We start from the raw sequence: 144179 nt of genomic DNA, 5'->3' as shown, positions 1-144179 counted from the left end.
AATGCGGGTTTACTCCAGCTCGAAGAAAAAGAAATAAATTAAAGCTTGGTCCTTTTTAGGTGCGAAAAAGAATCGAGTGTAACGGAACGTTTTAAGATGTTGTTTAAAGCTTTTATTTGTGTTTTATTAGCAAGGTAATAACAAGGCATAAAAGAAATAACAACAAGCATAAAACGATTCAAGCAAAAAAGAGAAACTAGTAAGATAACAAAACTAGTCACAAAATTTTACTCGAAAATTCTCAAACCTTTAAAACACGTTTTTCAATATAAAAAATTAAAAACTTTTAGAACTGATTCTAATGTGTTTTAAAAACATCCCAAACTCATAGAAAATCAACATGCTTTTTAATTTAAAGACAAAAGCATTAAATTAAAAAAAAAATCTAAGATTACAATTCTAACTTGTCACAAAATTAGTAAACTTTCGAAAACGATTTTCAAGCTCATAATTTTAAAAACATGTACATGCATCTCTTTAACTTGGCTCTGATACCATTTGTTGGAATTGATCTAGGGTTTAAGAAAAAGATTAAACGCTTCGGGAAGCGGCGGAATTTTAAAAAAAATTCTTTTCAAGTAAAAACAGTTTTTACTAACCTAGACAAAGAGCAAGTACATGTAATTAAAACCTATTATGAGTATAGAAGTTTACTAACCTTTCTTGAAGCTTGAACTTTGTAGAAGCTTTTGGAAAGTTTGCAACGCGAAAAGAATTTTTTTTAAAATTCCGCCGCTTCCCGAAGCGTTTAATCTTTTTCTTAAACCCTAGATCAATTCCAACAAATGGCATGAACGAAATTCAGCCTTATTTTCCTTGGGTTGGACGAAATTTGAGCTTCTAGAAGGAGCTTCTAGATGTTTCTTCATTTGTTCATGACAACATAAGAAAAGCCCATTAAGAATTTTCAAGTAAAATTCTATGAAATGAAATTAATCCTCAAGGCCCAATTACACTAATATGGCTGAGTAATATTTATTTCATTTGTCATCATATGACAATGTCAAAAAAATTTATTGACATTCTTTTCGTCCTATGTCCAAAAAGACAAAAATACCCTTTTGACAATTTTCGTAAAACTGTCTCGTTCTTGTTTTGACTTAGCTTCCAGTTTAACTATTCCTATCGATGTGATTCGTGACAGTGACCTCATGGACCCAAATGAACAAAGCTTGAGCTAAACACTTGGACTCAAAAGTTCACAAACCTTTTCCAAGTTTAGCTTAATGCCAACTGACTCCACTAAAGAGCTGACACTGAAAATCTCTCGGTTCAAATGAATTTGTTTTCTACTCAAGAATTCGACCTAATTATGATGAGCGGATCCACTGAATATTATCTATGTTTACCCTTCATGAATGTTATCAGCTAGTCGGGATTTACTAAATTACCATTTTACCCTTCTAGCTGTTATTTCCTCAACTCCTTTGTCGCTTGTGAATAAGTTAGAAACAATGTATTGACGAGGAGCTAACAAGTCACATTGTTTCATCCAAAAGAGTCAGGACTCAATTTGGACACTGGCCAGTTCATTTATTCACACTCCAAGGAACAAAGCATGATGTGACATACATTGCATTTCAGCAATCTTGTACATGAATTCCATATCTATGAGAACTTCACAAAGTTACTCATGACAGACTCACAACTTAGTACTTCACCAATAGGCCTTGTTCGGAATCACATAGTGAGTCCGAACTTTGACTTTCTCAAATGAGAATACTAAGGTGTGAAATGGCATGTCTCATTTCAGGATTAAGGTAAGCATGATGCAATTCATACATAGTGACTTCGAGACATAAGAGGTTAAATGGTTTGTTCTTATATTGTCTCTAGAAGTGCACTGGTCAATTCAGTACCTTCGGAAGATACCTAGAAGAACTATAGAGTCCCCAACTCTCAATGCCTCATAACCAGACATCATAGATTCTTCTAACAATCATACTGAGGTCAATAGTCCTTTGACCCTAAGATTGCGAATATATCGTTTTAAGCAAACTACGAAGAGTTTGTTCATGCAAATCTACATTTGTCTCTTCGTAAGTTGTTAAGTTTGTTTATGGACTAAAAGACTAAGGTTTTATCATAAAGCTTCAAACAAAGAAGAATGAATGAACGTTTCAACTTTATTAATAATGAATAAGCAATTACAAGCAAGAGTCTTCGTAAGACTATATGACATCAAATGTACATAAATAGATACTACTACTCTTCTTGTGGGCACCATTGACAACAGATTTCTCGCTCTCAGAGATTTTGAAATGCTCCTGGGAACTCCGAGCGTCGCTTCTTCTGATCGAGCGCTAAATCTAGAGCCCAAACGCACTCCTGGGATTTTTCACTGAAAATCCCCTATGCGTTTAATACACTAGACGCGTCCACGATTTTTGACAGAAAATCGCCTACGCGTCCTGCATGCCCGCCACGACAAGGAACTCTCGACTTAGAGTCTCCCACATCTCCAAAGGAGAGAAAACACATATTCTCTTTTGGGCCACTCAATCCCAGAGTTCTGAGACGTTGCCGAGGACTCCTCCGTGCTTCGCCTCCTATGTCGAGCACACCCTCCAGACTCCGTGTCTCATACAACGTTACAAATGCCTTGAACTACGTTCTGACCTGATCCCTATTCACAAGGGTACGTAGGCAGCCTACACAAAAGGCACGGTTACTCCCCCTATTCACCTCTTCTCTCCTCAGAGAAACCCTCCGACTGGAGAAAACCCAAATCAAGACTTTTGAGTTCACACCTTTGGCTCGGGTGCGGCCACTTGGTCCGACCTTGGGTCAAACTGTTGGAATTGATCTAGGGTTTAAGAAAAAGTTTAACGCTTCGAGTAAGCGGCGGAATTTTAAAAATTTTCTTCTGACAAGTAAAACGATTTTACTAACCTAGACAAAGATCAAGTACACATAAATAAAACTATTATGAGCATAATAAATTTACTAACCTTTTTAGAAGCTTGAACGTTGATGAGCCTTCGGAAGTTTGAAAACGTTTGTCTCCCTCGCAGTACGTCTCTCTTCTTTTCTCGCCAACTCGAGCAACCACGAAAGTTTCTATCACTATAATCACTCGAGAAAAATAGGAATTAGTGTGTGGGCACTTTTAAACACTACGACTCAAGAACAAGTCTCAAAGTCGAAGGGCTAAAAACGCTAGGTCAAATGAGGAGGAGAAGGAGAGAGGGGCGGCCAAGCTAGAGAGAGAAGCTCTCAAATCTCTAAAACTTGGGATGAATTAAATGTGAAGAATGAGGGCTCTATTTATAGGAGAGGTTTCACCTTCAATAAGGTAGTTTCCTCTTCTATAGAATATCACATATTCATGAACAAATATTCCCTCCTTCTCCTTAGAGTCACACGGCCAAATAGGGCTTCTAGAAGCCTTGGATTTGTTTCCTCTTTTGTTTTTGCTTCTCTCTTGACTATACTTGGCCGAATTCCCTTATTCCCCTTAGAGGAGATTTGTTTCCTCTTTTTCTTTTGGCAAGTATCTTCATACATTTATGCACAAAATAATCTCCATTTCTTTCTTTGTGTTGGGTGGCCAAATACTCTCTAGAAGGGTCTTCAAGAAGCTTCTTCATTTGTTCATGACAACATGAGAAAAGCCCATTAAGAATTTTCAATAAAATTCTCATGAAATGAAATTAATCCACAAGGCCCAATTAAATCAATTTTGGCCGAGTGGTCTTAAGTCATCAAATGACCTTGTCAAAAAATTTATTTACATTCATTTCATCCTATGTCCAAAAAGAAAAATACCCTTTTTGACAATTTTCGTAAAACTTGTCTCGTTTTTGTTTTGACTTGGCTTCTAGTTTAATTATTCCTACTCGACATGATTTGTGATAGTGACGTCATGGATCCAAATGAACAAAGCTTGAGCTAAATACTTGGACTCAAAAGTTCACAAACCTTTTCCAAGTTTAGCTTAATGTCAACTGACTCCACTAAAGAGTTGACACTGAAAATCTCTCGGTTCAAATGAATTTATTTTCTACTCAAGAATTCAACCTAATTGTAATGAGTGGATCCACAGAATATTATCAGTGTTTACCCTTCATGAATATCATCAGCTAGTCGAGATTTACAAAATTACCATTTTACCCTTCTAGCTGTTATTTCCTCAACACCTTTGTCGCTTGTGAATAAGTTAAAAATAATGTATTGACGAGGAGCTAACAAGTCACATTGTTTCATCCAAAAGAGTCAAGACTCAATTTGGAAACTGGCCAGTTAATTTATTCACATTCCAAGGAACAAAGCATGAGGTGATATACATTGCATTTCAGCAATCTTGTACATGAATTCCATATCTATGAGAACTTCACAAAGTTACTCATGACATTCTCATAACTTAGTACTTCACCAATAGGTCCTGTTCGGAATCACATAGTGAGTTCGAACTCTGACTTTCTCAAATGAGAATACGTAAGCTATGATATGACATGTCTCATTTCAGGATTAAGGTAAGAGGTTAAATGGTTTGTTCTTATTTTGTCTCTAGAAGTGCACTGGTCAATTCAGTACCTTCGGAAGATACCTAGAAGAACTATAGCGTCTCCAACTCTCAATGCCCCATAACCAGGCATCATAGATTCTCCTAACAATCGTACTGAGGTCAATAGTCCTTTGACCTTTAGATTGCGAATATATCGTTTTAAGCAAACTACGAAGAGTTTGTTCATGCAAATCTACATTTGTCTCTTCGTAATTTGTTAAGTTTGTTTATGGACTAAAGACTAAGGTTATATCATAAAGCTTCAAACAGACAAGGAAGAATGAATGAGCGTTTCAACTTTTTATTAATGAATAAACAATTACAAGCAATAGTCTTCGTGAGACTTTATTACATCAAATGTACAAAATAAAGACTACAACTCTTCTTGTGGGCACCATTGACAATAAACTCCCACTTGACTCAAAGAAGATGTGTGTAGTCCTTCATGCCTAATCCTTCTCGATGTTGGTCGAAGACCTTGTTCGCTAGGGCCTTGGTGAATGGATCTGCTAGGTTATCCACCGTTGAGATCTTCTTCACTTCCACGTCTCCACGCTGCACCATCTCTCGAATCAAATAGTATTTCCTCTCAATATGTTTAGAGCGCTTATGGCTTCGAGGTTCCTTTGAGTTAGCGACAGCCCCACTATTATCACAATAAAGGGTCATGGGCTCGTCGACGTTTGGAACAACTTCCAAATACTTAAGGAATTTTCTAAGCCATACAGCCTCTTTGGATGCTTCACAAGCAGCCACATATTCTGCTTCCAGTGTGAAGTCAACAATGCAAGATTGCTTAATACTCCTCCACACAACAGCTCCACCATTAAGGATGAACATAGATCCCGAAGTGGATTTCCTGGAATCCTTATCCGCTTGAAAATCGGAGTCGGTATATCCCGTCATAGTCAGGTCAGTACCTGAGTATGTAAGCATCAAGTTCCTAGTTCTTCGAAGATACTTGAGAACATGCTTAACAGCAATCCAGTTCTCGGGTCCAGGGTTGGATTGGAAACGGTTAACTACGCCAACGGCGAAACATATATCAGGTCTAGTGCAAAGCATAACATACATGAGGCTTCCTACGGCAGAGGCGTAAGGAATTTTCCTCATGTCTTCAATCTCTTGTGCAGTCTTGGGAGACTATTCCTTAGAGAGCGAGACTCCATGCCTAAACGGTGTTTGGCCCTTCTTGGAGTCTTGCATTGAGAAGCGATTCATCACCTTATCAATATAAGATGCTTGAGAGAGCGACAGGGTTCAGTTTTTCCGATCTCGAAAGATTTGGATCCCCAGAATGTACGCGGCTTCTCCTAGATCCTTCATGTCGAATTGCTTTACTAGCCAGACCTTAACCTCAGATAATTTACCCACATCGTTACCTATGAGTAATATATCATCGACATATAGTACTAGAAACACAACTTTGCCTTCGTGTATTAACTTGTAAACACAAGGCTCATCTATTGACTGTTCAAAGCCGAAGCTTTTCACAGTTTCATCGAATCTAATATTCCATGACCTAGATGCTTGCTTGAGTCCATAAATGGACTTTAGTAACTCACAAAGCTTGGTCTCTTGTCCTTTATCCACGAAACCGTCTGGTTGAGCCATATAAATGCGCTCGTCAAGATTGCCATTCAAGAAGGCCGTCTTGCCATTCAAGAGGTCGGGTTACAGGCCAGGAAGCAGCACGCCCCTCCAGGTTTCGCTTTCAACATGGGGGAAGAGAGCAAGGAGGGAGGTCCCCAGACAAAAAAATGGACTAGGGATCCTAACGCGTTCTGCGAATTCCATCAAGCCACCGGCCATGCCACAATAAATTGCGAAACTATGCGCAAAGTACTGGCCGAAAAATATGCAAAGGGGGAACTGAAAAACGTCGACCTGGGTCCCCCGCCCAAAAAAAGGTTTTAAATAACCGCGACAGAGGCAATCCCTCGCCAAAAAGGTCTAGGCCCATCGAAGAAGGGGAGCCGGAGTCCCCACCGACCATAGCAAAACACCGGGTCGACTTCATAATGGGCGGATCGAAGTTTTGCAAAAGCTCGGTCAACTCAATAAAGGCTCATCAGCGTCAGCTGGTGAACAAGACCATCAAGATCGGATAGGACCAAGATGTTCAAATCTCATTCTCCGAGAGAGAAGCCGCCGGGGCAGCGGACCAGCATGACATCGCGCTCGTAATAACAATCGACGTGTCCAACTGTGAGGTTGCCCGAGTCCTAATCGATGGAGGAAGCTCCGTAGATCTAATTTTCAAAGATACCCTTAAGAGGATGGGGATCGAAGAATCTGAGATTGAGAAGGAGCAGACCCAATTAATAGGCTTTAACGGGTCAACCACTCCCTCAATAGGAACCATCAAGCTGCCCGTTAAAACCAATGGTATAAATAAGGTAGTTGAATTCCAGGTCCTGGAATGCCTTTCCCCTTACAATATAATCTTGGGGCGACCATGGATACATCGGATGAGGGCCGTCCCCTCTACCTTTCATCAGTGTATCCGGTTCCCCACGCCTGAAGGGATAGGTGAGATAAGAGGTAACCAGGCGACCTCCCGTAGCTGCTACCTCACTAGCCACAAGTAAAACATTAAAGAAAATAGTGAAAAGCAATAACAATTAACAAACTTAGAGCCAACAAAAAATGAAGGCTCTAAACTAGAAGAACAGGATTCCTCGAGTACTGAAACGACAGTACAAATACAGCTCGATGGCCTCGACCCCTCCAAATGCGTGGGAATTGGAGCCGAGCTAAAGGGGGGGGGGATACGACGAGAACTGATTTGTTTCCTGAAACGAAACAAATCTACCTTTGCTTACACCACAGAAGATATGACAGGGATTAGTATCGACGTTACGTCCCATCAACTTAACGTAGACCCAAGCTTCAAGCCAGTAAAGCAGAAAAGGCGTAAACTTGGTCCCGACAGAGCATCAATAGTTAACGACGAAGTCGAAAGACTCCTAAAGGCTAACTCAATCCGCGAAGTCAAATATCCGGACTGGTTGGAAAATACCGTCGTCGTGAAAAAGAAAAATGGAAAATGGAGGGTGTGTATCGACTTCACTGATTTGAATAAAGCATGCTCCAAAGACAGCTTCCCCTTGCCACACATCGACCAGCTGGTAGAGGCAACCGCGGGACATAAGATGCTTTTGTTCATGGATGCATTCTCTGGATACAACCAGATCCTAATGCATCTGGACGATCAAGAAAAAATGGCTTTTATAACTGACCGAGGCACTTATTGCTACAAGGTCATGCCATTTGGACTAAAAAACGCTGGCGCAACCTATCAAAGGCTAGTCAACGAAATGTTCAAAGAAATAATAGGTAAAACAATGGAGATGTACATTGATGACATGCTCGTCAAGTCCCTAAGAGATTGTGACCACGTAGGGCACTTGCAGGAATGCTTCGATGTATTGAATGAATACCAAATGAAGTTGAACCCCGCTAAATGTTCCTTCGGGGTATCATCTGGGAAATTCCTCGGATATCTGGTCACCCAACGTGGAATTGAAGCAAACCCAGACCAACTAAATGCCCTAAGGGAAATGCCCTCACCTCGTAATAGACGAGAAGTGCAGCGACTGACAGGCCGCATCGCCGCCCTCAATCGCTTTATCTCTCGATCCACTGATAAATGCCTCCCGTTCTATCGACTCCTAAAAGGGAACAAGAAACTCGAATGGAACGAAAAATGCGAGGAGGCATTCAAAGAACTTAAAGCCTACCTGGCAACACCCCGGATTTTAGCAAAACCTGTGACAAGGGAACCTCTCTACCTATACGTTGCCGTCTCCCAGGCAGCGGTCAGTGGAGTGCTCGTTAGGGAAGAGCAAGGAGACAAACGACCCATATTCTATGTAAGCAAGTCGTTAGTCGACGCCGAAACTCGATATCCTATCATGGAAAAATTGGCATTAGCCGTAGTTTCTGCAGCGCAAAAACTTCGGCTGTATTTCCAATCCCATTCCATAATAGTGATGACGACCCAACCGCTAAGAAGTCTTCTACACAGCCCCAACCAGTCAGGGAGACTGACCAAATGGGCAGTAGAACTAAGCGAGTACGACATTGAGTATTGAATCAGGACTTGCGCTAAATCTCAAGTTTTAGCGGATTTCCTCATCGAACTTCCGAGAGAGGACCCAGCCATGACCAAAGATGATGGCACTTGGACATTGAAAGTGGATGGCGCATCATCAAAGCAAGGGGCAGGGGTAGGAATATACCTGACATCGCCCCACAACGAGGTCATCAAACAATCATTCAGACTCGAATTCGTTGCATCCAACAACGAAGCCGAATATGAGGCGCTGATAGCCGGACTAAGATTGGTCACAGCCGTGGGAGCAAAGCAAGTGCAAGCTTACTGCGATTCACAGCTTGTAGCGAACCAATATTCCGGTCAATACGAAACAATGGATGAGCGGATGGAAGCCTATTCGAAGGTCGTGAAATACCTTGCGGCGCAATTCAAGCAATTTTCCCTAACGCGAATTCCCAGAGGTGAAAACACCTCTGCAGATGCACTAGCTACATTGGCATCCACTTCGGACCCGGACCTCAAAATGGTAATACCAGTCGAGACAATCAAACAACCTTCCATAGCCATCTCTGTCACGGCAGTAATAGCTATAGAAGGGGGGATTGGAGAGATGAAATCATACATTACATCACGACTGGTACGGTCCCGTCCGACAAGATGGCAAAACGAAAGCTGATACTAAGGAGCGCGAGATTCTGTGTAATAGACGGAAATCTATATAAAAAAAGCTTCGCAGAACCATACCTTAAGTGCGTACACGAGGGAGAGTGCGGAAGCCACACAGGGGGCAGAGCACTTGCCGTCAAAATAAAAAGGCAAGGCTACTTTTGGCCGACCATGCTGGCAAATTGCGAGGCACATTCGCGCCGCTGCGACCAATGCCAACGCCACGCTCCCAACATAAAAAGACCCGCTGAAGAGTTGTCCTCCATCTCGTCTCCATACCCATTCATGAAATGGTCGATGGACATCGTGGGACCAATGCCGTCCGCTCTCGGCGGATTAAGATTTTTGTTGATCTTAACAGATTACTTCTCAAAATGGGTTGAAGCAGGCGCCTTCGTCCTGGTAAAGGACGTCGACGTAACCACATTCATATGGAAGAATATAATCTGTCGGCACAGAACCCCCCACGAAATCGTAACGGACAACGGGTCACAATTCATATAAAAAAAATTTAAAACTTTCTGCTTCCGCAATAACATAGAATTGAGGATGTCGACACCACGGTATCCCCAAGGAAATGGACATGCAGAAGCAACAAACAAAACTATAGTAGATTCAATACGAAAGAGGCTCGACGCCAAGAAAGGGCGATGGGTAGAAGAGCTGCCCGGCGTGCTCTGGGCATACCGAACCAGTCCCCGGTGACCAACAGGAGAAACCCCGTTCTCCTTAGTTTCACGGGGTCGAGTCGGTCATCCCGATTGAGCACCAGGTGCAAACCCTTAGGGTGACACACGCACCTGAAGACGAGTCGAAAAACAACAAATCGCTGTGCGACTCCTTGGATTTTGTGGAAGAAAGGCGGGATGCGGCCTTAGCACGAATGTCCCTCTATAGGCAATCCATTGCCAGATTCTACAATAAGGGAGTCAACGCAAGAAGATTCGACATAGGAGACCTGGTTCTCCGAAAAGTATTCCAAAACACTACCGAAGCAAACGCGGGAAAACTTGGTGCAAATTGGGAAGGCCCTTACAGGGTCACGAAAATAGCACATCCCGGGCTCTACGAACTCCAAACACTCAGTGGTGTTCCCGTTTTGCGATCATGGAATATGATCAACCTAAAAAAATATTACTGCTAAGTGCAAAAATCGAACTACGACTGACTTGATCCCTGCATAAGGGTACGTAGGCAGCCTTTCTTTGCAAAGGCACAGTCCCAAAAATAACACAACCTTACTCGCCCGTCGGGTAACAACCAAAAAAGTGTAACAAAAGGGTCCAAAGCCCACACCTCGTCCTAGGACCACGGTTTAAATACCTCACAACAGGGGCGCGATCCGAAGTCTCACCTCGTCATCTCACGTGAAATCTGAATCAGAGGATGCACCTTGCCAAAGAGGACCTCGCCCGGGAAAGACATAGTGAAGACTTTCAGGTCTCGACGATCTAAAAGGACTAAACAACGCCCGGGCAAGATTCATTTGTTCACTCCAGCCTAAGGGAAACATTTTAGATCATGGTTATCTAAAAGACTTAGAAACTAATAGAACGTATGGAACCGCGACTCTGGCCTAAGGGAAACATTTTAGACACTGCAATGGTCTAAAAGACTTAGCTGCTTATAAAATATCGCCATATGACCTCGCCCTAAAATCTTAAGGGAAACATTTTAGACCCCGACGATCTAAAAGACTTAACAGATTTTATAAAGCCCGAAGCGATCGAGACTTCGGCCAGGTAACATTCTATGGGGACCCGCAGAAAGAAAGGGCGACCTGAATGACTTGGACAACACATACACATTCATACACTTCTTAGAATAATTGAGCGAGCTAAAAGACTTGGCAAATATTGACAAAATGAAAGCTGCATTAAAATAAAGTAAATAAAATAATAATAAGCATTCCAAAATAGATAGGGGTGCCGAAGCCCCCTATAATTGTCTCAAAATAAATAAAAGTTTCGCCCAAAACAACCGGGCCCAAAGCAAGAAAATAATAAAAATAATAGCAATAAAACAAAAAAATAATGCTGGCGGGACTACGACGAACACGGCTCTGAACTTAAGTCTCGGGATGCTCGGAGAACAGGGTGAGTCGCTGCACCTCTTCCTCGACCTCGGGAATCGGGTTCAGAACTTCATCCGCCACCCCCATCATTGACCCGTGCTCATCAAAGGGAGGAACCGCCGGCTCGGGGACCTCGGTGGAAGCATCGGGGGCGGAGTTGGGCTGGACCTCCGGAGGAGAGTGGTCGGAATAAGGAGTGAGGGGGATGTCCTCGACCTCGGGAACGACGACGGCGGCGAAATCTGCCTCGTACTGGGCGATGTCGTCCTCCGTTTCTTTAAGCTCGCCCGACCAGTCGGAGATATACCCATTTAGAGCCTCCGAGATCAACTCTCTGTTGCCTCGACACTGCTCGAGCTTCCTAAGGACGATGATGGCCTCGTCCATTTTCTCCTTCTGAGCACGATACTTTAATATCTGCTCCCGGTAACGCATCGAGGTCACGATACAGGACCGCCCGAGCCTTCTCGACGTTCGCCGCCCTTTTGATCTTCCCCAGCTCGCTCAAAGCGGCGGCCAGATCCCGATCCCTATTCCTCACCTTGGCCTCGGACACGTCCAGCTTCTTCTTCAGCTCGGCCGAGTGGACGCCCCATTTCTCAAAAATGGCCTCATTCTTCCCGACCTCGGCCTCTAATCCTTTAGCCTTCGCCACCAGGTCGGCCTGGGCAGCCTTGTACTTCGCCAAGAGCGCATCCTTGGCGGCGACGTCCTCTTCCAGGGAAGCCACCTTCCCTCCAACTTCCTTGATCTCGGCCTGAAGGGACTCCGTCTCCTTCTTCACCGCGTCAAGCTCTTCGAGAGAGGCTTTCGCCTTTCGAACACGCCTTTCGTACCGGTAGACCCCCCGGTTGAACTAGGTACACAACTAAAAAAAACAAAAAATGGGAGAAAAAGTGTAAGTACTTCAGTTCGACCCCTTAAAAAAAACTGACTAAAAACTACAAGTATACTCACCCCGGTGATGGTCGACGCCATGCATCGGTACCAGACCGACTCCACCAGCTCGGGGACCTTAGGCAGCTCGTGACCATCTATGGTCATCTTCCTGACAAGCCCTGCGGACGAATAAAAATCGTCGCAGAGAAGGTGATCCTGCTTGTAGTGAAAACTGACACAGTGCTTCTTCTTCAGTCTTGAAGAAGAAGCACCAGGATCACCTCCTCGTGCCCTCGCAAGGCCGCCCCTGGCCCTCGCCGTATCGCTCTCACCGGCCGGCGTGCTCTCCCCTTGGGCCGCTCCGCCTTCGGGAGCTATCTCTGGTTCGCCCGGGGCGACTACGGGTTCCGGGTCCCTGTTCCCGGTACCCTTGTTCTTCTTCTTCTTCTTCCTCTGAAGAGGGACCTCCTCTTCTTCATCTCGACTCTCGTTCCGGCCGGCTGAAGTTTTCCTCTTCCTGGCTCCACGGTGGCCCCGCCAGAGCCATCCGCTTGCCCTGCAAGCGCAGCAGAAGCAGACCCGGGGGCTTGATCGCCCTGAGCCTCTCCGGCCCCCACAGGGACGACCTCAGCCTCGACGTCCACGACAGGGATGTCGGCCTGAGAGCGCTCCCCAACGACCTCGACCTCGGGATCCCGAGGAGGATCCGAGGGTGCAGCAGCCGAAGAGGATGCTGCCGCGGTCTTCTTACTTCGCCTCGCGTCTCGGGCGCTGAATGGCACGTTCATCGCTTCCTCGGTGACTATAAAAAAATGATGATGAAGAAAATGAAAAGAGTAATAATGAGAAACCCGTCAAACTAAATCATATAAGGACGTCGAGCTCACCGTCTCTAGGAGGGGGAGGCCAAAATCCGACTGAGGTAAACCGTTCCGGAGTAAAGCTCGGCCAGTCGTTAAAACCTTCCCGGAGCAAGTCAAGCTTGAGTGCGAACTCCGCGACCGAAGGAGCCTTGATCTTTTCTACAAATAACAGATATAATAATACACGATTAAGACACCTATAAAAAATAAAAAATATATATATAATAATACAAATTTTTAACAAGTTCGCATACACGGAGAGCTCGCCCACTTCACCGAGAAGTTACGAGCTCGGCTCCCGAGGGATTGCTCATTGACGGTGAAGTAAAAATAGCGCCGTCCCCAGTTTTTGTCTTTCGAAGGGAGGCCAGAAACCACTCCCCGGCCCGCAGCCTTCGAAAGATAGAAACACTTGGGGTCGTGCTTCGAGTTTGCCTTGACCACGCAAAGACGGACCAGGTCCGTCAAAACAAGGTCAACTTTCTGCTCATAGGCCACGACCAAGAGGCCCATGACCATTCGGACAAAGTTGGGGCACATCTGGGGTACAGTTAACCCCAGGGCCTCAACAAAGTCGAAAAGAAGGGGATGGATCGGGAACCGAAGTCCACACGATTCCAACCAGACTTCGTACATACAACAGTACCCTTCGACCACGGTATCCGCTGTAGCTAGAGGGGAAGGCAAAAGAAGCCCGATCTCGGGGGCTATTTGATATTTGTTATGAATGCTCAGAAGATCCGAGCTTCTGACAGCCGAAGGCATGAGGATGTCCTCATTACCCAAAGGGTTGGGTCCCGGCTGCGGAATTTCAGTCCCAGACATCGTAGTTTATGAAAATTTAAGCTAGGAAGGTAAGGGCGAAGTGTTTGAAGATGGGAACTTCGTCCGGGTTCGCTGACAAAAACTAAAGACGAAGTACGCAGAAAGTAAACTTCAGCCTAAGTTCGATAGGCGAACTAAAGAAATTTAAAGTCGAAGTCACAGAAAACGAAAAGCGCTTGAGAGAAAAGAGAGAAAAGTATTTCGAAAAGTGGAGAGAATGAGGAGTTACCTTTTCACCGAAGCCGCTTGGAATATAAATGAGATGAGACGTCCCATCAAATCACTCTTATTTATAACCATTTATTTTAACCGAATTCCGAGAATATCTAATGATTACGAATCAAATCAAATATTCTGAGGTAGGATAATATCCGACTCTTCGGTTTCGACTGACGTAACGCAATTAAGGTCGCGCCACGCATTACAGAAGCCTTTGGTGTGCGCACCACGCGCCAAAAGAGAGAAGTTCCAGAGCGACTTTTCAAGTTCGGTTAACGAAGAGCGGTTAAAATCACGCCACGTGTCGAAGTATCCCGGAAATACGCACCGCGCGCCCAGAATCGAAAATTCGAATCTTTTCCCCCCAGTTTATTTCGGGATTTAGAAAAATTCGCTCAAGTATTTTAAAAAAAAATATTTAAAATATTTTTCAAAATACTCGGGGGCTGATTGTGGGGGTCAAAAATCAATTTCCTAAAAATAAAGATAACAAAACCATTTAATTTGGGCTTAGGACTGACCAAAGGCCAACAACAGACCCAGTCCGGCTCCCAGGGATATGTCTAGACCCAGCTCGACTCACGGAGCTTGGTCCATGCCCGTTAAAGAACCTGGTTCGCCACAGGAAGAGCTGCCCACGTTGACTCAGCACGAAGAAGAGGTCTTGATCAGATGGAAGACCTCGCCGTGAAGATCGGATCTGGGATAGCTTTGACAGGCAACGCGACGAAGCCGAGCTGACGAACACGTGTCCGCTTCTACAGGCCAACCTCGACTACAAATGGAAGCTGATATGTTAAAATTCACACACGCAAGCTATTGATTACTTTCGATTATTCATTACTTTATTCTTTGAGTTTGTCCTTATCAAGTTCGGCACTTCGCCTCCCTCCGGTTTGTAATTCGTTCTGTTGTTAATAAAAGCTTCGAGCATTCATATTCATTTCGGTCCATTTTCTTCAAGATTTCTTTTGCTTCTTATACGACGTCTTCTGAAACCCCTATTTATAATAAATCAAATATAAATACTATATTATAATTTGAGATTGTTGAAATCGACATCAACACTAATGCAACGAAAATCTGAAACTTTTAGTAAGTTCAAAGAATTTCGTGCTTGTGTTGAAAACCAATTGGGTAAGACTATTAAGACCTTTCGATCGAATCGGGGAGGCAAGTTCTTAGACACTGAGTTCACCAATTACTTGCTTGAGCATGGGATTGAGTCGCAATTATCGGCTCCTGGTAACCCTCAACAAAATGGGGTTGCTGAAAGGAGAAATAAAACTTTATTAGACATGGTAAGATCCATGATTAGCTACTCTTCACTTTCAACATCTCTCTGGGGTTATGCATTAAAGACTGCCATGTATATCTTAAATCAAGTTCCTTCAAAATCTGTATCCGAAACACCCAAAGTACTATGGAATGGAGCACTTGAAGGATTGTGTCACTTCCGTATTTGGGGTTGTCCCGCTCATGTCTTGTAAAAGAAATCGAGCAAGCTGGAACCAAGAACAAACGTTTGTTTCTTTGTTGGTTATTCAGAAGGGACAAAAGGAGTTATATTTTATGATCCTATTGATAGGAAAACATTCGTTTCAACTCATGCTACTTTTCTTGAAGATGATTATGTTAAAAGTCATAAACCTCGAAGTACAATTATACTCGAGGAAACTATTAGACCAACCTCGAAGACTAACGTCCAAGGGAATCCATCTCCACCTACAATTGTTGTGAGAGTGGGAGATGAAGAAGAAAACACAAACGTTGGTCCAAGTGCTACACTGCCTCGTCGTAGTGGGAGGGTCTCTAGAGAGCCCGACCGATATCTTGGTTTTGAAGCAAACGTCGTTGCCTTGGATGCGAACGACGACGATCCCGTGTCATTTAATGACACCCTGGTCGACTTGGACAAGGAAAAATGGCTAGAAGCCATGAATCTAGAGATAGAGTCTATGCACTCGAACTCAGTCTGGACTCTTGTAGATGCACCCGAACAAATTAGACCGATTGGGTGGAAGTGGATCTATAAGAGGAAGATATGAGCTGATGGACAAGTCAAAACCTTTAAGGCTAGACTTGTGGCTAAGGGTTATACCCAAAGAGAAGGAATCGACTACGACAAAACCTTCTCTCCTGTAGCCATGTTTAAATCCATCAGAATTCTTCTGGCCATTGCCGCTCATTACGATTATGAGATTTGGTAAATGGACGTAAAGACGGCATTCCTGAATGGCTATCTGGAAGAATATATCTATATGGCTCAACCAGACGGATTCATAGAAAATGGTCAAGAGCATAAGGTTTGCAAATTATTGAAGTCCATTTATGGACTTAAGCAAGCGTCTAGATCCTGAAACCAAAGGTTTGATGAGGTGATCAAGACCTATGGTTTTGAACAAAACCTTTATGAGCCTTGTGTTTACAAGTACTCGAAGAAAGTAGTTGTTTTCTTAGTCCTTTATGTAGACGATATCCTCCTTATAGGAAGCGATATTAAAGTAATGTCTGACATAAAGGAGTGGCTGGCAAAGCAATTCCAAATGAAGGATTTGGGGAATGCTGCTTTTGTTCTAGGAATCCAAATCATTCGTGATAGGAAGAACAAACTACTAGCTCTGTCTCAAGGTACTTATATAGATACGGTACTTTCTCGCTTCTCGATGCAAAATGCCCATGGGGTGTTATTGCCAATTCGTTCAGGAAAGTTCCTGTCGAAAGAGCAGTGTCCTAAGACACCGCAAGAAGTGGAGGATATGAGTCGAGTTCCATATGCCTCAGCAATTGGGAGTCTGATGTATGCCATGTTGTGTACTAGACCCGACATATGCTATGCAGTGGGAGTTGTTAGTAGATACAGGTCAAGAACATTGGGTAGCTGTTAAGCATATCCTAAAATATCTTAAGAGAACTAGAGACATGATGCTTGTATACACAAGTAATGACTTGGTGATACAAGGGTACTCTGACTCTGATTTTCAGGCAGACCGTGACATGTTGAAGTCTACGTCTGGATCAGTGTTCACTCTCAATGGAGGAGCGATTGTCTGGAGTAGCGTTAAGCAATCTAGTATCGCAGACTCTACTATGGAAGCTGAATATATTGCAGCTTCCGAGGCAACCAAAGAGGCTGTTTGGCTTAAGAATTTCTTAGCCGAACTGGAGGTAGTTCCTAACATGAACGAGCCTGTGCAACTCCACTATGATAACACTAGAGCCATCGCAAACTCGAAGGAACCTCGCAGCCATAAGAGAGGAAAGCATATAGAGTGAAAATACCACCTTACAAGAGAAATAGTTCGAAGAGGAGACGTGTCAGTCATGAAGATCTCGACGTTGGACAACATTGCAGATCCAATGACAAAGGGCTGAACATGTGTTCGTGAAACACGTGGGAGGAATGGGCCTTAGATACATGCCATATCTTCTCTAGGTCAAAGTGGGAGATTGTTAGGAATTCCTGCCCACGAGAAGATACCTATGTAAATTCTCGTTGAAATTATTAATAAAATAAAGTTTGTCATTTATTATCTATTTGAATTGAAAGCGTTATTTCTTATTTAATGAGATTTATTAAACATTCATTATTCCATATCCTCCATATCTAACTGAGTCACGTGCTGGGCACCTGGGTTCGGGCGGTGTGCTAAAACATGGTCGATGACTGATATATGCCTGGAAAACTATATCTAAAGTCATATACGTGGAACACATGGGTGAAGGTTGATCACTATGTGGGAGCATTCTACACTTGTGGTAAGTGTACGACCCGGACATGTCTTGGTGTAGATGTGTCGTTTAAGGACCGTTACAACACACTAACCGAGGCCACTATGATGGTCACAGTGAGACTTGATCTAAATCCTGAAGTGATCATGGACACTAGGTTATGTTACTGAGCTCTTTGACCCATTCGCTAAAAGGCTATTCATGCTAATCACAGCTTATGTCTTGGGAGTTTTCTCAGAGCATAACTCGAGTGGGAAATGATTTACAGATACGGAATCCAGCCTTCCTGAAAGAAGGTTAATGTTCTCTCACCTGAGGGTTGATTCCAGAACCGATAGATTGCGCGCACTTTCGAAGTAAGTAACGTTCGAAAGAATCTATCGCTAGGGAAGCAACAATGCTTAGGGCTTATATGTATCAAGGGAAGTATAACAGAATAAATTGACTTCTCTCGATACGGGTTGAACCTGGAGGATCTTGATCACAAACTGACTATATCAGTGGACACTCGTCACGATGAGTAAATATAATTCTAGTATTAAGGAGAGTTCAGCCTTGGCTTACAAGGTGGAGTATTTGACCAAGATTAAACGAATCGATGGAAAAAGAGAAAGGACTATTTCGTCTGTTTCATCGGATTTGTTAAGATTCTATTACTAAGTCCATAGTCCCCGATTCGGGAATAATGTTTATCATTATTAATCTCACTTGTTGTAATTGTGATTGACAGCATTAATTCTGGAAAACGGGTATTCGCAGAATTAAATAAATATTTATGGTAGAATTGTTTATTTATTGTTTGATCAAGTAAATAAACAATTATTAATTATTTGTTTATTGTTTGACCAAGTAAATAAATGATTAATTGGGTTTTAAGCAATTGGGCCTTGCACACATGAAATAGAAAGAATAATATAAGATATTGTCCTATATTTTCTCCTTATTTAAAGGAAAATATTTAGGAGAATATATGAGAATATATTTAAAGGGAAATAATATATTCTCCTTTATTATCTCACTAAATAAAATATTCTCTATTTAAATAGAGAATAATATCCCATATATATTGATGGATGAGAGAAAAAGTAGGATTCACTTGATGAGATCCAATGGCCTAGATTTAATCCACTAGTGTGAACACAATAAAAGGAAATAAAATATTCTGGAAGATTCCATGAATATCTCATTTTTACTACTATAAATAGGGGTTCATGAGAAGGCAAAAATAAACAATTTTTTGTGAAAATTTTGTGCATCACTAGCCTTCCTTGGCCGTGCATCTGCCTCTCCCTCCCCTCAGAAATTCGTTTCCATTCTTAGTAAAATAAAAGAGAGATATCGAAACACCTAATTTCGTGATCTAGTGAGATAAAGATTGTGCCCACTCATCTTTCTTATTCGTCTCGGAGATTACGTTTCGGAAGACTAAGGTGTCATCACATCGAGTCCTTGAAGGAGGAGTTCCTTATTTGATCGTGTGGAGGCTTGTACGTTCAAGACGAACACGGATTATAAAAGCTTTCAGTTCGTGAACCAAAAACCAATGGAAGTACTAGTTTACTTTAAATCGGTTGCTTGACATATATGCTCTCGTATAAAATTTAATTAACGTAAATCTAGATCTTGTCATATAATCAATGAATTAATTAGCTCATGATTCGCGTAATTAATTACTTTTCCGCATTTATATGGTTATATGGGGGAATCATCCCCGACATGAGTAATATATAATCGACATATAGTACTAGAAACACAACTTTACCTTCGTGTATTAACTTGTAAACACAAGGCTCATCTATTTACTGTTCAAAGCCAAAGCTCTTTACAGTTTCATCGAATCTAATATTCCATGACCTAGATGCTTGCTTTAGTCCATAAATGGACTTAAGTAACTCACAAACCTTGGTCTCTTGACCTTCTTCCACGAAGCCGTCTGGTTGAGCTATATAAATGCGCTTGTCAAGATTGCCATTCAGGAAGGCTGTCTTAACATCCATTTGCCAGATCTCATAGTCGAGAATTGCAGCTATGGATAGGAGTATGCGGATGGATTTAAGCATCGCGACTGGCGAGAAGGTTTCTTCATAGTCAATCCCTTCTTGTTGGGTATAACCCTTAGCCACAAGTCGTGCTTTGAATGTCTCGACGTTCCCATACGGACCCCTTTTCTTCTTGTATATCCACTTACACCCTACGAGTTTAATCCCTTCAGGAAGGTCTACAAGTTTCCAGACTTTGTTGACATACATCGAGTGCATTTCAACTTTCATGGCGTCAAGCCAAAGGTTTGATTCAGAAGAAGCCATCGCTTGGCTATAGGAAACAGGGTCATCCATGTCGGAGACGGCTACGAAAGAGTCTCCATAGGACATGTACCTGTCAGGCTTTTGAGTAGCCCTCCCACTACGTCGAAGTACTACTTGACGAGATTTTGATGAGTTAGGTTGTGTTTCATTTGGGGTAAGAACATTTCTTACAGATGAGGTAGAAGCTTCCTCACCCAACTTTTCTTCAAGCACAATTTTGCTTCTATGTTTTGCATCCTTCATAAAGTCCTCCTCAAGGAAACGAGCATTCGTGCTAATGAAAGTCTTATCGTCCTCAGGACTATAGAATGTGAAACCTTTGGTTTCCATTGGATATCCAACAAACAGACACAATTCTGACCTACTAACCAACTTGCTATTATTTTGCCTCAGCACGTGTGCAGGGCAACTCCAAATTTTGATGCGGCCAAGATTTACTTTACGGCCAGTCCATCGTTCATAAGGAGTACCAGGAACCGTTTTGGACGGAACTTGGTTCAGAATGTAAGCGGTTGTTTCGAGGGCATATCCCCAAAAGGAAAGAGGGAGTGATGAGTAACTCATCATTGATCTAACCATCTCCATAAGAGTTCGATTTCTTCTCTCTGACACTCCGTTTTGTTGGGGTCTGCCAGGTGCGGTAAGCTGAGAAGCGATACCTTCTTCTTTAAGAAAGTCATCGAACTCTCCAGACATATACTCACCACCTCGATCAGATCGAAGGGTTTTGATCACTTTGCCAGTTTGCTTTTCCACTAAAGTCCTAAAGACCTTAAATACGTTAAATGTCTCGGATTTGTGTTTGAGCAAATAGAAAAAACCATATCGCGAGTAATCATCGGTGAAGGTAACGAAGTATTCGTATCCTCCACGTGCATGTTGGCTGAGCGGACCACATACATCAGAATGTACTAGTTCCAGCAACTCTGTGGCTCTTCGTCCTTTATCGGAGAAAGGTCGCTTAGTCATTTTTCCTTCTATGCAGGATTCACAGGTAGGTAGTGAAGCTATTGCAGAGGCTTGGAGTGGACCGTCCCTCACAAGTCTCTTAATCCTATCTAGACTGATATGACCATGTCTTAGGTGCCAGAGGTATGTTGATTTTGTTCGATCGGAGGATTCAGAAAGTTTAATCCTCTTTGGCTCCCTAATTAGATCGTTATCTATTTCGGTGTCTAAAAGAGAAGGTTGAGTGGGATAGATGTAAAAAAGACCATTCTTCATACATGCATCAGAGACAAAAGAATTTGAAAAAGAAATACGAATTCCATTCTTTATAAACTTTAAATAATAATCTTGCTCGAAAAGTTGAGCAACAAATATTAAGTTTATCCCAAAGGATGTAGCATAATAAACATTATTCAAATTTAAAGTGCGATCTTCAAAAGATAGCGTCATAGATCCCACAGCCTTTGCAGTCACCAGGCTCCCAACACCCCATTTGAAACAAAAGTCGCCTTCCTCTAAGCTTTTGGTTTTCTTGAAACCATTCAAGTAACAACAAATATGGTTAGTAGCAGCGGAGTCAAGAATCCACGTTGATACATTATCAGCTACTAAGCATGCTTCAGTAATTAATACAATAATATGTTCCTTTGCTTTGAGATAGGCATGACAGTTCTTCTTTTCGGCTGTGTGAGGTCTCTTCTTAGATCCACAGGCAGAGGCTTTGTGTTCAGTAGCATGTGCCTCTCCTTGATTCCTCTTTCTCTTAGTGAGACCTTCAGCAGTGTGAAGTTCCTTTATTAGCTCGGTAACAATGTACTCTAGCTTGTTCATGGAGTAGTTCCACGTGAAGGTATCAAAGGATTCGGGGAGAGTTTCCAAGATCATATCTATTTTGGTCTCCTCGTTAATTTTAGATCCTAGGATTTCCATCTTATTCAGGTAACTAATGATCAGCATCATATGGTCCCTGACAGGAGTCCCAGCCTTCATGCGACAGTTCATAAACTGTCGGACTGCTTTTTGCCTTGCTTGACACCTTTGCCCTCCAAACATCTCAAGGAGATTGTAGAGCATGTTGGCGGCAGACTCGATGTCACGATGTTGTTGTTGCAATACATTGTTCATTGATGCTAAGATATAGCACCTCACAATCTCATCTAATCGGAGCCAGGCCGCCCATGCGTCTTTTTCCTCTTCTGTCGAATCATATCATTCGTTTGAGGACGACACGGAGTGATGAGTACCTATTTGTGCTTGTTTAATGGTAAGGACGATGTCAAGGTTACGTTTCGAATCTACCTAGTTTTTGTTTCGAGTTTGTTCGAGGAAAGGATGATTGAGAGATGGTTGAGAGACATGTTGCTTAATTAAGTTGATACAAGTTTATGATTTAGTCTTTGGTTTAGGGTTTAAGTTTCTTTAAGACTTGATAAAATCCAAAGGTGTTATAAACCAAACGATAATTTTCTCCCTCAAGAGAAGGCCGCAAAAAATCTCCATTTATAAGTAAATGACACATCATTAATGCTTAGCCAAGTTGTCAATACACCAATTTTGACTAGCCACCTTTTAAATTGATTTGATCACTCACATCCTTTCGCAGAGCCTCAAGGGAGGATTACTAGTGTCACGCCCCGACGAGTCGTTTATTTTAAATGAAAACACGTGGAATTTTTTTTAAAACATAAACGACACGACGTCATGACAAACCTTTCGTATCTACACACAACACCATCATATTGACTTAAAGTCTACATGCATAAACGACATAGTGAAAGAAACAATCTACTTGACCTCTAGGTCTTAGACAGACTTCACAAAACATAACCATTATTACAAAAACATTATTCAAAACGATTTCCTATTAGAAGGCCCATCAGGTCAAAATAGCCCATATACGAAGTCTCGTCTACGTGGAAGCGCTCACCAGCCAACCCGCTACCGTATATACACTCTTTTATTCACATCCTTCACCTGTATTACAAAAACGAATTAGCTAACGTCCAGTAAGCTGAAACGATGCATATGATATGATTTTCACTTTAAAACCCAATCAAGCTTTTTTCATTTTTTCTTCTCTCTTCAAATCTCTTCTTAATTGCGCGCAAGGTGTGTGTTGTAAACAGTTCACTCAGGGTCCTCTCACATACATGTATGACTAACGCCGCAGCTGTAAGGGGCCCAACACTATGACATACAGCCCGGAGGTCGCAACCATAAGGTGCCCATCACTATTCAAATGGTCCGACGTGACCATAAGGTACCCAGTACTACATACGGTCCGCTCTTCGAAGTCATAAGGTTCCCAGAACTATTCAAATGACTCGATCCTTCGTGAGACCGATCCTATCTCGCGAAGTTGTAGCTAACTCCCCGATCCTAGGAGTTAGCCAACCATTCATGGACGATCCACAACACACATCCTTCTTTCGAAAAACCTCGTTTCTCGTAAAACTCTTTTCCATTTTTTAGATGAGATGCACATGAATGCAAATGCAATAAATGCAACCATCACATATCATATCATGTAAATGCAAGCACATAAGCAGCACACACAACACATAGTTTTTGTGATACAGTTGAAAAGTTTCTACTTACCTGGATACGATTCTTTCGAATCTCGAATCCTTTTCTAACAGAAAGAGTCATTTCTTTACTTCACGTAGCTTCATCCACGTAATATCTTTACGCTCGCTGCTATCCTTGTAGCAATCTGGACTTCTCTATAGAAGAGGAAGATCGAACATGAAGCGTACTCAGTATCTCATCCCTCGGCATACTAACGTACATACTTCTACTGGAAAGAAAGCTCATAAGGAACGTATTCAAACATCCTCCTAGTCACGCTACTCAGAGCGTCTCAAACACGAGCAATCAAGAACACATGAGATCATAACAGAGATACAGAAAGAATCGATACCTAAAGATAATAAGATCTTGACATAACTTCTCTGACTTAAGCTAAGAAACATCACATACTATTCGACCACCTATTCTTTTGACTTGTCTCTTTATATTGACAAGTTATAAACATTTGAGAACGTAAATAAAATATTTCTCGTTGATATTCTTTTTCCAAATTAAAATAGTCGAGCTTATAGTCGAACTCGATTTTTAATACATACTTAAGATAAGTATACTAAATAATTAATTGAATAATCAACGAGTTTAATAACAATACATATTAATTTATTTTTCTTAACAACTTTTATTAAACGAGCTTGATTATAAAACATACATATTGATATTATATCGCAACTCTCATAATCTAGAACGACCCAACAAAAATAATTATAGGTTCGCACTAGCACGAGTCGAGACTCGGGACAAACCCCGACTCGCCCTAACCACTCGGAGACGTCTCACATCACCGAGTCGACAACCTCGCTGTCCGGCTCCGTCTTGTCGTCGCTCGCGCAACACCTCTGCTAAACTTCGGACAGCCTCCTTGCCGTCCCGAGCCGCTGCCCCGAGCCCTGTTCAGCCTACCTAAAACCGAGCCTCACTCGACATCACACTCGCAACAAAACAAAACCATTACTTTTAACGACACACCACACAGATTTCAGCCAAATCCACACCAAGAAATCAGCAAAAACCACTACAAAACCATAAAAATTAATACTAAATTCTCAGATTTTTTGGTTTAATCCTCACGGCCATGACATCAAAACAGCCTTACACTATCCAGCCAAAACAGACCAAAATGAACCACACAATCTCATCAAGCCAAACAATACACACGACCAAGAGTTCAAACGGATAAGCTCAATATTCAAAACACAGACTCAGTGACAAGTGAACAACCTCAAAGTCACGTCAAAACAACCAAGCTCAAATCCATATCAACTTAAACACATCCAAACCATGCACGGCCAGAACCATTTCACACGGCCAAGACAAAATCAAACTCAAGCTCGCTCAAAATCAAGAACAATCCATCTCAATCCCTAAGAATCATCATTGAATCAGCTCTTAAACTATTAAATCGGCTTAAAAAACAAAACCCCCAAAATCAGAATTCAAAAACCCTAATCTCTTGAATCTCAATTCGAGTAAAAGAGTTTCACCTTGTTTCTGGAGGAATTGAACCCTCCGGCGTCCTCTCTAGCTCGCGGCGGCTCAACCCTCACGGCGGTCACGCGCGCGGCGAGGCTTGGTGGTCGGCTGGATGGCGCGCGCACGGGGCTGGGGTCGCGGGCTGGTGCTGGTGGTCTCGCGTCTTCTCCCTCTCTCTCCTTCTCAGTCTCGCTCTCTCGCTCTCTTCTCCTCTCTCTCGCTCGATCTCTCTCTTTCTCTCTCTTGGCCGCTCAGCCCCTCTCTTCTTCTTCTTCTTCTTCTTCTTTCTTCTTTCTCTTTTTTTTTTCCTGATTGCCGATTCCCTCATTCGGTTAAGTGATAAACATCAAGGGATATTCCAAACCCTTATGACGTGGCAAGGATAAGGCTTATTCACTTATTCACAAATTCACCCAGTTGTCTCATTTTTATTTCAATTTCGTCCTTTGTAATTTTTTTTTCTTTTCAAAAAGTTGGTATCTTACAACTAGGGATTAAGCCTAAGTGTGCAACCAACCACTTAGTCCAAAAGATCAACTTTGAAAAAAATCCCCCAAGGGGAGGCCTTGCATTCATCGTCTCACTCTCGGACGTAGCTCATTGAGCAATGATCGAAGCAAAAACGCCTTAGAGTACTCCCATTTAAGAGAGGGCCACAAGAGTGACTCTTAGTCTCACGTTAATTACTTCTTTCACTTGTGTTGGGGATCGTGGGTTACAAACAACGAGTATAACCCTCCCACTTAGTTTTTGGAGTTGGTACATCGACTCTTATAAGTTTGGAAATGGTTTTCCTAGTTATAGAGCGATAGAGCGGACAACTAGAAAAGAATCCTAAAAGTTCATGTTCAGAGCAGTGTTAGTGCATAAAGGCACAAGGTACATACTCGGATCTTTTCCTATTTTCTATTCAGGGAAAGTGCATGAGAGAAATGTGAACTTCAACTCACTCGAACAATTGAAAGTTTGAGATTACACATCTTTTTATTTTCGGCTTGTCCACGAAGAGACCTCCCACTTAAATTTTCAAGAGCATATAGATTTTGAACATATGTGATATAGATATAGTTTTGAAAACATTTTGAAAACTTATTTGATTTGGATGACAAAATATTTTTAAGTTTGAAAACGAAAACGGTTTTTCAAAATTCAAACTAGTTTGGTAAAAATTCAATTTCAATTAAACTTTCAAAAATCAAAACATTTTAATCTTTCACATTATGTTTATAATCTTATAAAAAAACATTTTTTTCTCAAGAAAATTTTCTCATTAGAGTTCTATAACTCATGTTAGTGGGGCTGAAAATCCGGATTTCTAAAAAACTGGATTTTCGGAACAGCCGCGCACTTCGGAGTAAAATCGCCATAACTGGCAGCTCCGATGTCCTTTTGACCCAAAACCAGTGGCATTGGAAAGAAGACAGACAGAAATTTAATTTGATTCAAGAATCATTAAATTTCAAATTTTGATCAGAGAGTTATGCGACTTTTACTGTGGGTTTTACTCCAGCTCGAAGAAAACATAAATAATTAAAGTTCGGTCTTTTAGTGCGTAAAAAGAATCGAGTGTAACGGAACGTTTTAGGAAGTCGTTAAGGCTTTTATTTGTGTTTTATTAACATGGTAATAACATGATATAAAAGAAATAACAACAAGCATAAAACGATTCAAGTAAATAAAAGAAACTAGCAAGACAATATAACTAGTCATAAAATTTACTCGAAATTTTCTCAAACTTAAAAACACGTTTTTTAATATAAAAAATTAAAAACTTTTAGAACTGATTCTAATGTGTTTTATTAACATCCCAAACTCATAGAAAATCAACATGATTTTTAATTTAAAGGCAAGAGCAATAAATTAAAAAAAAATCTAAGAAAACAATTCTAACTTGTCACAAAATTAGTAAACTTTCGAAAACGATTTTCAAGCTCATAATTTTAATTACATGTACATGCATATCTTTGACCATAGCTCTAATACCATTTGTTGGAATTGATCTAGGGTTTAAGTAAAAGTTTAACGCTTCGGGTAAGCGGCGGAATTTTAAAAATTTTATTTTGACAAGTAAAACGATTTTACTAACCTAGACAAAGAGCAAGTACACATAAATAAAAACTATTATGACCATAATAATTTACTAACCTTTTTTAGAAGCTTGAACGTTGATGAGCCTTCGGAAGGTTGAAAACGTTCGTCTCCCTCGCAACACATCTCTCTTCTTTCCTCGCCAGCTCGAGCAACCACGAAAATTTCTATCACTATAATCACTCGAGAAAAATAGGAATTAGTGTGTGGGCACTTTTAAACACTATGACTCAAGAACAAGTCTGAAAGTCGAAGAGCTAAAAACGCTAGGTCAAATGAGGACCTAGGTGCCAAAACAAAAACGAAAAGAACTTAAAGAGAAGGAGAGAAGGGCGGCCAAGAGGTTCTAGAGAGAGAAGCTCTCAATCTCTAAAACTTTGGAATGAATGAAATGTGAAGAATGAGGGCTCTAGTTATAGGAGAGGTTTTACTTTCAATAAGGTAGTTTCCTCTTCTATAGAATATCACATATTCATGAGCAAATATTCCCTCCTTTCCCACTTACACTAGGACAAAAGACGTTATCCGGTGCGACGAATGTCGCACCTAATGCCTCAAATGTCGCACCTAAAGGTTTATTAGGTGCGACACTGTCGCACCTGATAACCCGTCGCAGAAGGTATTGGGTGCGACATGTCGCACCTAATAGGTACCCCATTAGGTACGACACTTTCAGGTGTGACTTATCGCACCTAATGCCCAAGTTATTTTCCTGCCAAATTTTATAGAATTGGCGGGTAATGGCATATCGGGTGCGACATGTCGCACCTGAAAGTTTTCGCGCCATGGTATTCGGTGCGACAATGTCGCACCCAATATGTTTGTTTAATTAAAAAAAATACAAAATTAAAAAAAGTAAATTAACAAAATAAAAATGAATTACATAATTCTAAATGAATTAAAAATAAAAATTCAAATAATATTAATTAAACAAAATTCTAAATGAATTAGAAATAATATTCTGAAAATAGAATTCTTAATTAAAAATACAAATTCTTTCCAAAAAACGAAAAAAATGAATTCCTATTTTTTTTCTTATAAAACTTATCGATAGTAGAATTTCCTCTGCCGGAACTTCGAGAACCGCTTCCGCGTCCTCGTCCACCGCTGCCTGACGCGCTGCCGCTCGTTCCGCCGCTTCCGTAAGGACGGTCTCGCAAGTAATCCATAGAACCTGGCGTGGAACCTGGCGTCGAACCTGGCGTCTGCTGATCCGTCCCACCTGGTTGCGATGCAGGCGGAGGTTGAGGAGTCGTGGGAGGCTGGTTGTGCTGCTGGCTGAGGAAGGCGATCTGTTGCCGCATCAGTTGCAGCTCGGCTTGTTGGGCATCCATCTGAGCTCGCATCTCGGCAACCAATGGATCGGTCTGAGATGACGAACTTGACGAGCCTCCATCTAGCGTTTGGGCAACACCCAACGATGACCTTGGGATCGAAGGCCCTAAACCGACTTCCCAGTCTCTGCGCACTCCCAAAACATCGCGCATCGCGTACATCTCCGCATCTTCTTGGGAGATCACGATGTTTTGCTCCTCCGCTTGCCGCAAAATATCTATCGTCTGGGCAGCGACTTGATCCTTCAAAATAAAACCACAAAAAACTTATCAGATAAGAAGAAATAAAGTAATTAAATATAGTAAATAAAAAAAATTAACTTACGTATTGCGTCTTTGCGAAGTCCGTCGTCCACGATCCCTTAGCGTCCTGGTGTTTTTCTAACCATATCGCTAAAGCCGAGCCTATACTCCCATCTTCTCTTCGCTGTAATTTTTCAACATTAAAATATGAATCACATATATATTACATATTAATTTTAAGAGACTTACGTTCCTCGAGCGATGACCAAAAAAACTAAGCGAGCCTTGCCTCGCCTTCGTCTTCTTCATCTTCGAATTTTCCCGGTTGCGGAGAGATTTCGCCTGCAAGACATAAATACGTGAAGTTTAATTTTAAGAAATTCGAATAATCATCGGAAGTTCAACTCATACCTTATGCTCTGGCGAGTCGAACACCTCTATTGCTTTCAACCAGGCTTCCTGGTTGTAGCCATCGGGAGTTTCATTTTTAGCGAGATCCTTACTCCCGCAAAATGTCTTGAAGAAGAGCTGCGACAACCTCGACTTCTGGCCACGACGCATCCTCTTCGCATCGCGAATGATAGCCATATCAATCTCGTTGCGAATAGGATCTGCAGGCACAAGCTCGCCACTCTCGGGATGTGCATAAACGAAGTTATACTTGTTATGAATCGAGTTCATAAGAGCCGCCACACTCTGCGCAGGCACATGATTCCAGTCTGGGAGGTCGACTGGAATGGTACTCTTGATCAGGTTTCCTAATCGGTTTTGGAACGTCCCGATCAACGGATTTTGCTCCCTGACGTCTTGGTAGAACGCCTGCGCATTCTGATCGTAGCGAACTGTGTTCGCTCCAGGGGTCCCAACACGAGCTCTCGCAGAAACGACGCCAGTCGTTGGTCCCCGCTTCTTCCTCGGCATCTGCGGGGGGTCACGCTCTCCTCCTGATGGGTCCTGACCTGAAGTAGACATCCTGCAAAATGAATTGTAGTTAGTATTTTTAATTACTATGTAATTACTATTCGACGACTACGGTTATTACATGGTGTTAGTCATTCATCGTTGTCACTCAATGTAATGTTAGTATCGACATCAACATCGTCTCCCTCAAAAACGGCAAGCGCCTCATCTTCTTCATCCACTTCTTCATCATCTTCAACGACATTAACAAGCTCGGCCGTAGCAGTTTCGTGTCGATGATTAAGACGGTCGATATTTGACAATTCTATTGTCAATGGAATCGATGCTGAAGTGGTCGGATCAACTTCAGGAATGTCCCATATCCCACGTTGATTGCATTCCTGAACGATTTCCCATTCGCGACCCTTAACGAGATCTTGGATGTAAAACACTTGTTTCGCTTGAGTCGCGAGTATAAACGGCTCTTCTGTAAACCACTCTTTGGCGGTATACGAAATCGTTGCTCCGGTGGTCTTATCAACGTGCACTACACGTCCTGCATTGTACTTGTCACCATACCATATGCATTTGAACAGTACGACACGACAGTTATGTGTATAGTTCAGCACGATTACGTCTTCCATTCGACCGTAAAAGTTGAAGTCGTTCAAGGGCACACAAACACCGCTATTCTGGGTGATTCGTTGGTTATCACGACGACGAGTGATGAACTTCACGCCATTCACAAAGCAACTCGGATACTGATGAGCAATTTGCATAGATCCCGTAGACAACGCGTAAAGTTCTTCAGACACGTCGAAACCACTAACTTTCATGTCATAAATCTGGAATATACAAATTAAGATGATGTCATTAGCAATTTTAGTAGCAATTTTTTGCAAATGAATCCTTTCGGTTTACCTTTTTAGCAAACCAAATTTTGAATTCTTTTCTGTGCATTGCTTCGAGATCAGAATCTGCAGTTCACGCTTCAGAGTTATTTTGTATAAGTTCCAAATGCTCACTGTTAACATTACGTAATTAGATGTAAATCAATGAGCTAGATTATGTACATATTTAAATGAAAGAATCCCTTACATCAAATACGGATCGATTTCTGGACAATTGGTAAAAATGTACCACTCCGCCTTCTCTTTTTGGTCGTCGTCTAAAACTATCGGCTTCATCATCCCGTAAGGCACACAGTTTTTAGATCGAAAAACACTAAGTTCCCGCACTTGAACTTCATCGACAGTTTTCTTATCTTCGAGATACCTTGCAACAAATGTCAATGCCTCTTCTACAACGTACGCTTCCGCAATGGAGCCTTCGGGTCTAGCTCTATTTCTGACAAATTGTTTTAACGTTCCAAGGTGTCTCTCAATTGGGTACATCCATCGCATATGCACTGGACCGCCACACAACGCTTCATCTGGTAGATGAATTGTCACGTGAACCATGATCGTGAAAAAAGCTGGCGGAAATATCATCTCAAGCTTACACAATATCTCAATGATTGAATCTTGCGCTTTTTCGAGATCGTCCACTCTCAGGGTTCTAGAACTGATCAACTTGAAAAAGTTGCAGAGCTCTGAGATCGTCTCTTGTATCGGTTTTGGCACAAAAGGGCGAATACCATCAGCCAACAGCCTCTGCATGATCACGTGACAATCGTGCGACTTCAAACCTGTGAGTTTCCCGTCAGCAGTTACATTTTTCTTCAAATTTCCAGCGAGCCCGTCTGGGAATTTAACAGATTGAAGGAACTCGGTAAACCGGTGTCTCTGCTCAAGCGTTAACGTGTACGCTGCTGGCGGTTTGTACCACCCATTCCTTTGTTGTCTCAAGTGCAGAGAAGACTTGATTTTCAAGTCCATCAAGTCAAATCTCGACTTCTCCGTATCGTAGTTCTTCTTTTCCAAGCTGAGCATCGTCCCGAGAAGATTCTCGCACACGTTCTTCTCTATATGCATGACGTCCATGTTGTGCTTCAACTCCAATTCTGACCAGTAAGACAACTTATAAAAGATGCTCTTTTTGGTCCAATTCAATTCGCACTCAGCACGTTTTCGTTTACCGATATTCTTGCCGGTTTTCGTGGAAGACACACTAGTCAACTGATCGAGTATGTCTTGCGCAGTCAACTTGACAGGTTTCAGGCGCTTCTCGTGACGATTTACGTAGTGATCAGTGCTTTTCCTCAATCGGTGAGGCGTAGGCAAGAATCGACGATGGTCATAGTAGACAATCCTGTTTCTAATTTTCATAGATGGCGTCTCAATGTTGCACGTGGGGCAAGCAAGATACCCTTGGCCACTCCATCCTGACAAATACGATCGAGCCGGAAAGTCGTTTATCGTCCATAGAAGCGCGGCACGCAACCGAAACACTTCATCGTTCGCCCCGTCTCGCACTTGGAATCCATTATCCCACAATTCTTTCAGCTCTTCAACTAGTGGTTCTAAAAATACGTCCATGTCTTTTCCAGGTGAGCTCGGTCCAGGTATCAAAAGCGTTAGCATCAAGTACTCTTTTTTCATGCACAACCAAGGTGGCAAGTTGTACGCAGTTAGTACCACGGGCCACATACTATACGCTAGACTCATTTCCCCAAACGGGTTGAACCCATCAGAAGCTAGTCCCAGACGTACGTTACGAGGCTCTGCAGCGAAATTTGGGTGTCTCTCATCTAGATTCTTCCACGTCGAACCATCTGTTGGATGTCGCAAAACGCCTTCTTCTTTGACGCGATCTCGTTCATGCCACTGCATCTCAAGCGACGTGTGTCGAGAAGCGTACAATCACTTCAATCGATCTTTCAAGGGAAAGTATCGTAATATCTTTTGTGATACATTCTTCCCCGTTGGCTTCCATCTGCTCTCATTGCAAATTGGGCACACTTCAGCTTTCTCGAGATCTTTCCGAAATAACACACAATTGTTGATGCACGCGTCAATCATATCATATCCCATGCTGAAACGCTTCAGCTTCGCCTTTGCCTCGTAGTGTTTTTCCGGAATTCGATTACCAATTGGGTGAGACTTCCTCAAGAGCTGCAACAATTCTGTAAACGACTTGTTCGTCCAATGGTTCGTGACTTTGATGTGCATCAACGAAACCAAGAACGACAAAGACGAAAACTCTTTGCACCCAGGGTACAATTCTACTTCCAACTCAGCGAACAAATCTTCCACTTGCTCATCTGCACGCACTTCACTCGGAGTCGGATCCGTAAAATCGTCGAAGTCCTCGTGATCCATTATATCATGGAGAGCATCGTGCAATCCACCGACTCCTCTTTGGTTAGTCTCGTTGGCAGCTTCTACCATTCGACGTTCGCCGTGATGATACCATTCGGTGTATCCCGGAGTAAACCCCTTGTTCAACAGGTGATTCTTTACGACCCCGATGTCCAGACATCTCACGTTATTGCAAGACTTACAAGGACAACGATAATGACCGTTTTCGTTCGGGAGTCTGCTTGCAACGCGGATAAACTCGTTAACCCCTGTTTTATATTGCAAACTCAACCGATTGTTCTCGGTAATCCAGTCCCTACTTGGATTTGACATTCTTCTGAATGAGACGGGAAATTGGGGGATAAAACTGAATCGTTAGAATTGATTTTGTAGGATTGAATTATTAGGAAATTGAGACGTAAAATTGAGAGTGAATCGTTAATATTTGAAATTTAGAGTGAATTATTATGAAATTGAGAGTGATGAATTGTTAGGAAATTGATAGTGGATCGTTAATATTTGAAAGATTCGAGAGCGAATTTGTAAGAATGAAAGAGAAATTGTGATTGACATGTATTAATTTTGAAAAGTGGTTAGAATTCGTTAATATATACAAATTCACTACTGATTTCATTAACGAGTTAACCAATTTCGACAAATTAGTTAATTCGTTAAAATATATTATCAAAAGAGTTAATTTTCTTGAGAAATACGTTTTATTCTACCGAAAATTCGGCAGAGTTTCCCCTAAAATATTGACTAACCAAAATCTGCAATTAAAAAAAAAACACATATATAACCAACCAAGACTATCTTATTAACATACTAAATACTAAATTGAACCTATGTAGCTCCATTTATTATCTTATCAATAAGTTTAAATTAAATTAAATATGTTACTAATTCATTTTAAAATATATTCATATATATTATTAATTAATCTAACTAAAAAAGTATTAAATTAATTAATTAACCAAATTTTCAACAAATTGCAATCAACTTAAACAAATCATGTTACAATTACATTAAATTACACTAAACACGTTACTAATTAATTTAATATATTACTTTTAACTTAATTAATCTAATCTATCATATTACACATTATTAAAAAAAATTGACTATTACTATATGCTACTATTTTCATCAAAGTTATATTATCATTTAATCTAACATGTTACTATTTTCATATATATTACTAATTAATCTATATGAAATAATCTAAAAATATTAAATAATCTATAAATATTAATAATTACAAATACCTAACGTTTTTCCGAGGCGACGACGAGGCACTGAGACGACGGGGCTGCGAGTAAAATACCGGGATCTAATCACACACAGACACACATTGCAAAAAAAAAAAGCCACGGAATTTGGATTCGTCATACCGAGATATTCTTGTCTGAATCCAAAAGGCGAGCGAGAGAGAGAATGGAACGAACAGGTGTGCAACGGAGTCGGGCCTCTCGGTTTTCGTTCTCGGTGGTGTTCGAGGAGGGAGCGAGGTGGTGAAGTACCGGGGAGCAAGGCCGGAGCGGTGAGAGGGTGGGTCGGGCCTGGTCGCCGGAGGATGTTCGGGTGGGTCAGGCCTGGTCGGAGAGAGACAGAGTGAGATTGACGGAGAGAGAGTGAGACAGAGAGAGAGAGAGAGAGAGTGTGAGGCTTACCTGGAGGACGGCGCCGGGGAATGGAGGCGGGGCTGGTCCGCCGGAGACGAGCGTCGGCCTGGAGGCGGGGCTAGTCGCCCGGGGACGAGCGTCGGGCTGGAGGCGGGGCTGGTCGCGCCGGGGACGAGCGTCGGGCGCTAGAGGCGGGGATGGTCGCGCCGGGGACGAGCGTCGGGCTGGAGGCGGGGCTGTTGACGCCGGGGACGAGCGTCGGAGAGAGAGAGAGAGAGAGAGTTAGAGAGAGAAGAGAGAGTTAGAGAGTGAGAGAGTTGGTTTGGGCGAAGAAGAAGAAGCTCGGGTTTTTAAATACCCTAAACCTATTAGGTGCGACACAGTCGCACCTAATAGTCATAAGTGTCGCACCTAATATGACTATTAGGTGCGACACTGTCGCACCCAATGTGAAATTCCAGAACCCAAAATATTCGGGGGGAATTTCTGACCGTTTTAAATTTTAAAACCCATTAGGTGCGACACAAGTCGCACCCAATGGTATTAGGTGCGACATCTGTCGCACCCAATAGTATCCGGTGCGACAATTGCATATCAGGTGCGACAAAGTCGCACCGGATAGCCATAATCATCAGCGACATTTTTAGGCGCATGGAAGACTATCGGGTGCGACATGTCGCACCTAATATGTTCTTAGGTGCGACATTTAGGTGCGACATGTCGCACCTAATACCCTTCCGCACCCAATATGTTAATTTGTAGTAGTGTTATTTCACACGGCCAAGAGGATCCATGCATATCCTTGGATTTGTTTCCTCTTTTATTTGCTTCTCCCTTGACTTACTTGGCCGAAATTCCCTATGCCTTGTATAGGAAATTTGTTTCCTCTTTTTCTTTTGGCAAGTATCTAAATACATTTATGCACAAAATAATCTCCATTTCTTTCTTTGTGTTGGGCGGCCAATGCTCTCTAGAAGGAGCTTCTAGAAGCTTCTTCATTTGTTCATGACAACATGAGAAATGCCCATTAAGAATTTTCAATAAAATTCTTATGAAATGAAATTAATCCACAAGGCCAAATTAAATAAATTTTGGTCGAGTGGTCTTAAGTCATAAAATGACCTTGTCAAAAAATTTATTGACATTCATTTCATCCTATGTCCAAAAGGACAAAAATACCCTTTTGACAATTTTCATAAAACTTGTCTCGTTCTTGTTTTGACTTAGCTTCTAGTTTAACTATTCCTACTCGATGTAATTTGGGACTGTGACCTCATGGATCCAAATGAACAAAGCTTGAGCTAAACACTTGGACTCAAAATTTCACAATCCTTTTCCAAGTTTAGCTTAATGTCAACTGACTCCACTAAAGAGTTGACACTGAAAATCTCTCGGTTCAAATGAATTTATTTTCTACTCAAGAATTCAACCAAATTATGATGAGCGGATCCACTGAATATCATCTATGTTTACCCTTCATGAATATCATCAACTAGTCGGGATTTACAAAATTACCATTTTACCCTTCTAGCTGTTATTTCCTCAACTCCTTTGTCGCTTGTGAATAAGTTAGAAACAATGTATTGACGAGGAGCTAACAAGTCACATTGTTTAATCCAAAAGAGTCAAGAATCAATTTGGAAACTGGCCAGTTCACTTATTCACATTCCAAGGAACAAAGCATGAGGTGATATACATTGCATTTCAGCAATCTTGTACATGAATTCGATATCTATGAGAACTTCACAAAGTTACTCATGACATCTTCATAACCTAGTACTTCACCAATAGGTCCTGTTCGGAATCACATAGTGAGTCCGAACTCTAACTTTCTCAAATGAGAATACGTAAGCTATGAAATGACATGTCTCATTTCAGGATTAAGGTAAGCATGATGCAATTCATACGTAGTGACTTCGAGACATAATAGGTTAAATGGTTTGTTCTTATTTTGTCTCTAGAAGTACACTGGTCAATTCAGTACCTTCGGAAGATACCTAGAAGAACTATAGAGTCTCCAACTTTCAATGCCCCATAACCAGGCATCATAGATTCTCCCAACAATCGTACTGAGGTCAAAAGTCCTTTGACCCTTAGATTGCGAATATATCGTTTTAAGCAAACTACGAAGAGTTTGTTCATGAAAATCTACATTTGTCTCTTTGTAAGTTGTTAAGTTTGTTTAATGGACTAAAGACTAATGTTTTATCATAAAGCTTCAAACATACAAGGAAGAATGAATGAACGTTTCAAATTTTTATTAATGAATAAGCAATTACAAGCAAGAGTCTTCGTGAGACTTTATTACATCAAATGTACAAAATAAAGACTACAACTCTTCTTGTGGGCACCATTGACAACATCTACCCACTTAGTGAAGTAGTTTATGGCAATTATGGCGTACTCATATTGTCTTGGCGCTCTAGGGAGCTTGCCGATAATGTCCACGCCCCACTTAGTGAAGGGACGCGGGACGACGATGCTGCTTAACGGGGTTGGCGGCTGTCGCGGGATTTCTGAGAAGCGTTGGCACTTGTCGCAGCGCCTTTCCCAATCACAAGCATCTCTCTTCATGGTAGGCCAGAAATAGCCTTGCTTAAGTGCTTTGAGCGCGATGGAAGTTCCAGCGGCGTGGTTCCCATAGATGCCCTCGTGTATTTCACAGAGGACCTTGGTCGACTCGACGCTATTGAGGCATCGGAGCAGCGGCACTGAGTAACCGCGCTTATAGAGTATGTCATCTCGAAGCGTGTACTTGGATGCTAAGACTCTCAGCTTATCGGCTTCTTTGCGGTCATCGGGAAGTTCCCCTCTTCGCAGAAACTCGACAATCGGGTCCATCCAAGAGAAGGCATTGAGTTTGGAGTTTGTCATAGCCAGAGAGGACGGGAGAAAAGGTCATGACTGCAGGAATCATTGATTTACCAGTCACCTTCGGAACTACCGGAGGCATCGAGGTCGTTCACATGGTCCCCTTTCTTGTGGTCGACCAGGAGTCGCCCTACAATGTTATCATTGGGCGACCCACGTTGAACAGACTAAGGGCTATCACGTCCACTTATCACCTGCTAGTGAAATTCCCCACCGAAGAGGGAATTGGCGTCATGGCCGGTGATCAAACCCAAGCGAGGATATGCTACGTCCAAGGCGTAGACGGCAAGCCCGCTGAAAAAAGGGTTAACACGATCTACCAACTGGAAGACGACTACCCGTGTGATCAGAAAAACGCACGGCAACTCGGGGAATTAGACCCCCGCGACGATATCGAGAGGTTGAAAGTTGACACCCCCGATGATCTCACTTCGATCGTTCTCGACGAAGCTAAACCTGACCAGGTGGTGAAGATCGGTGCACAGCTCCCTCTCGCCATCAAAACTCAACTCGCGTCCTTCCTTCGGGAGTTTAAGGATGTCTTTGCATGGACACATGCAGACATGCCCGGCATAGACCCCGATGCGATTGTGCACCGATTGAATGACGATAAAACTATCACTGAAAAGGTACAAGCTAGACGTGCGTTCAACCCCGAACGATACCTAGCGATAAACGAGGAAGTCGAAAAACTTCTCTACGCTGGTTTCATACGAGAAGCCAAGTACCCAAAGTGGGTGGCCAATGTGGTCATGGTCAAAAAGCCTAACGGGAAGTGGCGCATTTGCATAGATCACAAAGATCTTAACAAAGCCTGCCCGAAAGATTGCTTTCCACTCCCACGCATCGAACAACTGGTCGACGCCACGGTAGGACATGAACTCCTAAGTTTCATGGACGCCTACTCGGGCTATAACCAGATACGAATGCACGAGCCCGATCAGATCAAGACAACCTTTGTCACTGATCGCTGTCTCTACTGCTACAGGGTCATGCCTTTCGGCCTTAAGAATGCAGGAGCTACTTACTAACGATTGGTAAACCGGATCTTCGCCGACCTAATCGGCAAGACCATGGAAGTATACGTGGACGACATGCTCGTTAAAAGCCTACTGGCCACCGATCACGTAGACAACCTGAGGGAGATGTTCTTAATCCTCCGCCGGTACAAAATGAAGCTCAACCCCAACAAATGCGTGTTCGGGGTCGAGTCCGGGAAGTTCCTAGGCTACATAGTTAGCCGTCGAGGTATCGAAGCGAACCCCGAGAAAATCAAGGCACTCCTTGACATGAAGTCTCCGCGACGTGTCAAGGAAGTCCAAAGTCTGACCGGTCGGATTGCCGCCCTCTCACGTTTTGTGGCCAAAGTAACCGACAGGTGTCAACCGTTCTTCAGAGCAATAAAGAAGACGGATGGCTTTGAATGGACGGACGAGTGCGAGAAGGCCTTTCAAGAAATGAAGGCCTACTTCGGGACACCTCCGTTCCTCTCCAAGCCAAAGGAAGGCGAGACGCTCTACGTCTACCTCGCGGTCTCCGAACGAGCCGTAAGCGTTGTGCTGATCCATGAAGAAGATAGGGCTCAATGGCCCATCTTCTACGTAAGCAAAGCCCTACTTGATGCCAAAACGCGTTATACAGAGATAGAGAAGCTCTCTCTCGCTCTCATCATAGCCGCCAAAAAGCTACGCCCCTACTTCCAGGCTCACCCGGTTGTTGTCTGAACAGGACACCCCATCGGTAAAGCTCTTCAAAAGGGAACATCGACTCGCATGGCGATCTGGTCCCAAGAATTGAGCGAGTACGGGATTGAGTTTCATCCGAGGCCGGCAATAAAGGCTCAAGCTTTAGCTGATTTCGTAGCAGAATTCTCCTACACTCCCGACATGGGAAGAGCAGAAGACGACTCGACCGACGACTTGTCGTCTCGAAAGAGAAAGGTCGACCCTACGGGTCCCATCTGGGAACTACACGTAGACGGGGCATCTAATGCCCAAGGAGCAGGCGCCGGCGTAATTCTGACAAATCCCGACCGAGAAAAGTTACGCTACGCCCTCCACTACGGATTCCAGGCCTCCAACAATGAGGCCGAGTACGAAGCCCTCATCGTAGGGCTAGAGCTCGCTCAAAAGCTCATCGTACAGAATTTACGAATACATTGTGACTCACAGTTGATCGTAAATCAGGTTAAAGGCGACAACATTGCCAAAGAGCCTAACATGATCGCCTACTTGGCAAAGACAAATTCCAAGCTGGATGCCTTCTCCTGGTTCGAGATCATCCAGATCCCACGAGAAGAGAACTCCGAGGCTGACGCCTTAGCTCGCCTCGGATCCGGTATCACCGAAGACAGGTTGGGAACTATCCCAATCGAGTCTCTCTCGCGACCATCCGTCTCACGTGACGAGGTTGGAACGATTGAGAGCGCCGTTCATCCAACTTGGATGACCCCGCTTACGGACTTCTTGCGAAGAAGGGTACTTCCCGAAGACCGCAGAGAAGCCGAAAGGCTGAAAGCCCTCGCATCCAAATACGTGTTGATGGGCGAAGCCTTATACAAGCGCGGGTATTCAACCCCGCTGCTCCGATGTCTCAACAGCGTCGAGTCGACTAAGGTCCTCCGCGAGTTCCACGAAGGCCTCTGCGTAAACCATGCCGCTGGGAGGTCCCTCGCGCCCAAGGCGCTTCGACAAGGCTATTTCTGGCCAACGATGAAAAAAGATGCCTACGACTGGGCAAGAAAGTGCGACAAGTGTCAACGTTTCTCCAACGTTCCACGTCAGCCGCCATCTCCCCTGAGTAGCATCGTTGTTCCACGCCCCTTCGCAAAATGGGGCGTAGACATTATCGGCAAGCTTCCCAATGCCCCGAGGGAATACGAATACGCCATCGTCGCTATCGACTACTTCACTAAGTGGGTCGAAGCCGAGCCTCTGGCCAGGATCACCGAGGCCAACACTACAAACTTCATCTGGAAGTCCATAATATGCCACCGCGGCATCCCCGCGTCGATCGTGACCGATAACGGCGCGCAGTTCGACAACGCGAGGGTTAGAGATATCTGCGTCCAGTTAGGGATAAGCAAGACATTCTCATCCCCGCGACATCCACAGGCTAATGGCCAAGTCGAAGCCGTCAACAAGACGATTAAAAGCAACCTCAAGAAAAAGCTCGAAGCCAAAAAAAGGTGCCTGGGCTGAGGAATTGCCTTTCATCCTATGGGCCTATCGAACGACCGTTTGAAACGCCACCGGAGAGACCCCCTTCTCCCTAGCCTTTGGGATTGAAGCAGTAGTCCCCGTGGAAACGGAAGTCCCCACCTACCGGGTCGACACTTTCGACGAAAAAGAAAATGATGAGGCCGTGCGCCTCGAATTGGATCTAATCGACGAGAAAAGATCCGAGGCCCTCACCAGACTCGCTGCACAAAAGCGAAAGGTTGAGAGATACTACAACGCCAAAGTCAAAAGGCGGATCTTCGCCGTCGGCAGCCTTGTACTCATACGCGTGTTCCAAAACACCCAAGTACAAGGAGCCGGGGTCCTGGGCCCAAATCGGGAAGGACCATATAGAGTTCGACAAGTCATACACGACGGAACCTACTACATCGAACACACGGACGGAACTCCAATCCGGCACCCGTGGAACGCCGAGCACTTGAGGCAGTACCACCAGTGACCAAGTCTCCCCATTTATTGCTCCGATTTCCCTTATTCAATAAGGCCTACGCGCCACTGTTCAAGGATGTTCTCTGTTAGCTAAACGTAATAAAAATAAAGTTTGCGGTCTTTTCACCCACTTTATCACAGTTTTTAGTCATCATGGCACGACCTGTAAACTAAAAACTAGGGGGGCTACGGGTCCTGAGACGTACACTCAAGAAATTACGGTATATAGAAAAAAACCTTAAGCCCCCCACTCACGGGATACAAAGGCTTAAGAAGCTTGGGCCCCGACGGCTCATCAGGCATACGGGTCCGAGAAAAGACGTCGGCCTAACCCGACGCAAAAGGCCTAAGTCCCCCACGGGGATATAGACTTAGGAAGCTCGGACCCCGACGGCCCTTCGTGCATACGGGTTCGAGTAAAACGTCGGCCTTCCCGGCGTGCCGTAAGACGCGTAAAGGCGCAGGTGAAAGACGTCTTCCGAGACGCATGTAAGTCGCGTAAAGGCGCTGCCTCAAACCCAAAAAAGGCCAAATTTGAGCCAAACAAAGGTTCGCTAGCCTAAGGGCACGAACACCAAAAGACGCCGGCCTAACCCGGCGCGATATGGTTTGAGTAAAAGACGCTGGCCTAACCCGGCGCAATCGCGTTCGCTCACTCCAGGGTGAGCGGGCCCAAAAGACGTCGGCCTAACCCGACGCACCCGCGTTCGCTCACTCCAGGGTCAGCGGGCTCAAAAGACGTCGGCCTAACCCGACGCACCCGCGTTCGCTTGCTCCAGGGCAAGCGGGCCCAAAAGACGTCGGCCTAACCCGATGCACCCGCGTTCGCTTGCTCCAGGGCAAGCGGGCCCAAAAGACGCCGGCCTAACCCGGCGCAATCGCATTCGCTCACTCCAGGGTGAGCGGGCCCAAAAGACGTCGGCCTAACCCGACGCACCCGCGTTCGCTTGCTCCAGGGCAAGCGGGCCCAAAAGACGCCGGCCTAACCCGGCGCAATCGCGTTCGCTCACTCCAGGGTGAGCGGGCCTAAAAGACGCCGGCCTAACCCGGCGCACCTACGTTCCGACGCTCCAGGGCGCGAACGCTAAAAAGACGCCAGCCTAACCCGGCGCACCTACGTTCCGACGCTCAAGGGCGCGAACACCAAAAAGACGCCGGCCTAACCCGGCGCACCTACGTTCCGACGCTCAAGGGCGCGAACACCAAAAAGATGCCGGCCTAACCCGGCGCACCTACGTTCCGACGCTCAAGGGCGTGAACACCAAAAAGACGCCGGCCTAACCCGGCGCACCTACGTTCTGACGCTCAAGGGCGCGAACACTAAAAAGATGCCGGCCTAACCCAGCGCACCTACGTTCCGACACTCAAGGGCGCGAACACTAAAAAGACGTCGGCCTAACCCGACGCAAAGCGCGTTCGCTTGCTTCAGGGCACGAACCCAAAAGACGTCAGGCTCAGCCGACGCACCATAAACACTCGGTCACTCAAACAGCGCGAGCTCGAAGACGCCGGCCTAACCCGGCGCAATCGCATTCGCTCACTCCAGGGTGAGCGGGCCCAAAAGATGTCGGCCTACCCCGACGCACCCGCGTTCGCTTGCTCCAGGGCAAGCGAGCCCAAAAGACGCCGGCCTAACCCGGCGCAATCGCGTTCGCTCACTCCAGGGTCAGCGAGCCTAAAAGACGTCGGCCTAACCCGACGCACCCGCGTTCGCTTGCTCCAGGGCAAGCGGGCCCAAAAAGACGCCGGCCTAACCCGGCGCACCTACGTTCTAACGCTCAAGGGCACGAACACTAAAAAGACGCCGGCCTAACCCGGCGCACCTACGTTCCGACGCTCAAGGGCGCGAACACTAAAAAGACGTCGGCCTAACCCGACGCAAAGCGCGTTCGCTTGCTTCAGGGCACGAACCCACAAGACTTCAGGCTCAGCCGGCGCACCATAAACGCTCGGTCGCTCAAACAGCGCGAGCTCGAAGACGCCGGCCTAACCCGGGGCAATCGCATTCGCTCACTCCAGGGCAAGCGGGCCCAAAATACGCCAGCCTAACCCGGCGCAATCGCATTCGCTCACTCCAGGGTGAGCGGGCCCAAAAGACGTCGGCCTAACCCGACGCATCCACGTTCGCTTGCTCCAGGGAAAGCGGGCCCAAAAGACGCCGGCGTAACCCGGCGCACCTACGTTCCGACGCTCCAGGGCGCGAACGCTAAAAAGACGCCGGCCTAACCCGGCGCACCTACGTTCCGACGCTCAAGGGCGCGAACACTAAAGACGTCAGGCTCAGCCGGCGCATCATAAACGCTCGGTCGCTAAAACAGCGCGAGCTCGAAGACGCCGGCCTAACCCGGCGAGCTCGGTCACTCAAACAGCGCGAGCTCAAAGACGCCGGCCTAACCCGGCGAGCTCGGTCGCTCAAACAGCGCGAGCTCGAAGACGCCATCCTAACCCGGCGAGCTCGGTCGCTCAAACAGCGCGAGCTCGAAGACGCCGGCCTAACTCGGCGAGCTCGGTCGCTCAAACAGCGCAAGCTCAAAGACGCCGGCCCAACCCGGCGAGCTCGATCGCTCCCGGCGAGCTCGGTCGCTCGAACAGCGCGAGCTCGAAGACGCCGGCCTAACCCAGATAGCTCGGTCGCTCAAACAGTGCGAGCTCAAAGACGCCGGCCTAACCCGACGAGCTCGGTCGCTCGAACAGCGCGAGCTCGAAGTCGCCGGCCTAACCCGGCGAGCTCGTCGCTCAAAAGCACGGGGTCCAAAAAGATGCCGGCCCAACCCGGCGCATACACGTCCGGTCGCCAAAGGCACGGACGCAGAGCCCCCGGGAACTACCCGGTACGACCTCTTCGATCGCCGAAAAGCATGAAGCGAAGTCACTGGGCCACGGCCACATTAGGCACGCTGAATCGTCGGCCTAACCCGACGGGCCGATGCGACCGTTCAAACACGGGTCGGCCAATCGCCTAACTGGGCACAAACACCCCCTCGCATCGAACGTTTAAACGACGACGAGTCGTAACGACGAAATGGGCGGAGGACAAATCCCAGCTAGAGGCACAAAACCCGCCAAAACTATTGGTAGGGGAACAAGCCCTTCGGGCCATGTCAGCCCGCAAAGAAGCCATATACGAGTGAAAATTACTCGAAAAATGAGATAGGCATTCAACATGAAAGCGACAAAAATATCTCATAAATAAAAAAGAGTCACGGCTCTGATAAACACGTGCTTAACAAAAAGTGCGTGAAAAATAAATAAAATCATAGAAAAAGGAAAAGGAAGCAAAGCGCTAAACATACGCGCTGAAAAAGAAAGCCACTCGGCTCAAGGAGCACCCTCATCCAGCAAGGGGAACAAGGTGTCGAAGAAGTCAAAAGTGACCCCCCGGGCCTCGTTCTCGGTCGCGGTCGCGTCTCGACATTCCACCGCTCCGGCACGACGGGCTTCCTCGGTCCCTATGTCGTAGTCATCCTGCAAGTCGGACGCTCTTCGCTCCGCTTCAGCAAGCTGGGACGAAAGGCGAGCATTTTCCTCCGCCAGAGAGTCGTGCTCGCGCTCCGCCCGAACACGCGCCGCTTCGCTCGAAGTAAGCTGGCGGTGCGACGTCTCCAAGGCATCGGATCGAGCATCCACTTGCCTCCGAAGGTCAGTAACCTCAGTGCGAAAAATCTCCGCTGATCGGGTCGCCACCTCGCAAGCTCGCCATTCTTCGGTGAGCTCCCCCGCCATCTTGGCAACCGACAGTTGGGCTACGACACGCTGATCTTGTGCGATTTGGAGTTCCACCCTGGCCTCACGAAGCTGGTCTCGAAGCGTCTCGGTCTCCGCCCCCGGGTGCGAACCTCGCTCGACCTGAGCCAACCTAGCCTTCGTCCGAGCGAGCTCCTCCTGAGATGCCCCTAAGCGCCGGATGAAGTCATGCAAAATCCTGTCGCTACGCACGGCCCTCGCATACGCCTGTGACGACAAAGAAGCAGAGGTTAAAACTAAAACCTACGCTTACAACAAGATAAACAGAAATACTAACCCTCTGAGCGTCAGTAACCCCCGCATGGAAGAAAGCAATGTCCCATTCGACACCACGCCCTTCCACCAAGATAGTGGGGATCCCTCGAGGTGGCGAAAACAATCCCCTCGAGCCTCTATCGCCTCCAGCTCCACCGCCGAGTTCGCCCTCTTGGGTTCGGAACGCTCATCGGGAGGTGCCGATGTCGAAGCCCTCTTCAAAGAAGCCCGAGACTCCGGTTCGACTAGACCGGCAGTCTCAACGCGCTCTCCCTTCGCCTTGCGGTCAGCAACCCTAGAGCGAATCTCCGCCATTGACTCAGGTTCCCGAGAAGCGAGGGCCAGCCTCCTAGCTCGCCTCTTTGCAGCTACACAAAACAAAGTAACGAAGGTCAGGTTCCTGTCAAAACGAAAAGTTGTACAAAACCGTAAAAATACCTCGGGAAGCAGGAGCGACTGGTTGAGCCTCGGGACTCGGGGGCCTGCTCGCCCAGAGCGCCTCCTCGGTGCCCGGAGCAAAGGGCGGGAACCACCCGGTGAGCGCCATCGGCTCGGGGGAACGGAATCGCTCGCCAGCCTTGCGAGCTTCCGACATCCCCGATATTTCTCTCACAAAGGGGAGCTCCGCTGCCCCTCGTCCGCTGAAAAGTCGGCCAGACGGCCGAAGCGAATGGGCGCCTCGCCAAAGGCGTCCGAGGCGACCCACACCCACGCCCGGCGGCTAGGCGGGTCACAATCTTCGACCAGCCTCACGTTGCCCCAAGCGCGGGCCATATGAAATCCCGGCTGCCCCGGCGCCGGGAAGACGGCAACCAGATTGCGGAAGTCGTCCACGGTCATGGCACGCTGCGTCTGGCAGTGCCACTCCATGAAGCATGTAGCCAACAGGCGGTAGAACGCCGGGCTCATCTGACATGCGTGGACCCCTAGTCGGGTCAAGATTTGCTGGACGATCGTGGGAAGCGGGAGACGCAACCCGCAGACAAGACTCCCGATCGTCACGGCCACATACCCGTCCCTGGGATGAGAGGGCCTGTCCTCGGGGGCAGGTCTAAGAAATCCCACCAAGGGAGGAATGCTATTCGTCTCCCGAAGTGTGCTAAAGACTCGGGAAGTGAGCGTGCTCGCAGCATCAATCCCCCAGCAGTCCAAGCCGACGGGGGCGACATAGTCGCCTACTCCGTACATACGGGTCCTCTCCAGTGACCGGGCATAAGTGTAGCCCAAAGCCTCCGCCGACTCGAAGGCCGGCCAGGCCGTCGCCAACGCCTTCCCGTTGCATTTCTCCTTCCCCTTGCAGGAGGAGCCTCCAAGTCCTCTTCAAGGCCCTCCGAGCCCGACCCTAGGGGGTCGTCGGAATAAATCTCGTCCAAGAAAGATTCGGACGGCGCTATCGCAAGCTCAACACCCGAGGCATCCAAGTTAGACGCCCGGGGGAGCTCGGCACTCACCGCCGCTTCACCCCGCTGCTCGAGCAGGAGGGCGTCAAAGGACGCCTCGCGGGAGACCAGGTTGATCACCAACCGTGACGAACGCGGGTCCTTGGACCCTTCGTCCTCCCCTTCGGGGCCACACCTAGTGGGTGGGCCGCTCCCGGGCCCCGCCAGCTCGGCTATCGCCGCGGCGTCGGTCCAATTTCGTGAGCCACTTGTCGGCCGCGCTAGAGTCTTCCTCGACAAGGATGGGAATCCCGTCGAGTTCCTCAAAGGGACCCTTGGTCGCCCCCCCCCCCCCCCAAATTTGGGAGAGGGCAAGTAGGGTCAACCTCGGGATCATCAACATGGGAAACAAGCTCACCCCCCATTAAAAAAGGAAAAAAAGTCGGCTGCCCAGGGGAAATTTCAAACTCAAAGGAATTTTCCGATTACCCGCAGGCTGCCAGTGTGAACAGAAAGGGCGGGGGCTCTCCTACTTATATGAGAGGAAAGAGCAAACCGCAGGCTGCTGCCCGTCCGGCCCCCAAGGGTCCGACCGTCACAAAAAAAAGAAGAAAGAAGAAGAGAAAGATATGCGTGCGTACGGTCACGCGTGATCGAACGTGAAATTACCTCAACGCCCTTTTCTTTTCTAAAGTTCACGACTTACGTCCCATACGCCGTAAACTTGGGAGGCTAATGTTACCGGTCGTTTTCGGGACACCGGAAATTCAAAAACGATTCAAGGCCGGCCGGGATTTGCCGGCCGGAAGCCCAACAGGCCCTGGCCCACCAGGCCCAAGCGCCCTGACGCACCCGCGCCCCGGCCTCCCGATCCGCGTGCGCACTCCTGCGCGCCCTGGCCTCCCGTCCTGCGCACACCTCGGCCGAGTGTCTTTGCCACCTCGGCCACCTCGGCTGAGCGTCCTTGCCACCTCGGCCACCTCGGCCGAGTGTCTTTGCCACCTCGGCCACCTCGGCTGAGCGTCATTGCCACCTCGGCCACCTCGGCCGAGCGTCTTTGCCACCTCGGCCACCTCGGCCGAGCGTCTTCGCCACCTCGGCCACTTCGGCCGAGCGTCTTTGCCACCTCGGCCGAGCGTCCTTGCCACCTCGGCCACCTCGGCCGAGCGTCTTTGCTACCTCGGCCACCTCGGCCGAGTGTCTTTGCCACCTTGGCCGAGCGTCTTTGCTACCTCGGCCACCTCGGCCGAGTGTCTTTGCCACCTCGGCCGAGCATTCGTGCCACCTCGGCCAGTCACGCCCGCTACCGGGCACGCCGCGCATGGCCAAGTCCCGCGCCCGGCACGCCCCGCGCCCGTCCAGGCGGCATGTCCCGCGCGCCCTGCACCCTCTTGGGCGTGAGGCCCCGCGCGCCGTGCGCCCTCTTGGGCGTGAGGCCCCGCGCGCCTTGCGCCCTCTTGGGCGTAGAGCCTCGCGCGCCCCGCTCCCGGCCACCCGGTGGGCCTCAAGGGGCCGGCCCAAGGCCTCTCTCCACAACTATAAATACCCCCCCCCCCCTAGGGGAGGAAAAGGGACCCCGGTTCTTTGACGCAACTTACATCCTGGTTGACGCCAACAACACTTCTCTTCTCTCGAGAACTCTCTCTCGCCCTCTTGTGACATTTCCAAGAGCGTGCACTCCTCCTCCCTCAGCTCAGAAACACAAGGATCCCCCTCCATGAGAGGGAGCGCGCTCCTCTTCTGTGACCCGAGCTTCTGCGGTACATACCGCTCTCCCGCTTCTCGGCCCTTGAGCTAGAACTCCGAGCTACGAGCACGCGACCCCTCTAAAGCCTTCACTAGAAGCTACGAGCCGGGTCCTACTCTAAAGCCTTGGATTCCCAAAGCCACCGAGCCCAAGATGGCCCCCAATACACAAATTGAACTATGTTCTGACCTGATCCCGACTAAAGGGTACGTAGGCAGCCAACCCTTGGCACAGTCACACCCCCCAAAACATACCTCAGGGTCTGGAGGGTGCAGCTCGGTCTACAAGCTCCCATTTTTGGCCCGGGCGCGATCACTTGGTCCGGCCTTGGATCGAACTGCCCGAGGTATTTAATCGTTGTTCATTTTCGTGCGACAACAATTCGTGCTAACGAAAGTCTTATCGTCCTCGGGACTATAGAAAATGAAACCTTTGGTTTCCTTTGGATATCCCTCAAACATGCATAATTCTGACCTACTAGCCAACTTGCTAGTCTTTTGACTTAGCACATGTGCAAGGCAACCCCAAATTCGGATGTGGCCCAGATTTACGTTACGGCCAGTCCATCTTTCATAAGGAGTACCAGGAACCGTTTTAGATGGAACTTGGTTTAGAATGTAAGCGGCTGATTCGAGGGCATATCCCCAAAATGAAAGAGAGAGTGATGAGTAACTCATCATTGATCTAACCATCTCCATTAGAGTTCGGTTCCTTCTCTCTGACACTCCGTTTTGTTGACGTGTTTAGCTCAAGCTTTGTTCATTTGGATCCATGAGGTCACTGTCACGAATCACATCGAGTAGGAATAGTTAAACTAGAAGCTAAGTAAAAAAAAACGAGACAAGTTTTTTGAAAATTGTCAAAAGGGTATTTTTGTCTTTTGAGACATGGCATGAAATGAATGTCAAAAAAAATTTTGGAGACTCTGTAGTTCTTCTAGGTATCTTCCGAAGGTACTGAATTCACCAATGCACTTCTAGAGACAAAATAAGAACAAACCATTTAACCTCTTATGTCTCGAAGTCACTACGTATGAATTGCATCGTGCTTACCTTAATCCTGAAATGAGACATGCCATTTCACACCTTACGTATTCTCATTTGAGAAAGTCAGAGTTCGGACTCACTATGTGATTCCGAACAAGGCCTATTGGTGGAATACTAAGTTGTGAGAATGTCATGAGTAACTTTGTGAAGTTCTCATAGATATGGAATTCATGTACAATATTGCTAAAATGCAATGTATATCACCTCATGCTTTGTTCCTTGGAATGTGAATAAATGAACTGGCCATTGTCCAAATTGAGTCTTGACTCTTTTGGATGAAACAATGTGACTTGTTAGCTCCTCGTCAATACATTGTTTCTAACTTATTCACAAGCGATAAAGGAGTTGAGGAAATAACAGCTAGAAGGGTAAAATGGTAATATTGTAAATCCCGACTAGCTGATGATATTCATGAAGGGTAAACATAGATAATATTCAGTGGATCCACTCATTACAATTAGGTTGAATTCTTGAGTAGAAAATAAATTCATTTGAACGAGAGATTTTCAGTGTCAACTCTTTAGTGGAGTCAGTTGACATTAAGCTAAACTTGGAAAAGGTTTGTGAACTTTTGAGTCTATGTATTTAGCTCAAGCTTTGTTCATTTGGATCCATGAGGTCACTGTCACAAATCACATCGAGTAGGAATAGTTAAACTAGAAGCTAAGTCAAAACAAGAACGAGACAAGTTTTATGAAAATTGTCGAAAGGGTAATTTTGTCTTTTTTGACATGGCATAAAATGAATGTCAATAAATTTTTTGACATGGTCATATGATGACTTAAATCACTCGGCCATGATGTTTTCATTGGGCCTTGTGAATTAATTTCATTTCATAGAATTTTACTTAAAAATTCTTGATGGGCTTTTCGTATGTTGTCATGAACAATTAAAGAAAAATCTAGAAAGCCTTTCTAGAAGCCCTTTTGGCCGTCCAACCCAAGGGAATGGGAGATAAAATTTCGTGCAGCCCTAGTCTGAAAGAGAGTTTATTTTGTGCATTAATGTATAAAGATACTTGCCAAAAGAAAAAGAGCAAACAAATTTCCTCTATGAGGAAGAAGGGGAATCGGCCAAGCAAGGCAAGGGAGCAAAAGAGGAAACAAATCCAAGCCTTCTAGAAGCCCCCTTGGCCGCCCAAATGAAGAAGGGAAATAAGGCAATTTTGCTCATGAATATGTGATATTTTATAGAAGAGGAAACTACCTTATTGAAGGTAAAGCCGCTCCTATAAATAGGGACCTTATTCTTCCCATTTCATCCATCCCAAGTTTTAGAGATTGAGAGCTTCTATCTCTAGCTTGGCCGCCCATCCTCTCTCTCTCTCTCTCTAAGTTCTTTTCGTTTTTGTTTTGGCACCTAGGTCCACATTTGACGTAGTGTTTTAGCTCTTCGACTTTGAGACTTGTTCTCGAGTCGTCGTGTTTAAAAGTACCCACTCACTAATTCATTTATTTCTCGAGTGATTCTTGTGATAGAAACTTTCGTGGTTGCTCGAGTGTCCGAGGAAAGAAGAGAGACGTGCTGCGAGGGGAGACGAACGTTTTCAACCTTTCGAAGGCTCATCAACGTTCAAGCTTCTAAAAGGTTAGTAAATTTATAATGCTCATAATAGTTTTTATTTACGTGTACTTGCTCTTTGTCTAGGTTAGTAAAATTGTTTTACTTGTCAAAAGAAAATTTTCAAAATTCTGCCGCTTACCCGAAGCGTTAAACTTTTTCTTAAACCCTAGATCAATTCCAACATGCAGGAACCGTTTTAGACGGAACTTGGTTCAAAATGTAAGCGGCTATTTCGAGGGCATATCCCCAAAAAGATAGAGGGAGTGATGAGTAACTCATCATTGATCTAATCATCTGTATCAGAGTTCGGTTCCTTCTCTCTAACACTCCATTTTGTTGAGGTGTGCCAGGTGCTGTAAGCTCAGAAGCGATACCTTCTTATTTAAGAAAGTCATCGAACTCTCCAGACATATACTCACCACCTCGATCGGATCGAAGGGTTTTGATCTGTTTGCCAGTTTGCTTTTCCACTAAAGCCCCCTTAAATACATTAAAGGTCTCGGATTTGTGTTTGAGAAAATAGACAAAACTGTATCTTGAGTAATCATCGGTGAAGGTAACGAAGTATTCGTATCCTCCCTGCGGATGTGTACTGAGCGGACCACATACATCAGAATGTACAAGTTACAGCAACTCAGTGGCTCTTCGACCTTTAGCTGAGAAAGGTCGCTTAGTAATTTTTCCTTCTATACAATATTCACAGGTAGGTAGTGAACCTATTGCAGAGGCTTAGAGTGGACTGTCCCTCACAAGTCTCTTAATCATGTCTAGATTGATATGACCAAGTCTTAAGTGCCAGAGATATGTTGATTTTATTAGATCGGGGGATTAAGAAAGTTTGATCCTCTTTGGCTCCCTAACTAGATCTTTATCTATTTCTGTGTCTAAAAGAGAAGGTTACGTGGGATAAATGTAAAAAAGAGCATTCTTCATACATGCGTCAGTGACAAAAGAATTTGAAAAAGAAATACGAATTCCATTCTTTATAAACTTTAAACAATAATCTTGCTCAAAAAGACGAGCAACAAACATTAAGTTTTTCCCAAAGGAAGGAACATAATAAACATTATTCAAATTTAATGTGCGGTCTTCAAAAGACAGCGTCACGGATCCCAAAGCCTTCGCAGACACTAAGCTCCCATCACCCCACTAGAAGCAGAAGTCGCCTTCCCCTAAGCTTTTGCTTTTCCTAAAACCAGTCAAGGAGCAACAAATATGGTTAGTAGCAGTGGAGTCAAGAATCCACGATGATACATTATCAACTACTAAGCAAGCTTCAGTAACAATTACAATACCTTTTTCCTAAGATTTGAGGTAGGCAGGACAGTTCCTACTCCAGTGACCAGGCTCATTGCAGTGGTGGCACTTGTCGTTAGACTTGTCCACCTTAGGAACCTTTGGCGTCTTCTTCTTCTTTTGAACCTTATGTTGGATCTTCTTCTAGGCCTTGCGAGGTCTCTTCTTAGATCCAGAGGTGGAGGCAGTAGCATGTACCTCTCCTTGAGTCCTCTTTTTCTTGGTGAGTCCCTCAGCGGTGTGAAGCTCCTTGATAAGCTCGGTAACAATGTACTCTAGCTTGTTCATGGAGTAGTTCAGGTTGAATGTATCCAAAGACTCGGGGAGAGTTTCCAAGATCATATATATTTTAGTCTCCCCATCAATCTCAAATCCAAGGATCTCCATTTCGTTTAGACAGCTAATGATCAGCATCATATGATCTCTAACGGGAGTTCCAGCCTTCATGCGACAGTTCATAAACTGTCGGACCGCTTGTTGCCTTGCTTGACGTCCTTGCCCTCCAAACATCTCATGGAGATTATAGAGCATGTCGGCGGCAGTCTCGATGTCACGATGTTGTTGTTGCAACACAATGTTCATTGATGCTAAGATATAGTACCTCGCAATCTCATCGGATCGGAGCCAGGCCGCAAGGGCGTCTTTTGTTGTCAATGGTGCCCACAAGAAGAGTTATAGTCTTTATTTTGTACATTTGATGTAATAAAGTCTCATGAAGACTCTTGCTTGTAATTGCTTATTCATTAATAAAAAGTTGAAACGTTCATTCATTCCTCCTTGTCTGTTTGAAGTTTTATGATAAAACATTAGTCTTTAGTCCATAAACAAACCTAACAACTTACGAAGAGACAAATGTAGATTTGCATGAACAAACTCTTCGTAGTTTACTTAAAACGATATATTCGCAATCTAAGGGTCAAGGGACTATTGACCTCAGTACGATTGTTAGGAGAATCTATGATGTCTAGTTTTATGGCATTGAGAGTTGGAGACTCAATAGTTCTTCTAGGTATCTTCCGAAGGTACTGAATTGACCAGTGCACTTCTAGAGACAAGATAAGAACAAACAATTTAACCTCTTATGTCTCGAAGTCACTACGTATGAATTGCATCGTGCTTACCTTAATCCTGAAATGAGACATGCCATTTCACACCTTACGTATTCTCATTTGAGAAAGTCAGAGTTTGGACTCACTATGTGATTCTGAACAAGGCCTATTGGTGGAATACTAAGTTGTGAGAATGTCATGAGTAACTTTGTGAAGTTCTCATAGATATGGAATTCATGTACAAGATTGCTGAAATACAATGTATATCACATCATGCTTTGTTCCTTGGAATGTGAATAAATGAACTGGCCAGTGTCCAAATTGAGTCTTGACTCTTTTGGATGAAACAACGTGACTTGTTAGCTCCTCGTCAATACATTGTTTCTAACTTATTCACAAGTGACAAAGGAGTTGAGGAAATAACAGAACAGCTAGAAGGGTAAAATGGTAATTTTATAAATCCCGACTAGCTGATGATATTCATGAAGGGTAAACACTGATAATATTATGTGGATCCACTCATTACAATTAGGTTGAATTCTTGAGTAGAAAATAAATTCATTTGAACCGAGAGATTTTCAGTGTCAACTCTTTAGTGGAGTAAGTTGACATTAAGCTAAACTTGGAAAAGGTTTATGAACTTTTGAGTCCAAGTGTTTAGCTCAAGCTTTGTTCATTTGGATCCATGAGGTCACTGTCACGAATCACATCGAGTAGGAATAGTTAAACTAGAAGCTAAGTCAAAACAAAAACGAGACAAGTTTTTCGAAAATTGTCAAAAGGGTATTTTTGTCTTTTGAGACATGGCATGAAATGAATGTCAATAAATTTTTTGACAAGGTCATTTAATGACATGTATCACTCGGCCAAAATTAGATTTATTGGGCCTTGTGGATTAATTTCATTTAATAAGAATTTTATTGAAAATTCTTAATGGGCCTTTTTCATGTTGTCATGAACAAAGATGACCTTGGGCGCCCAACATACCCAAAGAAAGAGAGAATATTTTGTGCATAAATGTATCATGATACTTGCCAAAAGAAAAAGAGAAAAAAAATTTCCCACATATGCATGAAGGGAATCGGCCAAGACAAGTCAACCAATGCAAGGGAACAAAAAAGGAAACACATCCAAGCCTTCTAGAAGGCTCCCTTGGCCGTGTGACTTGTGAGAGAATAAGGCAATATTTGCTCATGAATATGTGATATTCTATAGAAGAGGAAACTACCTTATTGAAGGTGAGACCTCTCCTATAAATAGGAGCCTTATTCTTCACATTTCATTCATCCAAAGTTTTAGAGATTGAGAGCTTCTCTCTCTAGACTTGGCCGCCTCTCTCCTCTCTCTCTCTATTCAATTTCATTTTTTTTGTTTTTGCACCTAGGTCCTCATTTGACCTAGAGTTTAGCTCTTCGACTTCAAGACTCGTTCTTAAGTCGTAGTGTTTAAAAGTTCCCACATACTAATTCCTTTTTATCCTGAGTGATTTAGTAATAGAAACTTTCGTGGTTGCTCGAGTTAGCGAGGAAAGGAAGAGAGATGTGCAACGAGGGAGACGAACGTTTTCAACCTTCCGAAGGCTCATCAATGTTCAAGCTTCTAAAGAGGTTAGTAAATTTATTATGCTCATATTGTTTTTATTTACATGTACTTGCTCTTTGTCTAGGTTAGTAAAAACGTTTTACTTGAAAAAGAAAATTTTTAAAATTCCGCCGCTTACCGACGAAGCATTAAACTTTTTCTTAAACCATAGATCGATTCCAACAAATGGTATCAGAGCTATGGTCAAAGATATGCATGTACATGTATTTAAAATTATGAGCTTGAAAATCGTTTTCGAAAGTTTACTAATTTTGTGACAAGTTAGAATTGTTATCTTAGAGTTTTTTTTTTAATTTATTGCTCTTGCCTTTAAATTAAAAATCATGTTGATTTTGTATGAGTTTGGGATGTTATTAAAACACATTAGAATCAGTTATAAAAGTTTTTAATTTTTTATATTAAAAAAACGTGTTTTAAAGTTTGAGAAATTTTCGAGTAAATTTTGTGACTAGTTTTCTTGTCTTACTAGTTTCTTTTATTTACTTGAATCGTTTTATGCATGTTTTTATTTCTTTTATATCATGTTATTACCTTGCTAATAAAACACAAATAAAAGCTTTAACAACTTCCTAAAACGTTCCGTTACACTCGATTCTTTTTCGCACCTAAAAAGACCGAACTTTAATTATTTCTTTTTCTTCGAGCTAGAGTAAAACCTGTAGTAAAAGTGGCATAACTCTCTACTCAGAAATCGAAATTTAATGATTATTGAATCAAAGTAAAGGTCTGTCTTTCATGTTTCTAATGCCACCGTTTTTGGGTCAAAAGGACATTGGAGCCGCCAGTTATGACGATTTTACTCCAAGGTGCGCGGCTGTTCCGAGAGTCCAGTTTTTTAGAAATCCGGATTTTCAGCCCCACTACCATGAGTTATAGAACTCTAATGAGAAAATTTTCTTGAGCAAAAATGTTTTTCATAAGATTATAAACATGATGTATAAAATTAAAAGGTTTTGATTTTTGAAACTTTAACTTGAAATTGAGTTTTTACAAAACTAGTTTGAATTTTGAAAAACCGTTTTCATTTCAAACTTGATAATCTTTTGTCATCCAAATCAAATAAGTTTTCAAAATGTTTTCAAAACTATATCTATATCACATATGTTCAAAATCTATATGTTCTTGAAAAATTTGAGTGGGAGGTCTCCTTGTAGACAAGCCGAAAAATAAAAAGATGTGTAATCTCAAACTTTCAAGTGTTCGAGTGAGTTGAAGGTCACACTTCCCTCATGCACTTTCCCGAAATAGAAAATAGGAAAAGATCCGAGTATGTCCCTTGTGCCTTTATGCACTAACACAGCTCTGAACATGAAGATCTAGGATTCTCTTCTAGTTGTCCGCTCTATCGCTCTGTAACTAGGAAAACCGTTTCCGAACTTATAAGAGTCGTTGTACCAACTCCAAAAACTATGTGGGGGGTTATACTTGTTGTTTGTAACCCACGATCCCCAACACTAATGAAAGAAGCAATTAACGTGAGACTAAGAGCCGCTCTTGCGACCCTCTCTTAAATGGGAGTACTCTACGGCGTTTTTGCTTCGATCATTGCTCAATGAGCTACGTCCGAGAGTGAAACAATGATGACAAGGCCTCCCCTTGGGGGATTGTTTTTCAAAGTTGACCTTTTGGACTAAGTTGTTGGTTGCACACTTAGGCTCAATCCCTAGTAATTCTCCCTTGACGCTCTGCGAAAGGATGTGAGTGATCAAACCAATTTAAAAGGTGGCTAGTCAAAATTGGTGTATTGACATCTTGGCTAAGCATTAATGATGTGTCATTTACTTATAAATGGAGATTTTTTGCGGCCTTCTCTTGAGGGAGTAAATTATCGTTTGGTTTATAACACCTTTGGATTTTATCAAAGTCTTAAATAAAACTTAAATCCTAAAACAAAGACTAATCATAAACTTGGTTCAACTTTTATAGGCAATATGTCTCTCAACCCTCTCTCAACCATTCTTTCCTCGAATAAACTCGAAGGCGACAATTACGTCGACTGGAAACATAACCTCGACATAGTCCTTACTGTCGACAAGCATAAATGGGTTCTCACCACCCCCTGTCCTCAAACGAATGAAGATTCGACACAAGAGGAAAAAGACGCCCTGGCGGCCTGGCTTCGATCCGATGAGATTGCGAGGTGCTATATTTTGGCATCTATGAACAATGTGTTACAACAACAACATCGTGATTACGAAACTGCCACCGATATGCTCTACAATCTCCATGAGATGTTTGCAGGGCAAGGACGTCAAGCTAGGCAACAAGCGGTCCGATAGTTTATGAACTGTCGCATGAAGGCTGGGACTCCCGTTAGAGATCATATGATGCTGATCATTAGCTATCTAAACGAAATGGAGATCCTTCGATTGGAGATTGATGGGGAGACTAAAATAGAAATGATCTTGGAAACTCTCCCCGAAACCTTTTATACCTTCAAACTGAATTACTCCATGAACAAGCTAGAGTACACTGTTACCGAGCTCATGAAGGAACTTCAAACCGCTGAGGGACTCACTGTGAAAAAGAGGGCTCAAGGAGAGGTACATGCTACTGCCTCCACCTCTGGATCTAAGAAGAGACCTCGCAAGGCCGAGAAGAAGAACCAACCTAAGGTTCAAATGAAGAAGAAGGCGCCAAAGGCTCCGAAGGTGGACAAGTCTAACGACAAGTGCCACCACTGCAATGAGCCTGGTCACTGGCGTAGGAACTGTCCTGCCTACCTCAAAACAAAAATAAAAGGTATTGTACTTATTACTGAAGCTTGTTTAGTAGCTAATAATGTATAATCGTGGATTATTGGCTCTGCTGCTACTAACCATATTTGCTGCTCCTTAACTGGTTTTAGGTAAAGCAAAAGCTTAGAGGATGGCGACTTCTGCTTCAAGTGGGGTGATATGAGCGTGGTGTCTGCGAAGGCTGTAGGATCCGTGACGCTATCTTTTGAAGATCGTACTTTAAATTTGAATAATGTTTATTATGTTCCTTCCTTTGGGAAAAACTTAATATCTGTTGCTCAACTTTTAGAGCAAGATTATTGTTTAAAGTTTATAAAGAATGGAATTCGTATTTCTTTTTTCTAATTCTTTTGTCACTGATGCATGTATGAAGAATGGTCTTTTTTACATTTATCCCACTCAACCTTCAGTTTTAGACACCGAAATAGATAATCATCTAATTAGGGAGCCGAAGAGGATCAAACATTCTGAATCCTCCGATCTAACAAAATCAACATCTATGGCACTTAAGACTTGGTCATATCAGTTTAGATAGGATTAAGAGACTTGTGAGGGACGGTCCACTCCAAGCCTATGCAATAGGTTCACTGCCTACTTGTGAATCCTGCATAGAAGGAAAAATGACCAAGCGACCTTTCTCCGATAAGGGTCGAAGAGCCACTGAGTTGCTGGAACTAGTACATTATGATGTATGTGGTCCGCTCAGCCAACAGGCACGTGGAGGATACGAATACTTTGTTACCTTCACTGATGATTACTCGCGATATGGTTTTGTCTATTTGCTCAAACACAAATCCGAGACCTTTAAGGTATTTAAGGTCCTTAGGGCTTTAGTGGAAAATCAAACTGGCAAAGTGATCAAAACACTTCGATCTGATCGAGGTGGTGAGTATATGTCTAGAGAGTTCGATGACTTTCTTAAAGAAGAAGGTATCGCTTCTCAGCTTACTGCACCTGGCACACCTCAACAAAACGGAGTGTTAGAGAGAAGGAACCAAACTCTTATGGAGATGGTTAGATCAATGATGAGTTACTCATCACTCCCTCTTTCCTTTTGGGGATATGCCCTCGAAACAGCCGCCTATATTCTGAACCAAGTTCCGTCCAAAACGATTCCTGGTACTCCTTATGAACGATGGATTGGCCGTAAAGTGAATCTTGGCCGCATCAAAATTTGGGGTTGCCCTGCACACGTGCTAAGGCAAAAGACTAGCAAGTTGGCTAGTAGGTCAGAATTGACATGACATGTATCATGATACTTGCCTAAAGAAAAAGAGGAAACAAATTTCCCACACATGCATGAAGGGAATCGGCAAAGACAAGTCAACCAATGCAAGGGAACAAAAAAGGAAACACATCCAAGCCTTCTAGAAGGCTCCCTTGGCCGTGTGGCTTGTGAGAGAATAAGGCAATATTTGCTCATGAATATGTGATATTCTATAGAAGAGGAAACTACCTTATTGAATGTGAGACCTCTCCTATAAATAGGAGCCTTATTCTTCACATTTCATTCATCCAAAGTTTTAGAGATTGAGAGCTTCTCTCTCTAGACTTGGCCGCCCCTCTCCTCTCTCTCTCTCTATTCAATTTTGTTTTTTGTTTTGGCACCTAGGTCCTCATTTGACCTAGAGTTTAGCGCTTCGATTTCAAGACTCGTTCTTAAGTCGTAGTGTTTAAAAATGCCCACACACTAATTCCTTTTTATCTTTAGTGATTTAGTGATAGAAACTTTCGTGGTTGCTCGAGTTAGCGAGGAAAGGAAGAGAGACGTGCAACGAGGGAGACGAACGTTTTCAACCTTCCGAAGGCTCATCAACGTTCAAGCTTCTAAAGAGGTTAGTAAATTTATTATGCTCATATTGTTTTTATTTACATGTGCTTACTCTTTGTCTAGGTTAGTAAAAACGTTTTACTTGAAAAAGAAAATTTTTAAAATTCCGCCGCTTACCGAAGCGTTAAACTTTTTCTTAAACCCTAGATCGATTCCAACATTTTTTTCCTCATGTGTCGAATCATCGTTCGTTTGAGGACAGGGGGTGGTGAGTACCCATTTGTGCTTGTCCATGGTAAGGACGGTGTCGAGGTTACGTTTCCAGTCGACGTAATTTACCCCTTTGAGTTTGTTTGAGGAAAGGATGGTTGAGAGAGGGTTGAGAGATATTATGCTAAAAAGTTGAAACAAGTTGAAACAAGTTCTTAGGATGAACAAGACAAGAAACATCCAAAGGTGTTATGAACGAAATGACACTTTACTCCTTCGAGGGAAGGCCGCAACGAGTCTCCTTTCATAAGTAAATGACTCATCATTAATGCATAGCCAAGATTTCAATACATCATATTTGACTAGCAACCTTATAAAAAAGTTTGATCACTCACATCCTTTCGCAGGGCCTCGAGGGAGGATTAGTAGGGATGGAGTCTAAGTATGTAACCAAACACTAAGTCCAAAAGATCGACTTTGAAAAACAATCCACTGAGGGGAGGTCTTGCCTCATTGTCTCACTCTCAGACTTAGCTCATTGAGCAATGATCAGAGCAAAGCGCCGTTGAGTACTCTCATTTAAGAGAGGGCCACGAGGATGACTCTTAGTCTGGCGACAATTACAATTTTCATTAGTGTTGGGGATCGTGGGTTTTAAACAACAAGTATAACCCTCCAACTTAGTTTTTAGAAAAGGCACATCATTTTTAATACATTTCGGAAACATGTTTTCCTAGTGTTTAGAGAGATAGAGTGGACTTCTACAAAGGAATCCTAGATCTTCATGTTCAAGGAAGAGCAGTGTTAGTGCAGAAAGGCACAAGGTACATACTCGGACATTTTCCTATTTTCTATTCGGGAAAGTGCATGAGGGAAGTGTGAACTTTAACTCACTCGAACACTTGAAAGTTTGAGATTACACATCTTTATTTTTTCGGTTCGTCTTCGAGGAGACCACCCACTCAAATTTTCAATAGCATATAGATTTTGAACATATGTGATATAGATATAGTTTTGAAAACATTTTGAAAACTTATTTGATTTGGATGTCAAAATATTTTCAAGTTTGAAAGCGAAAACGGTTTTTCAAAATTCAAACTAGTTTTGTAAAGAATTAATTTCAATTAAATTTTCAAAAATCAAAAATTTTAATCTATCACATTACGTTTATTATCTTATGAAAAACAATTTTGCTCAAGGAAATTTTCTCATTAGAGTTCTATAACTCATGAGTGGAGTCCAAAATCCGGAATTCAAAAATTCTAAAAAACTGGACTTTCAGAACAGCCGCGCACCTCGGAGTAAAATCACTATAACTGAGGGCTCCGACGTCCTTTTGATCTAAAGTAATTTCATTAGAAAGAAGACAAACAGACCTTTAATTTGATTAAAGAATCATTAAATTTAGAGTTCTGAGCAGAGAATTATGCCATTTCCAATGTAGAATCATTAAATTTAGAATCATTAAAGAATCGGGATATACCGACTCTGATTTTCAAGCGGATAAGGATTCCAGGAAATCCACTTCGGGATCTGTGTTCATCCTTAATGGTGGAGCTATTGTATGGAGGAGTATTAAGCAATCTTGCATTGCTAACTCCACAATGGAAGCAGAATATGTGGCTGCTTGTGAAGCATCCAAAGAGGCTGTATGGCTTAGAAAATTCCTTAACTATTTGGAAGTTGTTCCAAACGTCGACGAGCCCATGATCCTTTATTGTGATAATAGTGGGGCTATCACTAACTCAAAGGAACCTCAAAGCCATAAGCGCTCTAAACATATTGAGAGGAAATACCATTTGATTCGATATATCGTGCAGCGCGGAGACGTGGAAGTGAAGAATATCTCAACGGTGGACAACCTGGCAGATCCATTCACCAAGGCCCTAGCGAACAAGGTCTTCGACCAACATCGAGAGGGATTAGGCAGGAAGGACTACCCACATCTTCTTTGATTCAAGTGGGAGTTTGTTGTCAATGGTGCCCACAAGAAGAGTTGTAGTGTCTATTTATGTACATTTGATGTAATATAGTCTCATGAAGACTCTTGCTTTTAACTGCTTATTCATTTAATAGAAAGTTGAAACGTTCATTCATTCTTCCTTTTCTATTTGAAGCTTTATGATAAAACATTAGTCTTTAGTCCATAAACAAACTTAACAACTTACGAAGAGACAAATGTAGATTTGCATGAACAAACTCTTCGTAGTTTGCTTAAAACAATATATTTGCAACCTAAGGGTCAAAGGACTATTGACCTCAGTACGATTGCTAGGAGAATCTATGATGTCTGGTTATGGGACATTGACTTCTGGAGACTCTATAGTTCTTCTAGGTATCTTTTGAAGGTACTGAATTGACCAGTGCACTTCTAGAGACAAGATAAGAACAAACCATTTAACCTCTTATGTCTCGAAGACACTACGTATGAATTGCATCATGCTTACCTAAATCCAGAAATGAGACATGTCATTTCATAGCTTACGTATTCTCATTTGAGAAAGACAGAGTTCGGATTCACTGTGATTCTGAACAAGACCTAATTGTGAAGTACTAAGCTATGAAGATGTCATGAGTAACTTTCTGAAGATCTCATAGATATGGAATTCATGTACAAGATTGCTGAAATGCAATGTGTATCACCTCATGCTTTGTTCCTTAGAATGTGCATAAATGAACTAGTCAGTGTCCAAATTGAATCATGACTCTTTTGGATGGATCAATGTGACTTGTTAGCTCCTCGTCAATACATTGTTTCTAACTTATTCACAAGCGACAAAGGAGTTGAGGAAATAACAGCTAGAAAGGTAAGATGGTAATTTTGTAAATCCCGTCTAGCTGATGATATTCAGAAAGGGTAAACATAGATAATATTCAGTGGATCCACTCATCACAATTAATTTGAATTCTTGAGTAGAAAACAAATTCATTTGAACCGAGAGATTCTCAGTGTCAACTCTTTAGTGGAGTCAATTGACATTAAGCTAAACTTGGAAAAGGTTTGTGAACTTTTGAGTCCAAGTATGTTAGCTCAAGCTTTGTTCATTTGGATCCATGAGGTCACTGTCACAAGTCATATCGAGTAGGATTAGTTAAATAGAAGTTAAGTCAAAACAAGAGCTAAACTAGTTTTGCGAATATTTGAATATGCATAAATGCTTAAGCCTTAATTAAATATAGAATATGAAGGACCGTGTTTCTGTTCAGTAACTATATAGGTGCACAATATTATATTATCTGAGTTAATAATCTCTGTTATAATTTTAATTAGCTTTTATTGCTTTATTAAAATTGCTATTATAAATATGTTTTATGAAATAATAAGAACTATTTAGAACTCTGGTAGTGTCTAAATAATTATCTCATTTCGACAAATGATTTGTGTGATTTAGAGATAATAAGATAACACAACTTTAAAGTTAGTGTTGATGATACATTGATTGAGTGAGAGTATCTTTATAAGAACCTAGACACTCTAGTTCAATAACTAACTGGGAGCTTCCTTGAATGGAACCTAGTCACTAGAATTGATTAAGTGGGAGCATCCTTTATTGGATCCTAGTCACTAGAATCATATTATTAAGTGGGAGCATCCTTTAAAGGATTCTAGCCACGACTCTTCATTGAATTTAATGGGAGCATCTTTATAAGAATCTCGCCATTATTGAACAATATAGGGAAAGCATTGTCCTTCACATGACTGTTACCATCATTTATGATGGAATCTTTTGATATGGATTAATAATGCTATCATGACAATAATATGAATGGAAGTGTAATTAATTATTGACTTGCCATAAGTAATCAATTAATAAGTGGGAGCATCTTTAATTAGAATCTTGCCGCTATTGAACGAATTTAAAATAGCTTAATCCTTCACGGGATTTAATGCATCATTTATGATGAGATTCTTAAATGGATCTAATAAGCTATTAAATCGTACAATAAATGGAAGTATGCATTACTTGCCATTAAATAGAAAGCATCCATTAATGGATCCTTGTCTTTAATCATCAACAGAATCTTTCATTATATGAAAGTATTGATCTTTAATAATGAAGATCAAGCTAACTTGTTTTAAGTCAATAAACCGTTATTTAGTAAATCCTTAAAGTCATGTATATTGAATATGACTTGACCAACAATGATGCACAATAAATAACTAAGTAATGGAAAAAAATAATAAAGTTCTTATTGAAACATATTTAATCACACTATGGTTAGTGGTGATGAGATCTGAGCATGCAACTGTGCAAATTGTTGAAGACACCAATAGATGCACACAAACGAATAGGGTAACTTCGTATCTTTAGATATGAAGTCTGGTGTATAGTCTAAAATATGCAAAGTCTTAGAATGTTCTAAAGTAAATTGATTTACTAAGAACAAAATGACTTGACCTTAAGAGGTAAGTCAAGAATACTTGCATGTTAGCATGGATTGTGGATATATATTTGGGATATAAGTCGAATCGAAATAACTTGTGGAGTATGATAAAATTGAGAACCCATGGGAATCTCAATCCTGGGTCAAAACTTCTGAAACTATCTTTACGATAGCTACGAATTAAATTTGCTCATGGTAACTTATCTTCTCTGGTCAAAGTGGGAGATTATTAGGAATATTGCCCACTAGAAGATGATGATTACTAAATAAGATAAGAAGTTACTTTATTAGCATCATATGATTAGTGGGTTGAGGTCTAACATTCAGAATCAATAACAGCTATCATTCATAGTCTCCGTATCGAACTGAATCGCATGTTGGGCATCCGAGATCGGGCGGTGAACTAAAACTTATTCGATGACTGATATGTGCCTGGAAAGCCTTATCTCATATATGTGGAACACAAGTAAAGGTTGATCACTTAGTGGGAGCATTATGCACTTGTGGTAAGTGTACGACCCGGACAAACCTTGCATGTAGATGCGTCGTTTAAGGACCGTTACGACACACTAGCCAGGGTCACAAATGATGGTCACAGTGACGCTTGATCTTAATCATGAAGTGATCATGGACTTCTAGGTCGTGTTACCGGGTTCTTCGATTCATCACGTTAAAGGCCAATGAAGGTTGAATAAATGGATGTTTTGGGAACTCGGAACATGATTGTAGAAGAAAGTGGTTTACACATACGGAATCCATCCCTCCTGAAAGAAGGTTAATGTTCTCTCACCTAAGTGTTGATTCCAGAATCGATTGATTGTGCACACTTCCGAAGTTGGCTTACGTTCGGTTGAATCTTTCGTTGGGGAAGCAACGATGCTTAGGGCTTATATGTAACAAGAAAGGTATAACGGAACAAATTGACCTATCTCGATATGGGCAGAACCTAGAGGGTCATGATCACGTATTGACTAAATCAGTTGACACTCGTTACGATGAGTAAATATAATTCTAGTATTAAAGGAGAGTTCAGTCTTAGCTTACACGGTGGAGTATTGACTAAGATTAGACTAATCGATCAAAAAATAAAAAGGACTTTTTTCATCTTTTTGATCGGATTTGTTAAGCTTCAACTACTTGGTCCATCGTCCCAGATTCGGCTTCGATAAAGGCGGATAAGAACGTTAATATAATAGTATGTATTATTATTATAATCTCACTTGCTATATTCTCTCCTAATATTTAGGCTAAATATTAGGAGGATATTTAGGAGAAAAACTAGGAGAATATTTATTCCTAGATTTTCTCGACAGCAAAATATTTTATACTATTGTATGAAATAAAATCCTAGATACTGATCTGACGAATGAGAGAAAAAATAGGATTCACTTGTTGAGATTCAAGGGCTGAGATTTAATCCACTAGTGTGAACACAATAAAAGGAAATAATATCTTTTAGAATATTCTAGAATATTATATAAAGATACCTTTTAAACTGCTATAAATAGAGGGATGATGTAAAGCAAAATTTAACTAAATTAGCCAAAGAATTTCGTGGCCTCTCTCTCTCTCCTTGAGTTGGTTGACTCTTCCTCATCTTCCTCCCCTCGGAATTGCTTCAATTCTATTCTTAGAAATAAGAGAGAAAGATCGGAAACACCTCGTTTTTCCAAATCTAGTGAGATATAACGAAGCTCATCTCTTTTGTCTTATCTTCCTCGAAGATTACGTTTCGGAAGACTTTGGTGTCATCACATCGAGTCCTTGAAGGAGGAGTTCCATATCTGATCGTGTGGAGGCTTGTACGTTCAAGACGAAGACGGATTGTGAAAGCTTTCGGTTTGTGAGCCAAAAATTGTAAGTTTTCTTAAACTCGTCTTTTATCTGATATGGTTGCTTGATGAAGTTTCTTATGATTAATTAATTAAGTAATCTAGATCTTGTTTAATAACCATGTTAATAATTAGCTCTTGTTAGCGTAATTATTCATTTCCGCATTTAATTGGTTATTTAATGTGCATTAATCACCAACAATTCCAAAGAACAAGATCTGAAGGCACAATCAAAGGGCTCAAGATCTAAAGGCCTCACTGTGAGAAGAAGACCAGAAAAGAAGGAAAATGGTAAGAAAAACAAGTCTAGGAAGACATGGATTATTTTTAGGAAAAAAAAAAAAGATGAGTCTTTTGGCAAGTTTGTGGCTTGGAAAACACTAGTTGAAAACCAGACAAATAGAAAGGGAAGAGACTCAGAATTGACAATGGCTTATAGTTCTGCAACACTGAATTTGATAAATTCTTTGAGGAACATGGCATCTCAAGAAAGCACACATGTGCTTACACTCCACAGCAAAATGGAGTAGCATTGATGTCCAACGGAACTATTATGGAAAGTGTAAGGTCTATGCTAGCTGACTCTGGATTAAGCCAAACTTTTAGGCTGAAGCAGCAGCAACAACTTGCTACCTGATCAACAAATCACCAATTCAAGTCTAGAGTTCAAAGTTCCTAAACATGTATGTTCTAATCATAAACCTCTTTACAGTGAAACTTTTTGGTTGTATAGTTATGTTTATTCTAGTCATGGTAAGCTGAATCCTACGGCTAAAAAATGTGTTTTTTTTTATATCCTGAGGGAGTTAAAGGGTATATGATCTAGTTGATAGATGACAAAAGAGTAGTGATTAGCAGAGATATTGTTTTTAATGAGCATGTTTTTATAAGAATAATTGTGTGGATCAGACAAGTCAAGGACTTGATCAGACATGTAGACATGCAGAGAATCAATAGGTTGAGCTTCAAAATATCTCAAAGATTCAGATCAAGGTGGAGCGCTAGATCATGATCAAGGTGGAGGTAGTCAATCTACTGAAGAAGCATGTGATCATAATGACCAAAGAATTCATCCTCAACAGGAAGAACCCGAAGACAATGCTGATGATGATCTCAGAGATTACTTACTTAATAGAGACAGAACCAGAAGAGTGACTACTCAACCAGCTAGATATACACAAGCTGATTTCATAGCTTTTGCTATGAATTCCTCAGAGTTGGTAGACAATGAGCCAAAGCACTAAAAGGAGGCTCAGAAGAGTGATCCCTAGAATTCATGGCATCAAGCGATGTGTAAAGAGATGGATTCTCTCAAGAAGAACAATACCTGTATACTAATGGAGTGTCCTACATGCAAGCGAGTGGTAGGCTACAAATGAGTGTTCAAATACAAACAAGACATTCCTGATATCGAGAAACCAAGATTCAAGGCCAGACTAGTGGCTAAAGGTTTCTCACAAATAAAGGGCATTGACTATCATGAGGTGTTCTCACATGTAGTCAATCATACATCTATAAGAGTGATTCTAAGTGCAGTAGCTATGTTTGATCTTGAGCTTGAACAGCTTGATGTCAAAACAGATTTTTTACATGGGAATCTTGAAGAAGAAGTCTATATGCAGCAGTCAGAAGGGTTTGAAGATGATAGAACTGGCAAAGTGTGTCTTCTCAAGAAATCCTTGTATGGCCTTAAACAATCACATTTACAATGGTATCCAAGGTTTGATGAGTTTATCATCAAACAAGGATTTAAAAGAAGCAATTATGACAGTTGTGTCTATCTGGAAAAACTGAAGAGTGGTTCATTCATGTATCTCTTGATATATGTAATTGATACGTTGGTGGCTTGTAAAGACAAGATGGGAGTTCAAAAGATGAAGGCTCTGTTGAATAGAGGCTTGAAGCAGAACGTTGTAAGAAACCGTGTATAAGAGCCACAAGTCCGTGGGCAAGACCCAATAGAGGCTTGAAGCGGGGGCGTTACAGTTGTCAAATCCTTAAGGTTGTTTCGAATATGCTTTTGTAAAGAAAATAAAAATAAAAATTTGCCCGTATTTTTCAGAGGCGTTCCACTAGGTAAACGTCTCAAATGGTTTTCGCATTAAAGATATATTTTCAAAAGTTTCTCTTTGTAAAAGCATCGCGATGCATTTTTTCAAAGTATGTTTTTAGCATGAAACAAAGATAAATGCCGTGGTCCATGTGCGAGCTAATGCTCGCGGGTCGTGACAAGATTCTTAATCATTAACTCTTCAAATGAAGATGACTATCCATAAGTGATTATGTCTCATCTCAAGATTTAGGTAAGATTGAGTGTATTTATATACTATGATTTAATAATTTTAAGAGTTAAATGATTTTTGGATTTAAGTCTTAGAAATTGTACTTGTCATTTTCAATATCTTCAGAAGATATCTACGAAGAACTATAGCCAAACATCATGAGTTCTCGTAACCAACATTTATCAGAATCAGTTGTCCATTTTTTTCATAAGATTGTTAATATTACTTTTAAACAACCATTAGAAGAGATATGATGCAAATTTGTATTTGATTTTTCACATGTTGAGAGTTGTTTTCGGAATTAGACTTATTAAATCATATCACATAATGAATAATGAATGTTTCATTTTATTGATTTAAGTTCAGCTTTACATCATGTTGTCATTCTAAGAGTTATTACACATAAGTGAAAAACATTAATTACATCTACTTGTGGGCACTACGAATCTCTTATTTCTGTTTTCTCTATATTTCATATAATATATAACTAGACCATCATATAAAAAAAAATTCTAATTCTCTACATAGAGGAAACCAATATCTATAGAGTTCATTAGGTATATAATCATATTTACAGTTTCACATTGCTATATAACTAGTGTTTCATAAATTTTAGGTAAATAACCACATCCATGTATTTACATGCGTAAAAATCGACGTAAATACCCCATCATTTTATTCAATGAAAGGGAAAATCAAGAATGCCAAGTCATGTTTGTGGTTGTTTACCTAAAATTTACAAAACGTTGGTTATATAGCAATCTCAATCGTTTTAGTTGAATAGTTACCGATTTTTTTGATATTTTGAAGGAACTTAAAAAAAAAATATTAAATATATGTTGGAGTTCATCTTAATTCTGAGGACATCACAAGCCTTAAAGTACGTAGTAGTGAAGTAGCAGTGAGCTGGAAAGAATTAAAGACTACAAAATTCTTGAATTCTTCATTTGGCTATGTAATCATCGACCGTGTAAAAATCATATCCAACGGTTACTGGTTACTGGTTACTGGTGAGTGAAGCAACTTGTAACCAATGAGCTATGTACACTACTAAAAAAAAAAGAAGAAGCTAAAAGTCACTTCTAAAAACCAAAAAATCACCTCTAAGTGGCGGGAAAAATATAGAAGCGACACATGTCGTAATCTCAAAAGTATAATGTTTTTATTTCTGTGAAGAAAAAATGGCGGCATAAAGATCCAATGTTTTCGGGTTCTCCCACTTAAGTACCCAATGTCTAAAAGTGGCGGCTAAAGTTCCCAATGTCACTAAACTCTCCCTCCGTTGCAACCTAGGGCGTTAAAATGGATGTCAAATACATGTGGCTAAATCTTGTGCAACTGATACAAAAATAATATTATACCCGCCGGTTTCTTCATCTTCTTCGCGAGCTTCACCGGCACGGTGTCAGAATTGCTCCGGATGACGTGGCCGCCACCGCCGGACTTCAGCTGGCTGTAGATCTCGTCGATGCTGTGTAGCTCGTCGGCTTCCTCGTCGGCGTCGATGTCGTCTTTCGCCTCCGGCTCAGGCTCCGGCTCCGTCGGCTTCCTCGTCGGCGTCGATGTCGTCTTTCGCCTCCGGCTCAGGCTCCGGCTCCGTCGTGTTGTACCGGCCAATGGATTTAAGAAACAAGGTCATGTACGCGCAGAGCGGCGAGCTGGGTTGTGCGCGGAAAGTGTTCGATGAAAGTCCTATTAGAAACAAGGTCTGTTTCACGGCGATGATGACTGGGTATGCTTTGAGCGGCCGAGTTGACGAGGCGAGATTGATGTTCGACGCCATGGAGGAAGAGAGAGACATGGCTTCCGCGTACTTCCAGAACGGCCGATTCGACGAGACGTTGAGACAGTAAAGAAGGGAATCCAAAAATCGACCGATTCTTCCGCGTTTCACGGAAGACTCGTCGCCGTCGTCAATCTGCGATCCCTCGCTCATCCACGTGGCGATGACTCTCGACCGAGAGTACCTCCACGGCTCAATCGCAGCCGTCCACTCGGTCCTCAAGCACGCCACGTGTCCGAACAGCGTGTTCCTCCACTTCATCGCGGCGGAGTTCGACCGCGCGAGTCCGAGAGACCTCGCGCGAGTGGTCAACGTTCCCTTCGCTCCGATTCAAAATCTACATTTTCAGAGAAGACGTTGTGATCAACCTAATCTCTTCCTCGATTCGAGAGGCTCTGGAGAATCCTCTGAACTACGCTCGGAATTACCTCGGCGATATCCTCGGTCCCTGCGTCGGACGCGTGATCTACCTCGACTCCGACCTCGTCCTCGTCGATGACGTGGCGAAGCTATGGCGGACGAAGCTCTCCGGCTCCAGAGTCATCGGAGCTCCGAATTTGGGTTATTTCTTCTATTATATTATACTGTAATAGATCTTGGCCATCCATTTTAACGCCCTGGGTTGCAACGGAGGGAGAGTTTAGTGACATTGGGAACTTTAGCCGCCACTTTTAGACATTGGGTACTTAAGTGGGAGAACCTGAAAATATTGGGTCTTTATGCCGCCATTTTTTCTTCTGTGAATTGATAAATATCACTTCTAATTGATAAATATCACTTCTAATTAGAAGCGACAAGTCGCTTTTAAGAAATTACGTCCCTTCTAAAAGTTGTTTTTGTAGTAGTGGTATTATAAATAGCCATTGTGGTTGTCGGGGTTATGGATGAGAAATGAAACTTGAAAAGAAAACAAACGAGAGACAAAGGTAAACACTCGAGGAATTGTGATTGGGAAGTCGGGAAGTGAGGATTTGCATGAGCGTTTGTACCCTGAAGATCATTTTGATCGATTGATAGTGGAAAAGACCAGAAATTGGTCAGAGATGACTGGAAGTACACCTTGATTTGTCGAACCAGGATAAAAATTTTGTGTCTTTCATCTACTTCCTCGTTTTCTTATTCCTTTGCTCTGTTGCTTGTGAGTCAAGAAACAAGTTCTTGATCACTATAAAAGAGAAATTTCATAAAGTGGACCTAATTGTATACAAAATATCATTATTAGACCACATTTTTTAAAAATATCTAAAACTAAACCGTTGGTCCCAAAATGGACAAAAATACCCTTAAAACAATAAAAACACAAAAATCAGCAAAAAAAAAACAAAAAAATTAAAAACAGTCGCTCACTCCCCACATTCTCTCCCTCTCTCAAACCTGATATTCCCTTCTCCACTATTCCGACCGATTGCGACGTCGTACGACCGGTTGCGACCAAGTACGACGTATTGCGTCCTCTTGCGATGGAAACCGGTGGACAATGCTTGAACTCCGACGGCGGTGGTGGTCCAAGAGCTCGAGGGTCTCAATCCAAGAAAAAGGTAAGTTTTTTCTTCGATTCTCTTGTTAAATCTAGTATTTAATAGTTAGAAATGTGTTTAGGATAGATATATTAAAGATTTAGGGCCATTTGGATAGATTTGAATCGATTTTGTAAAGTTAGGGTTTTAAAATTTTCCCGGAATTTGCGATGAACTTCAAGCAATTGCAACCAGCTGCGACCAATTGCGACCGGTTGCGATGAAATGCATACCAAATTGCAACCGGTTGCGATGAAATGCATACCAAATTGCGTCCGGTTGCGACCAATTGCCATTGGTTGCTATATTTTTAATTTTTTTAAAAAAATTATATTTTGCGACGAACTTCAAGCAATTGCAACCAGCTGCGACCAATTGCGACCGGTTGCGATGAAATGCATACCAAATTGCAACCGGTTGCGATGAAATGCATACCAAATTGCGTCCGGTTGCGACCAATTGCCATTGGTTGCTATATTTTTAATTTTTTTAAAAAAATTATATTTTGCGACGATTTGCGACCAACTGCGACAGTTTACGACCAAATACGATGTGTTGCGACCATTTGCGACTGAAAATGATTTTTCGACTAATTTTTTGTTTTTTTTTGTCTTTTGTAGGATCATTTGAGATACCTTTATGAAGTGGATTTCCTGGCTCGGGTCTCGTATCTTGGGTCCACATCATTGAAGAAAGTGTATGAGAGATTTTTCAAGTTGGAGATTTTGGATAGAGGTATCGGGACTCCATTTGAGCAATTTTTTACGAAGGATCAAGTCGAGTTACAATACTCGGGCGTGCTTATACATAATTTGCTTCAGAGGAGGATCGAGCCCGCTGCACGAGGAGAGATACACTTCGGTATAGGTTCTCAAAGAGTGAGATTTGGACGCCTTGAATACGCTTTAGTAAGCGGTTTCACGTATGAAGATGGTCTGAGTTTGACAGAACAACAAGAGCGCAAGAGCGACAGATTGATCACAGGGTACCTAAACGGCAGAGACAATTGCAAGTTGAGTGCGTTAATAGACGCGTTCAATGCTTGTGCGAATGTGGACGATGCTTTTAAACTTGGCCTCTTAGTCTTCGTCTACGGGTACTTGCTTGGGCAAGTGACCAACGTCGCAATCGATGAAAGATTTAGGAAGTTTTTGCGTATTATTGAAGACTTGCCGTTCCACTACACATTGTCATGGGGAAATATCACGTGGTCCGTACTTTGTACTGAACTCTCGGTGGACTTGGGGCATATTCACGAGAAGTTGAATTTAAAGTTGAAGAAGAAGCCGGATGTGGATCATAAGGAAGCAAAGTACACATTGCGCGGCAATATGCAAATGGTTCAATATTGGGCATACGAGGCAATTCCGGATGTTGGAATTAAATTTGCTACAAACCACGACAGAGCAATGCCGAGGATGCATTCTTGGACCAGCAGCCTAATCATTACAGCGAAGGAATTGTTACCGATTCTCAGGAAAAAAACGGTAATTTCTATTACTTAACTTTTAAAAATGGTAAAGCTTAAAAACATGTTTTGTTTTTGTAGATGGGAGTTTTACCGATGTTGAGACCACGAGTCGGAGAGAAAGAATTTTTCAAGAATCTAGAGATGCAGACAAAGAAATGTCTATATCCGGTAGACGTTGAGGGAAAAGCCACGAAGGAGCCAGAAAATCTCGATGATGAGATTGATTTAGTAGCGTCGATCGCTCCGAATGTGCTAGGGCGTGACGTAGACGTAGAGTACGACGACGATACTCCTCATCCTCCAAGTGCATGTCTCATCTTTGCATAGAAGATACCATCTGCTCTTCGAAGAAGATTTAACTCTAAACTCAAAATTATTCTTTAGAGCAAACAAGTACATATGTTTCTTCAATTCATCTTTGTTGTCAAACACCAGTCCAACATATACTTCTTCTGAGCTAGCTGTTACAGTCAAGGATTAGATAATAATAGTTAGATATTGCTAATTCTAATTTACCATATCTTATATTTTTTTACACGAAATCTACGTTACCTGTAGAAGATTGACTTCGGTTTTGAGTTGGAAAGTCATTCACTACATCCTCGCGTGTGAACTCGGGAGCTTTCCAGGTGGATGGACCACACTTCGTTCGTGGCACGACGCACTCCGAAGATAATCTTATGTTAGTAGGCTCGCATGGTTGACAATGGCCTGATGGGACTGTGAAATTATTTACAAACTCATCATATTCATCACGATTCACAAATTCTTCAAACTCTTCACCTCTCTCTCCTTCGTTGTTGTGTTCATCGACACCGTCATTGTCTTCGCCATGGAAACATTCTTCGCCATCTCTATCATCTCTATGGTAGTCATCACTGTGGTAATCATCTCTATCACGTCTATACACTTCGTCTTCGTCTTCAACTCGATCATACACCACAATTGCAAGTGTAGTGTGTTCGTCATCGTTGTGGTTCCGTCTCTTTTTCGGTTCGTTTCGAGACAATTCTTCAACCATAATCTATTTTCCTTTTCCTTTGTATACTTCTCGACATACACTTGTTGGCGCGATGACATTCGGTGGCGTGATGATATGTTTGGCTATCAAACTTACACAAATCGGAAATCTCTTTCGGTGTTTATGCTTCAAGTAATACGAAACATTCGCATCGTTCGTCAAAACTTGCGGTGCTATTGGAAGTACACCCATTGTGTATGGAACTTCAAGTTTTAAGTCGTACGAGAATCTGTCCACGTTGTGTTGGAATGGATCTAGGGTTTAAGAAAAAGTTTAACGCTTCGCAAAGCGGCGGAAATTTAAAAAATTTATTTTCAAGTAAAAACAGTTTTTACTAACCTAGACAAAGAGCAAGTACATGTAATTAATAACTATTATGAGCTAAGAAGTTTACTAACCTTTCTTGAAGCTTGAACTTTGAGAAGCTTTTGGAAAGTTTGCAATGCTCGTCTCCCCTCGCAGCACGTCTCTCTTTCTTTCCTTGGCACCTCGAGCAACCACGAAACTTTCTATCACTAAATCACTCGAAATAAAGGAATTAGTGAGTGGGCACTTTTAAACACTACGACTTAAGAATGAGTCTTGAAGTCGCAGAGCTAAACACTAGGTCAAATGCGGACCTAGGTGTCAAAACAAAAAATCCAAAATAAACTAGAGAGAGAGAGGAAGGGGCGGCCACAAGTTCTAGAGAGAGAGACTCTCAATCTCTAACTTATGTGGAATGAATAGAATGAGAGGAATGAGGGTCCTATTTATAGGAGAAGGGTTGGCCTTGGAAAGAAGTAGTTTCCTCTTATTTTCCAAGCCTTAATGAGCAATCTTTTATTGCCCATTCCTATCCAAGATAGGCGCCCACCTCAAGCATATCCCCAAGGGATTAGTTTCCTCTTTTGTTCTCTCTTGGTTGCCTTGGCCGAAATTCCCTATACAAGTATAGGAAATTTGTTTCCTCTTTTTCTTTTGGCAAGTATCTTGATACATTTATGCACAAAATATTCTCTCTTCCTATGGGTATTATGGGCGCTTATCACCTTCTAGAAGGGGCTTCTAAAAGCTTCTTCATTTGTTCACGACAACATGAAAAAGGCCCATTAAGAATTTTCAATAAAATTCTTATGAAATGAAATTAATTCACAAGGCCCAATTAATCATATTATGGCCGAGTGTTACTTGTCATCAAATGACCATGTCAAAAAATTTATTGACATTCATTACATCCTATGTCTCAAAAGACAAAAATACCCTTTTGACATTTTTCGTTCTTGTTTTGACTTAGCTTCCAGTTTAACTATTCCTACTCGATGTGATTCGTGACAGTGACCTGATGGACCCAAATGAACAAAGCTTGAGCTAAACACTTGGACTCAAAAGTTCACAAACCTTTTCCAAGTTTAGCTTAATGCCAACTGACTCCACTAAAGAGTTGACACTGAAAATCTCTCGGTTCAAATGAATTTATTTTCTACACAAGAATTCAACCTAATTATGATGAGTGGATCCACTGAATATTATCCATGTTTACCCTTCATGAATGTCATCAACTAGTCGGGATTTACTAAATTACCATTTTACCCTTCTAGCTGTTATTTCCTCAACTCCTTTGTCGCTTGTGAATAAGTTAGAAACAATGTATTGACGAGGAGCTAACAAGTCACATTGTTTCATCCAAAAAAGTCAGGACTCAATTTGGACACTGGCCAGTTCATTTATTCACACTCCAAGGAACAAAGCATGATGTGACATACATTGCATTTCAGCAATCTTGTACATGAATTCCATATCTATGAGAACTTCACAAAGTTACTCATGACATTCTCACAACTTAGTACTCCACCAATAGGCCCTGTTCGGAATCACATAGTGAGTCCGAACTCTGACTTTCTCAAATGAGAATACGTAAGCTGTGAAATGGCATGTCTCATTTCAGGATTAAGGTACGCATGATGCAATTCATACATAGTGACTTCGAGACATAAGAGGTTAAATGGTTTATTCTTATCTTGTCTCTAGAAGTGCACTGGTCAATTCAGTACATTCGGAAGATACCTAGAAGAACTATAGAGTCTTCAACTCTCAATGCCTCATAACCAGACATCATAGATTCTTCTAACAATCGTACTGAGGTCAATAGTCCTTTGACCGTAAGATTGCGAATATATCGTTTTAAGCAAACTAGGAACAGTTTGTTCATGCAAATCTACATTTGTCTCTTCGTAAGTTGTTAAGTTTGTTTATGGACTAAAAGACTAAGGTTTTATCATAAAGCTTCAGACAAAGAAAGAAGATTGAATGAACGTTTCAACTTTTTATTAATGAATAAGCAATTACAAGCAAGAGTCTTCGTAAGACTATATAACATCAAATGTACATAAATAGACACTACTACTCATCTTGTGGGCACCATTGACAACAAACTCCCACTTGACTCAAAGAAGATGTGAGTAGTCCTACATGCCTAATCCCTCTCGAAGTTGGTCGAAGACCATGTTCGCTAGGGCCTTGGTGAATAGATCTGCCAGAGATCTACTTCACCTCCACGTCTCCGCGTTGCGCGATCTCTCGAATCAAATGGTATTTCCTCTCAATATGTGTAGAGCGCTTATGGCTTCGAGATTCCTTTAGGTTAGCGACAGCCCCACTATTATCACAATAAAGGGTCATGGGCTAGTCGACGTTCGGAACAACTTCCAAATACTTAAGGAATTTTCTAAGCCATACAGCCTCTTTGGATGCTTCACAAGCAGTTACATATTCTGCTTCCATTGTGGAGTCAGCAATGCAAGATTGCTTAATACTTCTCCACACAACAGCTCCACCATTAAGGATGAACACAGATCCCGAAGTGGATTTCCTGGAATCCTTATCCGCTTGAAAATCAGAGTCGGTATATCCCGTCATAGTCAGGTCAGTACCTGAGTATGTAAGCATCAAGTTCCTAGTTCTTCGAAGATACTTAAGAACATGCTTAACAGCAATCCAGTGCTCGGGTCCAGGGTTGGATTGGAAACGGCTAACTACGCCAACGGCGAAACATATATCAGGTCTAGTACAAAGCATAGCATACATGAGGCTTCCTACGGCAGAAGCGTAAGGAAACTTCCTCATGTCTTCAATCTCTTGTGCAGTCTTGGGAGACTGGTCCTTAGAGAGTGAAACTCCATGCCTAAAGGGTGTTTGACCCTTCTTGGAGTCTTGCATCGAGAAGCGATCCATCACCTTATCAATATAAGATGCTTGAGAGAGCGACAGGGTCCGGTTTTCCCTATCTCGAAAGATGTGGATCCCCAGAATGTACGCGGCTTCTCCTAGATCCTTCATCTCGAATTGCTTTGCCAGCCAGACCTTAACCTCAGATAACTTACCCACGTCATTACCAATGAGTAGTATATCATCAACATATAGCACCAGAAACACAACTTTGCCTTCGTGTATTAACTTGTAAACACAAGACTCATCTATTGACTGTTCAAAGCCGAAGCTCTTTACAGTTTCATCGAATCTAATATTCCATGACCTAGATGCTTGTTTTAGTCCATAAATGGACTTAAGTAACTCACAAACCTTGGTCTCTTGACCTTCTTCCACGAAACAGTCTGGTTGAGCCATGTAAATGCGCTCGTCAAGATTGAAATTAGGAAGGTTGTCTTGACATCCATTTGCCAGATCTCATAGTCGAGAGCTGCAGCTATGGATAAGAGTATGCGGATGGATTTAAGCATCGCGACTGGCGAGAAGGTTTCTTCATAGTCAGTCCCTTCTTGTTGGGTATAACCCTTCGCCACAAGTCGTGCTTTGAACGTATCGACGTTCCCATCAGGACTCCTTTTCTTCTTGTATATCCACTTACACCCTACGGGTTTAATCCCTTCAGGAAAGTCTACAAGTTTCCAGACTTTGTTGACATACATCGAGTGCATTTCAACTTTCATGGCGTCAAGCCAAAGGTTTGATTCAGAACAAGCCATCGCTTGGCTATAGGAAACAGGATCATCCATGTCAGAGACGGCTACAAGAGAGTCTCCATAAGACATGTACCTGTCAGGCTTTTGAGTAACCCTCCCACTACGTCGAAGTACTACTTGACGAGATTCTGATGAGTTAGGTTGTGTTTCAGTTGGGGTAAGAACAGTTCTTACAGATGAGGTAGGAGCTTCCTCACCCAACTTTTCTTCAAGCACAATTTTGCTTCTAGGTTTTGCATCCTTCATAAAGTCCTCCTCAAGGAAACGAGCATTCGTGCTAACGAAAGTCTTATCGTCCTCGGGACTATAGAAAATGAAACCTTTGGTTTCCTTTGGATATCCCACAAACAGGCACAATTCTGACCTACTAGCCAACTTGCTAGTCTTTTGCCTTAGCACATGTGCAGGGCAACCCCAAATTCGGATGTGGCCCAAACTTACTTTACGGCCAGTCCATCTTTCATAAGGAGTACCAGGAACCGTTTTAGACGGAACATGGTTCAGAATGTAAGCGGCTGTTTCGAGGGCATATCCCCAAAAGGAAGGAGGGAGTGATGAGTAACTCATCATTGATCTAACCATCTCCATTAGAGTTCGGTTCCTTCTCTCTGACACTCCGTTTTGTTGAGGTGTGCCAGGTGCGGTAAGCTGAGAAGCAATACCTTCTTCTTTAAGAAAGTCATCGAACTCTCCAGACATATACTCACCACCTCGATCAGATCGAAGGGTTTTGATTACTTTGCCAGTTTGCTTTTCCACTAAAGCCCTAAAGACCTTAAATACGTTAAAGGTCTCGGATTTGTGTTTGAGCAAATAGACAAAACCATATCGCGAGTAATCATCGGTGAAGGTAACGAAGTATTCGTATCCTCCACGTGCCTATTGGCTGAGCGGACCACATACATCAGAATGTATTAGTTCCAGAAACTCAGTGGCTCTTCGACCCTTATCGGAGAAAGGTCGCTTAGTCATTTTTCCTTCTATGCAGGATTCATAAGTAGGTAGTGAACCTATTGCAGAGGCTTGGAGTGGACCATCCCTCACAAGTCTCTTAATCCTTTCTAGACTGATATGACCAAGTCTTAAGTGCCATAGGTGTGTTGATTTTGTTAGATCGGAGGATTCAGAAAGTTTGATCCTCTTTGGCTCCCTAATTAGATCATTATCTATTTCGGTGTCTAAAAGAGAAGGTTGAGTGGGATAGATGTAGAAAAGAGCATTCTTCATACATGGATCAGTGACAAAAGAATTATCAGGAAACGAAATACGAATTCCATTCTTAATGAACTTTAAACAATAATCTTGCTCACGAAGACGAGCAACGGATATTAAGTTCTTCCCAAAGGTAGGAACAAAATAAACATTATTCAAGTTTAAAGTGCGGTCTTCAAAAGACAGCGTCACGGATCCCACAGCCTTTGCAGACACCAGGCTCCCATCACCCCATTTGAAACAGAACTCGCCTTCCTCTAAGCTTTTGGTTTTCTTGAAACCATTCAAGGAACAACAAATATGGTTAGTAGCAGCGGAGTCAAGAATCCATGTTGATACATTATCAGCTACTAAGCATGCTTCGGTAACTAGTACAATACTATGTTCCTTTGCTTTGAGATTGGCAGGACAGTTCTTTTTATCGGCCTTGTGAGGTCTCTTCTCAGTTCCAGAGGCGGAGGCCTTTTGCTCAATAGCATGTGCCTCTCCTTGATTCCTCTTTCTCTTAGTGAGACCTACAGCAGTGTGAAGTTCCTTCATAAGCTTGGTAACAGTGTACTCTAGCTTGTTTATGGAGTAGTTCATCTTGGAGGTATCAAGAGATGCGGGGAGAGTTTCTAAGATCATATCTATGACATTCTTCTCATCAATCTCAGATCCTAGGATTTCCATTTTATTCAGAAAACTAATGATCAGTATCATAAAGTCTCCAACAGGAGTCCTAGCCTTCATATGACAGTTCATAAACTGTCGGACTGCTTGTTGCCTTGTTTGACGCCCTTGCCCTCCGAACATCTCAAGGGGATTGTAGAGCATTTCGGCAGCAGTCTCGATGTCACGATGTTGCTCTTTCAGCATATTGTTCATAGATGCCAAGATATAGCACCTCACAATCTCATCAGAGCAGAGCCAGGCCGCCAAGGCGTCTTTGTCCTCTTGAGTTGAATCATTATTCGTTAGAGGAGGACAAGGGGTGGTGAGTACACATTTGTGCTTGTTAACGGTAACTATTATGTTGAGGTTATGTTTCGAATCTACGTAGTTCTAGGTTTCGAGTTTGTTCGAGGAAAGGATGATCGAGAGAGTGTTGAGAGACATGTTGCTTATTTAAGTTGAAACAAGTTTATGATTAGTCTTTGGTTTAGGATTTAAGTTTTATTAAGACTTTGATAAAATCCAAAGGTATTATAAATCAAACGATAATTTACTCCTTCGAGGGAAGGCCGCAAAAAATCTCCATTTATAAGTAAATGACACATCATTAATGCTTAGTCAAGATGTCAATACACCAATTTTGACTAGCCACCTTGTAAATTGGTTTGATCACTCACATCCTTTCGCAGGGCCTCGAGGGAGGATTACTAGAGATTGAGCCTAAGTGTGCAACCAACCACTTAGTCCAAAAGATCAACTTTGAAAAACAATCCCCCAAGGGGAGGCCTTGTCATCATCGTCTCACTCTCGGACGTAGCTCATTGAGCAATGATCAGAGCAAAGCGCCCTTGAGTACTCTCATTTAAGAGAGGGCCACGAGGGTGACTCTTAGTCTGGCGACACTTGCACTTTCATTAGTGTTGGGGATCGTGGGTTACAAACAACAAGTATAACCCTCCCACTTAGTTTTTGGAGTTGGTTCATCGACTCTTGTAAGTTCGGAAACAGATTTCCTAGTTAGAGAGTGACAGAGCGGACAACTAGAAGAGAATCCTAGATCGACATGTTCAGAGCAGTATTAGTGCATAAAGACACAAGGTACATACTCGATCTTTTCCTATTTTCTATTTCGGGAAATTGCGTGAGGGAAGTGTGAACTTCAACTCACTCGAACACTTGAAAGTTTGAGATTACACATCCTTTTATTTTTCGGCTTGTCTACAAGGAGACCTCCCACTCAAATCTTCAAGAGCATATAGATTTTGAACATATGTGATATAGATATAATTTTGAAAACATTTTGAAAATTTATTTGATTTAGATGACAAAATATTTTTCAAGTTTGAAAGTGAAAACGGTTTTTCAAAATTCAAACTAGTTTTGTAAAAATTCAATTTCAATTAAACTTTCAAAATCAAAACATTTTAATCTTACACATCATGTTTATAATCTTATGAAAAACATTTTTTCTCAAGAAATTTTTCTCATTAGAGTTCTATAACTCATGGTAGTGGGGCTGAAAATCCGGAATTCTAAAAAACTGGAGTTTCGGAACAGCCGCGCACCTCGGAGTAAAATCACCATAACTGGCGGCTCCGATGTCCGTTTGACCTGAAACCGGTGGCATTGGACAGAGGATAGACAGAGATTTAATTTTATTTAAGAATAATTAAATTTCGATTTCTGAGCAGAGAGTTATGCCACTTTTACTGCGGCTTTTACTCCAGCTCGAAGAAAAAGAAATAATTAAAGCTTGGTCCTTTTTAGGTGCGAAAAAGAATCGAGTGTAACGGAACGTTTTATGAAGGTTGTTAAAGCTTTTATTTGTGTTTTATTAGCAAGGTAATAACAAGGCATAAAAGAAATAACAACATGCATAAAACGATTCAAGTAAATAAAAGAAACTAATAAGACAAGAAACTTAGTCACAAACTTTTACTCGAAATTTCTCAAACCTTTAAAACACGTTTTTCAATATAAAAAATTAAAAACTTTTAGAACTGATTCTAATGTGTTTTAATAACATCCCAAACTCATAGAAAATCAACATGATTTTTAATTTAAAGGCATGAGCAATAAATTAAAAAAAATCTAACATAACAATTCTAACTTGTCACAAAATTAGTAAACTTTCGAAAACGATTTTCAAGCTCATAATTTTAAAAACATGTACATGCATATCTTTGACCATAGCTTTGATACCATTTGTTGGAATGGATCTAGGGTTTAAGAAAAAGTTTAACGCTTCGCAAAGCGACGAAAATTTAAAAATTTTCTTTTCAAGTAAAAACAGTTTTTACTAACTTAGACAAAGAGCAAGTACATGTAATTAATAACTATTATGAGCTAAGAAGTTTACTAACCTTTCTTGAAGTTTGAACTTTGAGAAGCTTTTGGAAAGTTTGCAACGCTCGTCTCCCCTCGCAGCACGTCTCTCTTTCTTTTCTCGGCACCTCGAGCACCCACGAAAGTTTCTATCACTAAATCACTCGAAATAAAGGAATTAGTGAGTGGGCACTTTTAAACACTACGACTTAAGAACGAGTCTTGAAGTCGCAGAGCTAAACACTAGGTCAAATGCGGACCTAGGTGTCAAAACAAAAAATCCAAAATAAACTAGAGAGAGAGGAAGGGGCGGCCACAAGTTCTAGAGAGAGAGACTCTCAATCTCTAACTTATGTGGAATGAATAGAATGAGAGGAATGAGGGTCCTATTTATAGGAGAAGGGTTGGCCTTGGAAAGAAGTAGTTTCCTCTTATTTTCCAAGCCTTAATGAGCAATCTTTTATTGCCCATTCCTATCCAAGATAGGCGCCCACCTCAAGCATATCCCCAAGGGATTAGTTTCCTCTTTTGTTCTCTCTTGGTTGCCTTGGCCGAAATTCCCTATACAAGTATAGAAAATTTGTTTCCTCTTTTTCTTTTGGCAAGTATCTTGATACATTTATGCACAAAATATTCTCTCTTCCTATGGGTATTATGGGCGCTTACCACCTTCTAGAAGGGGCTTCTAAAAGCTTCTTCATTTGTTCACGATAACATGAAAAAGGCCCATTAAGAATTTTCAATAAAATTCTTATGAAATGAAATTAATTCACAAGGCCCAATTAATCATATTATGGCCGAGTGTTACTTGTCATCAAATGACCATGTCAAAAAATTTATTGATATTCATTTCATCCTATGTCTCAAAAGACAAAAATACCCTTTTGACAATTTTCGTTCTTGTTTTGACTTAGCTTCCAGTTTAACTATTCCTACTCGATGTGATTCGTGACAGTGACCTGATGGACCCAAATGAACAAAGCTTGAGCCAAACACTTGGACTCAAAAGTTCACAAACCTTTTCCAAGTTTAGCTTAATGCCAACTGACTCCACTAAAGAGTTGACACTGAAAATCTCTCGGTTCAAATGAATTTATTTTCTACTCAAGAATTCAACCTAATTATGATGAGCGGATCCACTGAATATTATCTATGTTTACCCTTCATGAATGTCATCAACTAGTCGGGATTTACTAAATTACCATTTTACCCTTCTAGCTGTTATTTCCTCAACTCCTTTGTCGCTTGTGAATAAGTTAGAAACAATGTATTGACGAGGAGCTAACAAGTCACATTGTTTCATCCAAAAAAGTCAGGACTCAATTTGGACACTGGCCAGTTCATTTATTCATACTCCAAGGAACAAAGCATGATGTGACATACATTGCATTTCAGCAATCTTGTACATGAATTCCATATCTATGAGAACTTCACAAAGTTACTCATGACATTCTCACAACTTAGTACTCCACCAATAGGCCCTGTTCGGAATCACATAGTGAGTCCAAACTCTGACTTTCTCAAATGAGAATACGTAAGCTGTGAAATGGCATGTCTCATTTCAGGATTAAGGTAAGCATGATGCAATTCATACATAGTGACTTCGAGACATAAGAGGTTAAATGGTTTGTTCTTATCTTGTCTCTAGAAGTGCACTGGTCAATTCAGTACATTCGGAAGATACCTAGAAGAACTATAGAGTCTTCAACTCTCAATGCCTCATAACCAGACATCATAGATTCTTCTAACAATCGTACTGAGGTCAATAGTCCTTTGACCCTAAGATTGCGAATATATCGTTTTAAGCAAACTAGGAACAGTTTGTTCATGCAAATCTACATTTGTCTCTTCGTAAGTTGTTAAGTTTGTTTATGGACTAAAAGACTAAGGTTTTATCATAAAGCTTCAGACAAAGAAAGAAGATTGAATGAACGTTTCAACTTTTTATTAATGAATAAGCAATTACAAGCAAGAGTCTTCGTAAGACTATATAACATCAAATGTACATAAATAGACACTACTACTCTTCTTGTGGGCACCATTGACAACAAACTCCCACTTGACTCAAAGAAGATGTGAGTAGTCCTACATGCCTAATCCCTCTCGAAGTTGGTCGAAGACCATGTTCGCTAGGGCCTTGGTGAATAGATCTGCCAGAGATCTACTTCACCTCCACGTCTCCGCGTTGCGCGATCTCTCGAATCAAATGGTATTTCCTCTCAATATGTGTAGAGCGCTTATGGCTTCGAGGTTCCTTTGAGTTAGCGACAGCCCCACTATTATCACAATAAAGGGTCATGGGCTAGTCGACGTTCGGAACAACTTCCAAATACTTAAGGAATTTTCTAAGCCATACAGCCTCTTTGGATGCTTCACAAGCAGTTACATATTCTGCTTCCATTGTGGAGTCAGCAATGCAAGATTGCTTAATACTTCTCCACACAACAGCTCCACCATTAAGGACGAACACAGATCCCGAAGTGGATTTCCTGGAATCCTTATCCGCTTGAAAATCGGAGTCGGTATATCCCGTCATAGTCAGGTCAGTACCTGAGTATGTAATCATCAAGTTCCTAGTTCTTCGAAGATACTTAAGAACATGCTTAACAGCAATCCAGTGCTCGGGTCCAGGGTTGGATTGGAAACGGCTAACTACGCCAACGGCGAAACATATATCAGGTCTAGTGCAAAGCGTAGCATACATGAGGCTTCCTACGGCAGAAGCGTAAGGAATCTTCCTCATGTCTTCAATCTCTTGTGCAGTCTTGGGAGACTGGTCCTTAAAGAGTTAAACTCCATGCCTAAAGGGTGTTTGACCCTTCTTGGAGTCTTGCATCGAGAAGCGATCCATCACCGTATCAATATAAGATGCTTGAGAGAGCGACAGGGTCCGGTTTTCCCTATCTCGGAAGATGTGGATCCCCAGAATGTACGCGGCTTTTCCTAGATCCTTCATATCGAATTGCTTTGCCAGCCAGACCTTAACCTCAGATAACTTACCCACGTCATTACCAATGAGTAGTATATCATTGACATATAGCACCAGAAACACAACTTTGCCTTCGTGTATTAACTTGTAAACACAAGACTCATCTATTGTTGTTCAAAGCAGAAGCTCTTTACAGTTTCATCGAATCTAATATTCCATGACCTAGATGCTTGTTTTAGTCCATAAATGGACTTAAGTAACTCACAAGCCTTGGTCTCTTGACCTTCTTCCACGAAACAGTCTGGTTGAGCCATGTAAATGCGCTCGTCAAGATTGCCATTAGGAAGGTTGTCTTGACATCCATTTGTCAGATCTCATAGTCGAGAGCTGCAGCTATGGATAGGAGTATGCGGATGGATTTAAGCATCGCGACTGGCGAGAAGGTTTCTTCATAGTCAATCCCTTCTTGTTGGGTATAACCCTTCGCCACAAGTCGTGCTTTAAACGTCTCGACGTTCCCATCAGGACCCCTTTTCTTCTTGTATATCCACTTACACCCTACGGGTTTAATCCCTTCAGGAAGGTCTACAAGTTTCCAGACTTTGTTGACATACATCGAGTGCATTTCAACTTTCATGGCGTCAAGCCAAAGGTTTGATTCAGAACAAGCCATCGCTTGGCTATAGGAAACAGGATCATCCATGTCAGAGACGGCTACGAGAGAGTCTCCATAAGACATGTACCTGTCGGGCTTTTGAGTAGCCCTCCCACTACATCGAAGTACTACTTGCCGAGATTCTGATGAGTTAGGTTGTGTTTCAGTTGGGGTAAGAACAGTTCTTACAGACGAGGTAGAAGCTTCCTCACCCAACTTTTCTTCAAGCACAATTTTGCTTCTAGGTTTTGCATCCTTCATAAAGTCCTCCCCAAAGAAACGAGCATTCGTGCTAACGAAAGTCTTATCGTCCTCGGGACTATAGAAAATGAAACCTTTGGTTTCCTTTGGATATCTCACAAACAGGCACAATTCTGACCTACTAGCCAACTTGCTAGTCTTTTGCCTTAGCACATGTGCAGGGCAACCCCAAATTCGGATGTGGCCCAAACTTACTTTACGGCCAGTCCATCTTTCATAAGGAGTACCAGGAACCGTTTTAGACGGAACTTGGTTCAGAATGTAAGCGGCTGTTTCGAGGGCATATCCCCAAAAGGAAGGAGGGAGTGATGAGTAACTCATCATTGATCTAACCATCTCCATTAGAGTTCGGTTCCTTCTCTCTGACACTCCGTTTTGTTGAGGTGTGCCAGGTGCGGTAAGCTGAGAAGCGATACCTTCTTCTTTAAGAAAGTCATCGAACTCTCCAGACATATACTCACCACCTCAATCAGATCGAAGGGTTTTGATCACTTTGCCAGTTTGCTTTTCCACTAAAGCCCTAAAGACCTTAAATACGTTAAAGGTCTCGGATTTGTGTTTGAGCAAATAGACAAAACCATATCGCGAGTAATCATCGGTGAAGGAAACGAAGTATTCGTATCCTCCACGTGCCTATTGGCTGACCGGACCACATACATCAGAATGTATTAGTTCCAGCAACTCAGTGGCTCTTCGACCCTTATCGGAGAAATGTCGCTTAGTCATTTTTCCTTCTATGCAGGATTCATAAGTAGGTAGTGAACCTATTGCAGAGGCTTGGAGTGGACCATCCCTCACAAGTCTCTTAATCCTTTCTAGACTGATATGACCAAGTCTTAAGTGCCATAGGTGTGTTGATTTTGTTAGATCGGAGGATTCAGAAAGTTTGATCCTCTTTGGCTCCCTAATTAGATCATTATCTATTTCGGTGTCTAAAAGAGAAGGTTGAGTGGGATAGATGTAGAAAAGAGCATTCTTCATACATGCATCAGTGACAAAAGAATTATCAGGAAACGAAATACGAATTCCATTCTTAATGAACTTTAAACAATAATCTTGCTCACGAAGACGAGCAACGGATATTAAGTTCTTCCCAAAGGTAGGAACAAAATAAACATTATTCAAGTTTAAAGTGCGGTCTTCAAAAGACAGCGTCACGGATCCCACAGCCTTTGCAGACACCAGGCTCCCATCACCCAATTTGAAACAGAACTCGCCTTCCTCTAAGCTTTTGGTTTTCTTGAAACCATTCAAGGAACAACAAATATGGTTAGTAGCAGCGGAGTCAAGAATCCATGTTGATACATTATCAGCTACTAAGCATGCTTCGGTAACTAGTACAATACTATGTTCCTTTGCTTTGAGATTGGCAGGACAGTTCTTTTTATCGGCCTTGTGAGGTCTCTTCTCAGTTCCAGAGGGGGAGGCCTTTTGCTCAATAGCATGTGCCTCTCCTTGATTCCTCTTTCTCTTAGTGAGACCTACAGCAGTGTGAAGTTCCTTCATAAGCTTGGTAACAGTGTACTCTAGCTTGTTTATGGAGTAGTTCATCTTGGAGGTATCAAGAGATGCGGGGAGAGTTTCTAAGATCATATCTATTACATTCTTCCCATCAATCTCAGATCCTAGGATTTCCATTTTATTAAGAAAACTAATGATCAGTATCATAAAGTCTCCAACAGGAGTCCTAGCCTTCATATGACAGTTCATAAACTGTCGGACTGCTTGTTGCCTTGTTTGACGCCCTTGCCCTCCGAACATCTCAAGGGGATTGTAGAGCATTTCGGCAGCAGTCTCGATGTCACGATGTTGCTCTTTCAGCATATTGTTCATAGATGCCAAGATATAGCACCTCACAATCTCATCAGAGCAGAGCCAGGCCGCCAAGGCGTCTTTGTCCTCTTGAGTTGAATCATTACTCGTTAGAGGAGGACAAGGGGTGGTGAGTACCCATTTGTGCTTGTTAACGGTAATTATTATGTTGAGGTTATGTTTCGAATCTACGTAGTTCTAGGTTTCGAGTTTGTTCGAGGAAAGGATGATCGAGAGAGTGTTGAGAGACATGTTGCTTATTTAAGTTGAAACAAGTTTATGATTAGTCTTTGGTTTAGGATTTAAGTTTTATTAAGACTTTGATAAAATCCAAAGGTGTTATAAACCAAATGATAATTTACTCCTTCGAGGGAAGGCCGCAAAAAAATCTCCATTTATAAGTAAATGACACATCATTAATGCTTAGCCAAGATGTCAATACACCAATTTTGACTAGCCACCTTGTAAATTGGTTTGATCACTCACATCCTTTCGCAGGGCCTCGAGGGAGGATTACTAGGGATTGAGCCTAAGTGTGCAACCAACCACTTAGTCCAAAAGATCAACTTTGAAAAACAATCCCCCAAGGGGAGGCCTTGTCATCATCGTCTCACTCTCGGGCGTAGCTCATTGAGCAATGATCAGAGCAAAGCGCCCTTGAGTACTCTCATTTAAGAGAGGGCCACGAGGGTGACTCTTAGTCTGGCGACACTTGCACTTTCATTAGTGTTGGGGATCGTGGGTTACAAACAACAAGTATAACCCTCCCACTTAGTTTTTGGAGTTGGTTCATCGACTCTTGTAAGTTCGGAAACAGATTTCCTAGTTAGAGAGTGACAGAGCGGACAACTAGAAGAGAATCCTAGATCGACATGTTCAGAGCAGTATTAGTGCATTTAGGCACAAGGTACATACTCGATCTTTTCCTATTTTCTATTTCGGGAAAGTGCGTGAGGGAAGTGTGAACTTCAACTCACTCGAACACTTGAAAGTTTGAGATTACACATCCTTTTATTTTTCGGCTTGTCTACAAGGAGACCTCCCACTCAAATCTTCAAGAGCATATATATTTTGAACATATGTGATATAGATATAGTTTTGAAAATATTTTGAAAATTTATTTGATTTGGATGACAAAATATTTTTCAAGTTTGAAAGTGAAAACGGTTTTTCAAAATTCAAACTAGTTTTGTAAAAATTCAATTTCAATTAAACTTTCAAAATCAAAACATTTTAATCTTACACATCATGTTTATAATCTTATGAAAAACATTTTTGCTCAAGAAATTTTTCTCATTAGAGTTCTATAACTCATGGTAGTGGGGCTGAAATTCCGGAATTCTAAAAAACTGGAGTTTCGGAACAGCTGCGCACCTCGGAGTAAAATCACCATAACTGGCGGCTCCGATGTCCGTTTGACCTGAAACCGGTGGCATTGGACAGAGGATAGACAGAGATTTGATTTTATTTAAGAATCATTAAATTTAGATTTCTGAGCAGAGAGTTATGCCACTTTTACTGCGGCTTTTACTACAGCTCGAAGAAAAAGAAATAATTAAAGCTTGGTCCTTTTTAGGTGCGAAAAAGAATCGAGTGTAACGGAACGTTTTATGAAGGTTTTTAAAGCTTTTATTTGTGTTTTATTAGCAAGGTAATAACAAGGCATAAAAGAAATAACAACATGCATAAAACGATTCAAGTAAATAAAAGAAACTAGTAAGACAAGAAAACTAGTCACAAAATTTTACTCGAAATTTCTCAAACCTTTAAAACACGTTTTTCAATATAAAAAATTAAAAACTTTTAGAACTGATTCTAATGTGTTTTAATAACATCCCAAACTCATAGAAAATCAACATGATTTTTAATTTAAAGGCATGAGCAATAAATTAAAAAAAATCTAAGATAACAATTCTAACTTGTCACAAAATTAGTAAACTTTCGAAAACGATTTTCAAGCTCATAATTTTAAAAACATGTACATGCATATCTTTGACCATAGCTCTGATACCATTTGTTGGAATGGATCTAGGGTTTAAGAAAAAGTTTAACGCTTCGCAAAGCGACGGAAATTTAAAAATTTTCTTTTCAAGTAAAAACAGTTTTTACTAACCTAGACAAAGAGCAAGTACGTGTAATTAATAACTATTATGAGCTAAGAAGTTTACTAACCTTTCTTGAAGTTTGAACTTTGAGAAGCTTTTGGAAAGTTTGCAACGCTCGTCTCCCCTCGCAGCACGTCTCTCTTTCTTTCCTCGGCACCTCGAGCAACCACGATAGTTTCTATCACTAAATCACTCGAAATAAAGGAATTAGTGAGTGGGCACTTTTAAACACTATGACTTAAGAACGAGTCTTGAAGTCGCAGAGCTAAACACTAGGTCAAATGCGGACCTAGGTGTCAAAACAAAAAATCCAAAATAAACTAGAGAGAGAGGAAGGGGCGGCCACAAGTTCTAGAGAGAGAGACTCTCAATCTCTAACTTATGTGGAATGAATAGAATGAGAGGAATGAGGGTCCTATTTATAGGAGAAGGGTTGGCCTTGGAAAGAAGTAGTTTCCTCTTATTTTCCAAGCCTTAATGAGCAATCTTTTATTGCCCATTCCTATCCAAGATAGGCGCCCACCTCAAGCATATCCCCAAGGGATTAGTTTCCTCTTTTGTTCTCTCTTGGTTGCCTTGGCCGAAATTCCCTATACAAGTATAGGAAATTTGTTTCCTCTTTTTCTTTTGGCAAGTATCTTGATACATTTATGCACAAAATATTCTCTCTTCCTATGGGTATTATGGGCGCTTATCACCTTCTAGAAGGGGCTTCTAAAAGCTTCTTCATTTGTTCACGACAACATGAAAAAGGCCCATTTAGAATTTTCAATAAAATTCTTATGAAATGAAATTAATTCACAAGGCCCAATTAATCATATTATGGCCGAGTGTTACTTGTCATCAAATGACCATGTCAAAAAATTTATTGACATTCATTACATCCTATGTCTCAAAAGACAAAAATACCCTTTTGACAATTTTCGTTCTTGTTTTGACTTAGCTTCCAGTTTAACTATTCCTACTCGATGTGATTCGTGACAGTGACCTGATGGACCCAAATGAACAAAGCTTGAGCTAAACACTTGGACTCAAAAGTTCACAAACCTTTTCCAAGTTTAGCTTAATGCCAACTGACTCCACTAAAGAGTTGACACTGAAAATCTCTCGGTTCAAATGAATTTATTTTCTACTCAAGAATTCAACCTAATTATGATGAGCGGATCCACTGAATATTATCTATGTTTACCCTTCATGAATGTCATCAACTAGTCGGGATTTACTAAATTACCATTTTACCCTTCTAGCTGTTATTTCCTCAACTCATTTGTCGCTTGTGAATAAGTTAGAAACAATGTATTGACGAGGAGCTAACAAGTCACATTGTTTCATCCAAAAAAGTCAGGACTCAATTTGGACACTGGACAGTTCATTTATTCACACTCTAAGGAACAAAGCATGAGGTGACATACATTGTATTTCAGCAATCTTGTACATGAATTCCATATCTATGAGAACTTCACAAAGTTACTCATGACATTCTCACAACTTAGTACTCCACCAATAGGCCCTGTTCGGAATCACATAGTGAGTCCGAACTCTGACTTTCTCAAATGAGAATACGTAAGCTGTGAAATGGCATGTCTCATTTCAGGATTAAGGTAAGCATGATGCAATTCATACATAGTGACTTCGAGACATAAGAGGTTAAATGGTTTGTTCTTATCTTGTCTCTAGAAGTGCACTGGTCAATTCAGTACCTTCGGAAGATACCTAGAAGAACTATAGAGTCTTCAACTCTCAATGCCTCATAACCAGACATCATAGATTCTTCTAACAATCGTACTGAGGTCAATAGTCCTTTGACCCTAAGATTGCGAATATATCGTTTTAAGCAAACTAGGAAGACTTTGTTCATGCAAATCTACATTTGTCTCTTCGTAAGTTGTTAAGTTTGTTTATGGACTAAAAGACTAAGGTTTTATCATAAAGCTTCAAACAAAGAAAGAAGATTGAATGAACGTTTCAACTTTTTATTAATGAATTAGCAATTACAAGCAAGAGTCTTCGTAAGACTATATGACATCAAATGTACATAAATAGACACTACTACTCTTCTTGTGGGCACCATTGACAACAAACTCCCACTTGACTCAAAGAAGATGTGAGTAGTCCTACATGCCTAATCCCTCTCGAAGTTGGTCGAAGACCATGTTCGCTAGGGCCTTGGTGAATAGATCTGCCAGAGATCTACTTCACCTCCACGTCTCCGCGTTGCGCGATCTCTCGAATCAAATGGTATTTCCTCTCAATATGTGTAGAGCGCTTATGGCTTCGAGGTTCCTTTGAGTTAGCGACAGCCCCACTATTATCACAATAAAGGGTCATGGGCTAGTCGACGTTCGGAACAACTTCCAAATACTTAAGGAATTTTCTAAGCCATACAGCCTCTTTGGATGCTTCACAAGCAGTTACATATTCTGCTTCCATTGTGGAGTCAGCAATGCAAGATTGCTTAATACTTCTCCACACAACAGCTCCACCATTAAGGATGAACACAGATCCCGAAGTGGATTTCCTGGAATCCTTATCCGCTTGAAAATCGGAGTCGGTATATCCCGTCATAGTCAGGTCAGTACCTGAGTATGTAATCATCAAGTTCCTAGTTCTTCGAAGATACTTAAGAACATGCTTAACAGCAATCCAGTGCTCGGGTCCAGGGTTGGATTGGAAACGGCTAACTACGCCAACGGCGAAACATATATCAGGTCTAGTGCAAAGCGTAGCATACATGAGGCTTCCTACGGCAGAAGCGTAAGGAATCTTCCTCATGTCTTCAATCTCTTGTGCAGTCTTGGGAGACTGGTCCTTAAAGAGTTAAACTCCATGCCTAAAGGGTGTTTGACCCTTCTTGGAGTCTTGCATCGAGAAGCGATCCATCACCGTATCAATATAAGATGCTTGAGAGAGCGACAGGGTCCGGTTTTCCCTATCTCGAAAGATGTGGATCCCCAGAATGTACGCGGCTTTTCCTAGATCCTTCATATCGAATTGCTTTGCCAGCCAGACCTTAACCTCAGATAACTTACCCACGTCATTACCAATGAGTAGTATATCATTGACATATAGCACCAGAAACACAACTTTGCCTTCGTGTATTAACTTGTAAACACAAGACTCATCTATTGTTGTTCAAAGCAGAAGCTCTTTACAGTTTCATCGAATCTAATATTCCATGACCTAGATGCTTGTTTTAGTCCATAAATGGACTTAAGTAACTCACAAGCCTTGGTCTCTTGACCTTCTTCCACGAAACAGTCTGGTTGAGCCATGTAAATGCGCTCGTCAAGATTGCCATTAGGAAGGTTGTCTTGACATCCATTTGCCAGATCTCATAGTCGAGAGCTGCAGCTATGGATAGGAGTATGCGGATGGATTTAAGCATCGCGACTGGCGAGAAGGTTTCTTCATAGTCAATCCCTTCTTGTTGGGTATAACCCTTCGCCACAAGTCGTGCTTTGAACGTCTCGACGTTCCCATCAGGACCCCTTTTCTTCTTGTATATCCACTTACACCCTACGGTTTAATCCCTTCAGGAAGGTCTACAAGTTTCCAGACTTTGTTGACATACATCGAGTGCATTTCAACTTTCATGGCGTCAAGCCAAAGGTTTGATTCAGAACAAGCCATCGCTTGGCTATAGGAAACAGGATCATCCATGTCAGAGACGGCTACGAGAGAGTCTCCATAAGACATGTACCTGTCGGGCTTTTGAGTAGCCCTCCCACTACATCGAAGTACTACTTGCCGAGATTCTGATGAGTTAGGTTGTGTTTCAGTTGGGGTAAGAACAGTTCTTACAGACGAGGTAGAAGCTTCCTCACCCAACTTTTCTTCAAGCACAATTTTGCTTCTAGGTTTTGCATCCTTCATAAAGTCCTCCCCAAAGAAACGAGCATTCGTGCTAACGAAAGTCTTATCGTCCTCGGGACTATAGAAAATGAAACCTTTGGTTTCCTTTGGATATCTCACAAACAGGCACAATTCTGACCTACTAGCCAACTTGCTAGTCTTTTGCCTTAGCACATGTGCAGGGCAACCCCAAATTCGGATGTGGCCCAAACTTACTTTACGGCCAGTCCATCTTTCATAAGGAGTACCAGGAACCGTTTTAGACGGAACTTGGTTCAGAATGTAAGCGGCTGTTTCGAGGGCATATCCCCAAAAGGAAGGAGGGAGTGATGAGTAACTCATCATTGATCTAACCATCTCCATTAGAGTTCGGTTCCTTCTCTCTGACACTCCGTTTTGTTGAGGTGTGCCAGGTGCGGTAAGCTGAGAAGCGATACCTTCTTCTTTAAGAAAGTCATCGAACTCTCCAGACATATACTCACCACCTCGATCAGATCGAAGGGTTTTGATCACTTTGCCACTAAAGCCCTAAAGACCTTAAATACGTTAAAGGTCTCGGATTTGTGTTTGAGCAAATAGACAAAACCATATCGCGAGTAATCATCGGTGAAGGTAACGAAGTATTCGTATCCTCCACGTGCCTATTGGCTGAGCGGACCACATACATCAGAATGTATTAGTTCCAGCAACTCAGTGGCTCTTCGACCCTTATCGGAGAAAGGTCGCTTAGTCATTTTTCCTTCTATGCAGGATTCATAAGTAGGTAGTGAACCTATTGCAGAGGCTTGGAGTGGACCATCCCTCACAAGTCTCTTAATCCTTTCTAGACTGATATGACCAAGTCTTAAGTGCCATAGGTGTGTTGATTTTGTTAGATCGGAGGATTCAGAAAGTTTGATCCTCTTTGGCTCCCTAATTAGATCATTATCTATTTCGGTGTCTAAAAGAGAAGGTTGAGTGGGATAGATGTAGAAAAGAGCATTCTTCATACATGGATCAGTGACAAAAGAATTATCAGGAAACGAAATACGAATTCCATTCTTAATGAACTTTAAACAATAATCTTGCTCACGAAGACGAGCAACGGATATTAAGTTCTTCCCAAAGGTAGGAACAAAATAAACATTATTCAAGTTTAAAGTGCGGTCTTCAAAAGACAGCGTCACGGATCCCACAGCCTTTGCAGACACCAGGCTCCCATCACCCCATTTGAAACAGAACTCGCCTTCCTCTAAGCTTTTGGTTTTCTTGAAACCATTCAAGGAACAACAAATATGGTTAGTAGCAGCGGAGTCAAGAATCCATGTTGATACATTATCAGCTACTAAGCATGCTTCGGTAACTAGTACAATACTATGTTCCTTTGCTTTGAGATTGGCAGGACAGTTCTTTTTATCGGCCTTGTGAGGTCTCTTCTCAGTTCCAGAGGCGGAGGCCTTTTGCTCAATAGCATGTGCCTCTCCTTGATTCCTCTTTCTCTTAGTGAGACCTACAGCAGTGTGAAGTTCCTTCATAAGCTTGGTAACAGTGTACTCTAGCTTGTTTATGGAGTAGTTCATCTTGGAGGTATCAAGAGATGCGGGGAGAGTTTCTAAGATCATATCTATGACATTCTTCTCGTCAATCTCAGATCCTAGGATTTCCATTTTATTCAGAAAACTAATGATCAGTATCATAAAGTCTCCAACAGGAGTCCTAGCCTTCATATGACAGTTCATAAACTGTCGGACTGCTTGTTGCCTTGTTTGACGCCCTTGCCCTCCGAACATCTCAAGGGGATTGTAGAGCATTTCGGCAGCAGTCTCGATGTCACGATGTTGCTCTTTCAGCATATTGTTCATAGATGCCATGATATAGCACCTCACAATCTCATCAGAGCAGAGCCAGGCCGCCAAGGCGTCTTTGTCCTCTTGAGTTGAATCATTATTCGTTAGAGGAGGACAAGGGGTGGTGAGTACCCATTTGTGCTTGTTAACGGTAACTATTATGTTGAGGTTATGTTTCGAATCTACGTAGTTCTAGGTTTCGAGTTTGTTCGAGGAATGGATGATCGAGAGAGTGTTGAGAGACATGTTGCTTATTTAAGTTGAAACAAGTTTATGATTAGTCTTTGGTTTAGGATTTAAGTTTTATTAAGACTTTGATAAAATCCCAAGGTGTTATAAACCAAACGATAATTTACTCCTTCGAGGGAAGGCCGCAAAAAATCTCCATTTATAAGTAAATGACACATCATTAATGCTTAGCCAAGATGTCAATACACCAATTTTGACTAGCCACCTTGTAAATTGGTTTGATCACTCACATCCTTTCGCAGGGCCTCGAGGGAGGATTACTAGGGATTGAGCCTAAGTGTGCAACCAACCACTTAGTCCAAAAGATCAACTTTGAAAAACAATCCCCCAAGGGGAGGCCTTGTCATCATCGTCTCACTCTCGGACGTAGCTCATTGAGCAATGATCAGAGCAAAGCGCCATTGAGTACTCTCATTTAAGAGAGGGCCACGAGGGTGACTCTTAGTCTGGCGACACTTGCACTTTCATTAGTGTTGGGGATCGTGGGTTACAAACAACAAGTATAACCCTCCCACTTAGTTTTTGGAGTTGGTTCATCGACTCTTGTAAGTTCGGAAACAGATTTCCTAGTTAGAGAGTGACAGAGCGGACAACTAGAAGAGAATCCTAGATCGACATGTTCAGAGCAGTATTAGTGCATTTAGGCACAAGGTACATACTCGATCTTTTCCTATTTTCTATTTCGGGAAAGTGCGTGAGGGAAGTGTGAACTTCAACTCACTCGAACACTTGAAAGTTTGAGATTACACATCCTTTTATTTTTCGGCTTGTCTACAAGGAGACCTCCCACTCAAATCTTCAAGAGCATATATATTTTGAACATATGTGATATAGATATAGTTTTGAAAATATTTTGAAAATTTATTTGATTTGGATGACAAAATATTTTTCAAGTTTGAAAGTGAAAACGGTTTTTCAAAATTCAAACTAGTTTTGTAAAAATTCAATTTCAATTAAACTTTCAAAATCAAAACATTTTAATCTTACACATCATGTTTATAATCTTATGAAAAACATTTTTGCTCAAGAAATTTTTCTCATTAGAGTTCTATAACTCATGGTAGTGGGGCTGAAAATCCGGAATTCTAAAAAACTGGAGTTTCGGAACAGCTGCGCACCTCGGAGTAAAATCACCATAACTGGCGGCTCCGATGTCCGTTTGACCTGAAACCGGTGGCATTGGACAGAGGATAGACAGAGATTTAATTTTATTTAAGAATCATTATATTTCGATTTCTGAGCAGAGAGTTATGCCACTTTTACTGCGGCTTTTACTACAGCTCGAAGAAAAAGAAATAATTAAAGCTTGGTCCTTTTTAGGTGCGAAAAAGAATCGAGTGTAACGGAACGTTTTATGAAGGTTGTTAAAGCTTTTATTTGTGTTTTATTAGCAAGGTAATAACAAGGCATAAAAGAAATAACAACATGCATAAAACGATTCAAGTAAATAAAAGAAACTAGTAAGACAAGAAAACTAGTCACAAAATTTTACTCGAAATTTCTCAAACCTTTAAAACACGTTTTTCAATATAAAAAATTAAAAACTTTTAGAACTGATTCTAATGTGTTTTAATAACATCCCAAACTCATAGAAAATCAACATGATTTTTAATTTAAAGGCATGAGCAATAAATTAAAAAAAATCTAAGATAACAATTCTAACTTGTCACAAAATTAGTAAACTTTCGAAAACGATTTTCAAGCTCATAATTTTAAAAACATGTACATGCATATCTTTGACCATAGCTCTGATACCATTTGTTGGAATGGATCTAGGGTTTAAGAAAAAGTTTAACGCTTCGCAAAGCGACGGAAATTTAAAAATTTTCTTTTCAAGTAAAAACAGTTTTTACTAACCTAGACAAAGAGCAAGTACGTGTAATTAATAACTATTATGAGCTAAGAAGTTTACTAACCTTTCTTGAAGTTTGAACTTTGAGAAGCTTTTGGAAAGTTTGCAACGCTCGTCTCCCCTCGCAGCACGTCTCTCTTTCTTTCCTCGGCACCTCGAGCAACCACGATAGTTTCTATCACTAAATCACTCGAAATAAAGGAATTAGTGAGTGGGCACTTTTAAACACTATGACTTAAGAACGAGTCTTGAAGTCGCAGAGCTAAACACTAGGTCAAATGCGGACCTAGGTGTCAAAACAAAAAATCCAAAATAAACTAGAGAGAGAGGAAGGGGCGGCCACAAGTTCTAGAGAGAGAGACTCTCAATCTCTAACTTATGTGGAATGAATAGAATGAGAGGAATGAGGGTCCTATTTATAGGAGAAGGGTTGGCCTTGGAAAGAAGTAGTTTCCTCTTATTTTCCAAGCCTTAATGAGCAATCTTTTATTGCCCATTCCTATCCAAGATAGGCGCCCACCTCAAGCATATCCCCAAGGGATTAGTTTCCTCTTTTGTTCTCTCTTGGTTGCCTTGGCCGAAATTCCCTATACAAGTATAGGAAATTTGTTTCCTCTTTTTCTTTTGGCAAGTATCTTGATACATTTATGCACAAAATATTCTCTCTTCCTATGTGTATTATGGGCGCTTATCACCTTCTAGAAGGGGCTTCTAAAAGCTTCTTCATTTGTTCACGACAACATGAAAAAGGCCCATTAAGAATTTTCAATAAAATTCTTATGAAATGAAATTAATTCACAAGGCCCAATTAATCATATTATGGCCGAGTGTTACTTGTCATCAAATGACCATGTCAAAAAATTTATTGACATTCATTACATCCTATGTCTCAAAAGACAAAAATACCCTTTTGACAATTTTCGTTCTTGTTTTGACTTAGCTTCCAGTTTAACTATTCCTACTCGATGTGATTCGTGACAGTGACCTGATGGACCCAAATGAACAAAGCTTGAGCTAAACACTTGGACTCAAAAGTTCACAAACCTTTTCCAAGTTTAGCTTAATGCCAACTGACTCCACTAAAGAGTTGACATTGAAAATCTCTCGGTTCAAATGAATTTATTTTCTACTCAAGAATTCAACCTAATTATGATGAGCGGATCCACTGAATATTATCTATGTTTACCCTTCATGAATGTCATCAACTAGTCGGGATTTACTAAATTACCATTTTACCCTTCTAGCTGTTATTTTCTCAACTCATTTGTCGCTTGTGAATAAGTTAGAAACAATGTATTGACGAGGAGCTAACAAGTCACATTGTTTCATCCAAAAAAGTCAGGACTCAATTTGGACACTGGACAGTTCATTTATTCACACTCCAAGGAACAAAGCATGAGGTGACATACATTGTATTTCAGCAATCTTGTACATGAATTCCATATCTATGAGAACTTCACAAAGTTACTCATGACATTCTCACAACTTAGTACTCCACCAATAGGCCCTGTTCGGAATCACATAGTGAGTCCGAACTCTGACTTTCTCAAATGAGAATACGTAAGCTGTGAAATGGCATGTCTCATTTCAGGATTAAGGTAAGCATGATGCAATTCATACATAGTGACTTCGAGACATAAGAGGTTAAATGGTTTGTTCTTATCTTGTCTCTAGAAGTGCACTGGTCAATTCAGTACCTTCGGAAGATACCTAGAAGAACTATAGAGTCTTCAACTCTCAATGCCTCATAACCAGACATCATAGATTCTTCTAACAATCGTACTGAGGTCAATAGTCCTTTGACCCTAAGATTGAGAATATATCGTTTTAAGCAAACTAGGAAGAGTTTGTTCATGCAAATCTACATTTGTCTCTTCGTAAGTTGTTAAGTTTGTTTATGGACTAAAAGACTAAGGTTTTATCATAAAGCTTCAAACAAAGAAAGAAGATTGAATGAACGTTTCAATTTTTTATTAATGAATTAGCAATTACAAGCAATAGTCTTCGTAAGACTATATGACATCAAATGTACATAAATAGACACTACTACTCTTCTTGTGGGCACCATTGACAACACGTTGATCATCTCATACACTTTATCCACTAATTCCGTGTACATCAGATCTTTCGAAACATCGAATGACTCAGTTCTAGCATATCATTGAACACCATAAATGCGCATTTCTCTCCTAAGTGCCATTAATGTGGAGGAAAACTACAAAAACAGCATCAAAAAGTCAACAAAATCAGTTATACATAAAAAAAGTCAACACACAGTCAACAGGATCGCAATTAGTCGCAACAGATCACAAATGGTCGCAACAGGTCACAAATTGTCGCATTTGGTCGCAAATGGTCACAACCGGTCGTATTTCATCACATTTGGTAGCAAATGGTCGCAACAGGTCGCATTTGGTCGCAAATGGTATTTTTGTGTTTTTTTAATTTCATCGCAAAGTAACTTGAATTTCATCGCAAATGGTCGCAAATTAACTTAATTTTCCAGATTTTAGCCGAAAAATCCTAGATCTAAAAGTTTTCTAAACCCTTAGTTACCATAAACCCTTAAATATTAGACAAAAATATAATCAAAATGATAAAATTAGTTAACTTACCCATGATTACTCCAAAATAGATTTGAGAGGATTTGAGAGCTTGAGAGATGATTTGAGTGAGAATATGTGAGAGAATGAGGGTTTATAAGGTTAGAGGGGTATTTTCGTTCATTTTGGAGCCAAAGGTTCAGTTTTAGATATTTTTAAAAAATGTGGTCTAATAATGATATTTTGTACACATTTAGGTCCACTTTATGAAATTCTCCTATAAAATGTATGTCTAGTCAGCAACGATGATTCTATAAATGCAATGAAGACAATTAGAAGTCCTGTCAATACTCAGCAACTATACAGTGTCATGATTTTCTCGCACAAAAAAGAAAGAAAACAAAAATTAATAATAATTTGGATTGAGAAGAAGAGTGTTAAATTTCAGCCAGATTTTTTAGAGGAACAAGTTGGGTGCTCACATCTTCAGAGTCGTTGGCCAAGAGATCGGAGGGGACCAGAACCTGAAAGTTGTCGACGTCGGGGAGCAGGAAGATGAAAGAGAGGGTGAGGAACCTGAGGGCGGCGCGGAGGAGGAGGAGGAGCCAGAGGTTGGAGAAGTCGGTGCGGGTGATGCGGAAGGCGTGGAGGAAGAGGCCCCCGGCCCACTTGGAGGAGAGGCCTGCGAGGCTATCGATGCACATGAGCAGCGCGAAGAAGGTGCCCTCGATGCCGAGGGGGCACAGGCGCGTGCTGAGCACGATCATGGGGATCCACCGGATGCGGGCCACGATGCGGTGCACGCACTCCTCGCCGATCACAAACAGAAAGTCGGGGATGCCCAGCGCCAGGTTCCAGCGCAGGACGAACGCGAGGTCGATCATCCCCGACACCGCGTACAGCACCTGCGCCAGGAACAGCACCCTCCTCAGCGGGTACTCCTTCAGCGTCTTGTGGTATATCACCACTCCCACCATCGAACCCATCGCCCCTATTGCGTATATCATCCCTACAAACTCCTGCCATATGGTCTTACTATCATCATCACTACCTATTTTGTTTTACCCATCATATTATTTATGTCTAGTCATTTACATCAACATTTACCTTACTTTAGGTTTATGTTGGTTTTATCATTACTTGTATTTTTACGCTAACTGAAACTCATCTCTTTATTTATGGGGTGGTTGCGTGTTCAATTGTTGGGGTGGGGACCAGAAGCTATTTAGAACTGGATATTTGGATTCAGTGCTTGAAAATGTATGGGGCAACAACTTATAACACGAGTTTCAGAACTCTCGCTTTTTTTTTTTTTTTTTTTATAAATGACGTGCTTCCGAAATTCACATCGAGAAAAAATCGAATTGACTTGGTCGATTAAACAAGTTAAAAAGTTTAATTCGGTAAGTATCTTTAATGTGAATAATTTATATCCGCCAATGGAATTAAGGAGGGTTAAAGATTTACAACCAACTCAGTAAAGGTTTTTTTTTTTTTTTTTTGCTAGAAACTCGGTAAAGTAATTTTAATGTCTTGTAGCAATACAAGTTCAAAATATGTACGTTTGTTGGACAAAGTTGGAGGAGAGACCTGAGAAAATGCTGGACCAGCTTTAGGGTCAGTGTACCAATAGAAAGTCCCTTCGTGAGTGCTTATACTCAGAGCAATCGACAGATACATGTACAGCGATGGCTTCCACACGTATGGGAATTTTATTGTCTTGTACATCCCTCTAATTGCCACACCTAGTTTCTCCATTGTCTACGTCATACACACACACAAACAAAATAACAACTATTAATTATTAGGATGCAAAAGCGTGATTGATATAATTTATAAACAATGGATTACCTAATCTCTTGGAATATTACACCTTAACATCCATCGGTATATGAATCTACGATATTTTCCAGCTTTCATAAAATATTAATTAGTCACTCGCAGCATTTCTGTAATAAACATTCAAAGGCTTCGTGTACTGTAATAAGCATGAAGGCTATAGCGGACATTTCACGCGAATCGTTAGACATCGCACGTGGCTGGACACGTGATCCGCTTTCGTTGAACCAAACTTCAATGCCGGACAATAGACACATTGACTAAATAACCATTTAAAGAAAGATAAAGTACGCCTATGGTTTTGCAATCTAACGTGTCTAGTTGATAAGAGAAGAGCACCAACCAGGGACGGTACATTCATTTATACGGTAATCTTAACAAATTCTATTTTCTTTGTATACAAATTAATTTAATTGTCTTTTGAAAAAAAGGGGGATCACAAACCTTTTCAGATTCAGAAGTGGTAGTCCTTTGCTCATGCATGAACCATCCCAGAACAACCAACAATGCCGGTGGCACTGCCAAGAGCCCTAAAGAACCCTGAGACACCGTCAAAATGAAATAATTTTTTTTAACATCTCCTAATGAAGGAATTAAATCAACAATCATTGAATTAATTCCTTTGTAAATATGAAAATGTAATTTTAGTGATATTAGGAGTGTGCGCGGTCCGATCCGATCTAAAACTTGTCAAAAAAAATCAAATCGAACTGGTTTAAATGGTTTTAAAAAAATTAAACCGGACCACACCAAACAAAGAAAAAAAAAACCGGACCGGACCATACCGGTTAAAACGGTCCGCTACGATTTAAACCGTTTCAGATCGGACTATTTTGGATCGTTAGACCGTTTTTAAAACAAAAACGTTTTATTTTAACCTATTTTTTATTTATATTTTTCTTAAATAATAACCGATCTAGTTCTCTTTTAGACCGGGCCGTCTTTGATCGAACTGTTTTAGACATATTTTTTTATTAATTTTTTATTTAAATACTAACTGGTCTGATCCGGTCTAAACCGCGGTTTAAAATTTTTAGATAGGACCGGACCGTTTAAAAGTTCAAATCGGACCGGATCGGTGAAATTTTAAATTGGACCAACGGTCTAAAAACCAACGATCGGTCCGATTTACGATTTTACCGATTTTTTTGCGTCGCTTAGGATATTACTCAACTTTACTTCTGACATTATTATCTAATTTTTGCTACCATATTTAATGAAAATAACCACTCCTTATATAAATAAATTAAAAAAAAAAACTGCTAATATTAATTCCATATTAATATATGAAAGTGAATATTATTTTCATCTTGTACTTCTAACTTAGTATTCACTTTTATCAGAAATGAAAAATATATTATTAATTATAATTTGGATTTTTACCATATGAAAAATTACATTACTGTAAGTTACTTTCGTTATAAATTTTGTGACATTTTTTTTAGCACAATTCCATAATTCAAGAAGAAAAAAAATTAAATAAAAATAGGAGACTGGCTAGTACTTTTTCTTTTCTCATCTTATATTACAATTTATCAGATTAGGTAATGCTGTTGTTGTTTTTTTTTTTTTTTTTAATTCAAACAAACACAGTAATATTAAAAAGCTACTAGACTATTGGCTTGATAATAAATTTTAATAAGAAAAAAACAAATGAAAATCTGAGAGAATGAATGAATGACCTGAGGACCGAGACGGTGGAGAAAGAAGCCGGTGGTAGCGTAGCCGAGAAGAGCCCCAGCAGAGGAGCAAAAGCCACAGAGGCTCTGCAGATCAGCAGCGAGCGAACGCGCCTCAATACTACTACGAGCGATACATGCATCGATGGTGACGTCAGCCACGGCCATCGCCGCCGAGAGGCTGACGAGGCAAGCCACGGCGGCGGCGACCGGGAGGTCCCCCCCGAGCGCGACGGCGAGCGCGGAAACCGCTCCGAGGGCCCCGGCGGCGGCGAAGTAAGGGCGGCGGCGGAAGCCGGCGAGGGGACAGAGGTCGGTGAGGAGGCCCCAGAGGGGCTTCATGACCCATGGGAGGGCGTAGAGGCCGGCGTAGAGCTGCACGGCGGAGGGGCTGGATCGCTGGACGTCTTTCCAGTAATAGTCGGAGACGACTCTGAAGAAGGAGCCCGAGAACCCGTGGTTGAGTCCGTACACCAGTATGACTCCCGCCACGAACGACGCGCTCAGCCGCGAGGATAGCATCCGGACCCACTCCAACGGCTCCGTCACCCACGACCCCACCCGATTCCTCTTCCTCGCCCTCATCGGCGCTCCCTCTCCTTCTCCTTCTTCCTCTTCCTCGTGACCGTTTATCAGGTTTCGGGTCTCCGATGAAGAGCTCATCCCCTTTTCCTCTTCTTGTCCAGATTTTAATTGGATCTTCAATTCCAGACTTCACGCGCGTTCTCGCCTTCGTTATTTTTCCATTTAAAAATCCTGTAGAAAATTTTGAAGTTGCAAGTTTCACACTTTGAGATATTTATTCAACCAAGTTTTTGTTTTTGTTTTCGTTTTCTCTCTCTCTCATTTTTTATCTTGTTAATTATTCTGATTTGCTAGTTTAACTTTTAAGCTGAATTTGTTAAATATTCAACTGATATTGGGTGTGTTTGGCACAGCTTATTTTATGCTGTTTTTGTTTTTACAAAAAACTAAACCGTTCTTTAGTGTTTGGTTAAATAGTTTGTAGAAAAAATTTTAAAAGCGTTTTCTAAAATTGTACGTAACTCTTAAAAGCTAGGAATCCTAGCTTTTTCTAAAATCGTTTAACCCTCCTGATACACAATTACATTATTATCCTCATATATCCTCAAAACGTAAACAGATCCTAAAATTTCTCTAACCTACCGGACACAGAGAAACCCAGTCACAAAGAAGAAAACGTAAACAGATATCCCAAAATTTCTCAACAGAAATCTCAACAAATTAAGTGAATAAATAATTTGAATTCAGTAATCTCAACAGAAATCTCGACATCTCTCGTATTGCGACTTCAGAAAATACAAGAGGTTACATTTACAAAATCAAACCTATCCAACGCACGACTATTCTCTTAATCAGTCTCAGAATATTTCCAAGAACCTGAAGAACAGAATCAAGGTTAGTGTTTCTAAATAAACTCAATAGACGTTTCAGATAACTTATATAACACTTACGGTAACAAAAAAGAACCTCTCTCTCTCTCTCTCTCTCTCTTATCGGGGCTGTCTCTATTGCCATATTCTGGATCATCGCCTCTTCTCCTTCTTCCATATATATATATATATATATATATGTCATGCACACAAAAAATATGAGATGTTCAGGGAAAACAAATTAATAATAATAAAAAAAAATCATAGATCGGTTCCGGTTCATCTTCTATACTGTGTCTTGATACATAATTATAAAAATACCATATTATTTTCTGGCAGTTTTTGTATGTTCTAGTTCATCATCATCCTTCGATCAGAATTTGGAATCTCAAGACAAGAATTTAGCCCATTTCATTATATAAATCAAATATTATCTACGCAATATTTATCATTGTTAATTTCGGCGATATCCACGTCAATAGTCACCGCTTTTCCTCTTCTTCGATAACTTTAACATGTAACATGTTACTTCTTCTTTTACTCGTAGGCCAGATGTTTGAACATGTTGTTAATGTTTTCCATCAGAATATCCCTTTTTTTTATTTTTTATTAAACAACTCTAACCCTTTGTTTGTTTTTATGGTTGTCAAATTTCTTCAATTTGATTCAATTTCCTCATAAGCTTTGTTGCCTCATTTAAAAACATTTGCTTCATCTCACTAAAGAAAAGTCATTACAATATTATTAAAGCTATAATTCCACCGTTTAGGTTTCGGCCCCCATGTCCATTTGTATTTTGATCATACCAAAACATTTTTTTGTTGTTGTTTCAAAATAGCCTCTTCGGTTGATGTTTCTAATTCTAAACCGTTGTAATTCCATGGGAGTAAAATCAGCCCAAGCCGGGTTTTAAGCTTCTTCCCATCTTGTGTAAATCATGAAATTCTTCCTTAAAAGTCTTAAACTCTTGGATTTACAATTGAAATATCAAAATACCTCTATGTTCCTTTTTTTTTTTTTTTGGGGGGAAAAATAAACCTATGTTATTGTTCTCCGAGGATCCTATAATATACCATATTACTTCTTTTTAAAAACAACCAATTTCATTTCCGTTTGTGGAATTACCCACTTACCAGTTAGCCACGTTTCCATTAATTTTTTCTTTTTCAAGTATTAAAAATAAAAAGCCCACTTTCGACGTCATTAAAGTGCAAATACTAAAATTCCGCTTTCCTGATCTCGCAAAAAATAACTCTCTTTACGACAGCTATGAGGCAAAGAATATTAACTTAGCAGGCATCTTACAATTATGTCGAACACAATATATCGATTTGCCATTTATGAAGAAGGAACATTGTAGAATTAAGAATTTATACACACAAAAACGTAACTTCTCTTTACTTACACACTGTTCATGCAGCAAGTAGCTTCTGTATGTCCTTCTGCAATAGGAAAAAAAAATATTAAACAAGTTGATTACATCTCTGTCAATCAAATATTAAGACAAGGTTTGGAAGATAGAAAACCGTACCTCGATTTGAAAAGGACTCGTTGTTGGTGGATATCTCTCGACAACTTTTCCATTTTTGTCCACCAAAAACTTCTCAAAGTTCCACTTGATAACGTCGCCTAAGAAACCCCCGGCGCTTGATTTCAGAAACTTATAAACCGGAGCTGTTTTTGGACCATTGACATCAAGCTGTTCACAAATAACGAAACAATTTGGCTCTAGTCATCGAAATCAAACCATTTCTTTGAGTGGTGGCATGAATCATAGAATATCTAAGAAACCTTGTCGAAGATTGGGAACTCGGCCTTGAACCTTGTACAAGCAAACTGCTTTATTTCGGGATTCGACCCGGGTTCTTGACCCCCAAACTGATTGCAAGGGAAAGCTAGTATATCAAAGCCTACAATGATAAAGGCATTTAGACGTGTCTTGCAAGGAAAATAAACTGAAATATCGAATTAACCCGAATAGACACGACTTTTTTAATAGTTTCCGAGCTATCATGTAAGTGAGATTTTGGTCGCCCTTGAAACTATATTGGTCATATGTCATTTCCTCTCTTTAAAAAAAAAATTATTGAATATATCATGTAAGAAACTTGATACCAATTTCTCAACTTAAATAACTTGTTAATTTTTAAAAAATAACAAGCTAACTAAAATATAATCCTACCATAAAAACACTAATTCAAAGTTGAACAATTTTGGATTGTTAATAGTAAAGTTGCATATTAATAAAAGATTTTTAAATTAAAAGCATTTCAATAGAGTTTGTAAGCATGTATTAAGTTGTTTATGAGTTGGATTTCATCATACTGGTTTAATATTTTTAAGAAGACAAAAGCACTACAAATTCTTGATAAAATTAGTTTAGGGATCAATATGCCACAAATTCGTTCTAGATAATAATCCCGCGCTTTTCAGCTAAAAAACCAGATTTTAAACTTGTAGCCTCTGCACCAATGCCCCGAGAGGACAGTTGGAAAGTGTATATATGATCTTGTACGGAGATAGAGTTCACACAGCACTTTATTTTAGTTCGAACATTCTATATATATACACACATTTGAGATATAAAATCTGCATGACTACTTATGAAACTAATAGGACAAATGCTACCACAGTTCAAGAGGATCCACAAAACTGACATTCGTCAAGTAACTGGTGAATTACACGAATTATTTAGAGCGGCAATATATATTTTTTTTAAGTTCATAGATGGAACTAATATCACCATACCTTGAGTTTTATACTTGTCGTATAGGTGTGATAGCTCAGAATAATTTGAAGCTGTCAAACCACTGACATTTTAAAGATGAAAAAAAAAGTCTAATTAGTTCACAACTACCTCGAAAAAAAAAAAAATTGTTCTTAACGTACCAAATTTCTAAAGGTGTATCTTAGTGACACCATATCAGAAAAACAGAGACATTAGGATATATAAACAAAAAATGTCTCCTTAATAATTAAAAAAATAAGGCTAATTCATTACTTTTTTTAGGATCCCACATCGGAAACAAAGTTTATAATGTCATGCTTTCATGACTGAATTTGAGATGGAACCTGTTACACTTGATTTCGTTCACAGTCCACAAAACTCAAACGAACACTGCCACACTGGTATTGTATAATGTGGGATCCAATCTGATCTAAGACCAGCGAGCTAAAAGAGTATGATTATAGATCTCACATTACAAAGATAAAAAAAAGTACATGATAAAGTTTATTAGATCCCACGTTCTTATAGCATTGACACAAGTTTTTAAATCATCAGCTCATATACTCAATTCACGTTCAAGACCATATTCGCCGTGTTTGTTTCGCTGTCTCGATTCATTTTAGTTCATTGTTCTTATTAAGAATAAGACTAATTCCTTGTATATTGTATCTAGTATTGATATAAGGTTTGAGATTCTCGGTTCACATAATTCATTTACATAACCAAATCACTAACACAATAAATGGATATGAGGAATATAGAGTGAGTGAGTACCATCTTGAAGCAACATTGACAATCAAAAGAACCTTTCCCTTGAACTTGCTAAGAGGCACATCCTTTGAGTCAATATCCTGTTTACAAAATCAACCCTTTAAGAAAACCTAAACAAAGTAATCTGAACAGTAATACTTATATTAAATAAATAAATAAAAGAATCAGAAGTAAAACGAAATACCTTCACAGTGAAGTCGTGGATGCTCTTCTCTGTAGCGGCTCTGGCAAAAACACCCGAAAATCGAGACTTTATTGAAACCCCGGGAAAACAAGACGGTTTCATAGAGAGACCACTTGTTAGAAAAGCTGACTCAGATGACCGGAATGAGGATTTAATAGAAGGGACCGAAAAAGCCATGGACGAGGAATAACAGCTTTGGCTCGTCTTTGGCTGAAAACCACCGCCCAAAGGCGTTGAGAAAGTAGCCGAAATGGAAGCCATTTTTTTCCTTCTTCTTTTTGGTTCTTTTGGGCTCTTTTGGATAAAGAGAGGGGTTTGGATTAGCTTGGTCGGTCGGTGGAATTTGGGAATTTCGAAACTTGTAATTCTGAGACTTACAAAATGAGCATCGAAGTGTGTACGCCGATGGCTTTGCTCTTTCTTTCTATAATAAAAGCTTTGTTAGTGGATGATAGTCGTACACGTGTCCTTTTATTTAATTAATTTTATTTAATTAAGAGAAAATGATAACAAAACTACTCGATGTTTAGACAAAACAATATTTATATATTCATTCTTTCTTTTTTTTGGACAAAAATATTCGAAGTTTCAAATTTAATTACACGTAAATACTTTGTCGTTAACATTTCTATTTGAACTTAACGATTCGAGCAGGAACAGATGTACTATAAAATCTTTAAGTATAAATAATATTTTGATCAAATCATTACTACCATTTTCCCTTTAATTAAATATATATTTCATTCGAATGTTACTGTTTACGTGTGGAAAAGATCTACAAGTTTAATAAGAATCCATAGGAGCCAATTTCGACAGTTCCAAATGTGCCGGGATTTATTTAGTTTTCATTTTTTTATATTGTGAAATTTGTCTTGATTTAATGTGATTTGGGGATATGAATGACGAAGAGATCAACATCGTGAAAATTGAAATGGATAAGGCATCTAACATCGGATGGAGTTCTAAATTGAATGAGAGCCTGAGATTAGCGGTTCATCAGATTTGATGTTTGGAAGTTTGTGTCGTTTGCGGTGATAGGCCCAATATTAAAGGCCCTTGTAAGACAAGTTTTCCTTTTCGTTGCTGAACTAATATCCAGAGCCTTTTGTTTTTTAGTAATGTGGGACGCCACTCGCCTAAATATTTGTAATATATACAAGACCAGATTAAACTATATTAGTAAATGAATATCTCATTGATGAAATGAATCGGTTTATAGTCATCATCCCGATAACAAAAGCGACACGACAAGTTTATGCACGAGACCCAAACTTACAAATAGGATACTAACCTCGAGCCGAGCTCTTGAAATGAAAACGATAAGACATACTCGAGACCAAGTGAACGAAGGATACGAAAAAATTCACAAGTCTACAGTCAATTAATCGGAAAACCCGGAACGCCGAGAAGACACGCCGCTCTAAGGGCCGATGGTCAGGCCGGAGGTCCTGAAGTGTGGCAAGCCTTCCGTCACGAGTCGACTGGCAAATCCTCGTGCCAAACTCTCGGCTCCTCAAGTCGAGCCTCGCTCCTTGAGTTGAGTCATTCTCCTCGAGTCGAGTCTCGAGTCGTTATCCTCGAGTCGAGCCTCGCTCCTCGAGTCAAGCCTTGAGTCGCTCCTCGAGTCGAGCCTCGAGTAGTTCTCCTCGAGTCGAGCCTCGAATCGTCCTCCTCGAGTCGAGCCTCGAATCGTCCTCCTCAAGTCGAGCCTCGAATCGTCCTCCTCGAACCGGCCAGCCACGCACAGCAAGCCACGCGCCGCGCCAGGCAGGCCGCGCGCCACACCAAGACACACCCGCGCCGCGCCCGGTGTCCTGCGCGCCTCCTTTTGATGATGCGCGCCCCCCTAGTCCCACATGGACGAAAGAGGACCCTCCTAAGGCCCTCAAACAACTATAAAAACCCCCTCTCACTGAAGGGGAAGCCATCCCATTCATTCTTATCGATACGCTCGAATTCCCGCTCTCCTCTGCTTCTTTTGATGCCAACTTTGGCCTGAAGCACTCCCACAAGTCTCTCTCGTTCTCAGAGGTTCTGAAGCACTCTCGGGGACTCCCAGACGTCGTTCCCTCTGATCGAACGCCCTCCAGTGCCTAGGCACGCTCCTAGGGTTCTCGACTAGAGTCCCTTAACGCGTCTAACACGCTAGACGCGTACGCGATCTCTGAAGTTCTGAGACGTCGCCGAGGACTCCTCCACGCACCGTCTCCTTCGTCGAGCACGCTCCTCCATCAAGGCTCCGCGCCACACGCTGCGTCACACACGCCCTGAACTACGTTCTGACCTGATCTCACACACGGGTTCGTAGGCAGCCTACACCACAAAGGCACAGTCACTCCTCCTCCTCACCCATTCCCTCTTTCGAGAGGCGGGTTGATTGGAGAAAACCTAGCTCGAGACTTTCGAGTTCACACTTTTGGCACGGGTGCGATCACTTGGTTCGGCCTTGGATCGAACCGCCCGAGGTATTCAATCGTTGTTCATTTTCGTGCAACAACATTTTGGCGCTAGAAAGAGGGGACTTCCCGACCTGTTCAGCCCGAAATCCCTTCTGTCGATCTTCTTCTTTTCTCTTGAAGACTCGACTTTCTCGGACTCGAGAAAAGATGAGTAGTCAACCACCCATACGTTCTGAGGGCGTTGACAACCCCGATAACGTCACTGGGACCAAAAAATATTTCTTGCGCTCTCACGCGCATGGTGACGAAGAGTCACTTTATGAAGAGAGTTCGACCCGCTCACCATCTCCATCTCCAGATAGCAGGGACGACCGCATCATGGAGTTGGAGGAGAATATCCGCCAACTGAAGGCGAAGAACGCGAGGTACCACGACCGACTGGCTGCAGAGCGACCTACGCAGGATGCGGTGATCCCCAACGGGGATCCCGAGAACCTCAACGAGGAAAGTCGCGACTGCGACCCAGATTACGAGGGTGCTGATGATTCAGAGGATATCGAGACTTCTCTCACAAAGGACGGGGAACTCTCCGTTGTGAATAAAGCCGGTCCTTCGGATCCTTCATCCAAGACGGGGAATGCACCTGCAACCTCCCAAGCAGGGAGCTCCCGACGTTCAGCCCATGACCGACTTGGTGAAAGGGAGAATGTTGCGGAAAGTCAGGGCACGCGAAGAGCACGCCGTCTTAGACGAAGCCTACGCCTCCGTGCAGCAAGCCCGGACCTTAGGGATCATCTTACTGCCCAACGCAACAAGCGAGGCGATGACCTAAGAGAGCGACTAAGCTCTCGGCCAAACATCCCCGTAGCAGCCCCAACTAACGGGAACCGCCGCACGGGTCAAGGGTCTAATGAAAGACGGCAGGTAACTCCTCCCGAACAGGGAGTTACTCCAACTAACGGTCTCGATGTGATCACTATGATCCACAATCTTCGAAATGAAGTACGAGATCTCCGAGAATACGGAATAGGCGGAAGTGCCTATGGGGTCGTCGAGAAGAATTCATCGCCTTTCACGACTCAGATATTGGTCGAGGTATGCACGGGAAATTTCAAACTCCCAAATCTTGCTCCATATGATGGGAAAACGGATTCCGCTTACCATATCCAGCATTATGAAACCTGGATGACGATGCAGGGTGTCGCTCCCGGCGCCATGTGCCAAGCTTTTAGTCTTACCCTTGCCGGACCTGTGTTCGAGTGGTTCAAGAACTTAAGGCCAGGAAGCATCCGATCGTTCAAAGACCTGAAGGACATGTTCCTAGCACACTTCGCTACATCTATGGTCCAAAAGAAGACCAAGATGTACATGTGGTCAATCAGGCAAGAGAATGGCGAGTCTCTTAGACGATACCTCGCCCGATTCACTGAAGAATCGAATAAGGTCGACCGCTTTGACGACAAAAACGCAATCACTGCCATCATTGAAGGCTTGCGCACAAGTGACTTCCTTAAGTCCATCTTCGGCCGTGTCCCTTCTACCATGGCCGAGTTAATGACTCGAGCCAAGACCTTCATGGGAGTCGAAGATTACCTCGATGGCCGCAAGGGCAATAACCAAAGCTCTCACCACCGAGACGAACCTAGCAACGAGCAAGGTAACTCCCGTAAAAGGCGAAACAGAGGAGGTCAGATTTCTAATAGCCAACCTCCGATGCCCCAAAACCGCGACTTGCGGAAGACTTTAAAGGGTACTCGTACCGCTGAACACGCCGCAAGAGCGGATCTTGGCTTTAGCGCGTGACAAGTTCATCGCCCCGGCTCCAATGAAAAAAGACCTCGCGACTCGCGACCGGTCTAGATATTGCGAGTTCCATTAGGAATACGGTCACTTGACCTCCGAGTGCCACAATCTCAAAAGGCAAATCGAGGCTTTGATCCAACGGGGTGAGGTGAAAGAGTTTGTGTTGCGCATGATCAGCGCTGCGGGCCCCACCACAAACAGACCACAGTCTGGCAAGGAAGGAGGAATAGCCGCTTCTGCCGACCGAACCACGGCTACTGCCGACGCCAATCCGCAACTCCACATTGTGACCACCATATTGGGAGGTCCGCAAGATGGAGATTTGGCCCGACAACGGAAGAAATTCCTTAGGGCCGTGGCTCAGGAAGACGCTGTTATGCACATTAACTTTATGTACGAAGAGCCTCCACACGTGCCTCACGAGACGATGTATTTCACCAACGAAGAGGCCAAGCAAGTTGTGCATCCACACAATGACGCGATTGTGCTCAAAGCCCAAGTGGCTAATAACTTGGTGAAAAGAGTTCTCATCGACAACGGCAGTGCTGCCGACATAATTTTCAAGTCCACCTTAGAGCGCATGAAGCTCGGGGGGCTACGCCCAACTCCGACCCAAACGCCTCTATTCGGGTTCACTAGGGAGAGAGTCATGACCGAAGGCGTCATCGATTTGCCTGTCACCTTCGGAACTCTCGGAGGCATTGAAGTCATTCACATGGTCCCATTCCTAGTGGTTGATCAGAAGTCGCCCTACAATGTAATCATTGGGCGACCCACGCTGAATCGACTAAGGACCATTACTTCTACATACCACCTACTGGTGAAATTTCCTACCAAGGATGGAATCGGCATCATGGCTAGAGATCAATCCCAAGCCAGAATATGCTACATCCAAGGAATCGATGGAAAAACCGCTAGAAAGACGGTTAACACGATCTCCCGGCTAAGAGATAGCGTCGAGTTGACCAAGGTCCTCCGCAAAGTCCACGAAGACATCTGCATGACACCCAAGTGCAAGGTGATGGCATCCTCATCCCAAACAGGGAGGGACCCCACAAAGTCTACCAAGTCATACATGACGGGACCTGCTACATCGAATACACGGATGAGATACCGATCTGTCGCCTGTGGAATGCGGAACACTTAAGACAATACTACCAGTAGCCAACGCTTCCCCTCAATTTTATTTCTTTGCTTTCCAACATTCAATAAGGCCTACAAGCCAATGTTTTAGGATTTCAATTTTTTGCAATATTAATAAAGTTCGAGGTTTTTCTTTCAAAATCTACTTTTTCAAAGTTTTTCGGTCATCAAAATACGATTGTAAACCCAAAAACAAGGGGGGCTAGTGACATAGGCAACGGTAAGTACACTCAAAATCCTCAAGAAAGTACGCTCCACCCAAAGAAAGTACGCTCCACCAAAACAAAATACCCGAACATAAATGGGAACGAGCGTTCACCTAAGACGCCTCCGCGGCGCGCCATAAGACATCCAAGAGATGCAGGCTAAAGACGCCTCCGCAGCGTGCCATAAGACATCTGTTGCCGGTCGTTTTCGGAAAACCCGAGATGCCAAGAAGGCACGTCGCTCAAAGGGCCGATGGTCAGGCCGGAGGTCCTGAAGAGCGGCAAGTCTTCAAGCCCTCGCCCAAACTCTTGACTTCTTGAGTCGAGCTTAGCCCCTCGAGTTGAGACTTGAGTCGGTTCCTCGAATCGAGCCTCGCTCTTCGAGTTGAGCCTTGAGTCGGTTTCCTCGGGTCGAGCTTCGCTCCTTGAAGTTGAGCTTCGAGTCGGTCTCCTCGAGTCGAGCATCGCTCCTTGAGTTGAGCCTCGAGTCGGTCTCCTCGAGTCAAGCTTCGCTCCTCGAGTCGAGCACCAACTCGAGTCCTATCCATCAAACAAACATTTGTGTCATAACCCAAAATACCATGCCCACAATAGTTCAACGGGCCCGGAAGCGAGACGGTCGCAAAAAGCCCACAGAAACGAAGCCCAGCGCGCGCCGCGGGTTGTGCACCGCGCGCCGCGCGCCAAGGCTCGCGCGCCGTGCAGGTCGTGCGCCACAGGTTGTGCGCCGCGGGTTTTGGCACCGCGCGCCGCGCGCCAAGAGTCGCGCGCCGCGTAGGTCGTGCGCCGCAGGTTGTGCGCCGCAGGTTTTGGCACCGCGCGCCGCGCGGTGTGCGCCGCGGGTTGTGCGCCTCTTCTTGAAAAGAGACGCATTCCTAGTCCCACATGGATGCCGAATGACCCCCTTAGGGTCCTCAAACACCTATATAAACCCCCTCCCATTGAGGGGAAAATCATCCCTTCATCTCCTATCGACACGCTCGATTTCTTACTCTCCTCTGCTTCTCTGGATGCCATATTTGGCCTGAAGCAGTCTCTCTTCTCTCTCCCCCATTCTCAGATGGTTCCGAAGCACTCACGGGGACTTCCCGGTCGTCGCTCCCTCTGACCGAACGTTCTCCGGTGCTCAAGCACGCCCCTAGGGTTCTCGACTAGAGTTCCCCTCGCGCGTCTAACACGCGATCTCCGAGGTTCTGAGACGCTGCCGAGGACTCCTCGCGCCCCGTCTCCTTCGTCGAGCACGCTTCTCCGCCGAGGTTCTACGCCTCATACTACGTCTTTCACGCTTGAACTACGTTCTGACCTGATCCCACACATGGGTACGTAGGCAGCCGACACCCAAGGCACAGTCACTCCTCCTCCTCACCCCTTTCCTCTCCCGAGAGGCGGGTTGATCGGAGAAACCCTAGCTCGAGACTATCGAGTTCACACTCTTGGCCCGGGTGCGATCACTTGGTCCGGCCTTGGATCGAACCGCCCGAGGTTTTCAATAGTTGTTCATTTTCGTGCGACAACATTTTGGCGCTAGAAGGAGGGCACTTCCCGACCTATTCAGCCCGAAATCCCTTCTGTTCATCTTCTTCTTTTCTTCTACAAACTCAACTTTCTCGAACTTGAGAAACGATGAGTAGCCAACCACCCGTACGTTCTGAGGGCGTGAACAACCCCAAAAACGTCACTGGGACCAAGAAATACTTCTTGCGCTCCCGAGCGCATGGTGACGAAGAGTCGCTCCACGAAGAGAGCTCGACCCGCTCACCATCTCCATCTCCTGATAGCAGGGACAACCGCATCATGGAGTTAGAGGAGAGTATCCGCCGACTGAAGGTGAGGAACGCAAGGTACCACAGCCGACTGGCTGCGAAGCAACCTATTGTTGTCAATGGTGCCCACAAGAAGAGTAGTAGTGTCTATTTATGTACATTTGATGTCATATAGTCTTACGAAGACTCTTGCTTGTAATTGCCTATCTATTCATTAATAAAGTTGAAACGTTCATTCATTCTTTCTTTGTTTGAAGCTTTATGATAAAACCTTAGTCTTTTAGTCCATAAACAAACTTAACAACTTACGAAGAGACAAATGTAGATTTGCATGAACAAACTCTTCGTAGTTTGCTTAAAACGATATATTCGCAATCTTAGGGTCAAAGGACTATTGACCTCAGTATGATTGTTAGAAGAATCTATGATGTCTGGTTATGAGGCATTGAGAGTTGGAGACTCTATAGTTCTTCTAGGTATCTTCCGAAGGTACTGAATTGACCAGTGCACTTCTAGAGACAATATAAGAACAAACCATTTAACCTCTTATGTCTCGAAGTCACTATGTATGAATTGCATCATGCTTACCTTAATCCTGAAATGAGACATGCCATTTCACACCTTAGTATTCTCATTTGAGAAAGTCAAAGTTCGGACTCACTATGTGATTCCGAACAAGGCCTATTGGTGAAGTACTAAGTTGTGAGTCTGTCATGAGTAACTTTGTGAAGTTCTCATAGATATGGAATTCATGTACAAGATTGCTGAAATGCAATGTATGTCACCTCATGCTTTGTTCATTGGAGTGTGAATAAATGAACTGGCCAGTGTCCAAATTGAGTCCTGACTCTTTTGGATGAAACAATGTGACTTGTTAGCTCCTCGTCAATACATTGTTTCTAACTTATTCACAAGCGACAAAGGAGTTGAGGAAATAACAGCTAGAAGGGTAAAATGGTAATTTAGTAAATCCCAACTAGCTGATGACATTCATGAAGGGTAGCATAGATAATATTCAGTGGATCCGCTCATTATAATTAGGTGAATTCTTGAGTAGAAAATAAATTCATTTGAACCGAGAGATTTTCAGTGTCAACTCTTTAGTGGAGTCAGTTGGCATTAAGCTAAACTTGGAAAAGGTTTGTGAACTTTTGAGTCCAAGTGTTTAGCTCAAGCTTTGTTCATTTGGGTCCATGAGGTCACTGTCACGAATCACATCGATAGGAATAGTTGTTGTCAATGGTGCCCACAAGAAGAGTAGTAGTGTCTATTTATGTACATTTGATGTCATATAGTCTTACGAAGACTCTTGCTTGTAATTGCCTATCTATTCATTAATAAAGTTGAAACGTTCATTCAATCTTCCTTGTCTGAAGCTTTATGATAAAACCATAGTCTTTTAGTCCATAAACAAACTTAACAACTTACGAAGAGACAAATGTAGATTTGCATGAACAAACTCTTCGTAGTTTGCTTAAAACGATATATTCGCAATCTTAGGGTCAAAGGACTATTGACCTCAGTATGATTGTTAGAAGAATCTATGATGTCTGGTTATGAGGCATTGAGAGTTGGGGACTCTATAGTTCTTCTAGGTATCTTCCGAAGGTACTGAATTGACCAGTGCACTTCTAGAGACAATATAAGAACAAACCATTTAACCTCTTATGTCTCGAAGTCACTATGTATGAATTGCATCATGCTTACCTTAATCCTGAAATGAGACATGCCATTTCACACCTTAGTATTCTTATTTGAGAAAGTCAGAGTTCGGACTCACTATGTCATTCCGAACAGGGCCTATTGGTGAAGTACTAAGTTGTGAGTATGTCATGAGTAACTTTGTGAAGTTCTCATAGATATGGAATTCATGTACAAGATTGCTGAAATGCAATGTATGTCACCTCATGCTTTGTTCCTTGGAGTGTGAATAAATGAATTGGCCAGTGTCCAAATTGAGTCCTGACTCTTTTGGATGAAACAATGTGACTTGTTAGCTCCTCGTCAATACATTGTTTCTAACTTATTCACAAGCGACAAAGGAGTTGAGGAAATAACAGCTAGAAGGGTAAAATGGTAATTTAGTAAATCCCGACTAGCTGATGACATTCATGAAGGGTAAACATAGATAATATTCAGTGGATCCGCTCATCATAATTAGGTTGAATTCTTGAGTAGAAAATAAATTCATTTGAACCGAGAGATTTTCAGTGTCAACTCTTTAGTGGAGTCAGTTGGCATTAAGCTAAACTTGGAAAAGGTTTGTGAACTTTTGAGTCCAAGTGTTTAGCTCAAGCTTTGTTCATTTGGGTCCATGAGGTCACTGTCACGAATCACATCGAGTAGGAATAGTTAAACTGAAAGCTAAGTCAAAACAAGAACGAGACAGTTTTACGAAAATTGTCAAAAGGGTATTTTTGTCTTTTTGGACAGAGGACGAAAAGAATGTCAATAAATTTTTTTGACATTGTCATATGATGACAAATGAAATAAATATTACTCAGCCATATTAGTGTAATTGGGCCTTGAGGATTAATTTCATTTCATAGAATTTTACTTGAAAATTCTTAGTGGGCTTTTCTTATGTTGTCATGAACAAATGAAGAAACATCTAGAAGGTCCTTCTAGAAGCCTTATTTTCGTCCAACCCAATGAAAAGAGAGGCTAAATTTCGTGCATACCATGGTATGAAAGAGAGATTATTTTGTGCATTAATGTATGAAGATACTTGCCAAAAGAAAAAGAGGAAACAAATTTGCTTCTAGAAGCAAGTGTATTTTCGGCCAAGAGAGAGCAAATTAAATGAGGAAACAAATCCAAGGCCTTAATTGGCTCATGTTGGACGTCCATATAGGTGAGAAAAGAGAAAAGGAAACTACCTTTTGAAGGTAATCCCTCCCCTATAAATAGAGGCCTCATTCTCATTGTTTCATTCATCTCAAAGTTTTAGAGATTGAGAGCTTCTCTCTCTAGACTTGGCCGATCCTCTCTCTCTCTCTCTCTCTCTCTCTCTTCAATTTCGTTTTATTGTTTTGGCACCTAGGTCCTCATTTGACCTAGTGTTTAGCTCTGCGACTTCAAGACTCGTTCTTAGGTCGTAGTGTTTAAAAGTGCCCACTCACTAATTCCTTTTCTCTCGAGTGATTTAGTGATAGAAACTTTCGTGGTTGCTCGAGGTGCCGAGGAAAGAAAGAGGGACATGCTGCGAGGGGAGATGAGCGTTGCAACTTTCTAAGAGCTTCTCAAAGATCAAGCTTCAAGAAAGGTTAGTAAGCTTCTTAGCTCATAATAGTTTTTAATTACATGTACTTGCTTCTTTGTCTAGGTTAGTAAAAACTGTTTTTACTTGAAAAGAAATTTTTTAAAATTCCGCCGCTTCCCGAAGCGTTTAAACTTTTTCTTAAACCCTAGATCAATTCCAACAAATGGTATCAGAGCTATGGTCAAAGATTAGCATGTACATGTTTTTAAAATTAATGGCTTGAAAATCGTTTTCGAAAGTTTACTAATTTTGTGACAAGTTAGAATTGTTATTTTAGATTTTTTTTAATTTATTGCTCTTGTCTTTAAATTAAAAACCATGTTGATTTTCTATGATTTTGGGATGATGTTAAAACACATTAGAATCAGTTCTAAAAGTTTTTAATTTTTTATATTGAAAAACGTGTTTTAAAGGTTTGAGAATTTTCGAGTAAATTTTGTGACTAGTTTTATTTTCTTGCTAGTTTCGTTTATTTACTTGAATCGTTTTATGCATGTTGTTATTTCTTTTATTCTATGTTATTACCCTGCTAATAAAACACAAATAAAAGCTTTAAACAATGTCTTAAAACGTTCCGTTACACTCGATTCTTTTTCGCACCTAAAAGGACGAAGCTTTAATTTATTTCTTTTTCTTCGAGCTGGAGTAAACCCGCATTAAAAGTGGCATAACTCTCTGCTCAGAAATCTAAATTTAATGATTCTTAAATCAAATTAAAGCTCTGTCTGTCCTCTGTCCAATGCCACCGGTTTCGGCTGAAAAGGACATCGGAGCCGCCAGATATGGCGATTTTACTCCGAGGTGCGCGGCTGTCTGAAACTCCAGTTTTTTAGAAATCCGGATTTTCAAACCCCACTACCATGAGTTATAGAACTCTAATGAGAAAACTTTCTTGAGCAAAAATGTTTTTCATATGATTATAAACATGATGTGTAAGATTAAAATGTTTTGATTTTTGAAAGATTAATTGAAATTGAATTTTTACAAAACTAGTTTGAATTTTGAAAAACCGTTTTCACTTTCAAACTTGAAAATATTTTGTCATCCAAATCAAATAAGTTTTCAAAATGTTTTCAAAACTATATCTATATCACATATGTTCAAAATCTATATGCTCTTGAAAATTTGAGTGGGAGGTCTCCTTGTAGACAAGCCGAAAAATAAAAAGATGTGTAATCTCAAACTTTCAAGTGTTCGAGTGAGTTGAAGTTCACACTTCCCTCACGCACTTTCCCAAAATAGAAAATAGGAAAAGATCGAGTATGTACCTTGTGCCTTTATGCACTAATACTGCTCTGAACATGTCGATCTTGGATTCTCTTCTAGTTGTCCGCTCTGTCGCTCTCTAACTAGGAAATTTGTTTCCGAACTTATAAGAGTCGATGAACCAACTCCAAAAACTAAGTGGGAGGGTTATACTTGTTGTTTGTAACCCACGATCCCCAACACTAATGAAAGATGCAATAACGTGGGACTAAGAGCCGCTCTTGCGACCCTCACTTAAATGTGAGTACTCCAAGGCGTTATTGCTTCGATCATTGCTCAATGAGCTACGTCCGAGAGTGATGCAATGATGGCAAGGCCTCCCCTTGGGGGATTGTTTTTCAAAGCTGATCTTTTGGACTAAGTGGTTGGTTGCACACTTAGGCTCAATCCCTAGTATCCTTCCTTAAGGCTCTGCGAAAGGATATGAGTGATCAAACTAATTTACAAGGTGGCTAGTCAAAATGATGTACTGACATCTTGGCTTAGCATTAATGATGTGTCATTTACTTATAAATGGAGATTTTTTGCGGCCTTCTCTTGAGGGAGTAAATTATCGTTTAGTTTATAACACCTTTGGATTTTATAAAAAGTCTTAATAAAACTTAAATCCTAAACCAAAGACTAATCATAAACTTGTTTCAACTTATATAGGCAATATGTCTCTGAAACATCTCTCAATCTTTCTTTCCTCGAACAAACTCGAAAACGAAAACTACGTAGATTCGAAACGTAACCTCGACATTATACCTACCGTTAACAAGCACAAATGGGTACTCACCACCCCGTGTCCTCCTCTGACGAATGATGATTCAACTCAAGAGGACAATGACGCCTTGGCGGCCTGGCTTCGATCCGATGAGATTGTGAGGTGCTATATCTTGGCATCTATGAACAATATGCTGAAAGAGCAACATCGTGACATCGAGACTGCCGCCGACATGCTCAACAATCTCCATGAGATGTTTGGAGGGCAAATGCGTCAAGCAAGGCAAAAAGCAGTCCGACAATTTATGAACTGTCGAATGAAGGATATGACTCCTGTTAGAGACTTTATGATATTGATCATTAGTTATCTAAATAAAATGGAAATCCTAGGATCTGAGATTGATGGGAAGAATGTCATAGATGTGATCTTAGAAACTCTCTCCGCATCTCTTGATACCTCCAAGATGAACTACTCCATTAACAAGCTAGAGTACACTGTTACCAAGCTTATGGAGGAACTTCACACTGCTGTAGGTCTCACTAAGAGAAAGAGGAATCAAGGAGAGGCACATGCTACTGAGCAAAAAGCCTCCGCCTCTGGAACTGTGAAGAGACCTTACAAGGCCGATAAAAAGAACTGTCCCGCCTATCTCAAAGCAAAGGAACATAGTATTGTACTAGTTACCGAAGCATGCTTAGTAGCTGATAATGTATCAACGTGGATTCTTGACTCTACTGCTACTAACCATATTTGCTGTTCCTTGAATGGTTTCAAGAAAACCAAAAGCTTAGAGGAAGGCGAGTTCTGTTTCAAATGGGGTGATGGGAGCCTGGTGTCTGCAAAGGCTGTGGGATCTGTGACGCTGTCTTTTGAAGACCGCACTTTAAACTTGAAAAATGTTTATTTTGTTCCTACCTTTGGGAAGAACTTAATATCCGTTGCTCGTCTTCGTGAGCAAGATTATTGTTTAAAGTTCATTAAGAATGGAATTCGTATTTCGTTTCCTGATAATTCTTTTGTCACTGATGCATGTATGAAGAATGCTCTTTTTTACATCTATCCCACTCAACCTTCTCTTTTAGACACCGAAATAGATAACGATCTAATTAGGGAGCCAAAGAGGATCAAACTTTCTGAATCCTCCGATCTAACAAAATCAACATACCTCTGGCACTTAAGACTTGGTCATATCAGTCTAGATAGGATTAAGAGACTTGTGAGGGATGGTCCACTCCAAGCCTCTGCAATAGGTTCACTACCTACTTGTGAATCCTGCATAGAAGGAAAAATGACTAAGCGCCCTTTCTCCGATAAGGGTCGAAGAGCCACTGAGTTGGTGGAACTAATACATTCTGATGTATGTGGTCCGCTCAACCAACAGGCACGTGGAGGATACGAATACTTCGTTACCTTCACTGATGACTACTCAAGATATGGGTTGTCTATTTGCTTAAACACAAATCCGAGACCTTTAACGTATTTAAGGTCTTTAGGGCTTTAGTGGAAAAGCAAACTGGCAAAGTGATCAAAACCCTTCGATCTGATCGAGGTGGTGAGTATATGTCTGGAGAGTTCGATGATTTTCTTAAAGAAGAAGGTATCGCTTCTCAGCTTACCGCACCTGGCACACCTCAACAAAACGGAGTGTCAGAGAGAAGAAACCGAACTCTTATGGAGATGGTTAGATCGATGATGAGTTACTCATCACTCCCGCTTTCCTTTTGGGGATATGCCCTCGAAACAGCCGCCTACATTCTGAACCAAGTTCCGTCCAAAACGGTTCCTGGTACTCCTTATGAACGATGGACTGGCCGTAAAGTGAATCTTGGCCGCATCCGAATTTGGGGTTGCCCTGCACACGTGCTGAGGCAAAAGACTAGCAAGTTGGCTAGTAGGTCAGAATTGTGCCTGTTTGTAGGATATCCGAAGGAAACCAAAGGTTTCACTTTCTATAGTCCCGAGGACGATAAGACGTTCGTTAGCACGAATGCTCGTTTCCTCGAGGAGGACTTTATGAAGGATGCAAAACCTAGAAGCAAAATTGTGCTTGAAGAAAAGTTGGGTGAGTAAGCTTCTACCTCATCTGTAAGAACTGTTCTTACCCCAACTGAAACACAACCTAACTTATCAGAATCTTGTCAAGTAGTACTTAGACGTAGTGGGAGGGCTACTCAAAAGCCTGACAGGTACATGTCTTATGGAGACTCTCTTGTAGCCGTCTCCGACATGGATGACCCTGTTTCCTATAGCCAAGCGATGGCTTGTTCTGAATCAAACCTTTGGCTTGACGCCATGAAAGTTGAAATGCACTCGATGTATGTCAACAAAGTCTGGAAACTTGTAGACCTTCCTGAAGGGATTAAACCCGTAGGGTGTAAGTGGATATACAAGAAGAAAAGGGGTCCTGATGGGAACGTCGAGACGTTCAAAGCACGACTTGTGGCAAAGGGTTATACCCAACAAGAAGGGATTGACTATGAAGAAACCTTCTCGCCAGTCGCGATGCTTAAATCCATCCGCATACTCCTATCCATAGCTGCAGCTCTCGACTATGAGATCTGGCAAATGGATGTCAAGACAGCCTTTCTGAATGGCAATCTTGACGAGCGCATTTACATGGCTCAACCAGACGGTTTCGTGGATAAAGATCAAGAGACCAAGGTTTGTGAGTTGCTTAAATCCATTTATGGACTAAAGCAAGCATCTAGGTCATGGAATATTAGATTCGATGAAACTGTAAAAAGCTTCGGCTTTGAACAGTCAATAGATGAGCCTTGTGTTTACAAGTTAATACACGAAGGTAAAGTTGTGTTTCTGGTACTATATGTCGATGATATACTACTCATTGGTAATGACGTGGGTAAGTTATCTGAGGTTAAGGTCTGGCTGGCAAAGCAATTCGATATGAAGGATCTAGGAGAAGCCGCGTACATTTTGGGGATCCAAATCTTTCGAGATAGGAAAAACCGGACCCTGTCGCTCTCTCAAGAATCTTATATTGATAAGGTGATGGATCGCTTCTCGATGCAAGACTGCAAGAGGGGTCAAACACCCTTTAGGCATGGAGTTTCACTCTCTAAGGACCAGTCTCCCAAGACTGCACAAGAGATTGAAGACATGAGGAAGATTCCTTGCGCCTCTGCCGTAGGAAGCCTCATGTATGCTATGCTTTGCGCTAGACCTGATATATGTTTCGCCGTTGGCGTAGTTAGCCGTTTCCAATCCAACCCTAGACCCGAGCACTGGATTGCTGCTAAGCATGTTCTTAAGTATCTTCGAAGAACTAGAAACTTGATGCTTACATACTCAGGTACTGACCTGACTATGACGGGATATACCGACTCCGATTTTCAAGCGGATAAGGATTCCAGGAAATCCACTTCGGGATCTGTGTTCATCCTTAATGGTGGAGCTGTTGTGTGGAGGAGTATTAAGCAATCTTGCATTGCTGACTCCACAATGGAGGCAGAATATGTGGCTGCTTGTGAAGCATCCAAAGAGGCTGTATGGCTTAAGAAATTCCTTAAGTATTTGGAAGTTGTTCCAAACGTCGACGAGCCCATGACCCTTTATTGTGATAATAGTGGGGCTGTCGCTAACTCAAAGGAACCTAGAAGCCATAAGCGCTCTAAGCATATTGAGAGGAAATACCATTTGATTCGAGAGATCGCGCAACGCGGAGACGTGGAGGTGAAGTAAATCTCTGGTAGATTTATTCACCAAGGCCCTAGCGAACATGGTCTTCGACCAACTTCGAGAGGGATTAGGCATGTAGGACTACTCACATCTTCTTTGAGTCAAGTGGGAGTTTGTTGTCAATGGTGCCCACAAGAAGAGTAGTAGTGTCTATTTATGTACATTTGATGTCATATAGTCTTACGAAGACTCTTGCTTGTAATTGCCTATCTATTCATTAATAAAGTTGAAACGTTCATTCAATCTTCCTTGTCTGAAGCTTTATGATAAAACCATAGTCTTTTAGTAAATGAACGTTTCAACTTTATTAATGAATGAATAGGCAATTACAAGCAAGAGTCTTCATGAGACTTTATTACATCAAATGTTCAAAATAAAGACTACAACTCTTCTTGTGGGCACCATTGACAACATTATAATCTCCGTGTTATATAGGGTTCTTGTTGATTTCAAGCTCGAGCATCAAAACGCCAATAGTAACGGGCAATCAACGTACATCAAGGCTTGGGACGCTCCGAGACAAACGGGAAACATGGAATGCGGGTATTTTGTCATTTCTTATATGCGATATATAGTCGTAGGAGGTGTAGGAAAATTAGAAAATAAGAAATCCTATACGAAAGAGGATTTAGAGAGAGTTAGAGAAGAATGGGTAACTTATGTACAAACATTTATTAACTGTGATGATTAGCTAGTTTTTTTGAAGATGTATATATTAGATTTTGAATGTTTTGAATATGAGGATATTTGAAGATGAATGTATATATTAGATATTTTTTGTATTGAAGATTATTTTCAGGTGCTAGTATCGTGTAAAAAACAGACTCTGGATTGAAAATAAATAATTCTCGCCGCGGCGAACTTTTTTTCTTGCCGCGGCAAGTAATTCGAGCCGCGGCGGGAAATATTATTCGCCGCGGCGAGACAAGATACCGAGAGCAGGCAAATTAGAAATCTTAGTCTCGCCGCGGCGAGATTTTTTCTTCGCCGCGGCGAGTTTTTAAAAAAAAATTCATCACCTTCCTACAACGCATAATATCCATTGTAGAATAATCTCGCCGCGGCTAAGATTTGACGTCGCCGCGGCGAAGTGTATTATTCGCCGCGGCGAGTTGATTCTACAACGGATTATTATGCGTTGTAGAATGTTCTCGCCGCGGCGTGGAACGTACCTCGCCGCGGCAAATAACTCGCCGCGGCGACGTATATTTCTCGCCGCGGCGCCGTGCTTCTACAACGGATTGAATATCCGTTGTAGAATATGTCGCCGCGGCGCGAAATATACTTCGCCGCGGTGAGATGTTTGAAAATGTTTAAAAATTACACAATGGATTCAAACCGTTGTAGAAGCTTCTACAACGCTTAATAATCCGTTGTAGAAGCTTAGTTTCTACAACGGATAATTAAGCGTTGTAGAAAGCTGTTGGATTCTACAACGGATGTTTAAGCGTTGTAGAAGCTTCTACAACGCAGGATTCTACAACGCTTAAGAAGCGTTGTAGAATCATTCTACAACTGTTTTTAAGCGTTGTACAATCCTATTTTTGTAGTAGTGCTCGTTCTTGTTTTGACTTAGCTTCTAGTTTAACTATTCCTACTCGATATGATTTGTGATAGTGACCTCATGGATCCAAATGAACAAAGCTCGAGCTAGATACTTGGACTCAAAAGTTCTCAAACCTTTTCCAAGTTTAGCTTAATGCCAACTGACTCCACTAAAGAGTTGACACTGAAAATCTCTCGGTTCAAATGAATTTATTTTCTACTCAAGAATTCAACCTAATTGTAACGAGTGGATCCACTGAATATTATCTATGTTTACCCTTCATGAATATCATCAGCTAGTCGGGATTTACAAAATTACCATTTTACCCTTCTAGCTGTTATTTCCTCAACTCCTTTGTCGCTTGTGAATAAGTTAGAAATAATGTATTGACGAGGAGCTAACAAGTCACATTGTTTCATCCAAAAGAGTCAAGACTCAATTTGGACACTGGCCAGTTCATTTATTCACATTCCAAGGAACAAAGCATGATGTGATATACATTGCATTTCAGCAATCTTGTACATGAATTCCATATCTATGAAAACTTCACAAAGTTACTCATGACATCTTCACAACTTAGTACTTTACCAATAAGTCCTGTTCAGAATCACATAGTGAGTCCAAACTCTGACTTTCTCAAATGAGAATACGTAAGCTGTGAAAATGGCATGTCTCATTTCAGGATTAAGGTAAGCACGATGCAATTCATACGTAGTGACTTCGAGACATAAGAGGTTAAATGGTTTGTTCTTATTTTGTCTCTAGAAGTGCACTGGTCTATTCAGTACCTTCGGCAAATACCTAGAAGAACTATAGAGTCTCCAACTCTCAATGTCTCATAACTAGACATCATAGATTCTCCTAACAATCGTACTGAGATCAATAGTCCTTTGACCCTTAGATTGCGAATATATCGTTTTAAGCAAACTACAAAGAGTTTGTTCATGCAAATCTACATTTGTCTCCTCGTAAGTTGTTAAGTTTGTTTACGACTAAAGACTAATGTTTTATAATAAAGCTTCAAACAGACAAGGAAGAATATTGAATGAACGTTTCAACTTTATATTAAATGAATAAGCAATTACAAGCAAGAGTCTTCGTGAGACTTTATTACATTAGATGTACAAAATAAAGACTACAACTCTTCTTGTGGCCACCATTGACAACAAACTCCCACTTGACTCAAAGAAGATGTGTGTAGTCCTTCATGCTTAATCCCTCTCGATGTTGGTCGAAGACCATGTTCGCTAGGGCCTTGGTGAATGGATCTTCCAGAGATCTACTTCACCTCCACGTCTCCGCGTTGCGCGATCTCTCGAATCAAATGGTATTTCCTCTCAATATGTTTAGAGTGCTTATGGCTTCTAGGTTCCTTTGAGTTAGCGACAGCCCCACTATTATCACAATAAAGGGTGATGGGCTCGTCGACGTTTGGAACAACTTCCAAATACTTAAAGAATTTTCTAAGCCATACAGCTTCTTTGGATGCTTCACAAGCAGCCACATATTCTGCTTCCATTGTGGAGTCAGCAATGCAAGATTGCTTAATACTCCTCTACACAACAGCTCCACCATTAAGGATGAACACAGATCCCAAAGTGGATTTCCTGGAATCCTTATCCGCTTGAAAATCGGAGTCGGTATATCCCGTCATAGTCAGGTCAGTAACTGAGTATGTAAGCATCAAGTTCCTAGTTCTTTGAAGATACTTAAGAACATATTTAACAGCAATCCAGTGCTCGGGTCCAGGGTTGGATTGGAAACGGCTAACTACGCCAACGACGAAACAGATGTCAGGTCTAGTGCAAAGCATGTTGTCAATGGTGCCCACAAGAAGAGTTGTAGTCTTTCTTTTGTACAATTGATGTAATAAAGTCTCACGAATACTCTTGCATGTAATTGCTTATTCACTAATAAAAAGTTGAAACGTTCATTCATTCTTCCTTGTTTGTTTGAAGCTTTATGATAAAACTTTAGTCCATAAACAAACTTAACAACTTACGAAGAGACAAATGTAGATTTGTATGAACAAACTCTTCGTAGTTTGCTTAAAACGATATATTCGCAATCTAAGGGTCAAAGGACAATTGACCTTAGTACGATTGTTAGGAGAATCTATGATGTTTGGTTATGGGGCATGGAGAGTTGGAGACTCTATAGTTCTTCTAGGTATCTTCCGAAGGTACTGAATTGACCAATGCACTTCTAGAGACAAAATAAGAACAAACCATTTAAATTCTTATGTCTCGATGTCACTATGTATGAATTGCATCGTGCTTACCTTAATCCTGAAATGAGACATGCAATTTCACAGCTTACGTATTCTCATTTGAGAAAGTCAGATTTTGGACTCATTATGTGATTCTGAACAGGACCTATTGGTGAAGTGCTAAGTTGTGAGAATGTCATGAGTAACTTTGTGAAGTTCTCATAGATATGGATTTCATGTACAAGATTGCTGAAATGCAATGTATATCACCTCATGCTTTGTTCCTTGGAATGTGAATAAATGAACTGGCCAGTGTCCAAATTGAGTCCTGACTCTTTTGGATGAAACAATGTGACTTGTTAGCTCCTCGTCAATACATTGTTTCTAACTTATTCACAAGCGACAAAGGAGTTGAGGAAATAACATCTAGAAGGGTAAAATGGTAATTTTGTAAATCACGACTAGCTGATGATATTAATGAAGGGTAAACATATATAATATTAAGTGGATCCGATCGTCATAATTTGGTTGAATTCTTGAGTATAAAATAAATTCATTTGAACCGAGAGATTTTCAGTGTCAACACTTTAGTGGTCATATCAGTCTAGATAGGATTAAGAGACTTGTGAGGGACGATCCACTCCAAGCCTCTGCAATAGGTTCACTACCTACTTGTGAATCCTGCATAGAAGGAAAAATGACTAAGCGACCTTTCTCCAATAAAGGTCAAAGAACCACTAAGCTGCTAGAACTAGTACATTTTGATGTATGTGGTCCGCTCAATCAACAAAAACGTGGTGGATACGAATACTTCATCACATTCACCGACGATTACTCAAGATACGTTTGATCTATTTCCTCAAACACAAATCCGAGACCTGTAACGTATTTAAGGTCTTTAGGGCTTTAGTGGAAAAGCAAACGTGCAAACAGATCAAAACACTTCGATCCGATCGAGGTGGTGAGTATATGTCCGGAGAGTTCGATGACTTTCTTAAAGAAGAAGGTATCGCTTCTCAGCTTACAGCACCTGGCACACCTCAACAAAACGGAGTGTCAGAGAGAAGGAACCGAACTCTAATGGAGATGGTTAGATCAATGATGAGTTACTCATCACTCCCTCTTTCCTTTTGGGGATATGCCCTTGAAACAGCCGCCTATACTCTGAACCAAGTTCCATCCAAAACGGTTCCTGGTACTCCTTATGAACGATGGACTGGCCGTAAAGTGAATCTTGGCCGCATCCGAATTTGGGGTTGCCCTGCACACGTGTTGAGGCAAAAGACTAGCAAGTTGGCTAGTAGGTCAGAATTATGCCTGTTTGTGGGATATCCAAAGGAAACCAAAGGTTTCATGTTCTATAGTCCCGAGGATGATAAGACTTTCGTTAGCACGAATGCTCGTATCCTTGAGGAGGACTTTATGAAAGACGTGAAACCTAGAGGCAAAATTTTGCTTGAAGAAAAGTTGGATGAGTAAGCTTCTACCTCATCTGTAAGAACTGTTCTTACCCTAACTGAAACACAACCTAACTCATCAGAATCTCGTCAAGTAGTACTTCGACGTAGTGGGAGGGCTACTCAAAAGCCTGACAGGTACATGTCATTGTTGGAATCGATCTAGGGTTTCAGAAAATAATTAACGCTTCGATAAGCGGCGGAATTTTAAAAATTTTCTTTTACAAGTAAAACAGTTTTTACTAACCTAGACAAGTGCAAGTACATGTAATTAAAAACCAATATGAGCTAGAAGTTTACTAACCTTTCTTGAAGCTTGAAATTTGAAGAAGCTTGTGGAAAGTTTGCAACGCTCGTCTCCCTTCGCAGCACGTCTCTCTTTCTTTCCTCGGCACCTCGAGCAACCACGAAAGTTTCTATCACTAAATCACTCTAAAAGAAGGAATCAGTGAGTGGGCACTTTTAAACGCTACGGCTTAAGAACGAGTCTCGAAGTCGCAGAGCTAAACACTAGGTCGAGTGAGGACCTAGGTGCCAAGACAAGAAAAAATCGAAAATAAACTAGAGAGAGAGAGAAGAAGGGGCGGCCAAGTCTAGAGAGAGAAGCTCTCAATCTCTAAAACTTTGGATGAATGAAATGTGTGGAATGAGGCTCCTATTTATAGGAGAGGTCTCACCTTCAATAAGGTAGTTTCCTCTTCTATAGAATATCACATATTCATGAGCAAATATTGCCCATTTCCCTCTTATTCCACACGGCCAAGGCAGCCTTCTAGAAGGCTTGGATTTGTTTCCTTTTATTTGCCTTGCCTTGCCTTTTTCTTACTTGGCCGAAATTCTTAAGCATCCTTATGCAAATTTGTTTCCTCTTTTTCTTTTGGCAAGTATCTATATACATTTATGCACAAAATAAACTCTCTTTCTTTGGGTATTATGGGCGCCCAACATGTCTCTAGAAGGAGCTTCTAGAAGCTTCTTCATTTGTTCATAACAACATGAGAAATGCCCATTAAGAATTTTCAATAAAATTCTTATGAAATGAAATTAATCCACAAGGCCCAATAAATCTTATTTTGGCCGAGTGAAATTTGTCATCAAATGACCATGTCAAAAAATTTATTGACATTCATTTCATCCTATGTCTCAAAAGACAAAAATACCCTTTTGACTATTTTCGTTCTTGTTTTGACTTAGCTTCCAGTTTAACTATTCCTATCGATGTGATTCGTGACAGTGACCTCATGGACCCAAATGAACAAAGCTTGAGCTAAACACTTGGACTCAAAAGTTCACAAACCTTTTCCAAGTTTAGCTTAATGCCAACTGACTCCACTAAAGAGCTGACACTGAAAATCTCTCGGTTCAAATGAATTTATTTTCTACTCAAAAATTCGACCTAATTATGATGAGCGGATCCACTGAATATTATCTATGTTTACCCTTCATGAATGTCATCAGCTAGTCGGGATTTACTAAATTACCATTTTACCCTTCTAGCTGTTATTTCCTCAACTCCTTTTTCGCTTGTGAATAAGTTAGAAACAATGTATTGACGAGGAGCTAACAAGTCACATTGTTTCATCCAAAAGAGTCAGGACTCAATTTGGACACTGGCCAGTTCATTTATTCACACTCCAAGGAACAAAGCATGAGGTGACATACATTGCATTTCAGCAATCTTGTACATGAATTCCATATCTATGAGAACTTCACAAAGTTACTCATGCCAGACTCACAACTTAGTACTTCACCAATAGGCCTTGTTCGGAATCACATAGTGAGTACGAACTTTGACTTTCTCAAATGAGAATACTAAGGTGTGAAATGGCATGTCTCATTTCAGGATTAAGGTAAGCATGATGCAATTCATACATAGTGACTTCGAGACATAAGAGGTTAAATGGTTTGTTCTTATCTTGTCTCTAGAAGTGCACTGGTCAATTCAGTACCTTCGGAAGATACGTAGAAGAACTATAGAGTCTCCAACTCTCAATGCCTCATAACCAGACATCATAGATTCTTCTAACAATCATACTGAGGTCAATAGTCCTTTGACCCTAAGATTGCGAATGTATCGTTTTAAGCAAACTACGAAGAGTTTGTTCATGCAAATCTACATTTGTCTCTTCGTAAGTTGTTAAGTTTGTTTATGGACTAAAAGACTAAGGTTTTATCATAAAGCTTCAAACAAAGAAAGAATGAATGAACGTTTCAACTTTATTAATGAATAGATAGGCAATTACAAGCAAGAGTCTTCATGAGACTTTATTACATCAAATGTACAAAATAGAGACTACAACTCTTCTTGTGGGCACCATTGACAACAGTCCTATGGAGACTCTCTAGTAGCCGCCTCTGACATGGATGATCCTGTTTCCTATAGCCAAGAGATGGCTTGTTCTGAATCAAACCTTTGGCTTGGTGCCATGAAAGTTGAAATTTACTCGATGTATGTCAACAAAGTCTTGAAACTTGTAGACCTTCCTGAAGGGATTAAACCAGTAAGGTAAGGGATATACAAGAAGAAAAGGGGTCCGGATGGAAACGTCGAGACGTTCAAAGCACGACTTGTGGCTAAGGGTTATACCCAACAAGAAGGCATTGACTATGAAGAAACCTTCTCGCCAGTCGCGATGCTTAAATCCATCCGCATACTTCTATCCATAGCTGCAGCTCTCGCTTATGAGATCTGGAAAATGGATGTCAAGACTGCCTTCCTGAATGGCAATCTTGTGGAGCGCATTTATATGGCTCAACCAGACGGTTTCGTGGAAAAAGGTCAAGAGACCAAGGTTTGTGAGTTACTCAAGTCCATTTATGGACTAAAGCAAGCGTCTAGGTCATGGAATATTAGATTCGATGAAACTGTGAAAAGCTTCGGCTTTGAACAGTCAATAGATGAGCCTTGTGTTTACAAGTTAATACACGAAGGCAAAGTTGTGTTTCTCGTACTGTATGTCGATGATATATTACTCATAGGTAATGACGTGGGTAAGTTATCTGAGGTTAAGGTCTGGCTGGCAAAGCAATTTGATATGAAGGATCTAGGAGAAGCCGCGTACATTCTAGGGATCCAAATATTTCGAGATAGGAAGAACCGAACTCTGTCGCTCTCTCAAGCATCTTATATTGATAAGGTGATGGATTGCTTCTCGATGCAAGACTTCAAAAAGGGCAAAACACCCTTTAGGCATGGAGTCTCACTCTCTAAGGACCAGTCTCCCAAGACTGCACAAGAGATTGAAGACATGAGGAAAATTCCTTACGCCTCTACCGTAGGAAGCCTCATGTATGCTATGCTTTGCACAAGACCTGATATATGTTTCGCCGTTGGCGTAGTTAGCCGTTTCCAATCCAACCATGGACCCGACCACTAGATTGCTGTTAAGCATGTTCTTAAGTATCTTCGAAGAACTAGGAACTTGATGCTTACATACTCAGGTACTGACCTAACTAAGACGGGATATACCGACTCCGATTTTCAAGCGGATAAGGATTCCAAGAAATCCACTTCGGGATCTGTGTTCATCCTTAATGGTGGAGCTGTTGTGTGGAGGAGTATTAAGCAATCTTGCATTGTTGACTCCACAATGGAAGCAGAATATGTGGCTGCTGTGAAGCATCCAAAGAGGCTGTATGGCTTAGAAAATTCCTTTAAGTATTTGGAATTTGTTCCAAAACGTCGATGAGCCCATGACCCTTCATTGTGATAATAGTGGAGCAGTCATTAACTCAAAGGAACCTCGAACCCGTAAACGGTCTAAACATATTGAGAGGAAATACCATTTGATTCGAGAGATCGTGCAGCGCAGAGACGTGGAAGTGAAGAAGATCTCAACGGTGGACAACCTAGCAGATCCATTCACCAAGGCTCTAGCGAACATGGTCTTCGACAAACATCGAGAGGGATTAGGCATGAAGGACTACACACATCTTCTTTGAGTCAAGTGGGAGTTTGTTGTCAATGGTGCCCACAAGAAGAGTTGTAGTCTTTATTTTGTACATTTGATGTAATAAAGTCTCACGAAGACTCTTGCTTGTAATTGCTTATTCATTAATAAAAAGTTGAAACGTTCATTCATTCTTCCTTGTCTGTTTAAAGCTTTATGATAAAACCTTCGTCTTTAGTCCATAAACAAACTTAACAACTTACGAAGAGACAAATGTAGATTTGCATGAACAAACTCTTCGTAGTTTGCTTAAAACGATATATTCGCAATCTAAGGGTTAAAGGACTATTGACCTCAGTACGATTGTTAGGAGAATCTATGATGTCTAGTTATGAGACATTGAGAGTTGGAGACTCTATAGTTCTTCTAGGTATTTACCGAAGGTACTGAATAGACCAGTGCACTTCTAGAGACAATATAAGAACAAACCAATTAACCTCTTATGTCTCGAAGTCACTACGTATGAATTGCATCGTGCTTACCTTAATCCTGAAATGAGACATGCCATTTCACAGCTTACGTACCGTGCCAAGGGTTGGCTGCCTACGTACCCTTTAGTCGTGATCAGGTCAGAACGTAGTTCAATTTGTGTATTGGGGGCTATCTTGGGCTCGGTGGCTTTGGGAATCCAAGGCTTTAGAGTAGGACCCGGCTCGTAGTTTCTAGTGAAGGCTTTAGAGGGGTCGCGTGCTCGTAGCTCGGAGTTCTAGCTCAAGGGCCGAGAAGCGGGAGAGCGGTGTGTACCGCAGAAGCTCGGGTCACAGAAGAGGAGCGCGCTCCCTCTCGTGGAGGGGGGTCCTTGTGTTTCTGAGCCGAGGGAGGAGGAGTGCACGCTCTTGGAAATGTCACAAGAGGGCGAGAGAGAGTTCTCGAGAGAAGAGAAGTGTTGTTGGCGTCAACCAAGATGTAAGTTGCGACAAGAACCGGGGTCCCTTTTTCCTCCCCTAGGGGGGGGGGTATTTATAGTTGTGGAGAGAGACCTTGGGCCGGCCCCTTGAGGCCCACCGGGTGGCCGGGAGCGGGGCGCGCGAGGCTCTACGCCCAAGAGGGGGCAGGGCGCACGGGGCCGTACGCCCAAGAGGGCGCAGGGCGCGCGGGACATGCCGCCTGGACGGGCGCGGGGCGTGCCGGGCGCGGGACTTGGCATGGCACGGCGTGCCCGGCAGCGGGCGTGCCTGGCCGAGGTGGCACGAAAGCTCGGCCGAGGTGGCAAAGACACTCGACCGAGGTGGCCGAGGTAGCAAAGACGCTCGGCCGAGGTGGCCGAGGTGGCAAGGACGCTCGGCCGAGGTGGCAAAGACGCTCGGCCGAAGTGGCCGAGGTGGCGAAGACGCTCGGCCGAGGTGGCCGAGGTGGCAAAGACGCTCGGCCGAGGTGGTCGAGGTGGCAAAGACGCTCGGCTGAGGTGGCCGAGGTGGCAAAGACGCTCGGCCAAGGTGGCCGAGGTGGCAAGGACGCTCAGCCGAGGTGGCCGAGGTGGCAAGGACGCTCAGCCGAGGTGGCAAAGACACTCGGCCGAGGTGTGCGCAGGACGGGAGGCCAGGGCGCGTAGGAGTGCGCGCGCGGACCGGGAGGCCGGGGCGCGGGTGCGTCAGGGCGCTCGGGCCTGGTGGGCCAGGGCCTGTTGGGCTTCCGGCCGGCCTTGAATCGTTTTTGAATTTCCGTTGTCCCGAAAATGACCAGTAACACGAGTGCTCGTTTCCTCGAGGAGGACTTTATGAAGGATGCGAAACCTAGAAGCAAAATTGTGCTTGAAGAAAAGTTGGGTGAGGAAGCTTCTACCTCATCTGTAAGAACTGTTCTTACCCCAACTGAAACACAACCTGAATCATCAGAATCTCCTCAAGTAGTACTTCGACGTAGTGGGAGGGCTACTCAAAAGCCTGACAGGTACATGTCTTATGGAGACTCTCTCGTAGCCGTCTCTGACATGAATGATCATGTTTCCTATAGCCAAGCGATGGCTTGTTCTTAATCAAACCTTTGGCCTGACGTCATGAAAGTTGAAATGCACTCGATGTATGTCAACAAAGTCTGGAAACTTGTAGACCTTCCTGAAGGGATTAAACTCGTAGAGTGTAAGTGGATATACAAGAAGAAAAGGGGTCCGGATGGGAACGTCGAGACGTTCAAAGCACGACTTCTGGCTAAGGGTTATACCCAACAAGAAGGGATTGACTATGAAGAAACCTTCTCGCCAGTCGCGATGCTTAAATCCATCTGCATACTCCTATCCATAGCTGCAGCTCTCGACTATGAGATCTGGCATATGGATGTCAAGACAGCCTTCCTGAATGGCAATGTTGACGAGCGCATTTACATGGCTCAACCAGACGGTTTCGTGGAAGAAGGTCAAGAGACCAAGGTTTGTGAGTTGCATAAATCCATTTATGGACTAAATCAAGCATCTAGGTCATGGAATATTAGATTCGATGAAACTGTGAAGAGCTTTGGCTTTGAGCAGTCAATAGATGAGCCGTGCGTTTACAAGTTAATGCACAAAGGTAATGTTGTGTTTCTGGTACTGTATGTCGATGATATATTACTCATAGGTAATGACGTGGGTAAGTTATCTGAGGTTAAGGTCTGGCTAGCAAAGCAATTCTACATGAAGGATCTAGGATAATCCGCGTACATTCTGGGGTCCAAATCTTTCGAGATCGTAAAAACCGGACCCTGTCGCTCTCTCAAGCATCTTATACTGATAAGGTGATGGATCGCTTCTCGATGCAGGACTCCAAGAAGGGCCAATCACCCTTTAGGCATGGAGTCTCACACTCCAAGATATGAGGAAAATTCCTTACGCCTCTGCCGTATGAAGCCTCATGTATGCTATGCTTTGCACTAGACCTGACATCTGTTTCGCCGTTTGCGTAGTTAGCCGTTTCCAATCCAACCCTAGACCCGAGCACTGGATTGCTGTTAAGCATGTTCTTAAGTATCTTCGAAGAACTAGGAACTTGATGCTTACATACTCATGTACTGACCTGACTATGACAGGATATACCGACTCTGATTTTCAAGAGGATAAGGATTCCAGGAAATCCACTTCGGCATCTGTGTTCATCCTTAATGGTGGAGCTGTTGTGTGGATAAGTATTAAGCAATCTTGCATTGCTGACTCCACAATGGAAGAATAATATGTGGCTGCTTGTGAAGCATCCAAAGAAGCTGTATGGCTTAGAAAATTCCTTAAGTGTTTGGAAGTTGTTTTAAACGTCGACGAGCCCATGACCCTTTCTTGTGATAATAGTGGGGTTGTCGCTAACTCAAAGGAACCTCGAAGCCATAAACGCTCTAAGCATATTGAGAGGAAATACCATTTGATTCGAGAGATCGTGCAGCGCAGAAACGTAGAGGTGAAGTAGATCTCTGGCAGATCCATTCACTTAGGCCCTAGCGAACAAGGTCTTCGACCAACATCGAGAGGGATTAGGCATGAAGGACTACACACATCTTCTTTGAGTCAAGTGGGAGTTTGTTGTCAATGGTGCCCACAAGAAGAGTTGTAGTCTTTATTTTGTACATTTGATGTAATAAAGTCTCACGAAGACTCTTGCTTGTAATTGCTTATTCATTAATAAAAAGTTGAAACGTTCATTCATTCTTCCTTGTCTGTTTGAAGCTTTATGATAAAACACTAGTCTTTAGTCCATAAACAAACTTAACAACTTACGAAGAGACAAATGTAGATTTGCATGAACAAACTCTTCGTAGTTTGCTTAAAACGATACATTCGCAATCTGAGGGTGAAAGGACTATTGACCTTAGTATGATTGTTAGAAGAATCTATAATGTCTAGTTATGAGGCATTGATAGTTGGAGACTCTATAGTTCTTCTAGGTATATTCCGAATGTACAAAATTGACCAGTGCACTTCTAGAGACAAGATAAGTACAAACCATTTAACCTCTTATGTCTCGAAGTCACTACGTATGAATTGCATCGTGCTTACCTTAATCTTGAAATGAGACATGCCATTTCACACCTTACGTATTCTCATTTGAGAAAGTCAGAGTTCGGACTCAGTATGTGATTTCGAAAAAGGCGTATTGGTGAAATACTAAGTTGTGAGAATGTCATGAGTAACTTTGTGAAGTTCTCATAGATATGGAATTCATGTACAAGATTGCTGAAATGCAATGTATATCACCTCATGCTTTGTTCCTTGGAATGTGAATAAATGAACTGGCCAATGTCAAAATTGAGTCTTGACTCTTTTGGATGAAACAATATGACTTGTTAGCTCCTCGTCAATACATTGTTTCTACTTATTCACAAGCTACAAAGGAGTTGAGGAAATAACAGTTAGAAGGGTAAAATGGTAATTTTGTAAATCCCGACTAGCTGATGATATTCATGAAGGGTAAACACTGATAATATTCTTTGGATCCGGTCATTACAATTAGGTTGAATTCTTGAGTAGAAAAATAAATTCATATGAACCGAGATATTTTCAGTGTCAACTCTTTAGTGGAGTCAGTTGACATTAAGCTAAACTTGGAAAAGGTTTGTGAACTTTTGAGTCCAAATGTTTCGCTCAAGCTTTGTTCATTTGGATCCATGAGGTCACTGTCACGAATCACATCGAGTAGGAATAGTTAAACTAGAAGCTAAGTCAAAACAAGAACGAGACAAGTTTTGTGAAAATTGTCAAAAGGGTATTTTTGTCTTTTGAGACATAGGATGAAATGAATGTCAATAAATTTTTTGACATGGTCATTTGATGACATACATCACTCGGCCAATATTAGTTTTATTGATCCTTGTGGATTAATTTCATTTCATAAGAATTTTATTGAAAATTCTTAATGGGTCTCTTTCATGTTGTCATGAACAAATGGAAAAGCTTCTAGAAGCCTTTCTAGATGGTGTTGGGCGCCTACTACCCAAGAGAAAGAGAGAATATTTTCTGCATAAATGTATCAAGATACTTGCCAAAAGAAAAAGAGGAAACAAATTTCCTCAAAGAGAAAGGCAAGGCAAGGAACAAAAAATGAAACAAATCCATGCCTTCTAGAAGGTTGCCTTGGCCGTGTGACTTAAGTGGGAAGGAGGCAATATTTGCTCATGAATATGTGATATTCTATAGAAGAGGAAACTACCTTATTGAAGGTATGACCTCTCCTATAAGTAGGAGCCTCATTCTTCACATTTCATTCATCCAAAGTTTTAGAGATTGAGAGCTTCTCTCTCTAGACTTGGCCGACTCCTCTCTCTCTCTCTCTCTCTCTCTCTCTCTCTCTCTCTCTATTCAATTTCATTTTTGTTTTGGCACCTAGGTCATCATTTGACCTAGAGTTTAGCTCTTCGACTTCAAGACTCGTTCTTAAGTCGTAGTGTTTAAAAGTGCCCACACACTAATTCCTTTTCTCTCGAGTGATTTAGTGATAGAAACTTTCGTGGTTGCTCGAGTTGTCGAGGAAGGAAGAGAGATGTGCGACCTTTTCCAAAATCTTCTCAACATTCAAGCTTCCAAAAGGTTAGTAATCTTTTATGCTCATATTAGTTTTTATTTACATGTGCTTGCTCTTTGTCTAGTTAGTAAAAACTGCTTTACTTGTAAAAGAAAACTTTTTAAAATTCCGCCGCTTACCGAAGCGTTAAACTTTTTCTTAAACCCTAGATCAATTCCAACAGCATGAAGGCTGGGACTCCTATCAGAGACCTTATGATACTGATCATTAGTTATCTAAGAATTGGAAATCATAGGATCTGAGATTAAAGGGAAGAATATCATAGATATGATCTTGAAAACTCTCCCCGAATCTCTTGATACCTTCAAGCTGAACTACTCCATGAACAGGATAGAGTACACTGTTACCGAGCTAATGAAGGAGCTTCACACTACTGAAGGTCTCACTAAGAGAAAGAGGAACCAAGGAGAGGCATATGCTACTGAGCACAAAGCCTCCGCCTCTGGATCTAAGAAGATACCTCACAAGGCCGAGAAGAAGAACTGTCCTGCCTATCTCAAAGCAAAGGAACATAGTATTGTACTAATTACCGAAGCATGCTAAGTAGCTAATAATGTATCAACGTGGATTCTTGATTCCGCTGCTACTAACCATATTTGTTCCTTGACTGGTTTAAAGAAAACCAAAAGCTTAAAGGAAGGCGACTTCTGTTTCAAATGGCACTACCACAAAATTGGTTTTCTGATGCGCAAGAGTATCAGATGCGACTAGTCGCATCTAAATGACTTTTAGATGTGATTAGTCATATCGGATAGTCAATCAAAAGTCCGAAAAAATTCGCTCAAATTGTCTTTTGATTTTGGCTATCCGATGCGATTAGTCTAACCTGAAAATATGTTGAAACTTTCAGGTGCGACTTTGTCGCATCGGATAGTTTAAAATTTTTAGGCGGGCCTTATCTCCCCCTCTTTTATTTCATTAATCTAACGTGGCGAATGAAATTTTTAGTTTTTTTAATTATGATCCGTTGCGACTAGTCGCATCGGAAGAGGTTTATCAGGTGCGATAAAGTCGCACCTGATTATTAGGGTTTGTTTAAAAACCCAGGTCGACCCTTTCTTCTCAGCAGCCGCTCAAAACAGTTTTTTCTCTCTCCCTCTCTGCTAACTTTCCTTTTCCGGTCTCAAAGCCGACTCCGACCACCATCTCCTCCGTCCCTCTCTTCTCGGCCTCTTCCTTCGCCTGAGAACACTTCGCCGACCACCACAAGATACCGTCTCAGCTCCTCCGCCGCACCCGGCCACCGGACCTCCGCCTCATCCGGCCACCGAACCTCGCCTCAGGTCCGACATCCTCAGTCACCACAGCCACCGTCCCTGCTCCACCAGGTTATCTCTTTCTCTCTCACTCTATCTTTGGCTCTCTCTTTCTCTCACTATTTTCTCTGTTTCATCCAGCTCCGCCATCGGACCTCACCATCTCCGCCGTCCCTGATCCATCTTTGACAGCGCCTCAGCCACTGGACCTCACCGTCTCCGCTGTCCATGCTGAATCTCCAACGCAAGGTTAGTCTTTTTATTTTTATTTTCCTGTTTCAGTATAGTATATGTATATATGTTACTAATATATGTATATATGTGTAATAATATATGTGTATATATATATATATATATATATATATATATATATATATATGTGTGTGTGTGTTTGTATATTGCATATATGTTTAGTTTATATGTGTTACTAATTAACTTGTATATTGTGTTAAGTAATTTTAATTGGATTAGTTTTAATGTGTAACTTAATTAGTATTAATTTAATAATTTCACATGTTTAGTAATTTGGTTAAGTTTAGTAATTCTATTAGTTTAGGTTAAAAGTTTAAATTGATTGTAAATTAGTTAGTATTAATATGATAATTTCACATGTTTAATAATGTGATTAGTTTATATTAGGTTAAAATTAAGTTTTAATTGTGTTTTTACATGTTTTGATATAGTTTGTGACATTTTTAAGTTTTTTTCTTTTAATTAATTTAGATTAATTGTAAGTAAATTATTACCTAGAAATTATAATTAGTTTAATAATTACATTTATGTTGCTTAGTTTATAATTAGTTAATTAATTTGTGATAAGTTTGTTTAGTTGATTTGACATGTAATGAAATTGTAATTTAAATAAGAAAAATAGTTTTGTGACATGTTTTGATAGTTTGTGATATTTTGTTTATTTCGGTTTTTCATTTATAAATGTTGTGACCAAACCACGGAGGTTCGGTTTAAGGCTGAGCTAATTTGTAAGATAGTTCTGGATGGTTTGTATATGTTTTCAAATAATTTTGCAGGTTTTTGGTTTGTCAGTATAATAGGGGAAACTCTGCCGAAATTTCGGTAGAGTTTCGAATCAATTAGTCTAAAAAATCCCAACTTATTCAATCCAACTTCAAAATAACATACAATTCATAATCTCTCTTTCATTTTTTTCTCCGTCCTTTATCAATAACTCTTCACAACTTTCATTTTTCGCTCTAATTCAACGAAATGTCCAATCCAAGTAGAGATTAGATCATGGAGAATAATCGGGTGACATTGCAGTACAAAATCGGGGTTAACGAGTTTATTCGCGCTGCAAGAAGATTCCCTAACGAAAATGAAAAATATTGGTGTCCTTGCAAGCCTTGCAACAGCGTGGGATGGCACGACATTGGGGTTATCAGGAATCATCTACTGAACAAGGGGTTTACCCCAGGCTACACAAAATGGTATCATCACGGCGAGCTCAAGCGTGTCGTCCTTCCTCATGAAGAAGATTCCATCGGAGGATCGGATCAGAGAGGAATAGGAGGATTGCACAGTGTTGTGGAGGATATCAGGGATCACAAGGATTTTGATGATGCTACGGAGCCGACTCAGAGCGAGGTGCGTGCAGATGAGCAAGTGGAAGACCTCTTCGCCGAGTTGGAAGCGGAATTGTACCCTGTATGCAAAGAGTTTTCTTCTTTGTCCTTCTTGGTTTCGTTGATGCACCTCAAAGTCACGAACCATTGGACGAACAAGTCGTTCACAGAACTCTTGCAGATCTTGAGGAAATCTCATCCAGCTGGTAATCGAATTCTGGAGAAGCATTACGAGGCAAAGGCGAACTAACGCGTTTTGGCATGAGATACGAGATGATCGATGCGTGCATTAACGACTGTGTCCTATTTCGAAAAGATCTCGCGGAAGCTGACGTGTGCCCAATATGCAACGAGAGCAGATGGAAGCCAAATGTGAAAATGATACCGTAAAAGATTTTGCGATATTTTCCCCTGAAAGATCGTTTGAAGCGGTTGTACGCATCTCGACACACGTCGCTTCTGATGCAGTGGCACGAAAGAGATCACGTCAGGGAAGTTGGTGTTCTGCGACATCCTGCGGATGGTACGACGTGGAAAAACCTGGACGAGAGATACCCAGGCTTTGCTGCAGAGCCTTGAAACGTGCGGCTTGGACTAGTTGTGGATGGATTCAATCCGTTCGGAGAAATGAGTCTATCGTACATCATGTGACCTATGGTACTAACTGTGTACAACTTGCTGCCTTGGTTGTGCATGAAGAAAGAGTACCTGATGCTGACGCTTTTGATCCCGGGGCCTCACTCATTAGGAAAGGACATGGACGTGTTCTTGCAGCCAGTTGTTGAAGAGCTGAAAGAACTGTGGGAGACCGGATTCCGCGTTCGAGATGGTGCCAACGATGAAGTGTTTCGATTGCGTACCGCGCTACTCTGGACGATAAACAATATTCCGGCTCGATCAGATTTATGTTGGAATCGATCTAGGGTTTAAGAAAATAATTAACGCTTCGGGAAGCGGCGGAATTTTAAAATTTTTCTTTTACAAGTAAAAACAGTTTTTACTAACCTAGACAAGAGCATATGCATGTAAATAAAAACTAATATGAGCTATAAAAGTTACTAACCTTTTTGATGCTTGAACGTTGATGAGCCTTTGGAAGGTTGGCAACGTTCGTCTCCCCTCGCAGCACGTCTCTCTTTTCTTTCCTCGGGAACTCGAGCAACCACGATAGTTTCTATCACTAAATCACTCGAAAAGAAGGAATCAGTGAGTGGGCACTTTTAAACACTACGACTTGAGAACGAGTCTCGAAGTCGCAGAGCTAAAGACTAGGTCGAGTGAGGACCTAGGTGCCAAGACAAGAGAAAACCGAAAATAAACTAGAGAGAGAGAGAAGAGGACTTCGGCCAAGTTCTAGAGAGAGAGTCTCTCAAATCTCTTAAACTTGGATGAATGAATTGTGAGGAAATGAGGCTCCTATTTATAGGAGAGGTCTCACCTTCAATAAGGTAGTTTCCTCTTCTATAGAATATCACATATTCATGAGCAAAATAACCCTTATTTCCCATTCCTCTTAGGCGCCCAAGGCAGCCTTCTAGAAGGCTAGGATTTGTTTCCTTTTTTGTTCCTTGGCTTGCCTATTGCTCTCTTGGCCGAAATTCCCCATGCTTGTGTGGGAAATTTGTTTCCTCTTTTTCTTTTGGCAAGTATCTAAATACATTTATGCACAAAATAAACTCTCTTTCCTTAGGTATGTTGGGCGCCCAACATGTCTCTAGAAGGAGCTTCTAGAAGCTTCTTCATTTATTCATGAGAACATGAAAAAGGCCCATTAAGAATTTTCAATGAAATTCTTATGAAATGAAATTAATTCACAAGGCCCAATGATCAAGT

At 41.8% G+C, this 144179-nt stretch overlaps 4 protein-coding genes, 1 long non-coding RNA gene and 1 pseudogene across 6 annotated transcripts; 2 read left to right on the top strand and 4 right to left on the bottom strand.

Annotated features, from left to right (window-relative positions):
• Nucleotides 1-24216: 24216 nt before the first annotated feature.
• Nucleotides 24217-25427, bottom strand: LOC149390229 (uncharacterized). Its single transcript, XR_016300302.1, has 2 exons — nucleotides 25150-25427; nucleotides 24217-24596 (listed from the first exon to the last, which is right to left on the bottom strand). It is a non-coding gene; the product is annotated as an uncharacterized LOC149390229 (long non-coding RNA).
• A 3449-nt stretch (nucleotides 25428-28876) lies between these two features.
• LOC149390228 (uncharacterized) lies at nucleotides 28877-29391 on the bottom strand. The gene is made up of 3 exons (XM_089619717.1): nucleotides 29215-29391; nucleotides 29053-29145; nucleotides 28877-28987 (listed from the first exon to the last, which is right to left on the bottom strand). The coding sequence occupies exons 1-3, from the start codon at nucleotides 29389-29391 to the stop codon at nucleotides 28877-28879; spliced, it is 381 nt and encodes a 126-aa protein (XP_089475843.1).
• A 40411-nt stretch (nucleotides 29392-69802) lies between these two features.
• Nucleotides 69803-70387, top strand: LOC149390227 (putative galacturonosyltransferase-like 9 pseudogene; annotated as a pseudogene).
• A 40-nt stretch (nucleotides 70388-70427) lies between these two features.
• LOC149390225 (Major facilitator superfamily protein) lies at nucleotides 70428-104446 on the bottom strand. Of its 2 annotated transcripts, XM_089621024.1 has the most exons (6): nucleotides 103554-104444; nucleotides 102316-102411; nucleotides 101623-101793; nucleotides 100515-101051; nucleotides 100318-100343; nucleotides 70428-70959 (listed from the first exon to the last, which is right to left on the bottom strand). In XM_089621024.1, exons 1-5 carry the CDS (start codon nucleotides 104211-104213, stop codon nucleotides 100329-100331), a joined length of 1479 nt encoding a protein of 492 aa, XP_089477150.1. In that variant the 5' UTR covers nucleotides 104214-104444; the 3' UTR covers nucleotides 70428-70959; nucleotides 100318-100328. The 2 variants fall into 2 exon arrangements, with proteins under 2 accessions (XP_089477150.1, XP_089477149.1); XM_089621023.1 differs by lacking the exons at nucleotides 70428-70959; nucleotides 100318-100343 and adding an exon at nucleotides 99408-99704 and having other exon boundaries at nucleotides 103554-104446.
• Nucleotides 70953-73238, top strand: LOC149390226 (uncharacterized). The gene is made up of 2 exons (XM_089621025.1): nucleotides 70953-71324; nucleotides 71924-73238. Exons 1-2 carry the CDS (start codon nucleotides 71247-71249, stop codon nucleotides 72806-72808), a joined length of 963 nt encoding a protein of 320 aa, XP_089477151.1. The 5' UTR covers nucleotides 70953-71246; the 3' UTR covers nucleotides 72809-73238.
• Nucleotides 104447-106181: 1735 nt separating the features above from the next.
• Nucleotides 106182-109045, bottom strand: LOC149390224 (putative phospholipid hydroperoxide glutathione peroxidase). The gene is made up of 6 exons (XM_089619019.1): nucleotides 108628-109045; nucleotides 108447-108523; nucleotides 107693-107754; nucleotides 106736-106854; nucleotides 106476-106643; nucleotides 106182-106386 (listed from the first exon to the last, which is right to left on the bottom strand). Exons 1-6 carry the CDS (start codon nucleotides 108886-108888, stop codon nucleotides 106357-106359), a joined length of 717 nt encoding a protein of 238 aa, XP_089475145.1. The 5' UTR covers nucleotides 108889-109045; the 3' UTR covers nucleotides 106182-106356.
• Between the last annotated feature and the right edge of the window lie 35134 nt (nucleotides 109046-144179).

This window comes from Urtica dioica, chromosome 7 (assembly GCF_054948205.1).
Source record: "Urtica dioica subsp. dioica isolate 48M chromosome 7, U.dioica_male_clone48M_v1_H2, whole genome shotgun sequence".
NCBI lineage: Eukaryota > Viridiplantae > Streptophyta > Magnoliopsida > Rosales > Urticaceae > Urtica > Urtica dioica.
Note: the sequence above shows the minus strand (reverse complement) of the source record. Positions and strands in the feature narration are given on the sequence as shown.

What these genes read in the sequence shown, in the direction of transcription:
- LOC149390226 (XM_089621025.1), top strand. Translation starts at nt 71,247, where the DNA reads ATGGAAACCGGTGGACAATGCTTGAACTCCGACGGCGGTGGTGGTCCA. An exon ending in GGTCTCAATCCAAGAAAAAG is followed by an intron (nt 71,325 to 71,923) that starts GTAAGTTTTTTC and finishes TGTCTTTTGTAG; the next exon opens with GATCATTTGAGATACCTTTA.
- LOC149390224 (XM_089619019.1), bottom strand. Translation starts at nt 108,888, where the DNA reads ATGGCTTCCATTTCGGCTACTTTCTCAACGCCTTTGGGCGGTGGTTTT. An exon ending in CGACAAGTATAAAACTCAAG is followed by an intron (nt 106,855 to 107,692) that starts GTATGGTGATAT and finishes TTATCATTGTAG; the next exon opens with GCTTTGATATACTAGCTTTC. An exon ending in CGAGTCCTTTTCAAATCGAG is followed by an intron (nt 106,387 to 106,475) that starts GTACGGTTTTCT and finishes TTCCTATTGCAG; the next exon opens with AAGGACATACAGAAGCTACT.
- LOC149390228 (XM_089619717.1), bottom strand. Translation starts at nt 29,391, where the DNA reads ATGGCTATCATTCGCGATGCGAAGAGGATGCGTCGTGGCCAGAAGTCG. An exon ending in TCGACTCGCCAGAGCATAAG is followed by an intron (nt 29,146 to 29,214) that starts GTATGAGTTGAA and finishes TATGTCTTGCAG; the next exon opens with GCGAAATCTCTCCGCAACCG. An exon ending in TTGGTCATCGCTCGAGGAAC is followed by an intron (nt 28,988 to 29,052) that starts GTAAGTCTCTTA and finishes GAAAAATTACAG; the next exon opens with CGAAGAGAAGATGGGAGTAT.
- LOC149390225 (XM_089621023.1), bottom strand. Translation starts at nt 104,213, where the DNA reads ATGAGCTCTTCATCGGAGACCCGAAACCTGATAAACGGTCACGAGGAA. An exon ending in TCCACCGTCTCGGTCCTCAG is followed by an intron (nt 102,412 to 103,553) that starts GTCATTCATTCA and finishes ACGGTGTCTCAG; the next exon opens with GGTTCTTTAGGGCTCTTGGC. An exon ending in CTGGTCCAGCATTTTCTCAG is followed by an intron (nt 101,052 to 101,622) that starts GTCTCTCCTCCA and finishes ACCATATGGCAG; the next exon opens with GAGTTTGTAGGGATGATATA.